General features: G+C 45.8%; 1 protein-coding gene across 1 annotated transcript; it reads right to left on the bottom strand.

Moving 5' to 3' along the window:
• Positions 1-44,750: 44,750 nt before the first annotated feature.
• Positions 44,751-95,483, bottom strand: LOC146175250 (tissue factor pathway inhibitor 2-like). The gene is made up of 3 exons (XM_084585554.1): positions 95,474-95,483; positions 95,190-95,387; positions 44,751-45,004 (listed from the first exon to the last, which is right to left on the bottom strand). The coding sequence occupies exons 1-3, from the start codon at positions 95,481-95,483 to the stop codon at positions 44,751-44,753; spliced, it is 462 nt and encodes a 153-aa protein (XP_084441680.1).
• Positions 95,484-144,179: the final 48,696 nt, after the last annotated feature.

Genomic DNA, 144,179 nt, shown 5'->3' with positions numbered 1-144,179 from the left:
TTTACTTCTAATGCCGACTGTACCTCTGATTTTAGGCACAAAACCGCATTTCCGAAAGTAAGTCCGGGCACCATAATTCCTTTCCAAATACCCCTCAAAACCTCATACCTGTTGTATCCCCACAATGCCCTTTGCTTCATTATCCAGGCATTCCTTCGCCCTTTGGCCTTAAGTGATTGCTCATGCTTTCCAATGTATGCCAATCCTTCGTTTACCCATACTCCCAGATATTTATATTCTGCTAGTCTCTGTATTTCATGGCCTTGTATTTTAAGACCCTGATCAGTTGAGCCGTTGAAAACCATCAGAGCCGACTTAACTGCGCTAAAACTGAAGCCTAGAGCGTCGCCATCGTCTCCGCAATATTTAACTAGAGTTTGCAGTTCTTCCAGACTCTCAGCTAGCAGCACAATATCGTCTTCATACATCCAACCAGGGAGGCGCTGCTCTACCGCCTTTCCACCTAATCTATATGACAGCTTAAAACCTAGGTTACTGTCTTGTATCCTCCGTTCCAGGTTTATCATATAAAGCATGAACAGCAGCGGTGATAGAGGACAACCTTGGCTTAATCTTTTGCATACTTTTACATCTTCCGTACTTCTTATCCCTTTCCATGTAATTTCTACTTTGTTATCCCGGTATATTTCCCGTAGAAACCCTATTATCTCATACCCGATACCTTCTTCTTTTAATATGTTCCACAGGAGTGGACTGAGAAGGCTGTTGTAGAGGAGCCAGATCATGAAGCTGCCGTGTTAGGAAGGCGCTCAAAGCGATGTACCAAACGTCGTTGTTTAGCTTGCTCGAATCTTCTGCAAACTTGTAGCACCGACTCGACAGTAGAGCAATCCATGCACAGTGCTCCATGCAGAGTGAGTTCCACAGGAGTTTCTTATTTACGTTGTCGCGCGCCGTGTTCATGTCCAGGAAGGCCAAATACAAAGGTCTATTTTCCACTCTAGATATTTCGATGCATTGGGTAAGCACGAACAGGCTATCATCTAAGCGCCTACCATTTCTAAAGCCGCTCTGAAGTTCTACGAGTATCTTGTTATTTTCTACCCATGCTTGCACCTTTAATTTCACCGCCTGCATGGCCAACCTGTACATAACAGATGTTATGGTAATCGGCCTGTATGATTTTATGTGCATCTTTTCTCCTTTCCCTTTATAAATCAAATTCATTTTTCTCTGCCGCCAGCTGTTCGGAATTCGCTTATTCGAATTACGACTGCTTCCAGAGCTTTCCACAACGTTTCCTTACTTTTTGGACCAAGTTCAGTAATCAGCTTGATCGGAATTCCATTTATTCCTGTAGATGTGTTTTAGGAATATTTTTTCCGCCTTTTTCCAGTTTAGATTGGTCAGTTCTAAGCTGCTTTGTATTCTGCTACCTTGTGTTGGTTCCTGATGTGCGGAGATTCCCCTATCGTCGCTTAAAATGTCTCGGCTATAACTGATGTAATGTAGTTTACTGTGTTGTCTCCCTTTAAACAATTTCCCACGTTATCTTGAATCCGATCTTGCTTTCTTTGATTATTTTTCCCTAGCCAGCTTATATGGTTCCAGGAATTTCTTGCTCCGCCTCTAGAGGCATCGTGTATGTCAGCTATCCAGCGATCAGTGGACTTTTTTTATTTTACTTTGGACGAGGGCCTGTACCTCAAGTTTCTTTTTTCGATATGATTCCCATTTTTGGTCGATTTCCTCCTGAGATACCTGTGCTTTCTTTGCCACTCGGTGTTCCCTTGAAGCAGCCCGTCGTTCAATAGCTTCCCTTGATTTCCTTATTCCACCAGCTCCGTGGCTTCTTTCCATTCCAGCGGTTTGGTACTTCCTTAATTTTCCTCCTTATGAGTAGTTCTACCTGTTCATAATCCCAGTCTTCCATGTGGCCTTTCTCTATTGATTCCTCTATGTCTGCTGCTATTTGCGCTATTTGATCTTCGTTTAATTTTGCGTTTACGTTTTGTCTAAGTTCCGTTTCTCTTTTCATCAAGGGTCCCATTGCAGACTAATACGTTTATGATCGCTTCCCAGACTACACTCCCCTTCTTCGTCTATTTTCATTTTTGTGACCTTGCTTTAAATTTCCTGCGACATTAGACAGTAGTCAATAGTCGTCTGCCTGTTGCGGAATTCCCACGTGATTTGGCCTTCACATTTTGTTTCTCTATTTACTATAATTAGATCGTGTCGCTGACAAAAATCTAGCATTAGCTTCCCGTTACAATCAGTGTATCCATTCAGATCGTCGATGTGGCCGTTCATGTCCCCCTCTGATTCGTGATTCCTCTTAGCAGCGCCACCAGGCGGCAAATAGTGGAATATATTGTCTAAACGAATAAGAACACATTTAAAGCCCACTGTTCCTGCCGTATCGGTGGCGCATTACTGACTGTAGTGTACGGGTTAGAATTTTCATAAAAACTTTGTAGTCTAGATTCGTGAGTGCGATTGGGCGATATGGTGTAACCTGTTGTAACTTATCTGCTTCATTGTATTTAGGAATCAACACTGTGTGGGATTTGCCATAAGTCGGGGGCAATACATTTACGTTGTAGGACTCGTTGTACACGGCTGTCAGTACCGGCACTATTTCATGTTTGTATGCTTTGTAGAACGCCGCGCTTAACCCGTCGGGGCCGGGAGATTTTCCCGGGTTCAATTTTTCTATGGCAAGCTCGACCTCCGACGCGGTTATTGACAGCTCCAGCCTATCTTTCTGCTCATCATCTAATCGCGGTAAAGCGCCCAGAAACTTTCCTTTGAATGCGTTTACTTCCACGTCTTGCTTTGTAAACAGCGTTCGATAATATTCAAGAAACGCCTGCTGGATATGACCGCTTTCTCAGATAACGCCCCGCCCCACTCGATCAGTTCAATGTGGTTTCTCTGAGCACGCGTCTTCTCGATTCCTAGTGATCGTTTCGACGGTGTCTCCCCAGCAGCTATATATTGCGCCTTCGCCCGCACAAGCGCACCACGATAGCGCTCTACTTCGAACAGTTCAATCCTGTTTTTTATTTTCCTAATCTCGTCCATCCATTTACCAAGCTCTTCGCTTTCTTTTGCAAGTAGTCTAGCCAGCAAGGATCTTAAATTGTCCTCCTCACGCTTCTCTTCTTGTCGTATACAGCTTGACCGTTCGATTGCTGCTATCTTTATTTGCTCTTTGCAAAGTTCCCACTGTGGCCATATTTTCATCTCCCCCATAGACTCTATTTTTTCAATTTCTTCGCTTACTTTCCTACTAAAGATATCGTCTTTAATGAGCTTATTATTTAATTTCCACGTCTCCCATGAAAACTGATTGCCTCGATTTTTTGTCCCTTTCCCGCACTCCACTAAACAATGATCAAAAAATGAAATCGGTACTACATTGTAACTACTGCATTTTGATATGACGTCCGTAGACACATAAATGCGATCCAGCCGCGCGTGGCTTGACCGCTGGAAATGTGTAAACTTCACACAACGCGATCCTTCCAAACATTCCGCCACGTCGTCAAGGTTGCTAGTGTGTATAATTTCTGAGAGAGCCTCAGTACTTCTGTCCCTAAACGCTCTTGTACTGGATTTATCGCAGCCTCTCAAGACACAATTAAAGTCGCCCATGACAATCAGGGATTTCTCACAACTGATGCACTTTTGTACGTTTTGAAAAAAGGCTACCCACTCATTCACAACATTTGAAGCGTACACACTAATAATGCGCCAATACTTTTTGTTGTACAGAAAATCAACACAAACACATCTGCCTGACGGACATGCCATATGCGCCTAAACCTCGAGTCCGGGTAATTTCTTAACAAAAATGACATAGCCCGCAGACGTGCCAATTGCGTGGCTCACTACTGCAAAATACCTAGACGTGAAACGTCGCACCATGTTACCGGTCTCTTCTTCCCCATCAACGTTCGTTTCCTGCACGGCCAGGACGTCGATGTCATGCTCAGTTAAAAGGCGGTACACCTGGCCGTGCTTCTTCTTGCTTGCCAGACCCCTAAAATTAAGTGTACAGGCGTCCAAATCTTTAACTGGCATGCGCGAGCGGCAACTTTTCTGTGCGTCAGCGCCCTATGACGGAGCGAAGTTGGAAACAGGATGAGGCTAAGCGCATGCTCACAAAGCACGCTCAGCTGGGCGCGTCGTCTGCCAAGCTGTTCCTTCTTAAGGACGTCACCCCTGCTTATCGTGTGTTCGGCTTAGCTTTAAATTTTCTTTCCTCTCTTGGCTGCTGAGACGCTGTTCTTCGGGAACGTAAAATACGAGCAAAACCATTCGCCTACTCACGCTGGCTGCTCGTCGAAACGCGATAAGGAGGGGTGACGTCCTTAAGAAGGAACAGCCTGGCAGACGACGCGTCCAGCTGAGCGTGCTTTGTGAGCATGCGCTTAGCCTCATCCTGTTTCCAACTTCGCTCCGTCATATGGCGCTGACGCACAGAAAAGTCGCCGCTCGCGCACGCCAGTTAAAGATTTGGGCGCCTGTACTTACGTTTATCGGAGCCGCAGAAGCCATTTTCATGCAGAGGAAAGAGGCCGGTAACATGGTGCTTACCTCTCGCGTCTAGCGCGTGGCTAGACGACGTCTTTGACACCGGAGCCATCCGGTGCTGGCGGCAGGCCTGACTGCGGTGGCGGTTTGTCGTGGTCTCTCCTCTCCGCCGACACATTAGGTCGCGGCCGCAAAGTGGACCGCCGTCACGGTGCAAGAATATATCTTGCACCGTGACCGCCGTCCTTGGCTGGTTTTTGCCGGCGGCTCCTCGACGCTGGGAGCTGTCGCCTTATCTCCCTCAGCACTGGTCTGGGCGTGGGGCCGCTTCGATGGGGCAGGAACGCCGGTGGAGCGGGCGGCGTTCTTGTCATGGTTCTGCTCAAACAGAGACGCGGTTCTGCTTTCTTGAGTGCCGGCCCGCTTACTCCTTCAGTCGGCTCCTCCATCTGCTTTCCCGCAGGTTATCCCGCTTCAGGTTTCCGCCCGGCATCGCTGCTGGAAGGTCCTGAAGAGTCCGTTAGCGTCGGTTTTCTTTTCGTGTTCCTCAATGCCTTTTGCGGATTCCTCGGCCTAAACTACGTCCATCAGGAGCTCTGCCGTGTCGTCTTTTGACGCTGCACCCGTAGCTGCCGCATAAATGCGTACACAATCGTTGTCTGCGTGGCCGTACCGCCGACATTTCGTACAGCGGGGGACTTTGCATTCCCGGCGCACGTGACCGGTGCCGTGGCAGCGGAGGCACTGCATCGGGCGTCCAGGCGCCACGACAAGGGCCAACTCTCCGGCGACGCGTACCTGATGTGGCAGGTCGTCCACTTTCAGGCCCGGCTTCAACTTCAGTAGGACAGTCCTTGTCGTAGAACCCTTGTCATTGACGCCTTATATCCGCCACCGCTCACGCGCGACTTCCGTCACCTTGCCAAACGCCGCGAACGCCGTCCGAATGTCTTCGTCGGCCACGCCGTGAAGCATCCAGTGAAGCCGCAGCTTTACCTGCTGGTCTTCCGGGTCAATGATAAGACAGCGTCGTTTCTTCACTTGCAGCTCTTTGAAGGCGAGCAGCTTCTTTGTTGCCTCCGCACTCCGTAGGGTAACCGCCCAGACATGGTTGATTTGGTACGCAACCACGTCGGGGAGCGCACCGGACTCGGCCAGGGCGTCACGAAAATCTTCGACCCGGAAAGGCCTCACTCGTACATCACCGTGAAGAAAAACTGTATTTAAAACAACACGACCGGTTGGCAGTGTAGGCAAAATAATTTGGTAGTCCTTATCTTCGGTCGCATCCTGTTTCCGCGGCCGTCAACGGCCGCTACCGCCGTTGAACCACACCAGACGTGTGGGATCAAGGGTCGATTCATTGTTTCCAATGTGCATAAAGTGAGGAGTGTGCTTGAGTGCTGTGATCACACAAACAGTTGTGTAGCCATCCTTCAGTTGGATCTGGAGAAAGCATTTGATTGTGTCTCACATGAAATCCTGTCCTGCATGCTCGACCATGTGAATGTAGGGTCCGTCATTCGCGAGGGAGTGGCCATGGCGTACCGAAGCTGCACAACAAGATTGATTGTAAATAAGAGTTTGGGGGCCCCCATAAACGGGCAGCGATCGGTGCGCCAGGGTTGTCCCCTTCGCCCTCTGCTATTCTGCATTTACATCGAGACACTGTGTTTAAATATCATAGAAAATGACAAAATTCGTGGCTTCCAATTGCAAGCTGCAGAGGGTAAGCTGCTGGCATATGCAGACGATGTGGCTGTATTCGCAGTGAATCGCGAAGGGGTAATCGAGGCCGTGTCGTCTGTAAAAGAAATCACAAAGGTTTCCGGCAGTAAAGGTAATTGGTCAAAGTCCCTGGGGCTTTGGCACGGAGAATGGCCAACGACGCTCGAGAAGTTCGCAAACATGTCCTGGGTGACAACACCAGTAAAGTTCTTGGGAGTCCCACTAGATAGTTATCGCGATAGCGAATCGTACTGGATGGCACAGACTCAAGCCATGAGGGAAAAGGTGGAGGGGTGGAAAGGGCAACAATTGTCAGTTTTCGCCATGGCCACAGTGTGCAATATGTTTTTTTTTTATCGAAGCTGTGGTACGTGATGCAGGTGTTGCATTGTGCAAGGATGAACGTACAGAGACTGCACCGGATATTTGCCATTTTTGTGTGGGCAGCAGAATGGGAACGATGTAGCCGGACCAGTTTGTTTAGGCGGGTGAAGGACGGTGGACTGGGTTTGGGGCATTTATTTATACGACAGATTGTCAGCAGATTTCGTTTTGTTCGCGATGCAAAAGATCCATGTTTGCGTACTGTGTGCTAATTAAGGCTCGGAAATGCACTGCCGGACTTTGTTGTCTCGACCGAAAGTGTATCGGGACGCATTTTTTGTTATTTTAGAGAAGTTGTCACTAGTGTGCGATTCCTGTCCGATTTTCTTATGAATATTTATCTTGTGTTAGTAGGAAGAAGCTGTACAAGGATTTGTGTGACGTAGTTCTTCCCATACCAATGTACAGGGCCTTGTACAGTGGAGGACCAGGACGCGACGTACTATAGCGGGTGAAGGCGATGCAGGTGACGTCAAATGCAAAAACTTTTTTCTTTAAGTTACACACGAAAACATTGCCAGTAAAGGAGTTCTTGGAAGGGAAGAATTTCTTTTTACCTTGGGGTTCGCATTGCTTAATTTGTAAACAGCCATAAACTATAGACCACGTTTTCCTACATTGTTGGGAAGGGGTATACTTTTGGGATATTTTACAAAGGACTTTAAAAAAGGAATTTCCATTAGACTCGTATGGTATTAGGTACTTGCCAGTAGAGAATGAGGATGGGGTGCCATTTGACCTTATTATGCTAATGGCCCTCCACTGTATTTGGCGCTCGAGAATGGCAGGATACCATTGCGATCCTTGCGCACGGCCAGCACGGATCTATTTTCGGGAAAGCATGAATAGATGTATTGAAATTCAGAAACTTGCTCCTGAAGCTCCCGAGTGGCTCGGAAGATTGGAGGCATTAGTCACCCTAAGAGAATTTTAGCATGACGACGCCACAGCCCACCTGGCTGATTGTTGTATTAATGAATGCTCATAGTGCCCTTTAAGTGGTTTTGTGTATTGTGCCGAAGTCAGGCATTAAAGAAAACAAAAAGTATAGAAAACGCCCAACCAGGCGCATCTATTATTGAGATCAGGGGTGTCAAAGCCCAGCTTGAAAAAATGGACACAGATAAGTATAGTGCGGCAGTTATTCGGGCACGGACGGAACAGCTGTGGGCGGGGAAACACCAAAAAAGCGTGCGTTATCAGACGAGAAACGATACGCGTGCCGAAAGGAAATACGAGAAATAAGAACTAGCACAGATATTTCGGCGGACAGTAGTGTAATCAAGAACGCAATCAGTGATCACTTCGCAGATATGCTTTGTCAGTCGCGAAAAACTGAACGGGGCTTCTATAGGGAATTCCTTCTACTTATGCCGAAACTTAAGGAAGAAGTTAAAACACGGCTTGAGCAGCCGATTTCCGTGAAAGAAATTGAGGATGCAATAGATGCCCTGCCAGCAGGTAAAGCCCCTGGCCCTGACGGACTGGGTGCAGCTTTCTACAAAGTGTTCAAACCTGCAATAGCCCAGGCTCTGCTGAAGGTTGTTGACGAAAGCTATGAGAAAAAACGTGTTCCGCTGTCTTTCACAACATCCCACATAGTGCTAATTCCTAAAACCGATGACCCTTATAAGCGCCTGTTGGTGGGGTCTTATCGCCCGATAAGCCTCACCAACGTCGACTACAAAATTTTCATGAAGGTGCTAGCGAAAAGATTGCAGGGTGTTGTAACAACGTTCGTAGGCACGCACCAAACATGCGGCATAAAAGGGCGAAGTATCGCTACTAACATACACGTGGCACGATCCATACTAGAATGCTGTGACTCATTTGGTGACCGAGTGGCGATGATACAACTAGACCTGGCAAAAGCCTTTGACCGCGTTTCTCACGATGTTCTGTTTGCCGTATTAGATCATGCAAATGTCGGCCGAATAATATTAGAGGGCGTTAGAATGGCATACAAAAACTGTACCACACGGATTTTTGTGAATGGAGAACTCACTGAAAGCCTCCAAGTGCGACCTTTTGTGAGGCAGGGTTGTCCACTGTCGCCATTGTTATTCGCAGCCTACCTTGAACCGCTTTGCTTGGCCATCCGGAATAATGAATGCATAACGGGATTCACGCTGCAATCAGTGCATGTGAAAATCCTGGCTTTATGCCGACGACATCGCTGTCTTTTGTGCAAATAGAGAAAGTATTTGTGAGGTGACGAATGTAGTACAGAAATTTTGCAGCTGCACAGGTGCCCAGATAAACTGGGAAAAAAGCTGCGGTTTCTGGCATGGTAGCTGGCAGGTCACACCCGAACACTATTCTCGGATGCGCTGGTCAACCACTCCAGCATTGTATCTAGGAGTGCCCCTTGATTCTTACCGGGACCCAGATCCGTACTGGCATGACCAAGCATCGAGGGCCAAGGAAAAAAGTGATGCGTGGCAAGGAAGGCAGTTGTCCATGTTCTCGCGTGACACTATATGTAATCTGTTCCTTACTGCTAAAGTGTGGTACGTGATGAATGTGCTCAGTGCTTCGAGGACAAACATACAAAAACTTCACCGTGTTTTTGCCGTTTTCATTTGGGCGTCGACCTGGGAAAGGACGAGCCGAACAAATTTGTTTCTTTCCGTACAAAAAGGAGGGCTTGGTCTGGCGCATTTATTTTTGCGACAAGTTGTCTCGCGTTTCATGTACCTTCGTGACCAAAATGATGTCTTCCTCAGAACAGTAATCCAAGTTCGGCTTGGTCGACTCCTTCCTAATTTTCTTGTCAGTTCGTGTCTCATTGTAGGTGGTAAAGTAAGAGGGTACTTGCGAGAAGTGGTGCTCGCGTACAGATTGCTCCATGTGCGCTTTTCCACGGAGTATTTGTGCAATGTTAAGCGGAAAAAATTGTATGCGGACCTAGTGGACACAATGCTTCCTGTACCGATATACCGTTTGTCGCACTGTCCAGCCCAGGAGATGATGTACTCAAGAGAGTTAAGAAGATGCCAATATCACCACCAGTGAAATCATTTTTCCTTAAACTCCACACTGGCACATTATCAGTCAAAACATGGATGCACGCTAAAGGCCTGTTCGTCCCTTGGTCAACAAACTGTTTCTTGTGTAACAGACCAGAGATGATAAAACACGTGTTTTTGGACTGTTGGGATGTCATTTTTTTCTGGGATGTGCTTCAGAGAACTTTAAAAAAAGAGCTACCTCTAGATGCATATGGCATACGAATTTTACCTTTTCCTAACACAGAGGAGTTTCCCTTTGATACCAGAATGGAAAAGGAGTGGAAAACCAGAATGCAGTTTAACAATGCAGATATACAAGTCAATCCTGTACGAGAACATTTCATGCACAGTGTTGTGCGGTTCAGGGAAGTGCATATGACACTCCCCGAGCAGCCACAATGGATTCATGTGCTTGACAGTTTGGTAAAACTGAAAAAGTTTTAACCCGCCGTGTCACGCGAAAGTGTGCTGGCACGTTTTATTGTTCATCGTCTTCTTTTGAATGTCCAAGTCGGCAATAAAGAAAAAAAAAGAAAAAAAAAGTATCGGTGGCGCAATGGATTAACACCACGAATCTCTTCACTGATGCCATTGAAACATGCGTTCGACTCCCGTGTCCTATTTTTTTTTGCAATTGCTTTCACTGTAATTATATCCAGCCTTCAGTGAGTGTATGTTATGCTTAGGTTGCGTTTACAGGCACCTTTAAGTAAGAATCGGTATGACAACAGTTACACTAAGCAATTACCTTCCCCACAATCATTTCCTGCCTCAGTGAGTGCATGTTACCTTTAGGTTGCATTCAGAGACATTTTTCAGCAACAATCACCGCTTGCAGTGAGTGTATGTTACCTTTAGGCTGCGTTCAGAGAGATCCTTCAGCAATAATCGCTTTTTAACTCGCTGAAAGCGTCGTCTGCTCCAGTTCGCCTACGGGATATGGTATGGCAATACGCATCCGCGCAACCACCAACACATACAGGAAAAAGCGCGCACGGTTTGAAACACTAAAAGGGGCTGTGGGGCCCCACAATACAGAGAAACAAACAGATGCACCTGCGCGGAACTGCCATATTGTCAAACAACCATTACAATAAAAGTTTTTTCAATTATGTCTAATTACTAACTCGCCCAAATTTCTACTTTTACCTGATCTAGTAGGATCACCTGAAAGGCTTGACGGCAGTGCTAAATGCCATCCGCGCGGCCTTCCTCTGGCTCAAAAGAGAAACATGCCGCTTCGAATTTGAACAGCTCATGTTTCCGGGCCACGTAGTGAGGCTGATGCATTAGCCCTGATCCAAAGAAGGCGGCTGCCTTAGCTGCTGTCCGTAGCCCCTGCAATAAGAGTTGTGTGCGTCGGTTTTTGGGCCTCTGCGCATATTTACAGATGTTTTTCGCACGACGTCTCCCGGATATTCGAACTACTGAATCGTTTAACATATTACGAAGAGCCTTCCACCTGGGCCGTCGAGCAGTAAAGGGCCTTCGAGGAGCTTAGCAGGCGCCTCCAAATAACGCTCATACTTGGCCACTTCGACGAAGATGCGGACACAGAGTTGCATACCGACGTCAGCAGCGTCGGCCTCGGTGCGGCTGTTCAGTGGCAAGATGGGGTTGAGCGTGCTTACGCCAGCCGCACACTATCTCGTTCAGAAGCGAATTATTCTACTACTGATTGAGTGTCTTGCAATATGTGTGGACGGTAAGAAAATTTCGACCCTATTTTCATGACTGGCCGTTTATAGTAGTAACTGATCATCACTTCAGAGTGTTGGCTAGAGAACTTTGAAGACTGGAGTGTCCGCTTACTTAGTTTGTCGTCACTATTGTGTACAAGTCCGGCAAGAAACAGAGTGACGCTGTCCCGTGACCGCATCCTGTGCTGTTCACTTGACGCAGATGACTCGGTTTTTCTTGGTGCTCTCACGACGCCTGCTCCCGCTCAGCCACAGCGAGGCGACAACCAACTGGGACCGCTCATCAATTGTCTCGAGGGAAGCGGCTCGTCGCTACGTCATCTTTTTATGCGTGACTTGTCGTCGTTCTGTTTGGCGAACAGGAGTCCACACCCAAACTTGATCGCCAGGGTTGTAAATTACCTTGATTTGACGAATGATGTAGCGTTGATTATGCTTTGCTTGCTGAGGATGGGCTCGCAGCCCAGCTGGCGGGCAGCTTCAGCGTGCTGAACGAATTCGTCAGCGTCAGCTACTGATCGGTGGACAACATCTCGCAGTAATGAGTGGCACAGCGCGATGACGCGAAGTACACAAGAAGAGAAGCACAACAAACGAGCGCTGACTCGTAAATAACTTTTTATTAAGAAGAAAGCGGATTCTGAAACAACCATATTGTTACGAAGGGGGTAAGACGTCGGAGCGCTGAACTACAAGACGATAGGGTAGGGAGCTCAGCTGGTCAACGGCAGCGCGTCCGGCACGAGAGTCCTTTTTCAACGTCTTTCTCCTTCACTTGTCTTCTAAACTTCATCTTCTTCCATACTGTTACATTTTCCCCCTTTGCAGACGAAGCCCCCCGGGCGAGGTAGTTATTCGTTTCCACGAGAGTGACACGGCTTCATCCGGGCGACATGGGCAACTTCAGTTCTGACTGAACGACGACCACTTGCTGTCATACGTGCTATTTGGTAGTTCACTTCACTGACGCGTTCAAGCACAACGTAAGGGCCAGCGTAATGCGCCAACATTTTCTGCGCTAAACCACGCTTTCGGAGAGGTCGCCAAAGCCACACTAAATCTCCAGGGGCGTAAGACACATGGTTATGCCGGCTGTCGTACCGAGCTTTTGAACGCTCTTGAGAAGCGAGAATTCGCAAACGGGCGAGACGGCGAGCTTCTTCGGCTCGACAAAGAGTTTCCGCAATGCACGGTTCATCATGGACGGAGTAAGGAAGAATGGTATCTAGACAATACCGAGGAGGACGGGCATACAGCAGGAAGAACGGGCTGTAGCCAGTAGTCTCATGGGTTGCGGTGTTGAATGCAAACGTTATAAATGGCAGTATAGTATCCCAATTCTTGTGGTCAGATGCGATGTACATATATAGCATGTTTGTGAGTGTGCGGTTTGTGCGCTCCGTCAAGCCGTTGGTTTGAGGGTGATATGGTGTAGAATGCCTAAAATGCGACGCACACAAACGAGAAGCTCTTCCACAACATCTGCCATAAACTGGCGACCTCGGTCACTGATGATCACTCGCGGAGGTCCATGGCGGAGGATCACAGAACGGAGCAAGAACAAGGACACGTGGTGAGCGGTGGCTGAAGGAAGAGCTGCCGTTTCGCAGTAGCGGGTGAGGTAGTCGGCACAAACCACGATCCAACGATTTCCGTCGGATGACTTCGGGATGGGACCCATAAGGTCGACTCCGATTTTCTGAAATGCGCCACGTGGTGGAGTCACAGGATGCAGCAGGCCCTGTGGCGTGGACGTAGGGCGTTTGTGTCGTTGGCACTCAGTGCAGCTCGCCACATATCGCTCAGTTGTCTGGCGCATCTTTGGCCAATAAAACCGGTCGCGGGCACGATGGAGCGTTCTTGCAGAGCCCAGGTGACCGGAAGTGGGGTCGTCGTGCATGGCGCGTAAGATGCACGAGCGGTAGCTCTCGGGAACCACAAGCAGAAAATTCGTACCGGTGCTTGAGTAAGCCTTTTTGTACAAAAGGCCATCACGGAGACAAAATGGGCTGGAAGCAGTGGAATCCCGCGCCTCCGCAAGCAGGGGCTCGAGGCTTATGTCGGTCTCTTGCGCAGTCCGCAGAGCCGAGGCGTCGGGAAACTCGGGCACGACGGAGGCGATGTAATGATCGAAATCACCAGAGTCACATTCGGTCGTAGGAAGAGGAAGGCGTGAAAGACAGTCTGCATCGGCGTGCTTGCGGCCACTCTTGTACGAAACAGTGAAGTCGTACTCTTGCAGACGAAGGGCCCAGCATGCCAGACGACCAGATGGATCACGAAGGTTGACAAGCCAACACAATGCATGATGGTCCGTCACAACCGTGAAATGGCGTCCATATAGGTAGCACCGAAACCGCTGAACAGCGAAAACTACAGCGAGACACTCCTGCTCCGTAACAGTGTAGTTACGCTCAGGTTTGCTGAGGGAACGGCTTGCATACGCAATTACATGCTCGCCTGTTGTCGAACGTTGCACAAGCACAGCGCCAACACCAATCCCACTTGCATCAGTGTGGACTTCAGTCGGAGCGGAGGGGTTGAAGTGCCGTAGTATGGGATGTGACGTTAGCAGAAACTTTAGTTGGCGGAAAGACGCGTCGCAATCTGAGGTCCAGTCGAAAGGGACGTCCTTTTGTAGAAGGGATGTCAGAGGGTAGGCGACGTCGGCAAACCTTGGAATGAATCGTCGAAAGTAGGAACACAGGCCCAGAAAACTGCGGAGCTCCTTTTGAGTCTGTGGTCGTTGGAATGCTGCAACTGCTGCAGTCTTCTGTGGATCTGGCCGAACTCCATCGCGGTCGACGAGATGCCCGAGTACCAGCGCTTGACGTTCACCAAAACGGCACTTTTTAGAATTCAGGACAAGTCCAGCCTTCTGTAGGCAATCTAACACAACAGCGAGTCGCGTGTTATGTTCAGTAAAAGTCCGGCCAAAAATAACAACATCGTCTAAATAGCACATGCAGATTTCCCACTTGAGGCCACGAAGTATTGTGTCCATAAATCTTTCAAATGTGGCCGGCGCATTACATAGGCCGAAGGGCATCACGTTAAATTCAAATAGGCCGTCCGGGGTAACAAATGCAGTTTTTTCCTTGTCAGCAGGATCCATCGGAATCTGCCAATAACCCGATCGCAAATCAACTGAAGAGAAATAAGACGCGGAAAAAAGGCAATCTATGGCATCGTCGATGCGTGGTAGAGGATACACATCCTTTTTAGTGATGGAGTTGAGGCGACGATAGTCAATGCAGAACCTCCATGTTCCGTCTTTTTTCTTCACCAATATCACGGGAGCAGCCCAAGGACTGGAGGATTCCTGTATTACGCCCCTGTTCAACATGTCTTGGACTTGCTCGGTGATGATCTTACGCTCTGATGGTGACACACGGTACGGCTTTTGACGGATCGGATGGGCAGATCCCGTGTCAATCCTGTGGCGTGCGCGCGACAGCGGAAAACGTTGCGAGCCGTTGGACTGCGTGAAATCAAAGACGGATAGGTGCTGGGACAAGAGGTTCTTCAATATCTGTCGTTGTGAGGTGTTCAACGATGCGCTGATCATCGGAAGAAGCTTTTCGTCAGCAGGTGAGTTAGTAGCGGGGTTGTCTAGGGAAGGAGTAACGACAGCTACACAATTCGGGAGAGTTGCGCTACATGAAGCTAGTTCGGAACCCGCTGGAAAAACAACTGGTTCCGATGAGCAATTTATAGTCCACAGTCCGGTACGGCCCTCTTTCACGCGAACCAAACAATGCGGCACTAACGCATTTTTCTTTACGCACTGTAAATTAAGAGGCGCCACAGTAGCCTCAAAAGAGTCGTTAATGGCACGGGAGCAGGACACCTGGACACACACTGCTGAATGTGGCGGTATGACGACTTCATCACACACACACAAAACGTCTTCATAAGTTGATGTCTCTTCCAAAAGTTCACGAGGAAGAGAACCACTAACACTTAGCTCTCCCGCTCGACAGTCAACTGTAGCGCCGCACATACGCAGGAAGTCAATTCTCAAGATTACGTCATGTGTAGATCGGGGCAGTACTGCAAACTCCGCCGGAAACACTGTGCCCCCCAAGGAAACATTAACGCTGCATACCCCAACCGGATACAATAACTCTCCACTTACTCCATAAAAATTAGAAGTTTTGTCCCAAACAAACATAACTTTGTTCTTCAAAAGGTTTTTAAAATTTAAACTCATTACTGAAACTGTAGCACCAGTGTCTACCAACGCCATCGTTGGCAAACCATCAACAATCACATTGACCTTGTTCTTTAACATGAACACAGACGGAGGAATAATAGGTAGCAGCGCACATTGTCCAGCGACCTCACCTCCATTGGCCGCGCTGGCTAGTTTTCCTGCGTTGGTGGTGGAGATCGGCGCCGTGGAGACGGGGAGCGGCGCACACGAAATGACGTAGGTGGTGTCACACTACGGTCAGACGCTGGCGAATGGCTGCGGTGCCCTTCGTTTTGAAAACGGCCCCTCCGGGAAGGATGTTCTGGCCGATAGTTGTCGGTGTAGGGCTGGACGATGCGTCGGTTCAGTGCCGTCGGGGGATTCCGAAACGATGTGCGCTGATTACAGTAGCGGGAAATGTGACCTGCCGCACCACACCGGTAGCACACCGGAAGAGGTCGCTGAAAAAGTGGCGTGTCAACTGGTTCCTGCATGGTAGGCCGCGACGAATATCCGGATGGTGGTTCCGGAACGATGTAGTTGTCCGGCGGTCGGCGCGATGTACGACTGGAGTAAGAGCGAGGATCTGTACGCTGATGGCAAGAGAATTGTTGGAAATTCTCTTCAGGCCTTAGTCGCGGAGTATATAGGTCTTCGCGGCAGACAAAGTCGGTGACATTCGCGGACATCGGCGGGCACGCACCCCCACAAGTTGGACGAGCATATACGTCCCCTCCGAAGCCATTGGGCCGGACAAGCTGCTCACGTCGTGACATCTCATCTCGAACAATTTCACGGATGGCGCACAGGAGGCTTTGAGATGGCGACTCTTCAATGCTAGCCACTGTAGTCACATTTGCGAGCCGTCCAAATTTCGGTGTAATGCGGCGAGTCTTTAGGGCCTCGAATGTTCGGCAGTGCCGGATAACGTCAGAGAACGAACTCAAGTTTTCCTTGGCAATTAGGAAGTGGTAGACATCTTCTGCAATGCCCTTGAGCAGATGGCCTATCTTATCATCTTCAGTCATCCTGCTGTCGACGGTCTTGCACAACTTGAGTATGGCATTCATGTAGGTGGTGCAGGTTTCTCCGGCTGCCTGGGCCCTCTGAGCAAGTGTCTGCTCTGCCTGTTTCTTCTTTGCAGCTAGGTCACCGAAACATTCCTTGATGGCTTCGACAAAGCTTTCCCAAGTTGTCAGGGAGTCCTCGTGGTTCTCATACCACATCAAGGCGGTTTGCGTCAAAAAAAAGACTACATTGGCTAGTTTAGCCACTGAATCCCAGCGGTTATAGCGGCTCACACGTTCATAATGAGTGAGCCAGTCATCAACATCTTCCCCTGCTTGGCCGGCAAAGGAACGAGGCTCGCGAAATGGTAGCGTCGCATTCGTGGTGGTCGGCGGCGCATCGCGAGACGAGGGTAGAGGGTCCCGTGTTGATGTTCGGGGCTGCTCGGTAGTCTGCTGCATTCTTGTTGAAAAGGGTGGGAGACCAGCGAGGCGACGGCTCCGACGAAGCTCCAGCGATTGAGGATGCGTCTTGAGGGTAGTCGTACCCAGCACCTGACCACCAATTTGTTACGAAGGGGGTAAGACGTCGGAGCGCTGAACTACAAGACGATAGGGTAGGGAGCTCAGCTGGTCAACGGCAGCGCGTCCGGCACGAGAGTCCTTTTTCAACGTCTTTCTCCTTCACTTGTCTTCTAAACTTCATCTTCTTCCATACTGTTACAATATGTCACATGATGTTACAAAGAATGAAACACTTGACCAGGCAAATTCAAGAAATATCTTTTCCTTCATCAGCCACGTGGAAAACCCCACCACCATCATCATCATCATCAGCCTGATTATACCCTCTGCAGGGCGAAGGCCTCTCCCATATTTCTCCACTCAGCCCGGTTCTGTGCTAGCTGCATCCACTTGACCCCTGCGAACTTCTTAATCTCATCCGTCCACCTAACTTTATGCCGCCTCCTGCTACGCTTTCCTTCCCTTGGAATCCAGTTTGTTACCCTCAGCGACCATCGGTTATCCTCTCTTCGCACTACATGTCCTGCCCATGTCCATTTCTTCTTCTTAATATCCACTAGAATGTCGGTAACTTGAGTTATATTCTCTGACCCGCTCTGCACGCTTTCTATCTCTGAATGTTACCCCTACCATTTTTCGTTCCATAGCCCTCTGGGTTGCCCTTAACTTAAGTAGAACTCTATTGGTTAGCCTCCACGTTTCAGCCACATAGGTGAGTGCAGGCAAGATGCAACTGTTGTATACTTTCCTCTTGAGCGACACCGGTAAGCTGCTACTCATAATCTGCGAGTGTTCGCCAAATGCGCTCCATCCCAATCTTATTCTTCTTGTTATTTCCTTTTCATGGTCCGGATCTGGGGTTACTACCTGTCCTAAGTGGACATATTCGCCTACTACTTCCAGTATTTCGCTACCTAATGTAAACTGCTGTTCCTTTCCGAAGCGGTGAAACACTACCTTAGTCTTTTGCACATTGATTTTCAAGCCTACCTTTCTACTTTTCCTGTCTAGGTCATCAATCATTATTTGCAGTTCATCCCCCGAGTTGCTTAGAAAGACAATGTCATCAGCAAATCGCAGATTACTGAGGTATTCTCCATCTACCCTTATCCCTAACTGCTCCCATTCCAAGTCTCTGAATACGTCATGTAAACAAGCTGTGAATAGTACTGGGGAGATTGTGTCTCCTTGCCTAACACCTTTCTTTATGGGAATTTTGTTACTTTCTTTATGCAGAACTATGGTTGCTATGCAGCCACTATATATATCTTCCAGCACTTTCACGTACGGCGCGTCTACCCCCTGATTTCGCAATGCCTGCATCACCGCCGAGGTTTCAACTGTGTCAAATGCTTTTTCGTAATCAATGAATGCTATGTATAAGGGCTGGTTATATTCCGAGCATTTTTCTATCACCTGATTGATGGTATGGATATGATCAAAAGTAGAGTACCGTTTCCGAAACCCGGCTTGATCCTTTGCTTGATTGCAGTCTAAGGTTGTCCTGATTGTATTAGCGATTACCTTAGTGATTACCTTATACGTAACGGACAGTAAGCTGATTGGTCTGTAATTTTTAAGGTCCTAAGAGTCCCCTTTCTTGTGAATGAGGATAGTGTTTGCATTCTTCCATGGTTTCGGTACCGTCGATGACACCAGGCACTGCGTATACAGGGTGGCCAGTTTTTCTAGCACGATATCCCCCCCGTTTTTCAGCAAATCAGTAGTTATCTGATCCTCTCCAGCTGATTTCCCCCTTTTCATAGTTTTTAGTGCTTTCTTGACCTCGTCCTTCGTCACTGGTGGATCGTCTGACTGTTTTTCCCTACTGCCAATCTCATTACGGTCCTGACTACTTTGGCTACTGTAGAGATCTGTATAGAACTCCTCGGCTACTTTGACTAGCTTGTCCATATTAGTGATGACGTTGCCCGCCTTGTCCCTAATCGCATACATCTGGTTTTTGCCTATGCCCAATTTCTTCCTTACAGCTTTAAGGCTTCCCCCGTTCTTTTCAGCATGCTCAATTTTCTCCATGTTGTACTTCCTTATATCGGCCACCTTGCGCTTATTGATTAGCTTTGATATCTGTGCCAGTTCGGTCTGGTTTGTTGGATTGGAAGCTTTCATACTCTGGCGTTTCTTAATCAAATCTTTCGTCTCCTTAGACAGCTTACCGGTATCCTCTCTAACTATCCTACCGCCTACTTCTACCGCGCACTCAGTAATGATATCTCTGAAATTATTGTTCCTTGCCTCTAGGGTTAAGTCGCCATCCTCGGTTAGAGCTGAATACCTATTCTGTAGCGAGATCCTGAACTCTTCTGCCCTCCCCCTCACCGCTAATTCGTTGATGGGTTTCTTTCTTGCTAATCTTTTGCGTTCCTTCTTCAGATTTACGCTAATTCGAGACCTCACCATCCTGTGGTCACTGCATCGCACTTTCCCGATTACCTCTACATCTTGCATAATGGTGGGGGTTGAACACATTATGAAGTCGATTTTATTTTTAGTCTCTCCGTTAGGACCTTTCCATGTGCATTTCCGGTTCTTCCGTTTGCTGAAGAAGGTATTCATGATTCGTACGTTATTGCGCTATGGAAACTCAACTAGTAACTCCCTCCTGCTATTCCTTGAACCAATGCCATAGTCACTTACTGCCTGGTCTCCTGCCTCTTTTTTCCCTACTTTGGCATTGAAATCGCCCAGTAGTACAGTATACTGCGTCTTTACTTTTCGCATTGCCGATTCTACATCTTCATAGAAGCTTTCAACTGCCTGGTCATCGTAACTACATGTAGGTGCATAGGCCTGTAAAACCGTCAGTTTATACCGCTTATTAAGCCTAATTACGATGCCTGCAACCCTCTCATTAATACTATAGAATTCATCTATATTACCCGCTATATACTTTGACACGGAAACCTACTCCTAGTTGTCGCCTCTCTGGTAAACCTCGATAACACAGTACATGCCCATCCTTCAGTACAGTATATGCCTCATTCGGCCTTCCAACCTCACAAAGCCCTATGACATCCCATTTCATGCCCTCTAGTTCCTTTAACAGCACTGCTAAACTAGCTTCACTAGCTAGGGATCTAGCATTAAACGTTGCCAGGGTCAGTTTCCAATGGCGGCCTGTCCAGCGGAGCCAGGCATTCTTAGCACCCCCTGCTGCGTCACAGCTCTGACCGCCGCCGTGGTTAGTTGTTCCGCAGCCGCTGGTGACTGAGGGCCGGGGTTTTATGGAGCTTATCATAGGAGGTTGCAGCCAATTACTGCACCAGGGTGGCCAACTCCTGTTCTGGTGGGGGAGTGCGTTGCCGAAGGTGTTCACCGGCATTAGGTCGCACCCCAAACCTGCTCATGCAATTCCATCGACACGCGGATTTTTCATTTTTTTAATAATTTATACTTGGTGAAACGGCCCGTTGAGAAGAGGTGGGGGGGGGGGGGGGGCTTGTATGTTTTGGTCTTGCTTGATAGGGCATTCCACGTGGCTGATGGAGGAAAAAGATATCTCTTGAATTTGCCTGGTCAAGTGTTCCAATCGTTCTAACATAATGTGACATATGTTTGCTTAAGAATCTGCTTTCTTAATAAGAAGTTATTCGAGAGTCAGCCTCGTCTGTTGTGCTTCTGTTCTTGTGTGCTTCGTGTCATCGCGCTGTGCTTCCCATTACAGCCTGATGTTGCCCAGCGATCTGTAGCTGGCGCTGACCAATTCGTTCAGCACGCTGAAGTTGACCGCCAGCTGGGCTGCGAGCCCGTGCTCAGCAAGCAAAGCATAATCAACGGTACATATTTCGTCGAATCAAGTTAGTTTACAACCCTGGCGATCAAGTTTGGGTGTGGAATCCTGTTCGCCGGCGGCGTCACTATGCCGCTACTTTGCCCATACGAGGTGCCGCGAAACCTCAGCCACATCACTGACGTCACTCACGAAGCGATCCCGCAAGCGACTGTATGCTTGTTTCGACGGAAGGCGCAATCAGAGGTTGTATACGTTGCATAATGAAGCCTTTCTATGCCCGCAAGGTCAAACCTTGAGCGTTTTTTCATTCTTATACTGCTTCTCCTCACTTCTCGATGCAAACTTGTTATTCATGCACTTTGCGGTTCTCCCTTTCCTCACCTTCCCACGCAGTATCGGGACGATGTCCTTCCCACCAGTAGGGGAAGTGCCGCAATGTTAAAATTGATAGGCACCACCATGTGGTCAAGTTAGGGCGATCGCCGTTTCCTGGGAGCTCGGTCGCGAGTCCGTGTCGTTTTAGCCAGAGCTTCAGTACTGGAGCCAATAACCCCGCTTACTTGACTCTGCCGGCTTCTGTGACAATATGGTCGCATGGGTTTTCACATTATGTAGTAGTTTAATGCAGCCACAATCTATGATTAGTGCCCCCCCCCCCCTCACTCCGAACATTTAACATGTTTTTTCCTTGTTTATTTTAATCTCTTCTTTTCTCTGAATCCATTTTTTATTCAATAGCTAGCAGTATTTTCTTGAGTGTGTGGGGTGTATTGTGCTGCTTTCCGCCCGCAGGTAGAGCAAGACAAACGAAACCAACTTAACGAGAGAAAAGTAAGTTCACTGGAACAGTGAAACTGAGCGAAAACACATACCACTGACCGCACTCAAGCTCACAGGAACAACTTCCCCGTCGCGTAATCGCCGTGTCCTTCTATTATGGCAGGGTGTGCACTGCGCAACCTTTGTAAGCGGGAAGGGTTTACGGGAAAGGTTGAAGATGTGTCAATAGCGATGACACCTTTGTTTGTCTGCATCACACAAAGGTGTCAGTGCTGTTGCGACACTTCAACCCTTCCCGTAAACCATTCGGAACCATTCCCGTAAACCTGCACGGGAGTGAATGAGTGCCAATAACATATATGTCTATCATAGCTTCCTCTGGAGGCATACTGAAATGATTCTAGACAACAGAATTGAGCAAGCCTCATACTCAGGTCTTCAAGCATCATCATCACCTGAACTAGGGCGAAAACCTCTCCCATACTGCTCCAATTAACCCGCTCCTATGCTAGCTGCATCCACTTTACCCCTGCGAACTTCTTAACCTCATCCGGCCACCTAAAATTCTGCAGCCCTTTGCTACGTTTTCCTTCCTTGGGAATTATGTTACCCGAAGCAACCATCTGTCATCCTTTATTCGCACTGCATGCTCTGCACATGCCCATTTTTCTTCTTGATTTCCGCTAGAATATCATTAACCCGAGTTATTTCTCTGACCCGCTCTGCTCGTTTCATATCTATTAACGTTACACCCACCATTTTTCGTGTCATAGCCCTCTGCGTTGTCCTCAAATTATGTAGAACCATTTTTGCTAGATTCCACGTTTCAGCCCCTTAGATGAGTACTGGTAAAATGGAACCGTTATATACTTTCGCAGATTATGACTAGCAGCTTACCGTCATCGCTCTAGAGGAGTGCTTGCCAATTGCGCTCCATCCTAATATTCTCCTCTCATGGTCCGGATCTGCGGTTACTACCTGTTTTAAGTATACATATTCTCCTATCACTGCCAATGTTTCGCTACCTATTTTAAACTGCTCATTTTTCCCGAGGCAGTTGAACATTATATTAGTCTTCTGCATTTTAATTTTTAGGCCTACAGTTATGATTTTTCTGCCTAGGTCATCAATCATTCTTTGCAATTCATCCCGTGAATTACTTAGCTAGAAAATATCATCGGCGAATCGCAGATTACTGAGGTAGTCTCCGTCAGTACTTATCCCTAACTGCACCCATCCTAAGTCCCCTAATACTTCCTATAAAAAAGCTGTGAATAGTACAAGGGAGACTTTTCTTATTTTCATTTGTCAGGTTTTTGGTTGCTGTGCAGGCACTATAATTATCTTCCAGTACTTTCACACACGGCTTATCTACATCTGGATTTCACCCTGCATGACTGCAGAGGTTTCAACTCAGACAAATTCTTTTGCATAATAAATGAGCGCTATGTATAAAGTTGGATACATTCCGAGTATTTTTCTGTTACCTGGTTGATAGTATAGATATGATCGACAGTAGAGTATCCTTCCCGAAAATCATCTTCTGCTTTGGTTTGTTGAAGTCTAAGGTTGCAATGATTCTGTTAGCATTTACTTTAGTAAATACCTTGTACGTATATAATTTTTCAGTCCTCTAATTACGTATCCTTTCATATGAATTAAGGTCATGTTGGTGTTTTTTCTTGATTCTGGTACCGTCAATGTCATCAGGCATTGAAGACAAAGGGTGGCCAGTTTTTCTAGAACGATATCCCCCCATACTTCAACAAATCTGTAGTTGCTATTCTCTTCAGCAGAAGTTTTCCTAACCTCGTCCTTCGTTGGTGGCGGAACGTTTGATTGTTCTTCACTATACTGCCAATCTCATTACTGTACTGACTACTGGCTACTGTATAGATCACTGCAGAACTCCTTGGCTACTTTGACTATTAGTGATGGCATTGCCCGCGTTGTCCCTTAGCGCTGATGGGATCGGGGTTCGGAGGCCTAGACTTCCCCGTAGTCGTACGATGAGGAGCCGAGACGACGGACCAAGAGCAGCCAGAGAGGAGATGCAGAGAGAAGCGTTCTATGAAACTTCTTACATGATGGGATATTTACAGGTAGGAATACAAAACAGAGCTCTCGGTGGAGACAATTTACAGCGCTTAAATACGGTTGGTTATCCCCACTTCCCTAGCTTGGGAAACAAACTTCAATTGGTGCAGTCCAATCAGTGGGGGCCAGGGAGCGCTAAAGGTTCCGCCCACTGCCAAAGGTGGTGCTCGAACCTCCTCGCACATCTTCCGGCGGCGAGAGCAAACGTCTTCGATGTTCAGGACGATTTTGTGCGAGCGATGGAGTTTGTTCACCAGGGCGAAACAGACCGAGAAGTCGCCCGTTGGCGGTGGTAATTTCCCTCGCGTAATTCCAAGGTCACCCGCTCGTCTCGAGAATTCGGCGAGCGGGGTCAATGCTGCTTGGCGACGCGCCTCTGGTCCATTCACACAAGGATGGGTTCCCTGCTGTCGCCGCCGTGGGCGCCAAGGGGGATTGAGGCGCGTAAGGCAGCCAGTCACCGCCCCGGAGGAGGGGAGGTGGAGAGGGTTGGCCGCCGCAGCCTTAAACAAACCGTTGTAGCGACTCGCGTGGCATGCGTCCGGCACGTGCCGAAGACAAGGAAGCAGCGCCGGCACGAGAGCTGAGGAACGCTCGGGACCTTCGCTTCGGCTGGACGCTGCCGTCGTCACCTCTTCAGCTTCTCCTCAAATAAATGTGGCCGCTGTCGCACCTGCCTGGAGATCTCTACAGGTCACTCCACCACCGTCGCCACCGCCTCGCTGCCTTTGGCGGCGGTCGCTCGCCGGCGTCCAGGTTTCTTGCTGTCGCCGCCGTGAGCGCCAAGGGGGTTATTGCCCGAAAGGCAGCCCGTATCCATCCTGAAGGGGGGGGGGGGGGGCGGGGAGGGTTGTCCGCCGCAGCCGAAAAAAAAGCGTCACTGTAAAGGGCAGGTTCACTCTCGGGCATATAAGGCAGCAAGAGATATGATAGGCTTTCTTGTCGCATATCTTTTTCTTTTCTTTTTATAGTTGCAAAACTGCTCTATTTAAACGGGTGATTCTTGCAATAAAATCTCAGTTGTTAATAGCGCTGTGTCCTGCCTTGTTTTCAGTGTTTCTGTTGTCCTGTCGTCCCGTGCTTAGCCTCCAGCAAAATCCACGCACCAACTAGTCTGAAAGAAGGTTCGGTCACTCCGCCGCCGTCGCCACCGCCTCGCTGCCTTTCGCGGCGGTCGCTCACAGGCGTTCAGGTTCTCTGCTGTCGCCGTCGTGGGCGCCAATGGGGTTTAATGCCCGAAAGGCAGCCCGTATCCATCCCGAAGGGAGGGGAGGCAGGAAGATCGAGTTGCCCGCCGCAGCCGGAAACAAAGCGTCACTCCGCTTCGATCGCCGCCGCTTCTCTGCCTTTGGCGGCGGTCGCTCGCCGGCGTCCGCTAGGTAAGCCTCCGTTTTCAGCTGCTGGAGTCTACGTGTACCTCGGCCGGAATCCCGGTCACAACAGCCCGTCCACCGCCCGAAGAGGTCTCGCAGCGGTTGCAGCCAACGCTGCTCCCTGTAAGACCTGCGTCGGTTCGGCCTGGTCTGTTTGGCCTCGTCTCAAACCTGGCCATCTGGTTCCTACTTCCTTGTTGTACAGCGCTAGCAGTCTCAGCCGCATGCACAAGGTCCAAAATACAGCAAATCGATAGCGCAAAACCAACTTTGAAAACTGCTAGGCTGCTTTGTAGACAAGATTGGCTTTAAAAAAAGAAAAGAAACAAAACAAAATTTGCCCAGAAAATTTCAAGTCCTCTTTTGAAAGAAACCATGTTAGAGAAAACAAGGAAACGGAGTGGAATATTTGTTGAAAAAGCGAACACGCAAGCTAGAATTTTGACCCATGTCGTAACAAGATGCCGTAGAAAGCCACTTCCTGCGAGAAAATATCACAAGCTGGTATTGCAGGTGACTAAAGGGCAATACAAAAAAGAGTAATGCCAAACAAAAAGGGATAAATGGGATACGCCAAGGGAGTTATTGAGGAATACTTTGGCTGAGGCTATCAGCGTTGGCATTATCACGCTTTAGTAAAAGTTGTCGTGCTAGTTCGTTCATAGATCGATGCAATAAAAAGTTGTGCTAACAAGGCAAAGGCGAAGGAAAGGCAGGGCGCACACAAACGCATTTGTGTTTGTGTGCGTCCTTCCTTTCCTTCGTCCTTGTCTTGTTAGTGCAGCTTTTTATTGTATCGAATTGATACGCCCTTAACGCATGCGAGATGCGGATTCCTGCAAAGTTAGGCTCCAATGAAGCATAGACGTTAACATCGCAGGTAAACGAATGAAGGCCATTTTTACAAGCGAACGCGACTCTGCTAGACAACATTACAATTTCCGTATAACTCAAACAAGACAAGAGCGTTCCTTCTCGCACATAGTGCTTGCTCGGTCACAGACACCGTTAAGTGGGGACGACCCACACAACGCGGTCAGTCGTTGTTTCCTTCTCTACAGCACAGAAGGGTGAGTGTAGTCAGAAACTCTCAAAAAACCAGACTATCCGGTGATGCTTTAGGGCGAGGCAATTTTAACGCGGTAGCGTTAAGGAGCTCGTGTCGCAGAAAAGCCGGTGTCGTCGGCGTCCAGTGAGCGATAAATCCCGGCATGCACTTCATAAATAAACATGCGCTTCATAAATAAAAAGCAAGTTCCAAGATGGGCTGGGTGGGAATCGAACCAGGGTCTCCGGAGTGTGGAAGGGAAAATGCTTGGGCGTGTTGGTTCATCGTCAATACAGCGAAGCGCTCAAAATCACAAGCAACGAGGAGGAACTGTTCCCTCCTCGTCCTTGTGATTTTGAGCGCGTCGCTGTATTGTCCGGAGTGTGAGACGGAGACGCTACCACTCAGCCACGAGTTTTTTTTTTTCTTTATTTCCGAGGTATACATGAACAAATTTGCGCGAGGTAGTTCCACTCAGCCACGAGTTCGATGCTTGAAAGCGGTACAAAAGCGCTTCTAGTGAATGCGGTGTTGCCTTAGAAACGTGCCGTAGAACGTTATACTGCAGTGTATATCGGGAATTATGAGCATGTTACTTACAGAAGTCGCAGTTACACGAGTAGCGAAGTACGTTTCCGCTACATTTCTTCTGCGCTCTGCGCACATGCAGAGCCATTTTTACCATTTTATTCGTCCCCTCGAACTGAGAAAAAAAAAACATAAAAAAAATTGAGGGGGAGCCCGGACCAGCAAAAGCTTTGCCAGGCTTAAACCAATTAAAAATAAATAAAAACGAGCAGCAGCTCGAGATAAAAAAAAAAAACACTTTTTAAAAGCGATAGAAGGTATTAAAAATAAAACAAAAAACAAACAAACGAGGTCCATGTCGAAAGGTGGTCCACGCTGGTTTAAGAAGAACAAAAGGAAAACCCCAGAAGGTAGCATCCAGACCTGCAAGTGAAACAAAACACGAACCAGAACCAGAAAAGAAGAGAACAGCAGCAATACCACCGTCACACAAAATGACAAATAACAATACGGGGAGAGAGGCAGACGTACGAAACTCAAAGCATAAAAAAAAAGATAGACTGGGGTAGAAAAATAAACAGGACAGTCCCCAACAAAGAAATAAAAATCGGGTGAACAATAGAGAATTGCTGTCTCCTACGGCATTGTAATCGTTGGTCTTGCGGCAAACACAGAAGAACCCCTCCTCGCAATGTGCGGCGCTGCCCCGACACGTGGCGCGCCACTCGCCCCTGACGTTTCGCCGTGCACCCTCACAGGTTGTAGAATCAAACGTCTTTCCTTTCTTTAGACGACTATCTTCGCTCACCCGCTTCTCCCCTTCGGACGCGCGGGTACCGGTGCGAGGATGCCCCAATACCCTTGCGTTTAGTAAGTTTTCTCGACGAGGTGCAATAACGCTATCGCGTTCCACTCTTGAAGGCGAAACTTAAGCGTCCTCCAAATTTTTTTTTGACACACTCCATTCACTTCTCTCAAGTCTTAATGCTTCAGCCGTGCCTTTGGCGGCCGCGATATTACGCCGGCTCTAGAAGCCGAGAATTGAGAAAACCTTGAAGGTCTCAGCTCGCGAACTTGGCCTTTTTCGCGTCCAAACTGTACGCTTCCGAAGCGTAGCCGGCGCCTGGAAAGCTGAACGCGAGATAGGTGTGAGCGACTGCGAACGCCTTGCTTGCTGATCCTGTCTTGGATCCCATTTGCAGGCTGCGTCCCTCTCTTACTGCCGCGCATTCTCCAGTGCCATTTTACGCCGCCACGACATCCTTTTCGTAGCAAGCTACTCCTTGCACCCGTCACTGGACCACTACTGCAGTGTCTCGAGTGACAGGAGCACCTAGAACATTTGGATTTACAAAACCGTCACCACTCTGCCTCTGCCGGTGACGCAACTGGCTTTGACCTTCTCTGCGCGCGCTTAGCCTGTTTTCCTTTCACGCGAGAGATATGGCCCCAATTCCCAGCTCACCCCTCACGAAACAACTACCTGGGTGTTTAGATGTAAAGGCAGACATTTTCCAAATACCATTGGGGCCTTGTACTTTTCGTTCTCCTAAACACTTTACAGCCCGACTTCAATCGTGCTGCATTTGACTTTATCTTACATTCATTATTACAGCGCAAGGACGGCACGGAACAAGAGGAGTACACAACAGCGCTGTTGTGTCCTCCTCTTGTTCCGTGCCGTCCTTGCGCTGTAATAATGAATGTATGTAACCAACTCGCCCAAAATGTTGTTTTATGGAACTTTATCTTACGCTGCGCGCACTTCGCTTGGGCTCCTTTCATGCAACCTCTGCCTGTCCTGTGTACCAGCGACACGTGCAAGCTGCCAAGAGACAACGGCCTGAGTGTCTCGAGGTACAGGTAGCCATGCTCGAAGAACCTAGGGGCCTTGTGCTTCTAGATTTGCGAAAGCCTATACGGCCTGACACTGATAGTGCCGCAGCGGGTTTTCGTCTTTGCTTGTGCGCTTTTCATGTGGCAGCTACGCACCCTCCGTAGGAAGCGACATATGTTTCCTCTCGAGGGACAACGACCTGAGTGTGTCATGTTAGAAGACATGATTGAAGTGCAGAGGGGTCTTGAACACGCTGATGTGCGAATGCCCTGTCTTCTCACGCGACGCCTGCGCAACCTAGAGCGCTGAGGTGCAGATTCCTTTCGCTTAAGTAGCCTCTCGGTTTTAACTCGGCTTTGAAAGTGACCTGAACTTTCTTATCTGCCCTGAAAGCCTCCTGTGTGGCCTTCTCTATGTGGTGCCACCCTTCTGAAACTGCCACTGGCTCGCCACTATTTCTAGCAGAGCACTCAAAGGTTAAGCTTCCAGCCTCCCTCGTAGGCTCAATGTTTAGCACCTGCTGCTCTTTTTCGCGACCATGAAAGTCTGCTTCGCTTTTTAGCATCCTGTCTACCCTTTTCACTCCCGCACCTAGTTTACACTGCGCTATCCTGAGGCCGCAAGCGTGTAAGATCCCGAACATCATCGTCGCCAAATCAAAGGCTCTTTTCTCTTTGGTGCATATCCGAGTGGCTAGAGAACCCACACGAATAATGCTGTGGCCGATTTTGCGAGACGGTTTCCTCTGTCTGAGGAACTCCAAATGTCTCCTCGATCTCGTCGCGGGCAAGTGGCAAAACCTACACTACTCTCCTTAACTAACTGCCTTTTGCAGGCATGCTCGCCTGGCAACCCCGCATGCCAAACATCTAATGGGCGGACAACGTCCTTTTTAGCAGCCAAGCTACGAGGAACTTTACGCGGTTTTCATTTTATAGCTCGCTCTAGCCGAGAGGGCTGCATGACTCGCGACTTGTCACCATCAGACGGAGTCAAAAAGGTAACTCTTGGCTTACGGCAACCGGTCGCAATATGGCTAGGCTTTAAAATCACTTTGCTTTATCGCCTTTTTCTCTGTGCTGCTTGTTACACCTTTCTGTCCAGATGGGGTATTAGCCAGTCGCGTTCTTTGGCGCTTGAGATTCTACGACAAGCGATGTCTGAAACGAAGCGCTGCTGTCGTTAGGCGCCACGTCAAAGCAAAACAGGTTGCTGCCGTCAATACAACTTAATGCAAACGCTCAAAATTCGTATATTCTTGTTTATGTTTTATAATCATCATCATCATCCTCAGTCTAGCTATACCCACTGCAAGGGCGAAGGCCTCTCCCATATTCCTCCAATTAACTCGGTCCTGTGCGAGCTCATCTACTTGACCCCTGCGAACTTCGTAACCTCATCCGCCCACCTAACTTTCTGCCGCCCCCTGCTACGCTTTCCTTCCATTGGAATCCAGTTTGTTACCTTAAGCGACTATCGGTTACCCTCTCTTCACACTATATGACTATATGTCCTGCCCATGCCCATTTATTCTTCTTGATTTCCATTAGAATGTCAGTGACTTGAGTTATTTCTGTGACCCACTCAGCACGTTTCCTATCTCTTAAGGTTACTCCGACCATTTTTCGTTCCATAGCCCTCTGCGTTGTTCTCTGTTTAAGTAGAACCTTATTATTAGCCTCCACGTTTCAGCCTCATAGGTGAGTACAGGTAAGAAGCAACTGTTGTATACTTTCCCCTTGAGCGATACCGGTAAGCTGCTAGTCATAATCTGAGAGTGCCTGTCAAATGCGCTCCATCCCAGTCTTATTCTGCTTGTTATTTCCCTTTCATGGTCCAGATCTGCGGTTGCTACCTGTCCTAAATGGATATATTGGCCGACTATTTCCAGTGCTTCGCTACCTAACGTAAACTGCTGTCCCTTCCCTAGGCTATTGAACATTGCCTTAGTCTTCTGCATATTGATTTTCCAGCCTAGTTCTCTTTCTTTTCCTGTCTAGGTCATTAATCATTCTTTGTAATCCATGCTCTGAGTTACTTAGCAAGGCAACGTCATCAGCAAATCGCAGATTACTGAGGTATTCTCCATCTACTCTTATCCCTAACTGCTCTCAAGTCTCTGAATACTTCTTCTAAGCAAGCTATGAACTGTACTGATGAGAGCGTGTCTCCTTGCCTAACACCTTTCTTTATATGAATTTTATTACACTCTTTATGCAGAACTATGGTTACTGTGCAGCCACTTTATATATTTTCCAGCCCTGTAACGTAGTACGGCTCGTCTACATCCTGATTTGGCAATGCCTTTATGACCACCTTTTTTCGCAATGAATGAATGCTAATGCCACGTGCCTAGCGCAGAGCGACTGCTGTGCTTGGTGCCGACGACGACGAAGCGGTTGTTGGCTTGAGAGGCGCGCTGGTCCTGGACTCATCTACGTGTACATTCACGGCTCCCTGTGGCTTGAGTCGTGACACTGGTGGAGGTGCCATCGATGACCCCTTATCCTGCGGATGGCCCGACGTGGCCGCCTCTCGTGACCACTCCTGTTCATCTGCTCATCTGTAAGTCGGCGGCTTCAAGGCTTACCTCCCCGCCCCCCTCCCCCGAGGCCTTTCCTCTTGACGAAGAGACTCGAGCTTCCACCTTAGCTATGGCAACGACACCGCTCGCCCGTACCACGACTGTCCCCTTTCCACCCCTTGTCCTGTCATTCTTAAGACCCCACGTACCCCTAAGCCATTTTACGGTGAGCAGTTCGAAGACGCCGAGGTCTGGCTAGCTCACTACGAAAGGGTCGCGACGTTTAACGGCTGGGACGACGCTGCGAAAATGCGGAACGCCTACTTCAGCCCTGAAGACGCTGCTTAGACGTGGTTCGAGAACCGCGAGGTCACATTCTCTACAATCACGAAATAAACACAGCGCGATGAAACTGGACACAAGAAGACACATACAAGACGGGACAAGCGCAAGTCCCGTCTTGTATGTGTCTTCCTCGTGTGTCCTGTTTCTTCGCACAGTGTTTATTTCGTGATAGTTATGAACCAAATAGCACAGGCCAAGATCCTAATTGAACATTCTCTAAGTGCCCGGCCTTCCGAAGCCAGCTCCTCGGTACGTACGCCAACAGTGACCACCGGGAGAACGCCGAGCGTTCCATGACCTCTCGAGTTGAGCGTCCAAATGAAGGGGTCAAAATGTACTTTGAAGACGTCATGCGTCTCTGCCATTGCGCCGACCCGTCCATGAGTCAGGAGAAGAAGGTGCGGCACCTGATGCACGGAGTCAAAGACCAGCTTTTTTCTGGCCTCGTGGGAAACCAGCCCACCACCGTTGCGGCGTTTCTGGCTGAAGCTGTGATTATGGAAAACTGCTACAGCAGCGATGCAGCCAGTACGCTCGGCCAGTGAAATGCGTCTCCGCACTACCGCCGACTGACCGCCCCGACTACAATCCCGGAACCGATCTGAGCTCCCTTTGCGGCCTCATTCACACCGTGGTTCGCGAGGAACTCCAGCAACTTCATGGGACATTTCCACCTGGCGCGGCTTCTCTCGCCAGCGTCATCCGTGAGGAGGTCCATAACGCACTCACGGCACCGATAAGTGCAGTCGTTCCACTGCCATTCCCGGGCCTCACCCAACCGATGACGTATGCTAATTTCACACGCCGCTCAGCCCTGCTTCCTACCTCTTCGCCTTACACGCCACCTCAGGTCGCTGTGCACGCTGCGGAACCGCTGCCCCTCTGAGCAGATCGGCGCCAGGCTCCCCGGAAGACTGACCTCTGGCGCGCTCCAAAAAACCGCCCTCTCTGCTACCCCTGTGGCGAGGTAGGTCACCTCTACCGGCGGTGCTCTTATGGCCAGATGGGCCTTAGAGAATTTTTTCCTGACAGCCCTCGTCCACGGCCTAATCAGCGGCCTCAGGACATCGCCGAGTACGTCACCCGCCAGCGTAGTCTTCGGCATTCTTCTCGTCGTGAGTCGCGCTCGCCTTCGCCTCGTCGCTCTTCGCCCTCTGGACCACGGTATACCGCTGCACACCATGGTGCCTCGTGCCCTCGTCGGGAAAACTAGCTCCGGCGACCTTTGGGAGCGAGGCCGCCGCCCACCGATTCGCCGCGAAACTTCCATCGCCGCACCGCTCGATTCGCGCCGACGTCGAACGCCGAATTCTTGTCCGGTTTTCGCCGCACAGACCAGATCGGCCCGACGTCGTCCGCATTGCCGACAAGTTATCACCGCCCTGTCGCTTGAATCGCCCCGACACCGACCACCCAACTGCCGTCCAGCTTCCCCCGCCACACCGCTCGCTGCACTGCGAAACGACGTCGACAAGCCCTGGTCTTGGCCTGGTCTTCCTGGACATCCCTGATATTGTCAACACGAAGGAGGTCAGTGCTTTAGTTGATATGGGAGCCGATTAATATATCCTTAGCGGGCGGCTTACAAGGACACTAAGTGATGACGCCATGGAACGAACCAGACATACCTACGGCAGGCGGACATGTGGTTGCATCACTGGGTATGTGTGCAGCCCGGATTACGGTGCGAGGCTGCCCATTTGTCGCGACATTTCTTGCTCTACCCGAATGCTTTCGCGATGTTGTTCTTGGCATCGACTTCCTTTGTGAGCACGGTGCCACTATAGATCTCCCGAACCACTTGGTGACGTTTTCCGCCGAACTGGCTGCCGAAAAGCATAAGTACCGTGGGTCCTACTCCATGCTTCGAGTCGCCGATGATAGCCTCACAGTGCCACCCCGCGCCAGCATCCTCGCCAGAGCTACCTGTGATGAGCCAAATCACGGCCTCCGGGTTGTTGAGCCTAATGTCTCTCTCTCAGTCGCCTTGGTAGTTTCTGTGGCAAGGGATTTGTTTCATGGCAGAGACAGAGGTGGTTGTCACCAAGTTCTACAATGAGCATCGATAGCTGTTCCGTGGCACTGTCATTGCTTACGTCGACCATATGCAGGAAGTCGCCGAGCGTTTTGCTTCCGAGGACGCTACGCCTAGCACTGAACCGGATGATGCCGTAAACGCTGTCGACATCAATTCTAGCCTTTCCTCCCAGTCGGAAAAAACTACAGAACCGTGTCAAAAATACGACAGAATATTGTGTAGTTCTGTCGTAAACGTCAAAATTTTCTGTAGTTCTGTAGTACTTTTATGTAGTTCTGTAGTTTTTCTGTAGTATATTTCTGTTGTCTGTAGTTCTGTAGCACTTTTTTGTTGTAAATACAGAAATTTCTGATGTTACTACAGAACATTCTGTTGTCACTACAGGTTTCCCGTCAAAAACCGCACAGAAATTCTGTCGTAACAACAGAACATTTTCTGTAGTTTCTTCCGACGGGCTTCGCTGACAAGAGGCAACTTCAGGATCTATTGCTGGAATTTCGTGCGTGCTTCATGTCTTCGTATAAAGTGCAGCGAACGTCGGTCATTAAATTCCAGATTATCACGCATGAGGGCACTCGACCCATCCATCAGCAGCCCTATCGTGGGTCTCCTCGGGAGAGAGACGCTATCCAACAGCAAGTCAAGGAGATGCTTGCCGATGGCGTCATTCAACCCTCAAGCAGCCCATGGTCGTCGCCTGTCATCATCATCATCATCATCATCATCATCAGCCTGACTATACCCACTGCAGGGCGATGGACTCTCTCATATTGCTCCAATTAACCCGGTTCTGTGCTATCTGCATCCATTTGGCCGCTGTAGTCGTCGCCTGTAGTCCTCGTTAAAAGAAAGACGGAACACTTCGTTTCTGCGTGATTACAGGAAGCTTAACAGTATGACAAAGAAGGATGTCTATCCGCTGCTACGGATTGACGACTCTCTCGACCGACTTCGCCGAGCCAAGTACTTCTCCTCCATTGACTTCAGGAGTGGTTACTGGCAAATCTAAGTTGATGAGAGGGACTGTGAGAAAACTGCCTTCGTGACACTAGATGGGCTCTATGATTTCCGCGTCCTTCCATCCGGGCTCTGCTGTGCTCCTACCACCTTCCAGCGGATGATGGGCACTGTGCTGACAGGTCTTAAGTGACAGACATGCCTTGTTCATGTGATCTCGATTACGTGATAATCTTTTCGCCGACGTTCACGCGACACCTGCGCCGCCTGAGAACTGTTCTCGAAGCCGTCCGGTCTGCCAACCTTTCTCTCAGCCTCAAAGGTGCCACTTCGGGTTCACCGAAGTGAAGTGTCTTGGGCACATCGTGAGTGGTGATGGCATCCGAGCTGACCCTGAGAAATTTGCTGCCGTTGCTGCCTTTCCCGTCCCCACCGACAAAAAAAGGAGTCCGACGGTTTTTGGGGCTGTGCTCCTATTATCGTCGCTTTATCAATAACTTTGCAGAGATGGCCAGCCCTCTGACACTCCTGACTCGAGATGATGCATCATTTTCCTGGGGCGCCGAGCAGCAGATGGCTTTCGACGAGTTACGACGCCGGATCCAGTCACCCCCGATCCTGGCACATTTCGACGATGATGCCGACACAGCTACACACGGATGCGAGCAACGTGGGCCTTGGTGCCGTTCTTGTTCAGCATCAAGACGGGGTCGAGAAAGTAATTGCCTGCGCCAGCCATGCATTTTCCCGTGCTGAGTGCAACTATTCCACCACTGAAAAAGAATGTTTGGTGGTAGTATGGGCCGCTGCCAAGTTCCGGCCGTACCTTAATGGCCGACCGTTTCGTGTGACCCCTGATCATCACTCGTTGTGTTGGCTGAAAAACTTAAAGGATCCTTGTGGCCGCTTAGCATGTTTGGCATTGCGCCTGCAGAAGTTCGATTTCCACGTTATTTATGAGTCCGTCCGAAAGCACACCGTTGCTGATAGCCTGTACCGCGTGCCCGTCGACCCTCCTTCGTCGGATGCCACCGACGACGATAACTTCCTCGGAGCAGTCACTACGTCCGAACTCGTTGCCAAACAGCGTGCCAACGCCGAGCTACGACTGATCATCGACCATCTTGAAGGTGGGCGCTCTACAATACCTCGGTGTCCTGCTTGGGGGCTGTCGTCGTACTGCCTCCACAATGGGGTGCTTTGTAAGAAAAAATTTACTTCGAGTGCAAAAACATATTTGCTAGCCATACCGGCTGATCTAAGGCACGAAACCTCCTGGCGTGCCACGACGAACCAACTTCCGGTCATCTTGGCTTTACACGCACCCTAAACCGAGTCCGGCAGAACTATTACTGGCCACATCTTTCTCCGAGCGTTAGACGTTACGTACAGATTTGTCGGCAATGCCTGGGGCGAAAAAAACCCGCGCTCAAGCCATCCGGTATGTTGCAATCTATCGAGCCACCCCTCACACCCTTCGAGCAAGTGGGCTACAACATTTGAGAAACAAACCTTCGCAGTACCTGTTACACAAAATATTACATAAAACGTATATATCAATGTGCCCTGGTAGCTCATTACAATCATTAAAACCACTTTTCGTCTGTGCTGCCTTTCCAGGGTTGTTTCTGACAAGTCGAGTAAAACAACTTCATACTGGCTTATCCGTCGATGTTTAGTTTGGGAATAAATACATATTTATAGTCACATGATAAAATAGCTCCATTTCTTTCAGGGCAGTTTTATATCCGGCACCTGTTTTCGAAGTAAATGACTGAACCGGTCCAGATCACTGCTCAATAATTACAATGATAAAGAAATCTTCAGCCTAGCAAAGCTTGAAATTGGGCTAGATGGTACATTGCTTGACTAATTGCTTGGCGCGTGTCCTGTTTCTGCTTCTCATGTGTGTGTTTCCTGCGCACTTTATCTTTATTTAGTCAAGCAATGTACCATCTAGCCCAATTTCAAGTTTTGTTAAACTATCTTTCAAGCAATGAGGGTTCTTTTATATGTGGGTCATCTTTTTCTCCATCGCAAGTAAACATGTGTGCTTCCTTCACTGTCGTCTTAACCTGCCGTGAAAATACATTGCTTTCTGCCTTCGGAAGGGTTTGTTGCCGACGGACGTGAGTGCCTTTCTCGGCGTTCTGAGACCGCCTGGTTGCTTTTTGAAGCGTGTTTTTAGGCTGTTGAGGTCCGAGCTGTGGCGACAAGTGCGAAGATGTCAGGACTATCTGCGGGCCCTGTGTTATGCGTTAGACCCTGGGTGGTTGGCCGAGATCAAGCTACGTGCCATTAGTCGCCATGCGGCTAATATGGTGGAATTCCTTTGGGCCCAAACTTTGAGCCAAGTCTTGCATTTGACTGCGGGCAGGCAGAGCAGGGCTCGTCGGACCACTGATGTGACAGTGGTTGGAGATGCGGTTCTGCCGGAGGAGGTTTCCAATATTTTAGGCAAGGATCCAAAATTCTGCCAGGCGCCAAGCGTGCGGGGCCATGAGTTTGTCGTTCTTAATCCGCAAATAGCGAGGAGGGCTTCAGGTGAAAACCAAGAAAGATGCCTACTTGATGGTATGGACGGATGTGGAAGGATGGGTGCGGGAAGGTTGTGTCCTTCTTCCAGCACAATAAGTTACGACTGCTTCAGTCGGACAAAGAAGGAGGCTTCGTGGTGTTGATTGAAGAGAAATACGACAGAAGAGCGCAAGATGCGATCGCCAATAACTTCAAGGAAGTAAAGTCCAGCGCCACTAGAGTAAAGAGCAAAGCGGTTGCTTTGTGCAAAGACTTGGTTCTCGACAGGTTAGCAAATGCTGAAAAACCACTGAAAGGGCAAATGCAATGCCCTTTCAGTGGTTTTTACGGCTAAGACACATAAGCTGAATGTGCCTTTTAGGTCAGTTGTTAGTGAAAATGGTACTTGGCAGCATGTACTTAGCAAGTGCCTTCAAAAGCATTTAAATACTCTGCAGATTCAAGACCCCTTTATAACGAAGAATTCGTATGAGGTAGTGAGCTTTCTCGAGGGTAATGCGTCGATTGGCTATGTATTTTCAATAGGCGTAGAAGATTTATTTTATTCGGTGCCTCATGACGCCCTATTTGTTGCTGTGAGAGATGCTATTGAAGAAAGTGGGGTTGTAGAATTTAAGAACTCTGTTGGTCTAACAGTGGATAATTTTATAAGAGTGCTTGAGTTTTATCTTGGTGTTACGTTTATCTTTTTTGAGAACAGATTTTATCGCCAGAAACAAGGGATATGCATTGGTTGGTGTTTTGCCCCGGTTCTTTGTAATGTGATTTTAGCTTTTGTTGACCGCGCCCTTGAGCAGAGTTTTAATGGAAAAGATGTGCTAAAGGCGTTTCGGTACGTGGAAGATTTTATGATTATTCTTAAGAAACTACCAAACTCGACTTACATGACGCGGTGGGTGGTATTTTTTACAACTTTCGACAGAATGGGCGAGGTCTGGTTTTCACTCATCAACTTCCTTCACTGGGTTCATTGCAGTTTTTAGATACTACCATTGCTTTAGGGAATGGTCATGTTTGTTGGTTGTATGCTCCGCGGGCGCAAAAAGGACTTTTGCCCTAATTATCAGCGCATTCTAACACTGTTAATAAAACTATCGCTAGCCAATGCTTGGGGTCTGCCCCCACCAGGTCCTGCCCGCATGCTGTGCAGTATAGTTTTAATAGACAAATACACCGGTTGCTGTCTGCTGGTTACCCCTGCGTGGTCATTATATCAGTGACGGAAGCGGTGCTTCAGGAAACCAAGCGAGCCATGTTTGGGAAGAAGATTGCTCTGGAGAGAAATACGGCTAAAGCTGTTGTGGTACCGTATTTGCATAAGGAAAGTGGCGAACAGACATGGCGTGCCGGTGGTGTTCTCCGCTCCGAAGAAGATGGCGGAGCTGTGCTCACGCATTTTGCGTGTTGGAAAACCGAGCGGTTATAGGAAGAAACATGCTAAGCGGTATGTCGAATGCTGCATGGGGGTCGTATATGAGATCCCGTTGACCTGTGGGAAGGCCTATATAAGCCTGACCGGGCGCTTTATTAATGATCGGGCAGGGACTCATTTGCGGGTTTTAAGGGGTGGAGGGACAAATTTGGCAGCACATTGCGCGAACTGCACTGCGTGCGAGCCGCGACTGGGTATATTAAGATTCTGGGCAGGGCCGGGATAAGACAGCGCGTGAACTTTTGGAGGCATTTCATATCGGGAAAAGGGGAGATAGATGTGTTAGCGATACCTCGGTACGGCTCTGGAAGGCAGAGATCAGTTTTCTTGATCGTGCTTTGCAATATTCCTTGTTTTTAATTCTGTCTTTTTGCTATTGGTATGTACTGCGCATGTCTCTTTTTCAGCATATATTTACTGCTATTGCGGAAATAAATCAGACGAAAGTTAGCGCGTGTCCTGTGTCTGCTTTTCTTGTGTGTGTTTCGTGTGCGCTTTATCTTTAGTGAAATCTTCAGCCTTCAAAATTAATTGCCAGAACATGACAGCGACCGAGCACAGTTTTTACGACGTCTTCGCAGCTACTGATTCGTAGCTTGCACTTTATCATTACCGAAAATTACCCACTGATCTAAATTGTTTCGAGTGTGTAAAAGTTCTGTCACATGGTGAAATTCATTGTGATTGAAAAAAATAATTACTAATTTACAATTTATAAGCATCACACACATAGTTTCTTTATACTTCCCTCGGTTTCAGGAAATCATTTAGAGTCATATCACAGTTCAACAACAGATTATCTGCCGCAAGAAGCATGCGCCTTGTTGCGAGCTCGGTAAACTCAAATACACTCACCGCTCTACACGTGAGTTTTCTGCTTTCCTGTGCGGCGTTTCCAACAGTGTCGACGTAATCTCATTTTTGGAGAACACAATTGTGCTTAAATGTCTAGCCAGCGTTATTGTCCAGTCAGTCTACGGCAACCCGTCGGGCAGTACGCGGTCAGTGCTACATTTAATCTGCTTAACCCTCGAGTCAAGTACGATATAATGAACCACGTTGCCTCGACTCATTCCAAAGTATACTGCAGGTCAGAGCATGAACCTTGCATCTCCGTGGGCTTGACACTGAAATTGCCTGTCTCACTCGTATACGACATGTGCACGCTGTTAGAAAGGTGATAAGACGTGTTGAGGCCCAAGTATCAGGCCGGTGAGCGCCGTACAACGCAAAAAGCGGGTAAAGCGATGCCAGTGAATCTAAAGGAGGGGTGGTTGCGTACCTTGGTTTTCTAAAATCCGCGCATCTTTTTTTTTTTTTTTTTTTTTTTTGCTGCAGTAAACAGTAAATCGCTAATGTATTGCATAAGGCACGTTTTCATCGCCAACGAACCAGTCGTAAACTCGGAAACAGACATACTCCGCGTGCGTTTCTGGAGCGCCGCCGGCTGCCGATCCCCACTAACGTGAACGACGGTGGCGCCACCTCTAGGTCGATCTCGTGATGACTAGAGCTAGCCTTTAAGCTTGATAGTCTCTTATCGCCATTGAAAATGTGATGAAAGTTCCCGCAGCCCACCCAGGTGGCTTAGTGTGCAGGGCGCTCAGTATCCGTGACCCTGAGGGCGCGAGTTAATTCTCGGCCGCGGCTGTCTCGTTTCGATGAAGGCGAAATGCACAGCGCTTCCCTACTGCGCGATGTCAGCGCATAAAAAACAAACTAAGCGGCAAGTAATCCTGGGGCTCTCCACTTCGGCGTGCTTCATTGTTCTTTTTTCTTTGGTATGGTATGCACTAAAAATTAAAGATTCCCCTCTGTGTAAGGGAACCGGCAATCGTCGGGCGGTGCCACCATGAATGGATGGATGGAATATAGGAGCGTCCCATTTGATACGGGGTGGTAGCAGTAGCTGTCATGCTCATTTTTCTCCCTATATCTTAATTATTGTTCTAGATTGGTTAACTATACCATCATTCTATTTATTGTATTTTTGTTTCTACATACTAACATTGTCACTTTTCTGTTTTTAAGCCCAGTCGTTTTTTGATAGGTTCCACCGCAGGTTTATTCACCCGGCAAATGGTACCTCTTAAACCCAGTGCTTCAGGAAGAGTGACTGCGCCTGCATCGACGTCCGGATGGATACCATTACATTCGAGTATAATATGGTCAATTGATTCCCTGGAGTTACCACCTACTGCCCATGCATCTTCATTGTTAATTTTTTTTTTGTAGCTGAGTGTTCCAAGGCACCCTGATCTAGCTTCAAAAAGTAGGGCACTGCCTCTTAAGTTATGAAAGAAATCTTCCTTCCTGATCTGCATTTTCCACTTTCGGTATAATTCCACACTCTGTTTCTTTTCCATCGAATTTATCCAATTTGTACCTTCCGTGTTTTTCTCCTGTTGCTTAATGCTCTTTATTTCTCCGTCCTTGTGACTAGCATACTTACTAGTTAGTTTCCTAGTTCTTTTCCTCCATTGTGAGTCAACACTCTTTAAGTACAGGTATTTAAATACTTTAGCTGCCCATCTGTTACTGTGCAATTTCCTCAGGCGTTCCTCATATAATATTTTACTCTGAGCTTCTTGTACTTCGAAAGATGCCTAGCCCATATCTCCCTGTAACGCCTCATTTGTGGTTTTGCCGTGGGCACCCACTGCTAATCGTCTGACGGCTCTCTGATTTATTTCTAATGCCGACAATACCTCTGGTTTTAGGCACGAAACCGCATTTCCGAAAAAAACCCGGTCACCCTAATTTTTTTCTAATTACCCCTCAAAACCTATACCTGTTGTATCCCCACAATGCCCTATACTTCATTATCCCAGAATTTCTTCGCTCTTTGGCCTTAAGTGATTTTTTTTTTTTTTACGGAAGCTTGCCATAAGGCATATTATAGAAACTCGTGTAAATTATTTTCGGTAAGGAACCGGAGTAGGCTGCCACTCTCTTCGTTGTCGGTGAGCCATCCTTCGTTTACGCATACCCTGAGATATTTATATATATATACCAGCGCACTGATATAAGCGCCACTAGCGGAGCTGTCGCCAATCAGGCAGGCGCTCCATCGGGCATCGGCTCCATTCTAGCGCTGCTTTCGGCCGTCGCTTCGGGCTGTGCTAGCGGCGCTATAATCCTCTTCAACGTTGCGTCGCAAGTGCTTTTGTTCGGGACGTGTTTTGTTTGAACTAGGCAGCATCCGTAGAGAGAGCGCGAGCTACCCAGGACGTCGCGTGTTCCCAGTGCGGTTTCAAATCGGCCTATGTCTTCGACGAGTATTTTCGGCCACCACTACTGTCAAAAGGACGCTGCAAAACCATCGCGTGTCTGAGGCCTCAGAGTGTCTTGTAGGGAATACTTTAGCTACTATTGCGATACAACGAATTGCGAACAGCCTACGGTTTCAGCTGTTCAAATATCTTAGTGTCGCGATTGTAATTAGGTTCCAACAATCACGTTAAAGTCGTTCGTTATTACATCGTAGACGCCTCCAGGTCAATTTTGCTGCTACTTAGGCAAATGTGTGGGCAGAAGAAATATGAACAGCGCCATGGGAAGAGTCTTCTTTAATTTCGTTTTATTGCCCCTACACGTAGCCTGCGTGGATTCCGTTGATGCTGTTTGCACCTTTGACAAAATGCTTGACACACACCCGGAAATCGCGAGAAAAATGAGTTTAAAAAGCGAAACGAGTAAAACATGAATATTGCCATCGATATGTTACAACATGATGGAGCATCGTGAACTAAATGGCCGCGAATAAAATATTAGAAAAATACGCGTTGCATACAAAAGGTTACGTTTATGATGTCTAGCGTCCCAAAGCGCCTTTAGTGCAGTGCTACCTAGCGCTCGCGTTGCACACCACACGCCCGTTTCACTTTCATCAAAGGTGCGGCTGGTATGGAATCCGGGTTCAGCCGGCCTCGGCGGCTGCGTTTCGATGGAGGCGAAACGAAGTGGCGTCCGTGTGCTGCGCGATGTCAGCGCACGTTAAAGATCCCCAGGTGGTCGAAATTGCTCCGTAGCCCTCCACTACGGCTCCTCCTTCTCTCTTTCCACTTTCATTCCCACCTTCCTCCCTTCCCTTACGGCGCGGTTCGGGTGTCCACAGAGCAAGTGTGACAGTTACTGCGCCTTTCCCTTCCTGTGAACCAATTTAATTTAGCTGGGTGGCCTAAACACTGCACACACTATTTTGTGCCCTGTTTTGAAGCAGCTGAGAGTCTTTATTTTTACGAATGAACTCCAGAACATGCGCCAACAATAGACATGAACAGCGCTAAGAGGATAGCGGACAAGAAACATGGCCGACAGCAGCAAAGCCAGGGAGTATTTGTCTGGCATGAATCGCTTCAAAGAGCATGAAGAATTCAAGTAAACCAAATTAGGACCAAAACGGGGGCAGCTCCTGGCCAACGTGTACTGTTTCTCTCAACTTGCTACGAGCACGTCTACTAGTAGTTCGATCGTCACTGTGAAATAAGTAAACGTTCATGGCGCAGTGAGACAGAGCAGTGCAACGCAAACTAGCGCTAAGAGTTACCTTGCACTCTTGTTTATTTCGGCAAGACGATGTCTGCGGTTCTAACGAGAAGTCTATCCACCGACCTTTGAAACATTTGCGAAACAGTGAACTGTCAAAACAAATCGACCACCTCTGCAAACTACGCGTACCGTGAGAAACAAAATTTGGTATGACATTGTTATTATTAATTTGTTAACGGGCAGCAATTCAGTTTCCTAAGTGTAGACAGCGGAAAAAAGACGACGACGCAAGAAGTATACAAACGAGTGCTGTCTACAATCGGTGGATCACCAATTTGCCTAAGAGTCTGTTTTAGCCACTTTATTGATTCGTCGCACTGCGATCATCCAACTTTTGCTTTCGCGTTTACTCTAAACAACTATACTGCCTCACACTTGGCAACAGTTCACGATTGTGGCAGTCTTTGAAGCCCACTTTTGTTCGTCTGAACTTTGGTAATGAGTGATTACGCAGTTCCTATGGCATCATCGGGCCCTGAAATGCATGAATGGGTGCACCATTGCGAGTTGCAAAGTGCAAAACCCCTTTCAGGTACAATACAGGGCCCAAAAAATTTCACGCCAAGAAATTGCAGCAAAGCAAGGCCAGCGTGCCCGAGCGCCTTCAAGCTTCTTTATTTATGCGCCAGATGGCGCGCAATATTACGTGAAACTGCATTGCAGGGTGCATATACAGGTACGAACAGCTGGTTATGATTTTTAATTATTATATCAAATTCGTTGAAACGACGTAGCCTCAAAAAAGCCTTACTGGTGGACTATAACTAAGGAAAATAAACACGCAAGAATTGGGAAATGTAAAATTCCTTCGTCTTATCTGAACACGACAGTGCGGCCTATATAGTCCTCCTTCAGCAATTAATTCATATTGTCTATTCGGCATTGTGTTCGTTCATTCATTCAAATCTTTTTATCTTGTGTTTGTGTTTCCACAAGCAAGAGACTAAAACAATTAAAAAAAAGAAGCAGCCTTTACTCCTCCCTATCTACGTTAAAGCAAGGTAAATGAAAGAGCTGGACGCTTGGAATAAAAAGTATTGATGAAAAAATAGGGAGCTAAAAGAACACAAAAATAAAGTGAGAGACAATCCCAAAGCTTAAGTTGCGAAGTTGCCGTCCATTGTTGGAAACAAAAAAGTGAGCCTTCAGCGTAGTGAAGTTGAAGGAATAGACAAACTATTTTTTTTTGGAAGACCTTGGTCATAGTTTCAGCTTGTAAAAGGTATAAAAATATGAATAAAAGGTGTCGTTGCAACGAAGTGGCAAAGGAAGTTTAATGCTTCGGGATAAGTACTCATATATCAAAATCAAGCGGCCCAACTACTCTCATTCCCTCTTGGAAGAAGGCAGCAGAGCAGGTAACAACACAAAACATAAGAAGCATACACAAACACAAGGACACCGCTGTTTGTGCGTGCTTCTTATGTTTTGTGTTGTTACCTGCTCTGTTGCCTTCTTCCAAGAGATGTGTGACCAACTAGCTCAACGTTCGACTCTGCTATTGTTGCTCTTATTCCTTCTGCAGCAAAGCGCCTTGTCTCCTGTGGTCATCAGAGGCTCAAGCGAAAATGTACTTGGCTGGCTTTTGCTGTTGCAAAATTTTGTCCGTCTTCAATGCGTCGGGTCTTGAAGGCAAAATAAGCATATACACACAAACTTTCTGCTATACAATATTAATTTGTATTGTATTTTATATTCGCAAGTCCTGTAACCTGAGAAGACCTATATGAGAAGTGCGAAGTTATTGCATCAATAATTAATTTCCGCTTTCTAAAAAGTGATTTGAGTGTATCAACATTGGATGAGGAGAATCAGATGTGATGCGCAGCTTCATTTCTAGGAGAGCAGCGGGAAACGTTGATAGAGCGTGATCAATCGATTCCGTTGGTATAGTGCTACTGGTAGCCCAGAGTGGGAACTTCCTGCACGACATGCTTTCGGGCCACCGCGTCTTCCCTCCTGAGGCAGTTCTCGGTGCAGGCGGCGTAGTTGGGGAACCGGTTCCGGCCGGCCAGGCACAACTGCGACAGGTGTTCACAGGCAGAGCGTAGCGGGTTGTAGAACCACTGGCGTTCATATAGGTACTCGTCGCACGCCTGGCCCACGAAGGGCCGCAAACACGTGTTGGGCGCCGGCGGTGTCCCCGTTACTGCAAAGAGAAGTTTTCAATCAGTATGTTGCGAAATATTGAAATACGCCGCCTGTAGTCAAAACCTGTGTCAAGATCGGCGCACACAAAACACATTTGCCCGCGTGGCATGGAACAAATTGGTCAATTATTTCTGCATGGATTCTTAGCTCACTTTAGCTCGTTTCCCTACTGCTAACCATTATCGAACGTCAATGACACTGGAATATGACCTCTAACGAAGTAATGTAGTAACGGAATTGAACGGCGGCGCAACACGGAAACGGACACAGACAAGAAGGGGACACCACATGCGCAATACCAACTATTTATTAAACGTAAAGGTGGCATATTTATACGTGTATCTCAAGCATCACACTCATCGCCACAGTTCGCTCCAAACCCAATACGTGAACGCCGAGCAGCACCAACAGGAAATCAGACAAGATATTTCTAACCTCAGTAGATAAACTATCAAAAACGAAAAAAAAAAAAACAACAACAAAACAAAACATTTTTTTCCTTTTTTTAAAAAACGGAAGGCAGGCCATATCTCATAGCAAATGCAGTGTGGACCGAAAACAGCAGAGTAAGACAAGAGAAGCGACCAGCCCGAACCCTAACAAATAAAAAATAAAACGATAAAACAATCGTAGCAAAAGCAGAGTCAAAACAGTTAAGCAAAAGCAGTCAGAACCCTAAGCCAACAACAAAAGACGATCGTAGCAAAAGCAGAGTCAAAACAAATGAAGCAAAAGCAGTAAAAAAAAAAAAAAATCAGTCGCGATCAGGTGGCACGGGAAATTCTTGAAGCCTTTATGATCAAAAAGAAGGGTAGCATTTGTGTTAGCGACTCGTCTGTATCCCTCCGTAGAAATGAAGTTTCATTCCTTGATAATTTTTTGTGATGGCATGCACGGTGCGACTTTAAGCCCGGAATTTTTAACGGCCTTGTGATGTTTAGTTAGGCGGATTGTTAATTTCGTCGCTCGTTTGATTCTGCATTTGCTAACTGTGCTTTTTGTTGCTGTTGTTTTAGGTTTGACCGCTGTTGTTTATTTTGTTTTTGACTCTGCTTTTGCTACGATCGTTTTTAGTTGCTTTTAGGTTCCTGACTGTTTTTGCCCCTCTTTTTTGACTATGCCTTTGGTATACGATTGTGTTTGACTGCTTTCGCTTCATTTCTTTCACTGAGCTACAAATGTTGGTGTTGGTTTAGGTTTTTGACTGCTTTTGCTTCCTTTGTTTGACTCGGCCTTTGGTATGATCGTCTTTTGTTGTTGTTTACTGTTGTTGTTGTTGTTACGGTTTTTTTTTTTTACTGCTTTTGCTTCATTTGTTTTGACTCTGCTTTTGCTACGATCGTCTTTTGTTGTTGGCTTAGGGTTCTGACTGCTTTTGCTTAACTGTTTTGACTCTGCTTTTGCTACGATTGTTTTATCGTTTTATTTTTTATTTGTTAGGGTTCGGGCTGGTCGCTTCTCTTGTCTTACTCTGCTGTTTTCGGTCCACACTGCATTTGCTATGAGATATGGCCTGCCTTCCGTTTTTTTAAAAAAGGAAAAAAAAAATGTTTTGTTTTGTTTTTGTTTTTTTTTTTTTCGTTTTTAATAGTTTATCTACTGAGGTTAGAAATATCTTGTCTGATTTCCTGTTGGTGCTGCTCGGCGTTCACGTGTTGGGTTTGGAGCGGACTGTGGCGATGAGTGTGATGCTTGAGATACACGTATAAATATGCGACCTTTCCGTTTAATAAATAGTTGGTAGTGCGCATGTGGTGTCCCCTTCTTGTCTGTGTCCGTTTCCGTGTTGCGCCGCCGTTCAATTCCATCATGCACCAACTCGCCCCCCAGGCCGTTATTCTAATGTAGTAACGTATGCCATCGCCATGCCAAGGCTGCGTACGCGGGTGCGTAGCCATGTGTACAAAATGTCGATGTCCAGCCTAATTTGACTATGACGAACATGATGGTGGCCCACAGTGTTAGCCTCGGCCATCCCCAAGAGTGGTCTCGGCCACCAAGAAAATTTCGCTTTGGCTGATTTGGACCAAAATTGATGTCCAGTCTAAGTGAGCTATGGCGAACAGGGTGACCACCTCCAAATACTGCCGCCCCCACAATTTGGCCTCTGATTATTTGAACCTATATTATACTACGATGTGCACAATGGTGACCCCAAGATGTGACCTGGGCCGCCTTCAGATTTGCTATGGCCACCACGTACATGTAGTCATGATGGCCAGGCAGTCTAAAGCTTCAAAGAAGATGTAGAGTCGGCAATGGAGAAAGTAAAAAGGCAGTACACTGTATTGACGGGCGACTCCAGTGCTAAGAAAGGCAAAAAGCAGGCTGGAGACCAAGCAGTGGGTGACTATGGCATTGGTACTACGAATAGCAGGGCGGAGTTACTTGTTGAGTTCGCAGAACGCAAGTACTTAGAATCTTGAATACCTGTCAGCAAACGTAAGAACCAAAGTGGAAATGGAAAATCTCTCATACAATGTTTTAACCCTGACGTTGCGCGGTTTATGGTGGCAATTGGAAAGGTGCGATGCAGTGACCATCGGATGGTAAAACACCCATTTAGTCTAGATTTTGTAGATGGATTAAGACAGATTAGTAGGAAAGAAGCTCATTAACGAATTAGCGGTTTGATCGATACTCGGGATTTCGCTCCAGAAGAGTTATTCAGCTTTATCTTGGAAATTAAATAGCGCACACGACACGGGACAAGGAAAAAAACACACCACAAGCGCTTGTGATGTGTTTTCTTCCTTGTCCCGTGTCGTGAGCGCTATTTAATCTCTAAGATGTTGTACCAACTCTCTCAATTGTCAGTTATGCTTCATATTCAGCTTTAACCGAGGAATATCGCCTTAGTGTAGAAGCGATGAACTACACCTTCATAGATGCCCTTACTGAATGCGCTTTAGAAGTAGCTGGTAGGATAGTTACTGAAGCATCGTATTCAGATATGTGGCGCAACAACACAAACACAAAAGATACACAACAACGCGCGTGTGTTGTGTATCTTCCTTTGTGTCTGTGTTGTTGCGCCACATATCTGAATACGATGCAGCACCAACTAGCCCCTCAAGCCGTTATTTTGAGTTACTGAAGATACCGGTAAACTGTCTGAACAGATGAAATATTTTATAAGAGACACCAAAGATGAAAGACGCCAACCCAACGGCAACTGACAGAGTTATCAAACGTAATCAATAGGTGCAAAATGTCCAATATAGATAACTTTAACATGCAGAAAATCGAGCGTGCTGTAAAGAATGGTGGTATCCGCAAAGCGGAGCAGAGGAAATTAGGCATAGACAAATGCCCGGTGCATGCGCTAAGTGGCATAACGGTCAATGTCGTCACGAATGTGTACAAGCTGGTCAAAGTTTATGGGGAGTTCCATACTGACCTATACAATAGCTGAAGTTGTCAGAACAATAATAAGATTCGAAATAGTGAAGAGGAATTAAACGTTCCGCCAGTAACGCCGCACGTAGTTAACAAAGCTTTAAAAACTGAAAAGAAGAAAAGCAGCTGAGGAGGATCCGGTAAATACAGATTTTCGACGGATGGGGGATATTGTGCTAGAAAACCTGGCCACTCTGTATATGCAATGCCTGGTGACATCTACTGCATCGGAATAATTGTCTTATTTCATAAAAAAGGAACGCTATAAGGACATGAAATATCACAGACACACCAGCTTACTACCCGGATGTTACACACAAGGTAACCATAACCGCATTAGAAAAGTAACCGTATTAGAATCAAGGCAGCCTTAGACTTCAAGCAACCAAAGAACCACACAGGTTTTGGCAAAGTGTACTACACTACCCGTTACGTGCTATTGATCATATCCATACTTTCAACCAGGTGATAAAGAAATGCTCAGGATATAACTACTCATTATATATAGCGTTCATTGATTACAAAAAAGCGTTTAACTCGGTCAAATCTTCGACACTCGTACAGACAATTCGAAATCGGGGTGTAGATGAGCCCTATGTCAAAGTACTATAAGATATCTATAGCGTCTGCATAGCTATACCGTAGATCTGCATAAGGAAAGTAATAAAATTGCCATAAAGAATAGTGTTAGGTAAGCAGACACGATATGTCCGGTACTATTCACAGCTTGCTTAGGAGAAATATTCAGACTTAGAATGGTAGCTGTTGGGATTAAATTTTGATGGAGTATTCCTCAAGAATCGGCAATCTGCTGAAGAGATTGCCTTGCTAAGCAACATAGTGGATGAACTGCAAGGAACGTCTGATGACTTAGACAGGAAAAGCAGAAAGGTGGGCCTAAAATCAATATGCAGAAGATTAAGGTATTCTTTAACAACGACGGGAAGGAGCAGTAGTTTGCAATAGGCTGCGAAACACGAAGTTTGAGGCGAATATTGTCACGTAGTGGTGACAAGGCCCTTGACACCAAACAAAGACAAAAGCTTGATGGTACTAAAATTAACTCTTTATTGGGCTGACTTGCGCCCGCAAAAGAACTATGCAACTCGGCAGCGGCAATAGCAACAATCGTGCTCGTCGATCGTCGAACAAAGCATCCCCGTCGCACTCAACGGCTGCTCAGAACAATCTAGATAACGCCGCAACTGCTACAAGCACAAGCTGGAACATTGTAGAAAGACACACGAGTGGCCGGAATCTTCGAGACAGATCTCGGTGCATCTTGCGCTACAATGAAACTGATAAAGGTGCGTCTCGCGACATCGGGCATTAACAAAGAATACAGAACTGATACGCGATCCAGAATCAGAGTAATAAGGCCGCATGCCGGCAGCTGTTAAAAAATAATAAATACAGATTTGAAGGTTTCGGGGCATTACTCCCCAAGGTCTATGTACAACTGGTCGCCCAACTTAGAAGAAAACGCGTGCAGCTACCTACTGCCAGCGGCACCAACTCGATGATGAGGGCTCCTGCGAACTGTGAGGCAAATTACTGGTGCACAGAAAATAGGATCTGCCAGAACTACAAAGAACTAGAAAGCAAACATAATATTCGCGCTCAGGAATGAATGCAGTTTTTGTTTCTTGCCTAAGAAAAAAACTTGTCACATTTATAATAATATTTTAACTTGTTTCTAGCGGCCTCTCTCGGCCATTTATTATCCGCTGCGCAGTTGCCTAAAGCTCAGAAATGGCTCAGATCAAAGCTTTTTTCATCCGCGGAATGGGTGCGTCATCGGCCCCGGTTCAACGTTCATCGTTGCATGCTGCGTACAGAGTGGTTTATCTGTACCAAACAGTATTTCATTCTGCTGGTTGTGGTAGAGCTTTACAGCAAGACTGTCTGTGCTCAATGAGGAACTGATTGCCGCTGCATGTGCGCATTTCCGGACGATGGGACAATGCTGCGTCACAGCTCGGCGGCTCGGCTCGGCCTCCCAGGCACGTCACAAAAGTGGTGGCTTGTTTTCGGATACACGTCTGCATGAGCGGTGTATCGCTGCATGTTTTAATTGAACGGTGAAGGTGAGATGTTATTGCCCCCAAGACGCGTGTCGCATTGCGCAAAGCCTTCCGTTCCGGTCCCTTTGTTGCGTGTTTTGCTTACTGCGTCGTATTACCGCACCAACGTTCGCTGAACGTGCTTTAGCTGTTATCACAGTGAAGTTCCTACTGTCAATGGGATCTTTCTCATGAACATGTTAAATGCTTAAGTTGTAAATTTGTAACCTCACATTGACTCCTCTCAGGGCCAAATGAAGCGCGAGTAAAATAATGGAATCGTGAACAGGGCGAGATTTATTGGAGCGAAGCTATATCGTAGATACTTCTCAGACGCATTAACTTCAAAATACTATCAATACCCAATTTGAATTGGTTACCTAAGCTCTTACAGGTTGGCGTTCTAGCGCTAGCGTTAGCTATTCCGTTCGTTTGTTTTTTGTTCTTTGACACTGATATGTACTTTGTTTGTTAGCAAGATCTTTTACCCTTTTATAATCTCACCATGTCTCGTTTGGAGACCTACGCTCAGGTCATTTTGTTATCACGAGGATTTCATGAAGACCGTGACGAATGAGCGATGGCCGCTTTCCTACACTTAAAGATTTCATTGTTGTGTAATCGTGAAATAATAAAGCCTGGCTTTCTATGCAGCACAGATTCACTCATTTATGCCCTTAGTGAAATGCCTCAAGCCATGTGATTCTATCCATGCGTTTGCCGAATTCACTTGAAGGCCCTTATTCACAAACGTGCCCGAAGAAATAAGCCCCAGAATGCGTTTACATGACGCGCGACGAAACACTAGGCTAACGACGACGGAGGCAGAACGATGCTATGATAAGGTGGTTAAAGATGCCGTAACATTTCAGTTAACGTAAAACTTGACAGTAGAAATCCATGTTAAGTAAAGTTGGCTGAACAGTTACGGTGTCCATTTTTCTGCCTTATCCGAGCATCGTTCGGCCTTCGTCGTTGTTGGCCTTGTTTTTCGTTCATAAGTAAAAAGACAATCAAATTCCCCGCCAAAAGTACGTTACTGTGACGTCACAAGCAACGTCACGTGTTTGTTTTGCCTCATAGTTCGCAGGGGGCGCCGGGAAACTGAAGCCTCGCTCAGAGTCGACACGCAGGCTTCTATGGGAGTTATGCTACCATTTGTTCTTCTACCATGTTACTCCCCCCTTAAAAAAACATCGTCTTGATGATGCAAAATAAACAAAACAACTTAAATAGAAACATTACAGTTCAGTGGTCCGACGGGACGAATGATTTTGTACGGCCCAAAGCATCGACGCAACAACTTTTCGCTTAGTCCGCGAAGGCGAATAGATGTCCAAATCTCCACTTGGTCTCCTGAATTATACTCTGCGTGGCGTCGTAAGTTTGTATCGTCGGCTGCCGGTGCGTTGTTAGTCTTTAATACTCAGCCGTGCGAGTCGTCGAGCTTCCTCTGCATGCTGCAGGTAGGCGGCGATGTCAAGGTTGTCCTCGCTGGTTACGTGCGGCAGCATTGCGTCGAGCGTCGTTGTGGGCTCCCTGCCGTACATAATCTTGAACGAGGTCGCTATGGTCGTCTCCTGGACTGCCGTGTTATACGCGAAGATCACGTACGGCAAGATGACGTCCCAGGTCTTGTGTTCAGCGTCGACGTAAATTGCGATCATCTCCGCGATCGTTTTGTTCAGGCGCTCCATAAGGCCATTGGTCTGATGATGGTACGCAGTTGTTCGTCGATGGCTTGTATGACTGTATTCCAGGCTGCTTGCGTCAACTCTGCCGTAAACGCCGTTCCCCTGTCCGTGATGAGCACTTCTGGGGCGCCGTGTCCCAAGAAAATTTGTTCGACAAAAAATTTGACAACTTCTGCCGCGGTATTATTGGGCAGTGCTTTTGCTTCGGCGAAAGAGGTAAGGTAGTCAGTGGCCCCGATCATCCACTTGTCACCCATAAACGAAGCTGGAAAGGGCCGAGGAGATCCATCCCAATTTTTTGAAAGGGCAGGTCTGGGGGCGAAATCGGGTTTAGTAGTCCTGCTGGTCCGATAGGCGGCGTCTTGCGTCGTCGACACTCACGACATGTCTTCACGTAGTGCGCAACTTCGGCAGGCAGTGGCGGCCAGTAGTACTTCTCCTGGATTCGACGCAACGTAGGTGAAAATCCGAGATGGTCTCCTGTGGGCTCATCATGCAACGCCTGCGGAATTTCCTGCCGGAGGTTTTCAGGCACTACAAGAAGTTGCGCGGTCCTGTTGGGTGCGAAATTCTTCTTTACGAGGAGGCCATTGCTTAACGCGAACGATGATAAATGTCGCCTGAACACACCAGGAGGGGAAGCGGTCTTTCCCCCTAAGTAATCGGCTAGCGCTTTTAGCTCAGGGTCTGTTTGCTGTTCTGCGAAACTGCTGGCGCTTACCAATCCCAAGAAGGCGTCGTCGTCATCGTCCTTCGGGGGAGCGTCGACGGGAGCGCGTGATAAGCAGTCTGCGTCGGAATGCTTCCGGCCCGACTTATAGACTTATAGACGCCAAATGAAGACACAGGCTTGATGGTACTGGAATTAATTCTTTATTGGGCTGACGTGTGCCCGCTAATCAACGCGGCGGCGGCGATAACAACAATCGTGCTCGTCGATCGTCGAACAAAGAATCCCTGTCGCACTCGTCAACGCTCAATTTAAAAGCTGCTGAGAACAATCTAGATAACGACGCAAATGCTACAAACACAGGGTGGAACATTGTAGAAAGACACACGAGTGGCCGGAATCTTAGAGACAGATCTCGGTGCATCTTGCGCTACAACCAAACTGATAAAGGTGTGACTCGTGACATCGAGCATTAACAAACAAAGAATACAAAACTGACACGCGATCCAGAATCAGAGAGAGAACGCCGCATGCCAGCGGCTACTAAAGACAATAAATACAGTTTTGATGGTTTCGCGGCAATATGTCTACTTAGGACAAGAAGTGCCCGCTGATCCGGATCATGAAAAAGAAAGAACTAGGAGAATAAGTCTGGGAAGGGGCGCATTTGAAAAGTACTCGCGTATTATGACTAGCAGCTTACCGTAATAACTGAAGAGTAAAGTTTAAAACAATGGCATCTTACCTGTTAACTGTTACCTGTTACCTGCTAAGGTTCTGAAATGTGGAGGCTAGCGAAAGTGGCTCTACTTCAGGACAACACAGAGAGCTATGGAACGGAAAATGGCAAGTGTAACATAAAGAGATAGGAAGCGTTCGGTGTGGGTCAGGGAAATAACTCGAGTTCATGACATTTTAGTGGAAATTCAGAAGTAATTCCCATGGCTAGCGTATGTAGTGCGAATAGATGATCACCGATGGCCAATAGGCTGACCGCCGAAGAATTGACGCGTTTGAATTGTGGTACTGGCGAAGACTCTTGAGAGTTCCTTGGACTGCCAGAAGATCAAATCAGTCGATATTGTCGACCATAAACCCTGACTGCTCATTGGAGGGTCAAATTCTAAAGTTAAAGCTCAGCTACTTTGGTCATCTGATGAGAAGAAAGGAGTCGCTGGAGAAAGATTTGATGTTGGGGAAGGTTGAGGGTCGCCGGAGAAGGGGTAGGCAGCGAACGCGATGGTTAGATGGCATCCTCGAGGCACTGCAGATGAAGTTATGTGATGTTAGGAAGATAGAGACCGGAAAGCGTGGCGTGACATGGTGAATAGGGTCACGAAGAGTCGGACATGACTGAACGACTGAACTGAACTGATGGCCAATAGGAGTAACAAACTGACTACCAAATGAAAGAAAGCGTAGCAGGGGGCGGCACAAAGTCAGGTGGGCGAATGAGGTTACGAAGTGCACTAGGGTGAAATGGATGTTCTAGCACAGGATTAATTGGACGAATAAGAGAGAGGCCTCACCCTGCTTGAGTATTGTCCGGCTGATAATGATAATGATGCTGAAAGAAGCAAATGGAGAGACTGGTGTCGCACTTTGCTCTTTATTAGGCTGACTTGCGCTTCCAAAAGAACTCAGCAACTCAGCTGTGGCGATAACAGCAAGAGCCGGCTCGTCGCTCGTCTAAGTACGAATGCTCGTTACATTCTGCAGCACTCAATTTACGTTAAAATGGGCTAACAAGTATCTAGATAAACGCGCAGAAGATCACGAGAACAACTTGGGATATTGTGGAAATGGATGCGAGTGGCTGGAGTAGTTCGAGATATAACTCGACGTATCTTGCGTGACAAAGAAAAAGAAGCCGAGTCTCGTCGGCACTGAGCGTGAACAAGGTCGTTCCTTGCGTTGCAATCACAGTGATAAACAGTATTATAAGTGCGCAACAAGGACGAGACAAAGAGGAGAAATGGACAACGGCGGCGCCGTCGTTGTCCACTTCTCCTTTTTGTCTCGTCTTTGTTGCGCACTTATATTGCTGTCCATCATGGTTCACCAACTCGCCCAATCAGCCCTTCTTCCACAGTGATAAGGCCGCGTGCTGGAGGCTGTTGAAAATATCAACAAATAAAGCTTTCAACTGCTCACAACATTCCTCCCCCTAAAAAAAGTATCGCCTCTATGCTTCCCAAAGCAAACAAGTTAAGCGTAAATATTATGAATGAAAATACTATCAAGTGCCTTTTACGCACGTAATCAGACTTAGGCGGACAACATGCATCATTTTCCAGTGGAACGCTCGTGGATTACGCTCGAAACTGTCCGATCTTCGGCAGCTTGCGCGAGAGTACCACTTCCCTTTCATAGTCATCTATGAACTGCGCGTGCAGGAAACTTTCAGCCTACACGGATACAATTTTCATCATTCACAGCAACCAGATGAGGTCAGCAAACTGCTGATAGGTTTTCGCAATGATATCCCGGCCTCCTTGGTTGAAGTCCCGCCTCACAATGACAGACAGTATGTGTGCGCCGTAACAGTAATAGAGTATATCTTGAGTCAGGCAGGTCATTCGATGCTTCGAAGCTTGAAAACTTGGTAATAAGGACGCCCACTCCACATATTATTTGCGGAGACTTCAACGCTCTCAATGAAATTTGCGGAAGCTCACACACACATGTGCCTGAAGTGCTTGCAGAGCTTTTCGCAAAACATTCAATTGAACCGCTAAATGACGGCAGCATAACCCATCTACGAGGCCTGACGACTGCCAGCAGCATTGACGTGACCTTTGTGACAAGTTCAGCTGTCCACTACTTTGGCTGACGCGCCGATTTAGAAACATATGGGAGTGACCATTACCAAGTCCTCATATCAGCTATTCGTGCGCAGATGTCACCAATAAAAGTTCTCATAAAATCTACGGACTGGCATGCATACAAAGGGGCTGCAAGCAAGGATTTACTGCCGCAACCAGAAACGAGGAACTACTTATTGCCTCAGAGAAAGACCACAAATTGCAGCTAAAAGTCATAGCTTACCCTCAAATGATGATACATTTCAAAGGCTATGCGCTATTCGCAAGCTAGCTGAAAGGAAACCTTTGCGCACAAAAAAGCTTAAAGGCTTTGGTGCCTGCTGACGGGCACATCACATTCGACGCTACCTGGATAAGCTTAGACGGCACAGATCGCGTGACGTTTGTTCTACGCTGGATGTGCGCCCACCAGTAGCCATAATTTGGCGGATAGTTCGCGATATGCTAACTCCCATCTAACAGTTTCGACCTTTCACAGCACTATATATATCTCTGCATGAACGAAAATACATTAGTCTCATAAGAATACTGCAAATTACTGTCAGTGGGGTCAGGGCCTTCCGCACACTCCACAGATGGTCTGTCACAAATCCCCCGGGCGGCAGTGCCAGCGATGGACCTACCTTTCACAACTGAAGAACTATCCACAGCTATCACGAAAATAAACAGACGGACGCTTTCGGGGCATTAGAAGAGACCTATGACGTAATCGCAAACAGACCTCAGAATTCCCGCCTTCGATTTCTGGAATATACAATTCTTCCTGGATGTCTGGTGAGGTCCCCACGTAATGGAAGTTGGCGAAAATTGTGCCCATTTTAAAACCTTCAACACAGCCACCAAGTTATGCATCCTTTTGACCAATCGCCCTACTGAGCTGCGTAGGTAAGCCTAAATACAAATACAAATACAAATACAAATAATTTTATTTAGCATCAACACTGATTATACAGTACTCGTGATGCTGCAGGGTGCTAGCAAAAAACCTGCGATGGCTTGACAAAGGCTAGCACCCCGCTTACAGTGCAATACAGCAGCGGACAAAACACAACAAAACAAGAAAAAGCCCTTATAAACATAACGACGGCTTTATATATTACAAAGTACATTTAGAGGATAGGACTAATATTGGGTGGTACAGAACTGCATGTGTTAACAATATTTTGATTTGAGGACATATACTGTTGTATAGATTAGCTGGACTTGTTAACAGAGGAATTAAGAGCCTGTGGTAGCATGTACATCAACATTTGGCGGCCATAGTTGGTACGGGTATGGGGAATCTTCCAAACCTCACTGCTTCGTGTGCCATACGTTTTTTCAACTGGAGTCAGCGTTGCAAGTGTTTCAAGGAAAGGGTCACTATTTATGCGATAAGTATGATAACGTTTTAGCAGAACTGTGTTGAACAGGTTCGGTAATGGTTCTAACTTAAGGTTATGAAATATAGGTTCTGTGTGTGCGTCATAAGGTTCATTAGAAATGATTCTTACAGCTTTTTTCTGTAGTCGATAGATTTTGGACAGGTTTGTGTAGGTCATTGTTCCCCATACCAAATAACCATACGATAGCGTGGACATGAAAAGGGAATTGTATAAGAGAAATTTAATGTGCTTTGGCAAAAAATAACGAAAGCGTGCAAGAATACCTACTGTTCGCGAAAGTTTGGAGTGAACAAGATCAGCTTGCGCGCTCCACTGCATATTCTCTTGAAAAAGAACACCTAACGTTTTTATAACTGGTACCAACTCTATGACCGAAAGACCTAGTCGAAGGACAATATTGGAATTAACTGGCTTATTTTTAGGGCGAAAAAGAACTGATTTTGTCTTCGAGACGTTTATAGTTAAAGAATTAGTTTGACTCCAAGTGTTTAGTACATCAAGCACTTCATTCGCTTTCTCAACAAGCAGGGGTAAACTGTGATGTGAGAAAAATAGGCTTGTATCGTCGGCATAAATAACAAATGAAGTGTTTAAATCTATGTTAACAAGGTCGTTAATGTATAGGTTGAAAAGCAGCGGCCCGAGAATACTTCCCTGCGGAACGCCGTGTAATAATGGTTTGAAACTGGAGCAAGATTTATTTATGTGTACCCTTTGTTGGCGGTGTTGTAGGTAAGACTTAATGAGAGATAGAAAACAGCCTCTGAAACCATAATATTCCATTTTTTTTTAATAACGTGGTGTGATTGATTTTGTCAAATGCTTTTGAATAGTCTACAAATATTATAAGTGTATAAAATTCACGCTCAAAAGCATTAAGAATGATTTCTTTTTGCGCCAGCAAGGCGCTTTCTGTGGATCGTTTTTTCGTAAACCCAAACTGATATTGTGTCATGATGTGATGCTTGGTTAGGAATGAGCTCATTCGAACGTGTATTAGTTTTTCAACGACTTTGGAGAAAACAGGGAGTATTGAAATGGGCCTGTAATTAGACATGTTGCATTTCTCACCACCTTTAAAAATGGTAGTAACTTTAGCCACTTGGAGTCGGCGAGGAAACTGACCGCATGAAAATATTTGATTAATGATATACTCTAAAACTGGAGCTATAATAATAGTAACATACTTAAGTGGCCGAATCTGTAAGCCATCTATATCAGTACAATTAGAATTGTTTAAAGACATGATTGTAGACACGACCTCATCTGCAGTCACTGGAGATAAAAATGCACTATCTTCTGTTCGTTGGGGCATAAAATCTGTACAGCTGGGGTCATGATGGCTATTTCCTACTGATGTGAAAAAATCATTAAAAGCTACAGCTAAGTTTTCTCCAGCAAGAGTTGTACCATTTACAGTTATCTCGTTGGGGTTATCATTTGAATCAGGGTGGCGGTTTAGGAGCGTATTTAATTTTTTCCAAATGAATTCTGGAGTTTGCTTCGTGTCCTGGACGAAAAGGTTTTCAAAGTACTCTCTTTTAGTTTTCCGTAAGAGACTGTTTGTTCTGTTTCTGTGCTTTTTGAATTCATCTAAATCGGTTTTGTTTCTGTATTTCAAAAACTTTTGATAGAGAATATTTTTCAGCTTTATAGCTTTGATACATTCTGCAGTAATCCAGGGTTTGCGTGCTTTGCGTGGCCGTTTGTGGGTTCTGAAGGGAAAGCAATCATTATAAATATTTATAAATTTGTGTATGAAGGTGTTGTAAGCCCCCTCCGCATCAGTGCTCGAAAGAACGCTCTCCCAGGATATCTTAGAAAGTAAGTTATAAAAAACCTCCAGGGTGCTTTCATTTATCTGCCGATATGTATTAACACTCCGCTTCGCGTCTTTTAATTGGAACTTTTTATGACTAAGCACTAAATATATAGGTAAGTGGTCACTAATATGTGTTTGAAGAACTCCTGAACTGATAGGCACATTTATAGTGTTTGTGATAAAAATGTCTATGAGTGTGGATGTACCATGCTGTATACGAGTGGGTTGCTCTATGATATTAGTGAACGCATTAGTTTCTAAAGTGCAACACAATTCTTCACTTTGTGGGGACGAATGCAGAAGGTCAATGTTCAAGTCTCCGCCGAGAATTAGTTTGCAGTCGTTTTCGTTAACCCAACTTAGAAATGCTTCAAGAAACGAAAAAAAAGCACTATTTCTACCTTTAGGCGGACGGTATGCCACAGAAAAAATGGTCATATTACATCTCAAAGTTAGCATTTCGTAATCATCATAAGCCTATGAAGCGAAGGATCTGCAAACGCGTCACCTGGTTCCTCGAAAGCCGAAATTAGTATCGCCAATAAATAAATAGGTATTGCTAAAATAGGTCTTCGACTGAAGACTGATAATGTCATCGCCCTTGTCTCATCACTTGAAGAGCATCTTCACAGATCTCGACATCTGTTTTCCTAAGCATGAAGGCCGCAATTGACTCTGCGTTTTGTCATGCAATTGTCGCAGTCTTGGCCTCGAAGGAAAGCTTTACACCTTGATTAGACACTATTTAAAAGAGCGGAAAATTTTTATGAGCGCTCCAAATGGTCCAACTGTCTTTCACGCAGTGAAGAGGGGCGTATTTCAAGGAGCTTTGCTCAGCCCTCTCCTATTCAATATTGCCTTTATACATATAACAAGAAGCCTTCCGCGAGGAGTGCGCATAACAATTTTTGTAGATGATATCTGCATCTGCAGTGCATCAGCAATGTATTCAGAAAGCGTTACTGCACATCTCAATGCACTTGGCTCACTGAGGTCTTCGCCTTGAACGCGAGACCTCTAAGGGTTCACAAACGAGCTCTTTTGGAGGGTGCTTGCGAGGAAATTATCGACAATGGAGCGGTAAGATCTCCAAAAGATTTTTGGGCCTTCCGGGATGTATTGGTCCCTAAGAAAAATAGATGACGTCACCCTTGTATACACAGCATGAAATTTTTGCAAAATTAAATGCATATATTAAAATTCTTTTTTGGTTGGTTTGTGGGGTTTAATGTTCCTAAGCAACAAAATTCTTTTGTCTTACTGAGGATACGTTAAAGGCAATTCATGCCATGTTCACGAAAAAAAAAAACTGCGTTTGGTTTCCAGCCGGAACGTTGGTTGGAAGGTAAGCATGTGGATATCGTAACGGTGTGCAGTATCATGACGGCGAAAACGTGCTGGCATGGTGTGATAAACAAAGACGACGCTGAAGGTTGACTGGGTGTTTGTCCCTAATGGTTTGTCCCTAAGGTTTGTCACTAATGGTGAACTGTTGCGGTTACGTGCGTATACTTCCCTTAACGTTTGGTGGACGCTTGCTGGGGGTACTTTAATAGCCAAACCTGGAGGACCTCAGTAGTGGTCAGCAGCTTGGTGCCAGCACTATCCTGTCTGACGAGACACTTTCTACAGCAACACAACCAGATCCCACTGACGTCATGGCGCAGCCTCGTGATCCGGGAACCTTTTCACATCACATTGCCATTGAAAAGCGCTTCAGCAAGCATGACTGTTTGGTTGCTCGTGCATGCGTGCGCCTTTTTCTACCTGGTGGGTATGGCGTGTACCTAGGTTCAGAAGCACGAGATCCAACATTCTGGGATAGGTGTAAAGAAGCTTCGGAATCTATATTGGAAAGCCGATTGGACGCACACTCGGCGCTATAAAGTTGCCTGTTCAATTGCTTATTGCAAAGTGATTTTTACTTGAATAGTAGATGCGTGCTAAATTGGAAGCGAAACGCTATGAAAACCAAGACGCTGTCCAAAGAACAGCTGTGTAACAATTTTGATTCGAAAAAAGGAAACTAGCGGTTATTGGTGGCTATAAGCATATAGTAAGGGTAACAAATTAGATTCTAAGGGAAGGAAAGCATAGCAAGGGGCGGCAGAAAGTTAGGTGCGTCGATGAGCTTAAGAAGTTCGCAGGAGTCAACTAGATGCAGCTAGCACAGGACCGGGTTAATTGGAGGAATGTGGAGAGGCCTTCTTCCTGCAGTGGGTATAATTAAGCTGATCATGAGCATATAGTGGGCCAAAAGGGAAGGGAGAGTGGCGTAGGACATAGTGACTGGCTAATTGACTTTGCATACTGGAGATTGCATCGCAGCAGTAACAGGGACGAGACTAGACGAACACAAACACAAGTGCTTTCTAGAGTGGATTTATGCTACAGTGGTATCACTTCGCTGCATGTCACCCTGCAGAAGAAGCCAGGCAGAGTAAAGTTTTGGTGTAACGGCGAAGGAGAATGCACTCCTGCGCCTTTGTGAGGCCGTTGCAGTGCATAGGGTATATTGAATGGCTGGACTGGTAAAATTGAATGATTTCTTTGAAAGTGTAGGCGGAATTAGGTTTGGAGTCTGGATCGGAAGGGGACGAGGTTGGTAGCCGGAAAGTGAGCGCTAGGCGGCGACATTCTCCGTTTCGTTTCCTTCGAGGCCAGTGTGAGCTGGCGTCCAGATGATCGCTCGATGTGCGGCGGGCAACGAGATAATCGCTGTTTTTCATAATTTTGTTTGCCTTGCTCGATATTGCAGCAGGCACCCCTCGAGTCGGGGATAATGGCCCGTGAGTCCTGATCTATGAAGGCTAGCATGATGACAACCTTTTCAGCGTGTGTAATGCTTTGTGCGTTTATTACAGCGTTGTGGTGGATAACTGCAGCCTTGTACCAACCCCCATGGTGCAGGCCGGACCCATGTTTGTATCTATAGTGGCGAGTCAGCGCTTGCACCCGCACGAGACTTCTGTCACTATAGCCCTCTTATCATGTTGGCTGGAAGAGGGCGTGTTGGGATATGCACACGTTCCATCGAATGTATTGAGTGGTGGATGCGTAGGTGGGCAAGCGCTTTACAGTGTGTGTACACATTTTGTAAAAACTTTAAAAGCCAGGGGGTCTACTTGGGAGCCGTAATGCATCCCCAGGTTTCCAAAAGTGCTGAAGGCAAGGTTTTTCGTCCTACCCTCTCCAATGGCAAGGACTTCTACGATTGTTAAAGAAATCATAATATACGGCTTAAATACAAACACTCTGGGCTCTAAACTTTTGACAAAGGCTGTACGTTGGTTTGTGCTGTGCATCTAAATTTACATTTTCGTACTAGAGTCATTTCATGCGCATTGCTCTTCGTTGACGTGATAATCGACGGTAGTCGAATAGGGATGTTAAAAACTGAATTACATCGTTTATCATGAAGCTGATATGCTGTGTTTGGTTGGAGAGAATTGAGTGTTTGCTTACATTTTCGACCGTTGATTGCTTCATGCATGATAGGGTGCGTGCCGCGACTTGGCTTGGTTATATTGATGATGATGATAGACTGATTTTTTATGGCGCAAGGGCATCTTTGGCCAAAGAGCGCCAAAACACAAGGTGAAGTGACAACTGAAGTTAATAAAATGACCGAGGTGAGGTATTTAATGAAGTACTTAAATACGGTGGTGTATAGGGCCTAAAAGTTTTTCCGGAGTGTGTAGTCTAAAAGCAGTGGTGTATAGGGCCTAAAAGCATTGAGTTAAGACGTTTAGTGGTATGAGTAAAACTGAAAGGGTGAGATGTACGTGTTAAAAGAATAAGTTGCCTCAGCAACAATTTCTTCAAAAGAAAGCCATTTAATTAAAAGAAACGGGCTGACGCCCATGTTGATAAATGACACCGTATAAAAAGCCTACTTTTAATAAATATTTAAAAAGTCTTTCTAAAGGAAACATTGGATGATCGCCAAGAAAGATGGATGGATGTGTGGGTATTTGTTTCGTGTATAATTCAGGAAAGTGACGTCTCCTATGCTGTTCAAGTCTTTGACATTCAATTAAAATATGGAGCACTGTTAGCCGGCAACCGCATCTCGAACAACGTGGTGCAGGACAGTTCGTTACAAGGTATGAATGTGTTGTGTATGTGTGTCCTATTCTCATCCTGCACAGAGCTACTTCTTTGAATCTGTTTTATTTTTCTGTAGTGTATCTGCCTATCCTTGGTTTTATTGTGTGTAGTTTATTCTCAGTTGCCGTGTCCCACTCCTCTTTCCATTGTTGTCTGATCGTGTTTTTGATGTGTGGCTTGAGATCCTGATATGATATGTTGTCAGTGTCTGTAGTGTTTCGAAGGGCAGCTGATGCAGCAAGCCTATCAGCTGCCTCGTTACCTGGTATACAGCGGTGGCCTGGCACCCAACACAGTGTAATATTAAGTTCTAGTTTATGGGCAGACATAAGGGAGTTATAGAGGGAATTCAGGACTGGGTTCTTATTGTGCCACTTTCGAAAGGATAGGGACATTAAAACACTGAGGGAGGCTGTGTAGAAGATCGATGTCTGTAATTTCTTTTCTATAATGTGTCTCACAGCTAGCAGGATTCCATGGCATTCAGCGGTAAATATACTTGTATGTCTGTTCAGTGTTTTTGAAAGTGAAAAGTGCGGTGCATGTGCTGCACAGGACACTTGAGCAGACTTCGAAGCATCGGTGTAATATTCATCACAAGTGTACTTCGCCTGAAGTAACATGAAGTGCCGCTGTATGGCAATAGAGGATGCGTGCTTCCACACTGAAAGAAACGACAGGTCACAATTAACAGCATGCATTTCCCAAGGAGCAATTAAGTCTTTTGCTGAAGTTGTATGAAGGCTGTTAATCGGAACGTCCAGTTGTTCAATATGCGTGGCAACTCTGGCTGGATATGGCGGTGTTAGAGATGGTTTTTTTGAGAAAAGTGCTGTGCTAGTTTTGTCAAGCAGGAGCCGACGACATGGATGGTCCAGTTGGCATAGTACCTTCATAGCATAAGTTACACAAGTAAATTCTCTCCTTCGTTGCAGTGACCATCGGTTCGCCTCGACATAAAGGCTAGCAATTGGGCTAGTTCGAAAAGCACCCGTAGCGAGGCGAAGGCCGAGGTGGTGCACGGGATCGAGTAATTTTAGTGCAGAGGATGATGCTGACCCATAGACCATCGAGCCATAGTCTATACGTGATAGAACTACACTATTCAGAAGGCTCAGAAGGCAGTCGCGGTCTGTGCCCCATGACCGGTGAGAGAGAATTTTTAGCAGATTCATTGCTTTGAGACACTTCAGTCGCAACTGTTTTATGTGGGCAGTGAAGGAAAGTTTTTCGTTAACAACTACGCCAAGAAATTTATGTTCCTTTTTAAAGGCAAGGCTCTGATCATTCAGTGTAATGTTGGGGTCGGGTCTGACGCCACGCTGCTTAGAGAAAAGTACACAAACACTTTTTTCAGAGTTAAATTTAAACCCATTGTCATCAGCCCCCCTGGACAATTTGCTAACACCTAGCTGAAGCTGTCTTTCACAGATGACCAAGTTGCAAGATCTGAAGCTTATCTGGATGTCATCAACATATACAGAGCAAGAAATAGTTTTTGGCAACACACTTTTTAAGGAGTTCATTTTGACTATGAAAAGTGTGCAACTGAGAACACCACCTTGAGGGACACCATTTTCCTGTATGTACTGCTTTGAGTATGTACTGCCAACACGAACTTTGAAGGTCCGTTCAGACAAGTAACTTCGTATTGTATTCAACATGTTCCCTGTGATGCCAAGAGAGAAGAGGTCGCGGATGATACCTTAGCGTCAAGTGGTATCATATGCTTTTTCAAGATCGAATGCGGTTAGTCAGGTCTCCGCATCACCACGGTGGTAACCGAGGGGTCGACGGTCTAGTGCACGCCTGACAGCAAACTTCCATGGTCACTGATAGACCGGCTGAGCAGGTCCACGTGCAAGAGTAGGTGGCCGCACTGCTTGAGTCGTGGCATTAACGTCGTAGTCTGATAGGTCAGTAGGTTTGGCGTCAAGCTTGGCGGAGAAACTCAGAGCAACACACGTTGTTGGGATAGTTGGTGCATAGCACGAAGACTGACCAGCCAAGAAGATGCATACAGAAAATATCCAGCCTCTTTCTTTCTGCGTCTGTTTTTTCCTGTGTGCGCTTCTTGGCTGGTTAGTTTTTCTTCATGGAACCTCAGAGACACTCTGCTGCTGCGCTGCCAGGCGCACCTCGTTCTGGATGACTTCCGACAGAGATGTGAAAGAAGGCGCGCTGGAAGGCAGCTGAAAGGCAGCTGAAAGGCTTGTAATTCTTCCCTGACGACTGACCGGATTAAGTCATGTAAAACGGTCACTTCGCTCCATATCGGTATGGAGGAAACAACGGGCCCAAGCGTGTTTACTTACCGTTTGGATTGGCGCGCTCGCTCGTTGCTGGAGTTTCTCTCCATGGTGGTAACTTTGGTGAAAAATTCCGCAACAGTACGCGGTGGACTGCGCACAAGACCGGCGAACAGCTCCAATTTGACCCCACGCATGAGGTGGCGGAGCTACTCCTCCGTCAAGGAGGGGTGGATGTGTTTGAAGAGACGCGCCATGCCGCCCCCCCCCCTTCATACACGCGCACGCACGCTTTCGTTCGCCCGCTGGTTACGGTCGGGAGACTCAGTTTCAACTCTCTCCCGGTGGTCTGCGTTGAGGTATGTAAGCAGAAGATTGCGGCGAAATGTTTCCCAGGCGGACAGGGTGTTCACATGGTTCCCGAACTAAGTCCTAGCATACTACTGGAGCGCTGAGTAGACGCTATGAGCCTACGCTCGTCGCTCCACTCTTTGTGACGGGCGAACCGCTAGAAGTCGCCCAGCTAGTTTTCCGCATCTTAATACTCGTCACCGTGAAAAAATGATTGTGTTCGCGGCGCGTGGTGGTTGATAGGAGCTGGAGACCTGATATCTGTGGCCACTTCTGGTGAACTGATGGTCGAGGCTGCGTCGTCCTTTTCGGGGTGCCAAGAGGCCCGAATTCCGACGACTCACAGCTGAGGCGGCGGCTTGGGCACTGATAGACCGATATGAGATTTGTGTTTTCTCCCGTAGACGTACGCAAGTCCGAAAGGGTACCCATCCCGGCTACACCATGTGCTTGACAGCTGCTACACAGAATGCACAAGCGCAGAAGTGCGGAGAACTACTGCAGCGGCTGAGCTACCGCAACAAAAGCGGCGCTACATTTCTACGCCATCTACCTCTACCGAATGCGGTCTTTCTTCTACAGCTAGCACACGTGCCAGTATATCTTACATTAGGAACAGTGCAGGCCTCAGAGGAAAAGCCGATTGCTTTTTTTTTTAAAGGGGCACACGCAACAAAACGACGTCTTCAGGCGGAATTTGAAACTTACCCCATTATCTAGAGCACTGATAAAGGTTAGAGAGATGTTCAAGCTTCCTACCCGATAGCACTTTTGGCACCGGCGTTTCCTTCCGCGATTTTGTTTTCCTGTGTCTTAAAGTTGGCTTTTTAGGGAAAAAAGCGCAGTGTCTGTCTCACCTCTCGTCCAATTCCTACATTTCTAATTAACGGCATACGATTTGGAGGTAATTACGTCGTGAATTTGAGTAGATTTCGCAAACTAACCTCTTGTCACTAGAAAAATGGTATTTACAACCTTGAACACCATCATCATCATCATCAGCCTGATTATACCCACTGCAGAGCGAAGGCCTCTCCCATATTTCTCCACTTAACCCGGTTCTGTGCTAGCTGCATCCACTTGACCCCTGCGAACTTCTTAATCTCATCCACCCACCTAACTTTCTGCCGCCCCCTGCTACGCTTTCCTTCCCTTGGAATCCAGTTTGTTACCCTCAGCGACCATCGGTTATCCTCTCTTCGCACTACATGTCCTGCCCATGTCCATTTCTTCTCCTTAATTTCAACTAGAATGTCGGTAACTTGAGTTATTTCTCTGACCCACTCTGCACTCTTTCTATCTCTTAATGTTACCCCTACCATTTTTCGTTCCATAGCCCTCTGGGTTGTCCTCAACTTAAGTAAAACTCTCTTTTGAACACTGAACCTTGAACACTGCTTAGAAAACGGCGGCTTTATAATTTCGATGTGAAATCACGCGTGCATTTTTTCCGTTGCTTTTAAAACCATTCCCAGTTTTTTACGACTATTGTAAGCTATGGCGGCGGCTGGGCACAGCGAGCCAAGTGGGTCACTCATAAGACATTAGGTAGGAAGCTAAAGGAAACGTACTGCAGTCATTCTGGCAATCCCGATGAGTGAGGTAAATCTTCGCGTTCCTGTAGCAGCCGTGCGAGTAATTCCAGGTCACGCAATTGCTCGTGTCCGGATTGTACACCACGCTGGACAGGAGTTCGGAGGAGTTGCATTCCCTCAGAACGACCTTACGGCACTGAAAGCGGCCCTCTGCGAGATAAAATGCAGTGGGTAAACATTAGTGCAGTAAATTTAGCGAACTCCAGCATACACAGTTTCAAGACGTGGCTTCATCGTTCGTTACTTATATACTGCAGTGCAACTGGCACAAGAAACAAAAATATTCGAGTATAGAGTGGATCCATCATACAGTCACTTTGGCCAGCTGTGCACTGGTCATGCATGGCTACATTTTTGAACGTTTCGCATACAAAAGCTTCTGAAGGAACTCTGACCTGTTTGAAGTATGCACCTCACTGCCAAGACAGGCTTGCATGCTTGAGTTTCTAGAATAATCACCATATTTTCTGTATACAAAGTGTAGCCAAAAACTGAGTGTAGCCTGGTGTTTTTATGTGTGGGTTTGCGCTGTTTATCGCAAGAAAGTGTAGCAGCTACCGCACTGTACCATACTGGTCTCCCTCAAACCCTTTTGTAAAACTCTGCATTTTCATTTCCTACTTTCTTTAAGAAGCGATAACGCATCTTTGGAGCAAATACGGGGCGGAGAACGTCTAGCTAAGTTTTCACATTTCATGCTCTGAGTAAGTACGTCTATTATAGTGAGGCTGACGAAAAGTAATGAAAAATATTACACCTCTGCCTGAGTAAGTACAGTCGGCGTCACCATGGCATATCGGGCCATGGCCATGGCATATCGGGCTACAAATGATGCAATCAGACTCCTGCCTCCAATTTCAGAGCATGGTGTGCCTGCGTTGCTTGTGGGTCTTTGTGATACTACTTCTGCTGCAGTGTTGCCTTAGCAACCAAACCGCTGGGACGGGTTTTGTTTACAGGAAAGTACACTCCTTGAGATCTCTACACAAGGGTGACGTCGACTGTACGTCATCTGCTGTGCTACGCGTCCAGCTTCAGGTTTCCCGTTTTGAGCAAGTTGAGCGCCTTGTTAGTAACCGTGAGCAATGCGGCAGGGCTATAAGCGCGTTCTGGAATTACTATATGGCTCTCTTTCAAATGATGAATTGGCGACAGCGCCTGCAGTCTATAACGGGCTTAAAAATGAAAAAGGAAAATAACTTTAGATAGCAGAAAAAAAAAACCCAATAAAGGCGGCGGGTTGGCGCTACCACAATGAGCGATCCCATTACTAAGGGACAAACCTAAACCAGGGACATTTACTGGTAACTGGAAACTGTGTAAGGATTCTTGAACAGGGCCTTTATTAGCAGTGTAAGCTTTACTATTTCCTGACGTCATTTCAAATGTAGTGCGTAGAAAGAGTAAATGGCCAACGTTAGCGCTACCACTATACAAGCGGTAGCTAGTCGTGGTCATTACTGGCCCTGGTCCTTTCACAAAATTAAAGCGGGGAACACGAAGTACATCTCATAGAACACCACGGAAGAGCGTGACACGATCCTGCACTGAAGAATAACACCGGTACGAAAACGATTTTTGGTCTGAGATTCATCATCATCATCAGCCTGACTATACCCACTGCAGGGCGAAGGCCTCTCCCATATTTCTCCAATTAACCCGGTTCTGTGCTAGTTTCACCCATGTCACCCCTGCGAACGTCTTAACCTCATCCGCCCACCTAATTTCCTGCCGCCCCCTGCTACGCTTTCTTTCCCTTGGTATCCAGTTTTTTACCCTAAGGGAAAATCGGTTACACTCTCTACGCACTACATGTCCTGCCAATGCCCACTTTTTCTTCTTGATTTCCCCTAGAATATCAGTAACGAGTTATTTCTCTGACCCATTCCACATGCTTCCTATCTTTTAATGTTACCACTATCATTTCTCGCTCCATAGCCCTCCGCGTTGTCCTCAACTTAAGTAGAACCCTCTTTGTTAGCCTCCACGTTTCAGCCTCTATAGGTGAGTACAGGTAAGGTGCAACTGTTGTATACTTTCCTCTTGAGTGATACCAATCAGCTACCAGTCATAGTCTGCGACTGCTTGTCAAATACGCTCCATCCCAATCTTATTTTGCTTGTTTTTTCCTTTGCATGGTCCGGATCTGCGTTTACTACCTCTCCTAAGTAGACATATTCGCCTACTATTTCAAGTGCTTGACTACCTGAAAAACTACGACCTATTACAGCCAGGCAATAGGGAAGCAGTTTAGACGTAATGCTTCAGCTAAGCTCTGCTGATTCAAACAACGCTATCGACAAAGTGGAAATAAACTGTCACTAATTTACTGACGTCTTCATTGGTTAAACAATAAAGTCGTTACGTAAACCGTGTCTCTTACTTTCAAGCAAAACCTAAGCGTAGCCAGGGGTATCTAGCTCTCGCTACTTTACCAGGTTGAACCAGGGATAAAGCACAGCAAATGTTTTAGCGCTTCTGTCTAAACTGAAGGTGTAAATAAAAAAACAACCTAACTACGCATGCAAGGGCGCGGCATTCAGCATAACGCATCTCCCTGGTGGAACGTAGTTCTTCCATGTAGTGGTTCGCTTGAAAACTGTAAGGAGAGACCGCACAAGCTGAAAATATTTTGTTCCTGGTGACCGTCTTTACCCATGGTCCACGAAACTGACGAGTCACCGCGCCTACGAAGTGATGCGAAGCCTCTTTCTTCGAATGTCTTCTTACTAGTTAAAGAACGAAACGATAGAACTACTGCCTGTAACACCAGTGTCTTCTCATGTTAAACGTCATAGGAAACAACTACGCAACGTCAGAAAGGAGTTTCTAGCTGACTGCCGGAGTTTGGCAGGCGTAATAGGCATGGTTGGTTGATTGGTTGATTGGGTTTGTTGGGTTTGACGCCCAGAGCGACTCGGGCTATGTAAGACGCCGTAGTGTCGGCCTCCGGAAATTTCGACCACCTGAGGTTTTAAACGTGCACTGACGACGCACAGCACGCGGATGCCTGTCTCTTCGCTCCCAAGAAGCGGCAGCCGAGCCCGGGATTAAAATCCAGCATCCATGGCCACAGAACTCGAGCGCCCTGTCACTGCACTACCCCATCGCAATGCGTAATAGACATGTTGCGCTCAAAATGTAGCCGTGTCCAACGTGGGTAGGGCTGTCAACATGCACGATGTCCAGAGCACAGTGCATGCACTGGTCGGCGGCGCCACATCCACCGCACGTCTGTTCCAGAAGCGTGTCTGCATCGCTTCTTTACATACAACACTGCTTCATGCGATGGGGGAGTGTCACAGTTCTTTGAAGTGGGTGGCATAGGCTGGCGCTAAATCGAAGGCAAGCAAAGGGGAAATATACTAGTTCAGTATTACTTCTGCCATCAGTTTATTTTTTATGACTCACATATAGGCACACTCTTTGGTGACACTCATTGGTAATGCCTGCATTAGGCCAACCGTTTTTCGCAGAGAATCAATGGAAAGTGTGCTCTCCTCGCAATATGAAGTTCTATCCATTTGATTCATTTCTTTTCATCCTGCTGTATATAACATTACAAGCATGAAAACGCAAACGCCAGGTTTTCTGCGACACGGGGCGCTCAAAGTTAAGATACGCTCGAATGTTTCACAGAAACCATTCTGTTGGAGGATCGAGGTGAAAGCGATACAACGAGCAATAAATAAAAGGGCTTGACATATCAGCTCACGCACGAGAGCCGTTTTAACACCGAACGAGGAGGATTTCTGCGGAACAAATGACTGACCCATCAGGATAGCCATTTTCGTGACGATCGCTTGTCAATATCTTCCCTTAGAAGAACTAACGGAATGGTGTTCATCATTGCAGATGGATATTATTGTAAGGAAAACTAAACATGTAATATTCTCCAATGCATCCGTAACGTCACAAGAAGTTTATAGATTAAATAATGTAATTAGGATGTGTGCCTGGCGCTGGGCTGCCTACTCCTCTCTCTCCAATCCAGTCTAACGCTATTCAATCTAGTTTAATCCAATCCAATGCAGTCTAATCTAATCCTATCCAAACCAATCCATTCTAATCAAATCCAGTCCAGTCAAGCATTTGAGCCTATTGTGCATCTCTCTCATAGTGACAGCCTGCTATTTCATAGCGTCATATGCAGTGGTTGACCAGAAACATAATTACAAGAAATGGTACCCCACCCTGATTATCCATGCGTAAATACCGAATGCCGTCCGAGTGTAGTGGAAAATCCTTCTTTGTCCATTGCAATACATTAAAAAAAGTAAGCCCCTCACAACAATGCAAAAAAAAAAAAAACAGAAATATGGTCTACCGTTTTTGGTTCTTGCAGATTAGACAATGCGTTCCTCATGATAAAAAAAAAAAAGAAAAAAAAAGTCGCCTTGGCTCCTAGTGCACCTGCATTTTCATAACTCTCTTCAAGGCCTCTCTGCCTGGGCCTCCACTTGTAAGACGCTGTACGAGGGTTCGGGGTAAGCAATACCACAGAGAGAGCGATAGAGCTTTATCCGCTTCACACCGAGCAAATAATCAATAGAGAAGCGCGCTGAAAGAAATCTAATACTCGAGCCAACCTCCTTGTAATAACCAAAACTCTCACGCGCTATTTCTGCGGTGGAGACAACAAACTGTGTTGACAGGCGGCGCAGCTAACATGGCAGACTTGGCAAGAATGGGTCGGATACGCCGAGAAAGATATAAAAATCGGCTGACAACCTGGCGTAAAAAAGAAAGAGGCACCCGAAACCCATATTCCCTTCCCCAACTTGTCGCAACAGGTTCGTTTTGCTGCAGCGTTCCAATTCCGAAGCCCAAACGAAGACTGCTAACGAACAATGCAGTACTTGCTTTATGTAACAGAGCTTTTCATGAAAAAACTTTGGATACACTATGACAAAAATTGATCTATTGATGCATTTTTGCTTCTCTAATTCCTTCCCTACCTCCTTCGTTTGCCCTTTCTAATATTTCACCCTTTGGCGATAACCACCCATTTCGACACGGTCGGTGCCTTCGCCTCCGTCAAATTATCAAAGCAGTCAGGTTTCGATGGCCACATTCTATACCAGAGTCAAAGGAACTGGGCTAAGTTGACTCCGCTACCGGTAAATTTACACAAGTCATGGGCATAAGTGACCGCCCCAATTATGCTGTACTTCCCAACCGGGTACGCCAGTAGCTTCACTTTGGCTTCCTCTGATCTAAATAAATATTTTCGGGTTTTATTATCTTCACGCGAAAAGTGTCAATGTAAATACAAAGCAAAAGACGGCAGCCCTGCCGCACCGATCGCTGCACCCTAATGGGCGTCCCCAGTCTTATTTACAATCAACCTTGTCGTACAGTTTTGACACGCCACGGCCACGGCCTTGCGAAAAACTGAACAGGCAGTCACATGATTCAAAGCGGAATAAGTGTTAAAGGCCCATCTAGTGAATGCGCATTGTTCTTAAAAGCACATGACGCAGTGGAATAAGTGTTAAAGGCCCATCTAGTAAATGCACATTGTTCTTAAATGCACATAGCGCAGTGGAATAAGTGTTAAAGGCCCATCTATTGAATGCACATTGTTCTTAAAAAGCACATGACGCAGCGGATTAAGTGTTTGAGCAAAGCCCCATGCACAAACGTAAGCATCATAGCAACAAACCACCAAGCAACCAAACGCAGGCACAAATGCCGCCCCTTTTTGCCAAAATTGTTTTTCATCTATTCCTTGCTCAGAAATAATATCAAGGACATGAGCAAATCGGGAGGGGATGTAAAGCCAGTAGAAAAACTGAAAGTATCGTTAGCCCTGCTGCGGTCGAATCAATATCGCGTCTATGCTACAAAGGACGAGTAAGGGCTGCATTTAGATGGGCAAGTTGTCAGTGGCTTTCTCAATTCAATAACACATGCTAAACTGAAGCAGGTAAGAAGCAATAGTAGCCGTTATTTTGTTGTTTCTCTCCCTGCATGGGGATCTATTTCATTACTATCCGTGAATGTAAATGGTACAGCGAAATAAAAGAAACATTTAGTCCGCGCTGTCCATCCATTCTTCTGCGTGTTTCTGTGTTGTTCCTTGCACTGTTATTTGGATAATGCAATACCAACTAGCCCAGCGTCTCGCACTTGCGAAGAAGACATAAGTGCTTGAAAGAAGTCCTGATACAGTCGCTTACTCTGGAACCTGCTTTTGTAGGTATATGCTAGAATTTACATTAACGCGGACCCCGCCGGTGTGGCGCAGTGGTCACGACGCTCGACTACTGTTCCCAAGAATGTGGGATCGAATCCAGGCCTCGGCGGCCGCTTTTCGATGGAGGCGAAATGCACGGCGCCTGTGTGCTGTACGATATCAGTGCACGTTAAAGAACCCCCGGTGGTCGCAATTTCTGGAGTTCTCCACTACGGCATCTCTAACAGCCTGAGTCGCTTTGGAATGTTAAACCCCACAAACGAAACCAAACACTAACGCAGTTATAATAAATTTGAAACTGAAAGCAGATTACTTGCTTCCTTGTCAGCATAGGATGTTCCTGATTTCACACAACGAATGTTGTACGAGTAGTCGTTATCCTACTTCATTCATAGTAGGATCATTTCTAGGCATTATTTCGATTGAATTGGACTGAATTATTTTTTTTGAAAGGGGGTTTTTACTGTGCTTTAACAGGGATAATAGCCCTGTCGAAGTTTCACGGCGAACCACACAAGAACACAGCCAGTCTCAGTCTCCACAAGCGAGCACGAGCAGCGCAGCGGCACTTCGTCGTCCTTATCCTCGTCTTCGTATATCCTCGTGTAGTTCACTACATTTTGGCAAAAAACATGTATAGATATGCACAATTTTTCGAAATTATAAAAACACAGTGGCGAGGAAGATGGGGAAAAAGCAACCATTTTTTAGGCTTGACAAGCCTCACCTCCCGTAACAATGACAGTAGTGAACAGAAGATATCGGCAGAGTAGCATTTAGTGCCAAAAATAACTAGCCATGTGGTATCACAAAATCATACACTTGAAAGACATCCAAAGCTCTCGCACAAGCAATGATACTGAACGAATGTATTCTTTGTAGTACAAAATCCCTATACTTCTACAGTACAAGTAAACCTTCAATCAGCTGTAGTTCAAGGATAATAATATAATCATGATGATATAATCATGATCTGAATGATGAAACTAGTCACTTGCATTGCGTAAATTGTACGAGATCTTGGCACGAACGAAATATTAGGATATCGAATTGGGAGAGTCAAGTTTGCGATTTTTTTTAGTATTGTGCGCCATTTATGTATTTATTTGAACGCTGAGAACCGAAGAGAGCTTAAACACGACCAAAAAATATTCAGTTTGATAAATAGGGGTCATATCTAGACATCAAAATTGAAGAGAGTCAAATCGAAAATTTACTTGTGAATGCTGCCTAACTTAAGGCATAAAGTGTTTTATTATGGTTCTAAATTCCTCTAACATATGAAGCATATCAAGAAATTGTTCACATATCTCTTTCCTGTGCTGGTAACGATCTTTCGAGTTTTTAACTTTTTGCGTTTTTGCAGATTTGACTCATTAAAAAATATAAAAAAAGTTCGATTCTTTAACTTGGGTTCTATATATTACGGCATGCTTACGCTGCGGACTGCCGGGCAAGCTGGGAAGATTAGGAGGTTGCTTGAAGAGCAGTGCTGCCGTATCGGCATACGTCCCCACTGGTCTCTTTGTTGCATCTGCAGAGAAGTAATGGTGAGAAGAGACGCTGGGTAACGTGTCCCGTAGAAAAGAATAGTACCGTCGTGCTCACGTCACGCAGGTAACGCGTATAGGGAACCCAAATTCAACTTTGGCGGCGCGCGCTCCTGCCCTAGAGACGAAATCCTGCGGCGCTCATCTTGCGCGAGCGCCGTCTTGGCTAACCATGCAAGTGTGGGGTTGCAGATGGCAAGAACGTCCGACAAGAATACATCTCGCGCAATCTCGCAGAGTATGACAGATCACTGGCCCAATTCGCGCACTGGAGTTCGTTCCATTAGGCTAGCAGGCTGTCGCGTTAAACATTGCTAACGAGATAAGCGTAAAATGCCAATTCTCTAAAGTACGGGAGCGCGCACCAAGTAAATCTTTCACAGCGGCATCGCAGCACAAGAAAGAAAGCTCGCGCGGAACAAGTTTTTTTCCCGTGCAGACGCAGCAGGCGCACGCAAGTCCGTGGGAGAGAAACGCGCTCTTCCTCGAGACCGGCTGTGGTCCAATAGGTTACGCCACGCCGCTCGGAGATGGCGCTGTTCGCTGGCGCCCGAGCGCCACGCTGCGAAGTTTGGTCGGGAATGGAAGGTATCTGAAACGCTCGTGCTACGCACATTATAATGTCTATCAAAAGATCAAGGCACATTACACGGATGACGGTATAGCCTCTTCTCCTAATCCACCGTTTTAAACATCGGCCATTTTGTATTTTAGATCTGCTCACAACACAAGTCGTCGCTCAGTGCATCGCCACCTCTTGCATGCAGATAGAATTTTTGATGTTTAGTTTCACACTGAGGCCAAAAGTGTTAATTACGCGCCTCGATTCACAAATCCTTTACGGGCTCTACAATAAAACACACCAAAGGCATATATGACAGAAAAAGTATGATGCTTAGTGGCAGAATTTCCGGTATGGTCAAAACCGAGTGCTTTCTTTTATTTTCTTGCCTGATTTGTGCAGCTCGAAAAAATGCAGTTAATTGTTGATTCAGTCAATGACATTTGTATTGCTCACCCCTCAACAAAAACAAAAACAAGCTATATTTATTTGTCGCCTATATCCTGTTTGTGGTGGGTGGGGTTTTATTATAGGTTAACCATAAAACGACCATTTTGCTCGTAGACATAATAGCAATGTTTCTCCCGACCAAGGCGCCTATTGAGCGCCCAGAATCGCCATAAATTTCAGAGTGAGCAGCATTGATTCTCACATCTTCAAAATGTGCTGTACATAGTGCAGAGCTAGGCGCTTTGGAATTTTCCTCTGAAAGGATAATGTCGTCTGCAGATTTCAAACAACAACACATACATTCACACAGCTGATCAGATTCTGCGAGATGCTCGGTGAAAAAACAAGACCCACTTAAGTGAACAAATGTATGTCTAATGTACAATTTGCATGTTATGATCATCAGTCACAGTAATACAATGTCGTTTCCTCCCAAAGAAGCGAAATAAAAATGCAGCTAGCGATGTTTCTCCTGCTTGGTTCGCTTCGTCCCTATCGCTCAAACTTTCACACATACGAATCAGATTTTGAACACATTTGGATGCGCTCACGCTTGCACGTTATGAGTGAATCCAACTACCATAAACGTAAACACCTTTGATAGGTAACATTGTCCGGTTCAACTTGTGTGAAAGGAGGAGGAAGTCCCACACACCATCGACCTTGTACACAATAACTTATTCGGGGTCGCTTGTTTTGCGCGCGTAGGAAAGATCTTTCAAGGTAACAACGCGGTGCAAAAATGACCTAAGATTTCGACGCGAAAGACGGCCACAAAGGTATAAAAAAAAGTTTGACAAGTGTTTCCTTATCGTTATTACCGGTGCGCAAAATGCACCGGGGCATTCCTTTAAGTCTGCGCGAACTATCTTAGCAACAGGCCTCTCTACGACTAAGGTAACTACAGGTCGCCGTGCGACTTACTCGACGGCGAGCTTCGACCTCGTCGAGAGTGGCTTCTTCGCCGCATCTCGTGGTCTGCGACGTCAAAAGACATCACCTCTGCTTGTAGCGCTGCGCATGTATTTGAAGGCGAGATGTCAACAAAGGTTCTGTTCCTAGAGCGATAAGGAGTAGGTAAAAAAATGTGGTAAGAACGAATCCGCGTTAGGCAAAAGACATTGAAAGATGGGCGTCTTAAGAGCAATGTAAATGTGTAAAGATTTAAGTTGAGAAATTTAAAAATGTCCAGCATAAAAACAGTCTACATTAGTGTAGAGTATAGAAAAGGAGAGTTTATTATAGCACGAGTTAATTGAAATTGGTTTATAAATGTGGAGGAAAAGGAAGAGCTTCCATGGTAACGTGATTATTCACCCGATTTTGAGGGGACGCTTCATGCAAGTGCTTGTTCATCCGTCCGTCCGTCCTTGTGATCGACCGTCTGTAGGCCAGCGTTTAATCACTGCTTCGTAATTAGTTGCGGTGAAATGTTGCAGCAAAGTACCCGTGATAAAGTAGTCCTTGCTCATTGCTATAGCCACCGCCCAAAAGCATGGGAGGCATTCTGCGTATGTTACTTCACTAAAGGCACTTGCACCTTATGGCCCAAGAATTCCGTATGGTGGAGCAACATGTTTCCCATGCAAGTAGTCCAGCCTCGCCCGATAACCGTACTGGCATCGCCGGAGAAAACAAGCGGCCCGTTTTCGCACTCATTTGCCGGCAGCGTCAGCAACGTTTCTAAATCTAATAACTTTCAGCATGCGTCTTGATCGCAGAGCGCTCAATGAGGCTGCCGATGGCCGGTTTAGTTTGCACCGCGGGATACGTGGAGTCGGTGCCTGCCTTTCTTAACGGGAAGCAGGCGCGAGTATAGGCAATGTGCACATCGTCTACTCTCTGCACTTGTCATGCCCATGGGAGCGGCTTCCGCCTTCAGGTGATGCGGAGCCAGCTACGTCGACTGGCATGTTGCTTTGGTGGCATCCGAAATCAGTAACCTCATCTTTCGCGTGGATGGCCCTTAAGGTTACTTTACACTTGCGAGCCGCGAATAGTGTTCGTATGGCTCTCGCTTGAGACCAGAGAGCCACTGTTTGCACTTGCAAAGGCGACTCGCGAATAGCTTTCTGCAATTGGTCCAGTTCGCAATGGGAATTTTCAATCTTTGCAGTTACAGACAACGAGAACAGGGATGTGGAACAATCTTCCCTTTGCTTCCTTGCCCTGCTCACTGGTAACTGGTTTGCGATCTCACAAAACTAGAAAATGCAACCGCAGACGACTAGTCGGTGACAATCACTTTTGACCCATTTGCGACTGTTAGTTATTCAGAGAGGGCGCCTATCAGACTCGTGTACATGAGAAAAAATGGTTGGCGCAATTCCTTTCCGATTCGCTGTGCAAATGGGCTTCAAAAGATACGCTACGCAAAACATTGAGAGAAAACCACTGAAGCTACAATTATAGGCACAATTAACGTCTTTCGGGCGTAAACGAGACAATGAAGAGAAAAATAGCATTTGAGTTTACTGATAGAAGGCTTACTGCTGATAACGAAAGGTAGACTCTTACTGAAATCAAACCTGTTATCACATAGAAAAGAATGGAAACGAGGACGGAATTGAGGAGGCTGCCGTTTTTGTATTCTGGTTACTGTGAAAACCATGTTAGGGGTTTGCCGAGAAGTGTTCCAGCGGCGGACACCTTCAACGGCTACAGTTCGAAGACGCAAGTAGAACACCGTGTTTTAGTGCGCACACACAATATCTTCACTGCTCGTGCCATGTCGCCTTTTTATTACCATCGGTCAGCGGCGCTTACTCGTGGTGGCTCCACATGAAATTACTGTAAAGACGAAACAAGAAACAAAATCCCAACAGTCCTCCCCCTTTAGTTTGTTCACAGAGAAAAGCGCTGGACAGGCATTCGACTTCTAGAGCTTCTTCTCAACTGAGGCATGCTACACGCTGACTTCGGAAAGTTCATAGCAGTCTGTGCCACTATAGTCTCACTCACGGCTGGCACTAGTCGTGGTAATGCTTGCACTGAACCCGGTTTTTCAGCAATCAGTAATCCTAGAAGAGGGTAAGTATGATCTGTGTAAGCAGTAAAAGGAATGCCTCAAAAGTACTGATTGAAGTTTTCCACTCCACATACAAATGCTAGTGCCTCTGGGTAAAGTTGGCGGTAGTTTTGCTTTGCACGAGACAAACACAAGGAGGCAAAGCAATGGGCAGTTCACGGCCGTCAGATTCTTCGTGTACTAAACCGCGCCAATCCCATATGGAGAGGCATCACCGCTGAGACAAAGGGGTTTTCCAGGGTTGAAATGTACTAGCACTGGGGCGGATGCTATTAACTGCTCCACTGCATTGAATGCGTTTTCTTGCTCTTTTCCCTACACCTGTTGCTTCTTGTTCGTGAGAAGCAAATACAGAGGACGGATGTGTCCGGAAATGTTTCGTAGAAATCTCCTGTAGAAGTTCACAAGTGCCAAAAAACATTGGAGTTCATTGACGTCTCTGGGTACAGGTGCTAGAAGAATGACAGATAACGTGCTCAAACTTGGCGACAACCCGTGTTTGCGTATTGTGTCTCCAAGGCATTCAAAATTTTCAACGAAAAAATGACACCTGCGAACGGCAACTTAAGCCCAAAGTCACGAAGTCAAGATAGGACAGGATTGAGGCTGCGAACGTGCTCTGAATCGTTCGAGTAAATGGCAAGGATGTCATCGAAATATACTGCAGCATGTGACAGTCCTCTGATAAGGTTCTCTTACCCCCTTAAGAACAAGCCAGATGCGGCTGACACACCAAAAGGGAGACGTGTGTACTGGAACGATCATATGTTTGTAGATTGCGGCATACATTCTGGAATCTTCATTATTATTATTATTAATGATAATAATATTATTATTATTATTATTATCAAGCACTATTTGCTGGTAGGCATCTCTCAAATCGAGCTTCGTGAGCGTTTCGCTCCACAGACAGCATGGCCCATAGGTCCTCAATTTTCGGAATCGGGTACTTTTACAACACAGAAACTTAATTATTGGTAACCTTGAACTCTCCTCAAATCCTAACGCGTCCATCTTTTCTAGCCACTGGAACGATTGGTGCAGCCCAAGCCGAAGAAGCAACTGGCTCCAAGATGCCTTCCCTCTGCAGGCGCTGAAGCTCATGCGACACTCCATACTTGAAGGCAAAGGGCTGTGGGCGTGGTTGGAAAAACCTGGGTAGAGCATCTTGCGGATCGTGAATTCTGGTTTTATTGCAAAAGCAATACTACGAACTTTCGAGCCGTTGGCGTGGCCCCAGCGGTAACCCCGTTCGACCTTTAGACGACCCCCGTAGTGGCATTACACCGAGCGGAAGAAAAACTGGAGACCAGCTCGGCTAGTCGGCGTGGTCCCGGCGGTAAACACGGCGCGCCACGTGACGCTGTGACGTCACGCCCCACGTGACATACGAGCTGGCAGGAGCTGCCAACTTGGGTCTCTCGTTTCACATGGGACGAGTATGTCAGAATCAGCCTGCTAGGACCGTGGCATTCACGTTACCCCTACAGACCATTTTATTTAGGAGGTCGCCATTTTGAAAATGTGGCGCCGTCTATTTTCTGTTTTTGTCCCTAGCGCCATGCTGGTATGCGCGCACAGGACGGCAGTGCCGCATATAGACGTTTCTGTTCTGGTTTTGTGTGTGTTTGCGTTAGAAAAGCTCCTGGATTACGGCAAAGCATTTTCTAGCAGTACTGCCGCCGTTTCGTGAAGCGATGGCCGGAACTTCGGCAGATGACGGGGTCGGAGGCTGTGGCACTCTTACCGGCGTTCCGATGATTGACATAGGTAAGCGGATTTTGTTGAGTTTGTGAACTAATGCACTACAATTGTCGCACTGCTATCTACGACGGCTGTCGAGGAAGCGACACAGACACCGCCAAGCTTCTTTTATGCTATTTAATTGCGTTCGATAGACTACGATTGCCAGCCAGGATAACACAGCTATTTCATGAATGTTTACGTTAGCGGGACTTCACTTTGCTGGAGTACACTTGGTGTGTATATGCGATTTTTATTGTTTGATCAGTCCCGATACTGAACTCGTTTCGTGAAAGCTGACCGGTATACAATTCACGATTTCGAGCACGTGCTACAGTGCACTTCTCGGCGAGATAAGTGTCGTGCCAAAATAAAGCTCTCGATCCTCTGTGCGCTCTGTGTTTCAGCGGGTTATCAATAAGATAAATACTCACTAACGAGCAGATCCAGTTATCGGTACGAGATTGTTTACTCAGCTAGAGCGTGTAGACACCGAGCGAAAGCAACGTCTACACTTGTTGGCGTCGCGTATGTCATCGTCGCTAGTTTGGGGATTTGGCCACTGAGCGATCAATGACCGTTCTCTCTGCCTCGTTTTTTTTCTCGTACGTAGCGTCCTCTTTTCACTTGATGAAAGAGGAGTGTATCGACCGTAAATAACTCACGCTGAACAAGTGAAGCTAGATCACAGGTTGCGCGGCTACTAGCTACGCGGCAATAGAAATTCGCCGCGCCTCCCTTTCTTCTATTGTGTTTTGGCGAGCACTTAGAGCGCTTGCAGTCCTCTCCAAGTTACGCTTTTTCACACTAGTTTTCTAGGCTTTGGTATCTTGAGTGGGGCAGTTAGCGCACTCTTGTTTTTTATTTATTTATCTATTACAAGTTCCTGCAGCGCCCGAAGGCATTATTGCAGGGGGAGAGATGACAAGTAATCTTGCTGGGAACGCCATTGATAAAATACATAAAAATGAAGAAAATAACAGGACACAAGTGATAATGCGGAATGAAAAACATGCATCTAAAGGGGGCAACTGCGCGACGAACAAAGTGATGAAAACACTCAAAAAAACAAAGTAATGAAGGAAACACACGCACGAGAACTGGGCGCCACGTCACACATCCGATAAAAAAGCACGAAATAAATTTTCAGTGCAACACTCAGGGATGCCAGCTGGCAGCCGGTTCCACTCATTGATCGTCAGTGGAAAAAACGAGGCTTTATACACATCTGTGCGGCATTTTATTTCGCGGATCTTCCACTGATGATCAAGTCGTCTAGATTAAAAGTGAGGTTGAAGCAGGTACCGGTCTTTGTCAATGCTGAACTTTCCAAAATAAATGCGATACATGATCTGCAGTCTGAAATGTTTTATGCGGTGAACTAAAGATTCCCAACCAAGATGATGTTTAATAGACGTGAAACTAGATGAAAAATTATAATTATTAGACACAAATCTGGCAGCATTATTTTGGACGCGTTCGAGCATGTCTGATAAGTAAATAAACTGGGGATCCCATACAGGGCATGCATATTCAAAAATTGGCCTTATGTAAGTGAAATACAGGAGCTGCTTGACATTTGACTGCGCTTTGCTGAAATTACGCTTTAAAAAAATTAAACATTCTGCAGGCTTTCGATGTAATATGCTCAACTTGTCTCGTCCACGTAAGGTTAGAGGTGAAATATACGCCGAGATACTTATATTCAGAAACTTTTTGCAGGGGAACATTATTTATTGAGTAGCAGGTCGGTAGAGGGGAACGCTTACGAGTGAACGAGACCAGCTTGCATTTCGAAATGTTCAAAGACATTTGCCATTTTGAGCACCAGTGCTGGATAAAATTTAAGTCTCGCTGAAGTTTTAATGCGTCAGAACTTTCCACAACATGATAAAGCACACAGTCGTCAGCATATAGCCGAACTTGGCAGGTGAGGTCAAGAACAATATCATTAATAAAAATGAGAAAAAGAAGGGGTCCAAGGACAGACCCCTGGGGCACACCTGAGGAGACGTTTACGGAATCGGAGTTACAACCGTTAATTACAGCACGCTGCATGCGGTCCTGGAGATATGAATGAAGCCAGTCGAGGATATTGGGATGCAGACCAAGGCAACGTAACTTATGTAATAATAGCACATGAGGTACAGAATCAAAGGCTTTTTTTAAAATCCAGAAATACACAATCAATTTGATATCCGTGGTCAAAAGAGGAAAACAGATCATTACTGAACTCAAGTAACTGGGTGGTACAGGAAAAACCCATTCTAAAGCCATGCTGAACTGGCGTAAAGAAGTCATGAGAGTCAAGGTGTTTCATGACTGCACTGTAAATTATATGTTCCAATGTTTTACAACACACGCTAGTCAGAGAAATGGGTCGGTAATTAACAACAGACATTTTCGAACCGCTTTTATACACTGGGACAACATTAGCATTTTTCCAGTCATTTGGCAAACATGCCGAGTTAAGCGATGTTTGGAACAAGGTGACTAAATAATGAGCAATTTCGTTCGCACATGATTTTAAAACAAAGGTAGGTACACCATCAGGGCCGCTGGCGGATGCGGCTCTGATGTTATTAAGCAGTTTTGAAACACCCTGATAAGTAAAAACAATTTCAGGCATGGTTTCTGTAATAGATTCACGAGTGTTCGGAAGTTCACCGATGTACGCTGGCGCAAAGGCAGACTGAAAATATGCATTAAAACGGCAGGCTTCATCACCATTAGTACTAACAAGGTCACCATTAACGTCTAAGTTTAAGATTCCGACTGGTTCGCGTCCGTTGTGTTTCAGAAACGTCCACAATTCCTTGGGATTACTACGCAGTTTAGAACCCAGATTATTAAAGAAGTTATCCTTATGAGCTTTAATTTCAGTTTTTAGTGTACTGCCAAGGGCCCGAATTGACTGCAATACAGCAGGGCAACGATTCTTTTTATACGATTGAAGAAGGCGATGTTTTTTCCTGACAAGCCGTCTGATTTGTCGCGTGATCCATGGTTTGTCGCGGCGCCGCTTACCAGAAAGAAGTTTTGTTGGGATGTATTGATCAATTAGGCTGCCCAATTTATTTTTGAATACCTCCCAGAGTGAAATGCAGTCTAAACTCTGACTTAGAGTAATAAAATTGGGAAGGAAGGAAGCAAGTTCGTTATTCATTGATGTATAATCGCCCCTGGTAAAAACAAAGACTTTCCTAGGGAGACCTTTTGGAATTAAATAAGGAAAATGCCTAACATTAGCAACAACACAACTGTGATCACTTATTCCTGGTATGCTAACAGTGCCGCGCACTACCGATGGTCGGTTACAGAAGAGTAAATCTAACACTGAAGATGAGTGCCGAGTTTCCCGAGTAGGCTCAGTGACGTACTGATATAGATCATTAGTCGTAATTAATTCACAAAAAGCCAAAGACAATGAAGATTGATTCGTACGAAGAGGTTTGTAGTCAACCCATTTGAAATCAGGCATATTGAAATCCCCGCCAAACAGAAAGTCATTTTTTAAGCCAAACAAGAAATCAGACAGTGATCTGAAAATGTCAGGGTTGGTAGCGGAAGGGGGACGGTAGACGGAACCAATAGTCAGGTCCCCTCCATTGCTTAGGCGTAGGTTACACAACACTGATTCGCAGCCAACTAGGGGCGCTGTTATTGCTGAAGAGCGAAAGCATTCCTCAACTAGCAGAAATACCCCTCCAACATGCAAGTGTCGGTCACGACGATACACGTTATAACCAGTTGGGAAAACTTCCGGGCACAGAACGGAATCATCCAGCCACGATTCAGTGCCAATTATAACATGAGGCTTAACGGAGGAAACATGGGCAGCAAATTCATCAGTTTTATTTTTTATACTCCTGCAATTCACGATGAGAATTGTCAATTCAAAATTTGATGATGCCGAAGGCGTAGAATGAAGATCAGGCCCATGCTGGTGAGCGGGCAGTTGCCTCCCTTTTTGCTATTCCCTAAGCTCAACAACTCGGTCATGTTCACAATCATAGACAAAGCACTTTTTATTTACGAAAAGCTTATCAAATCGCAACTTCGAAGGAAAAGCCTGATCACGAAAGTATTGTGAAAGCTTGAAACGTGCCTTTCTAACCGCAGGCGTGAAGTCTTCGCGCAAGGCGAACTTAGTATCCTTGAGCCTAAAACCACATGATAAGATATTGTCCTTGACCTTATAACTGCAAAATTTAACGACAATAGGTCGGGTTTTGCCTTCAACAAAGCGACCTATTCGGTGAGCCCTTTCGATACTTTCAGAAGGAACATCTTGGAGAAGAAAAGAGGAAAAGAAAGCACGCACATTTTTTTTTCAGATTCAGACCAACTCTCTGTTGCGGAATCTTTTAGACCTAGAATAAGCAGGTTATTTCTGCGGGACCTATTGGATGCATCTTCAAAACAAGCCTTAAGATGCGCAATATCGCTGGATAAGGTGTCAATACAGGGTAATGCATTCGAAGTACGAGCATTTGCAGTCTGCCGTAAGGAATGCAAGTCGGTCTCTAGCGCAGAGACACTGCCCAGGAAGCCTTGCAAAGACGCACTTGTAGCGCTCTGCTGTTGTTTGAGCATGTGGAGTTCCTGAACAAACTGCGTCTGACGTAGTTCTAGATGTTTCAATACTGCGTAAATCCGAGCAATAGCTTCGCTATCCGAACTAAATTGAGGAGCATCGTAATCGGGACCGGGCTTGCTCTCAACGTCACCAGATAATAACAGTAAAATTTGGCATAGGAGAGCATGACCATACTTCCACATAGCAGCACACTTTTTCATACCACAAAGCAGGCCGTCGGGGCACGACACCGCAATAATACATCGATTGGAACTGCAATAGCATACAGCGGGAAACCGGTAACCAACCCGAGTAAGAAACAGCGGTGAGCGCATGGCGGCTGCGATGTCGTGCCCCAGTTGGCTGGCTTGAAACTGACGATTAAATAACCGCCCCTCGAAAATAATGCTGCACGTGCATCCGTGTTGCCAGATCACCAGCGTAGTCGGAGCCAATCTGAGAGGCAGATGCAGAGGCGGGATGCAGCAACTTGTTATCGAAGCATCATCGGCAACAATTGAGCTGAGGTTGAAATGGATAGGCGCATGCTTGAATGCCTCATCCAGTGATGATGGATCCACGGGAGACCAAGAGAAGAGGACGCAGGACAGCACCTGAGCAAGAAACAGCGGTGAGCGCATGGCGGCTGCGATGTCGTGCCCCAGCTGGCTGGCTTGAAACTGACGATTAAATAACCGCCCCTCGAAGATAGTGCTGCACGTGCATCCGTGTTGCCAGATCACCAGCGTAGTCGGAGCCAAACTGGGAGGCAGATGCAGAGGCGGGACGCAGCAACTTGCTATCGAAGCATCATCGGCAACAATTGAGCTGAGGTTGAAATGGATAGGCGCATGCTTGAATGCCTCATCCAGTGATGATGGATCCACGGGAGACCAAGAGAAGAGGACGCAGGACAGCACCTGAGCAAGAAACAGCGGTGAGCGCATGGCGGCTGCGATGTCGTGCCCCAGCTGGCTGGCTTGAAACTGACGATTAAATAACCGCCCCTCGAAGATAGTGCTGCACGTGCATCCGTGTTGCCAGATCACCAGCGTAGTCGGAGCCAAACTGGGAGGCAGATGCAGAGGCGGGACGCAGCAACTTGCTATCGAAGCATCATCGGCAACAATTGAGCTGAGGTTGAAATGGATAGGCGCATGCTTGAATGCCTCATCCAGTGATGATGGATCCACGGGAGACCAAGAGAAGAGGACGCAGGACAGCACCTGAGCAAGAAACAGCGGTGAGCGCATGGCGGCTGCGATGTCGTGCCCCAGCTGGCTGGCTTGAAACTGACGATTAAATAACCGCCCCTCGAAGATAGTGCTGCACGTGCATCCGTGTTGCCAGATCACCAGCGTAGTCGGAGCCAAACTGGGAGGCAGATGCAGAGGCGGGACGCAGCAACTTGCTATCGAAGCATCATCGGCAACAATTGAGCTGAGGTTGAAATGGATAGGCACATGCTTGAATGCCTCATCCAGTGATGATGGATCCACGGGAGACCAAGAGAAGAGGACGCAGGACAGCACCTGAGCAAGAAACAGCGGTGAGCGCATGGCGGCTGCGATGTCGTTTGCGGTAATAACCTTGCTGTTACATTGCTTCCTCGATATGTAGTTAGGTGATATAGCATGCAGGGGGCAGCGGTGGCGTAGCGGTAGAACATCCGCCTCGCATGCAAGAGGACCGGGGTTCAAATCCCGGTGCCGCGCAATTCTCCACCGGATGAAAAAAAAAAAAAAAAAAAAAAAAAAAAATCCGCGTGTCGATGGAATTGCATATACAGGTTTGGGGTGCGACCTGATGCCGGTGAACACCTCCGGCAACGCACTCCCTCACCAGAACAGGAGTTGGCCACCCTGGTGCAGTAATTGGCCACAACCTCCTATGATAAGCTCCATAAAACCCCGGCCCTCAGTCACCAGCGGCTGCGGAACAACTGACCACGGCGGCGGTCAGACCTGTGACGCAGCAGGGGGTGCTAAGAAAGCCTGGCTCCGCTGGACAGGCCGCCATTGGAAACTGACCCTGGCAACGTTTAATGCTAGAACTCTAGCTAGTGAAGCTAGTTTAGCAGTGCTGTTAGAGGAACTAGAGGGCATGAAATGGGATGTCATAGGGCTTAGTGAGGTTAGGAGGCCGAATGAGGCATATACTGTACTGAAGGATGGGCATGTACTGTGTTATCGAGGTTTACCAGAAAGGCGACAACTAGGAGTAGGTTTCCTTGTCAATAAGTATATAGCGGGTAATATAGATGAATTCTATAGTATTAATGAGAGGGTTGCAGGCATCGTAATTAGACTTAATAAACGGTATAAACTGAAGGTTGTACAGGCCTATGCACCTACATGTAGTTATGATGACCAAGCAGTTGAAAGCTTCTATGAAGATGTAGAATCGGCAATGCGAAAAGTAAAGACGCAGTATACTGTACTAATGGGCGACTTCAATGCCAAGGTAGGGAAAAAACAGGCAGGAGACAAGGCAGTAGGTGACTATGGCATTAGTTCTAGGAATAGCAGAGGGGAGTTACTAGTTGAGTTTGCAGAGCGCAATAACTTACGAATCATGAATACCTTCTTCAGCAAAAGGAAGAACCGAAAATGGACATGGAAAAGTCCTAATGGAGAGACTAAAAATGAAATCGACTTCATAATGTGTCCAACCCCCGCCATTGTGCAGGATGTAGAGGTAATCGGGAAAGTTCAATGTAGTGACCACAGGATGGTGAGGTCCCGAATTAACCTAAATCTGAAGAAGGAACGCAATAGATTAGTAAGAAAGAAACCCATCAACGAATTAGCGGTGAGGGGGAGGGCAGAAGAATTCAGGATCTCGCTACAGAATAGGTATTCAGCTCTAACTGAGGATGGCGACATTACCCTAGAGGCAAGGAACAATAATTTCAGAGATATCATTACTGAGTGCGCGGTAGAAGTAGGCGGTAGGATAGTTAGAGAGGATACCGGTAAGCTGTCTAAGGAGACGAAAGATTTGATTAAGAAACGGCAGAGTATGAAAGCTTCCAATCCAACAGACCAGATCGAATTGGCCGAGATATCAAAGATAATCAATAAGCGCAAGGTGGCCGATATAAGGAAGTATAACATGGAGAAAATTGAGCATGCTGTAAAAAACGGGGGAAGCCTTAAAGCGGTAAAGAAGAAATTGGGCATAGGCAAAAACCAGATGTATGCGATAAGGGACAAGGCGGGCAACGTCATCACTAATATGGACAAGATAGTCAAAGTAGCCGAGGAGTTCTATACAGATCTCTACAGTAGCCAAAGTAGTCAGGACCGTAATGAGATTGGCGGTAGGGAAAAACAGTCAGACGTTCCACCAGTGACGAAGGACGAGGTCAAGAAAGCACTAGAAACTATGCAAAGGGGGAAATCAGCTGGAGAGGATCAGATAACTACAGATTTGCTGAAGGACGGGGGGGATATCGTGCTAGAAAAACTGGCCACCCTGTATACGCAGTGCCTGGTGTCATCGACGGTACCGGAAGCATGGAAGAATGCAAACATTATCCTCATTCACAAGAAAGGGGACTCTAAGGACCTTAAAAATTACAGACCAATCAGCTTACTGTCTGTTACGTATAAGGTATTTACTAAGGTAATCGCTAATAGAATCAGGACAACCTTAGACTGCAATCAAGCAAAGGATCAAGCAGGGTTTCGGAAACGGTACTCTACTATCGATCATATCCATACCATCAATCAGGTGATAGAAAAATGCTCGGAATATAACCAGCCCTTATACATAGCATTCATTGATTACGAAAAAGCATTTGACTCAGTTGAAACCTCGGCGGTGATGCAGGCATTGCGAAATCAGGGGGTAGACGAGCCGTACGTGAAAGTGCTGGAAGATATATATAGTGGCTGCACAGCAACCATAGTTCTACATAAAGAAAGCAACAAAATTCCCATAAAGAAAGGTGTTAGGCAAGGAGACACAATCTCCCCAGTACTATTCACAGCTTGTTTAGAGGAAGTATTCAGAGACTTGGAATGGGAGCAGTTAGGGATAAGGGTAGATGGAGAATACCTCAGTAATCTGCGATTTGCTGATGACATTGCCTTGCTAAGCAACTCGGGAGATGAACTGCAAATAATGATTGATGACCTAGACAGGAAAAGTAGAAAGGTAGGCTTGAAAATCAATATGCAGAAGACTAAGGTAATGTTCAACAGCCTCGGGAAGGAACAGGAGTTTACATTAGGTAGCGAAATACTGGAAGTAGTAGGCGAATATATCTACTTAGGACAGGTAGTAACCGCAGATCCGGATCATGAAAAGGAAATAACAAGAAGAATAAGATTGGGATGGAGCGCATTTGGCAAGCACTCGCAGATTATGACTAGCAGCTTACCGGTATCGCTCAAGAGGAAAGTATACAACAGTTGCATCTTGCCTGTACTCACCTATGGGGCTGAAACGTGGAGGCTAACCAAGAGAGTTCTACTTAAGTTGAGGACAACCCAGAGGGCTATGGAACGAAAAATGGTAGGGGTAACATTAAGAGATAGAAAGCGTGCAGAGTGGGTCAGAGAAATAACTCAAGTTAACGACATTCTAGTGGAAATTAAGAAGAAGAAATGGACATGGGCAGGACATGTAGTGCGAAGAGAGGATAACCGATGGTCGCTGAGGGTAACAAACTGGATTCCAAGGGAAGGAAAGCGTAGCAGGGGGCGGCAGAAAGTTAGGTGGGCGGATGAGATTAAGAAGTTCGCAGGGGTCAAGTGGATGCAGCTAGCACAGAACCGGGTTAAGTGGAGAGATATGGGAGAGGCCTTCGCCCTGCAGTGGGTATAATCAGGCTGATGATGATGATATAGCATGCAACGAGAATTTTGAAGTTTTTTTTATTTCTCTTCGCTACTTCCTTCCATTGCTCCGATTATGTGCCCTTGATATTTGTCTGCAGGTGACAAGCTGTGCAGCCATCCAACTGTTGTCACTGACTGGAGTGACGACATAAAGAAGTGGCCACGCGTGCAGATGCCACACATTATTTTTTACCTCCTTGAGAAGAAAGCGTGTGACCCCAGGGAGGTGAAATCATTCAGGAGCATGCAGTCGTACTCGTATTTGCAGAGTGGTTGGGTTGGGACGGTGCTCATGCATACAGTAGATGAGCAATTGACATTGCTGAAATGCCAAGTGCAGGCCTCACAGTCAGTCAAAGTTCTTCACGAAGCATGGGTGTGTTGCACAAGAAGTGGTGACGTTATAAACCTTCCGTTCATAGCCCAGCTAAGCATAGGTATGGAGTTCATGGCAGTACGTTGTCCACCAGCAAAGTGTTCCGAGCACACACGAGAGGCGGTCGATGGCACAAAATCCTTTCTGTTGACGCTAGCCAGCCAACGCCGTAGCTCGTCTTCATCGGACGGAAAACGATGCAGTTGAAACAGATCGCACCCGCACTGATGCCGCAGCTGTTGATGCTGTGCACATGGCTCTGCGCCTAGTTTTTTTCGCTTACGATAGTTGTTGGAGCAGCCAACAACAGCGCAGTGGTATCCTGATGACCTCGGCTCACGATTCATGGTCACAGTTTGCGTGAAAACCAAGCAAAAGCTGTTTTATCGCGCAAAAAACAGTACGAAAGGCAAGTTCTCAATGCAAATGCTATGGCCACCTTGCCGCCTGCGCATACCAGCGAGAAAGGGGGGAGGAGGAGCGGCTCCGCGCGCGCCGCTTCGAGGCTATTTTCCTCCTCGCGGCGAAAACGGTCTATAGGCCACTAAGGTACGTTCATAATTGTTGGTTAAAGCGGGGCTTTAGAGTGGGCTGAGGAAGAAGAACGCTCGGTCACCCGCAGCTAATGCTTTCGTTCAATATTTGGTTCAGACGCGTTGAACCCTTGTAATTTTTTTGACCATTCAAAGCTTCAAGGGTCTGTTAAAACACTTCAGGAAATGCCCGAACGATGCCTTAAATATTAGAAACAGCATGAACATCTGCTTCGACGAGAACCAGTTATTCAATGCAGTTTCGGCCAAGTGTAGGTGAACCTTCTCCATTCAAGAGTAAAAGTAGTACTGCTATCTTGTCAGGGAACTTTTTTGACATCCGTTTTACCTTGAACTGGTATCAGCTCCCCAGAACAGCTTCGCAATAGTACGTCATACTGCACGATGGGTACTGGAGGCAGCAGCTCCTGCACATGTTCTGCGTCCATAGCGGAAATGGTCGCACCGGTGTCAGCCTCGTACGGAGTGGCTTACCGCAAACACTGACGGTGTTGACTGGCCACAAGCCGCGTCGCAGAAACGCCGCTGTCAACAGTGTTCACTTGATGCTTACCATGCCGGAGGCGCGAATGCATGCGACTTTACCTTCCGAACTTTTGTTTCGAGTTGCACACTCAAGCGCGTTGTCCCTGCTTCTCGCCGCAAATACATGTACTGCATGCTAATGTGCCTGCACACGGTGGCGAGGTGTGCGTCCCCGCAGCGGCAGCATGTGATGTGTACCTTTGATGCCGCGACTTGTATGTGGAAAGCGCAATTTTACTTCATCTCGCTATCTCGCCAGGATCTTTCTTTGCGGCTAGCATTGCAAGTGCAGTTTTTTACGGCGTCTTCAAACGTAAGTTCCTCGTCTGCACGGCTGTGTCATCGATGCCGCACACGATGCGGTTCCTCATGTTGCTAAGCCAGTTCCGAAGTTTCAGTGCTCGGAGAGGCTTTTTAGCGATGCACAGAATTACTGACCCACTCGCCCTCCATGAAAAATCGCGTGTTGAACCTGAAACGCTGCGCGACCACAGATGGCTTTGGGCAGTAATATTCGCCCAGACTAGAAATAACGTGGAAGGTTTTGTCATGTGGCTGATCGGGCTTAACGAGGTTCCGCAAGAAAACACACGTTTTCTTTGCGCAGCAAATAAATAACATTGACTTTTTCCTCTTCTACAGCGATGAAGAATGCATTAGGGCGCTCTACGTAGCAGGGCCATGCGTCTCTGTGACATCCTTCGAACGCTTAGGTTGCTGACAATCGGCATGACGAAATTCTTGCGCGTTGACAACAGCGGCAGAAGAACAAACACGTGGAGCAGAAGTGGGCGGACGACGATCGAAAATGAACTTCAATTGCTTGACTGACTATTTCCCTCGTCGCCACTTGTTGCAAGCATTTTCTTGGTTTTCCAAGACGCGTTCTGGCAGCGGACGCCGTCAACGGCTCGACTGCGCACTCATAAAACCTGCACTGCTCGTGCCGTGCCGCCTTTTTATTATCATCGGTCTATGGCGCTGCCTCACGGTGGCTCCCCGTGAAATGACTGGAAAACCAAAACAAGAAATGGAACTGGAACTGTTACATGTCTTAATTCTTGTTTAGAACCTGCGTGTTCACTCTTAGCATGCCAAGAAGACGGCAAAAAGACAGCTTAAATGTTGGAAGGCCAAGAAATCCTCGCTATGTGGCGCCTGTCAGTTTAGTTTCAGTGTGTTTTGGTTAGGGTGCTTCGGAATCGCAGCTATGCAATTTGCTTGCATACGTTGCATACGTGGTTTTGTTTTCGACGTCCTTCTGTCCACAGGCGCGGAGTCCAAACTCACCCCGAATGAAGTTCATGCCCTGGCAAGCGCTTGCCTTTGGAAGAATCTTGAGTGAAGTTTGTACAGAATTGGTTACATTGGTGCAATGTGGAAGAAAACCTCAACGAAACCGGGATGGACTCTCGTAGAAAATCGCCTTGTATTACTCGCCGGCCCGGTCGCTGGGAGAGAGAAGGAAGGCTAGACGAAAAGCCTATTTGGCACCTGGCCAAAGTGGGAAATTAAATAAATGATGACGAGTTAAAATTAGCTCCAGGAACAGGATCTTAACCTCAGCTGTTCAGAACTCTACCCGAGTGCCTTGACATTGCTCCACTCGGAGTTTTTTTTCAACATGGCATTAATTGCAATGAAACAATGATCTATATACATGAACATTGTAGATATTACAAGGACAACAGTTTCAAATCCAGAGGGTCGTAATCTGTGCCACTTGAACTACCGACAGGTTTTTCATTTTATTACCTGTGCAGTGAAACTGCGCGTTTTTACAGATAAATTTCTCCTGAGTTGAAATTGCAAGCGCCTCTAAACAATTCCTCGGTTTTCAGTGCAGTGGGCATAGTCAAGCTGCTGCTGCTGATGATGATTATGACTTGACCTCTGCGAATTTCTTAATTTCATCTGACAACCTAACTTTCTGCCAACCCCTGCTACGCTTTGCTTCAATTGGAAACAGTTTTTGGTACCATAAGCGACCATCGGTCATCCTCTCTCCGCACTACATGGCCTGTCCATGACCATTTCTTGTTCTTGATTTCCACTAGAATGGTATTAACAATAGTTATTTCTCTGAAACACTCTGCACGGTTCCTACTTGTTAACGTTACACCTACTGTTTTCCCCATTCCATAGCCCTCTGCGTTGCCCTTAACTTTTGTAGAGTCCTCTTTGTTAACCTCCACGTTTCAGCTCCATATCTGAGTACAGGTAAGATGAAACTGTTGCATACTTTCCTCTTGAGTGATGTCAGTAAGCTACAAGTCATAATCTGCGAGTACTTGCCAAATGCGCTCCATCCTAATCTTATTCTCCTTACGTGATTGCATGATTGCATTACCTAAAACGGGGTTCAGGTAGAGAAAACGAAGGCAATGCGGCCTACACAGAACAAACACGATGCCGTGCCTTCACGTACGTAAACACATAGTGGGCTGGAATGACCTCGCTGCTGTGCTCTTTAGGAATCACGTACGCAAAAGAGCAGTTAGAGAAGGAAATACCTTCCTAACCGATAAGTCTTATAAAGATATGCTTCATAATTGAGTCGTCTGATCGCCATTGAAGCGCAGGACACAAAAAAAGCAAACTATTGTCGAGATCGCAGTAGACATATAAGCACAGAACGCATTTCGTAAACAAACTTGTAGCTTTCGTTTAAGAATCCTGTATATTAGGTGCATTGTAACTGTACCATGGGCCTAAAAAATGGCTGATCACGGTGATATTGCAGACAGCGCTGAAAACGAGCAAGAGCTGATGAGGTAGTTTATCGTTATTGGGTATCATAATACATTGCCAGAATTATTATTCTTTATTGGTTACTCTACGCGTCTGGTATGTGCCATTGCATAATTACAATTTTATAATTTGCCCCGCCGGGGGGGTGCAGTGGTTACGGCGCTCGACTACTGGGCCCAAGGACGCGGGATCGAATGCCGGCCTCGGCGGCCGCTTTTCGAATGAGGCGAAAAGCAAAGCGCCCGTGTACTGTGCGATGTCAGTGCACATTAAAAAGCCCCAGGTGGTCCAAATTTCATTAGTCTTCCACTACAGCGTCTCTCATAGCCTGCGTCACTTTGGGATGTTAAACCCCACAAACCAATCCCAACCAAACAATTTTATGATTTGTTGTGAGCGGTCTGTGTCTGCTACCACAATAAATCAAAATGCCAAAGTATCTCAAATATGAAAAAAGGAAAGTTCATCTTGCACGCAAACATATACATTACTGACCTGCGACGCAGCTACAAAGTTCGCCTGGGCTTAAAGAATCCGAAAAAAGACATTAAAATATTAGTAGCGTCAGACCACTGACTTGAAGTTGCGGTGCAGGCATTAGAACCACAAAGGCTGCGTCCGCATCAGCGGGTAGCCGCTGACGCTCCAACCATAAGTTCTTCGCGCCACGCTGGCGAGTGGCAACTTACCACATTCAGAGTGGTCATTTTGTCTATTGAGCATGATATGTTCGCTTCTTTTAGAGAAACTGCCTGACAATGGTTAGTGACCTGTGCAGCCGCAAGCTTCAGTTCTCATTCGCCCTCAAAGATTTTACTGCAAAGCGGAGACGAACGAGCTTAGCATAGAGAATCACCATTGATGTACGCACGCTTAGGGGCGCAGAAGTACTCGCACTGTTCCTTCTTTATGAATCCGTTGGACTCGTTGAGGCACCCCTTTGCCAGCTCTTCCCGTGCCCGGCATTCGGCGCGCTGTGCGTCGTAGTAGTGCGTGCTCACCTCCAGAAGAGGCACGCACTCTTTCCACTGCGGCGGCTCCTCGCAAGGGGAAGCTGCGGTGCATGTTCAGAAGCTCTGTACAGAATTGTAATTAAACGTGGTTTGAACATTTTCTTTTTCACTGCAAAAACCCACAAACCAGTGGGCATTTCCGAAATATTGTGAGTGAGCGTGAGACTTGGAAGCACGTGCTAAGCCGGTATTATCTAGCAAACCTAAGTACTTTGTGTCTCAATGACCCGTTCGAAACCAAGAATTCCCACGAAGTCGCAGGTTTTCTGGAAAACAGCAGTTATAGTGGCAGCATGTTCTCAATGACTTTGAATACTGGTTTTATTCTATTCCCCACTAGGAACTGGTTTCCTCGGTTTTTCAGTGCATTTAAGAGAACGTATTATTCCTTTTCAAAATGCAGATGGCCTAACTGTTGGTAGCTTCATGTCGCTTCTTCAGTTTTATTTTGGGTCTACCGGTCTTCGTATTGAAGACAGTTTTGTATTGGGGCTTGTGTAGTGTCGGTGTTATGCGAGATTTTCTTGTCTTCCATTGACAGAGTTTTAAAAGAAGTTTTAGAGAAAGACAAACTAATTAAAGTTTTTAGGTACGTTGACGATTCTTTGGTCCTTTTAAAAAATCGAAAGCAGGGGACCAACTATCTCACTTGCGGAAATTTCGACTACTTTCAGAACAGCTGGGAAGGGGCTAAACTTCACACATGATTTTCCGATAAACAACACTTTACAGCTTCGTCAAATTTCAATTTTAGAGGGACATGTTTGTGGGGCTATAAGCCTCGTGCAGGAAATGAAGTATTCACGTAAGATTCGACATAGTCCAAGACGGTTAAAAGGGCTGGTGTAACCATGTGCAGGAGACAAGCCATTAATAAGTCATGTTATCATGCTTTTCAGCGTAGTTTCTAGTCCCAGATATCAAGGCTACTATCAGCCAGGTTCCGCCTTTCTCTTCCATCTGCAGTTGCAAAAACTGCTGCAAAAAATCAAGCACAACAGTTTCGTAAAATTAGGCAGCAAGAAAGGAACAAAAGGAAATGGAATTCAGCACAGTACTCGCATCATGTGGCTCACAACATGAAGAAAGTGGCGAATAAATACAAGCTTCCTGTGGTTTTTTCGATACCATGTAAGCTGAAGGGCCTTTGCTCAAAGGTAAAAAGAAGGAGAGTTGCGTAACAAAACATAAGCACAGTTATGTTGAATGCAATACAGGCATTGGGTAATGTCACGTGGAAAGGTCGACATTGTGAAATCCGGGAATTGCCTGAATAAGTGGCTTCGCGAGAACAGTTTGTTGCTGGGGCAAGTTGGTCGCGCATCATGGAAAGAGCAGCGCTGGAAGCTGTGTGTCCTCCTTCTTGTCCTTCGTCTGCCAGCGCTGCTTTTCCCATGATTCGCGAGCACGAAAGATTTATTGAGAACTGAAGCGGCACTGTTCACTGCAAATTTTGCAATAAGCCGGGGAATTGTTCGCCATACCTTACAGAAGCAGAGACGCATTAGCACAAGAATGGATTGAAGCTTTTCACATTTTTTTTGGAAAGGAGCGGAGTGGGTCAGCAGCCCTTCGGTTAAGATTTTCTGTAGTGAATATAGGTTTTTGGATAAACTTATCTAATGTTTGGCTTTTCAAATCTCATTTGTATTAGTGTCAGCGTCTGGGTTTCTGCGCACGTGAAGAATTTTATAAATACGCGCGTTATTTCGGTGAGTAAAATCTGTTTAGAATAGCGCTTTTCTCATTCTGCTTTTTATTTTTTTTCCTGCTCGGGCTACAAGCTTTTAGATAAAAAGCTCTGTACTGATTCGATCAGGATTAAAATTGTGACAATTCCAGGCAAAAAGATGACAAAAATACCACCAATCACACTTTCTGTAAAGGGCATTTAGCTCTAAGATGTTTTCTGTGGCCTGATGTTGCCCTGCGGAAATAATTATTAGTAACATTTTGTGAAATAAAGCAAAAATTATGTCGGCACTGCAGAGCCTGCATTGGCGAAATGCAAAAGCCTCGGGCGCCATCATGTGAGCGCCTTATATGGAGGGGGTGGTTTCGCTGGGCGCCACATGATGGTGCTACGACTGACGGGAACCACGGAAGAAATTCAAATATATGCGACTCACTTCATTTCGATGTCTGTAATCTACATCTTCATAATCATGTGCGCCTCAGTACAGATCTAGAAGATACGTGTCTAAGAAACCCGTGCATTAACTTGGCGTGTCTTTATTTATGCTCAAACGCCGAGTTGTGGTAGCGTGGTGGAAGCGTCCCCGTTTCGGACGGGGGCGGCCCGGGTTTGATTTCCATCCTACACCCAAGCTCACTCACAGCTGAAGCAGACACTCTCTTTGGACGCCACACATGAGCTGTTCAGTGCTTTCCCATTAAAGCAAAGGACTCGCACCTGAACCGACGCGAACACATTCATTCTGAAGAGCAGCGCTTTAGAGTGCTACTGCAGTCAAACTTTCCGCCTGTCATACTGCTTATCAGTGAGACTGTGACTTGGATGTCTTCGTAAACGCCTTGCGTGCGGAAGGGTCTGGCTCGTGCGCCAAATAAGCCACCGCTGATGCTGCCAAGACACCACACCGGACGCCTTGGGCATAGAACGTACGAAGCCACAGGAGTCTGGTAATTTATGTATTTGCTTTTAATGCTATTCTCTAGTGAAAGAAAGTTTCACTGTTCGTCCCACTCGTTAAAAGTACCGCAGCCAGCACGCTTGACACAAACGCTGGCTGCAGAAGACACAAAAATCCTGGCTGCAGAAATTGGATTTCCAAGCTTGATCTCATTAGCCATGCAAAGAACTCGGACAGTCACCGGCATCTCCATGTGTTACAAGGCATGAAGGTTAGGCGGAAGAAAAGAAGCAGGGGGCTCGGACGCCAACCAAGTCATATGGCCTCGCGCGGCGAGAACAGTGGAGCTTTACATGGTCGCATCAGAGAGAACGTAGGCGGTTCAGCTGCTCATTGGCATCGTATGCTCAAGGAAGTTCCCACGATCGTAGTCTAAGCTATTATGTGGGGAGAATCAGGATCACAACCAAAAACAATATTGAGCATTGCTTCCTGAGCACACCTGATGACACGTTTTCTATCGTATCTTCACACGTGAACAGGAATGCCTACGTTACGGCATGAGTCGACACAGAAGACAATACTTCTACAGAAAAGACGACTATCTCACTCTGACGTCAACTGATGCAATCTTTGTTGATAGCGAGATGCTTGATGGAATACTAACTCACTAGATAGCTGTCGCAAAAAAGTAACACAAGTAAAATTTTGTCCAGAGTGGCAGCATAGCCATATCGAGCCTCATAGGCAGACCTAGAACTTACACGCAAAAGACCGTCGAATTCATCATAAACGGAGGCATTCTCGTGCCAAGTAAAACTCCGCACCGCGCTGTCATGGAGGTGTTCATTTTCTACCGGAAAACCGGGGCCACGTTTCACACACAGCCTATCGAATCCCCATGTTCTTGACAGAAAGCAACTAGAAATCACCGATTCGCTTAATGGGCGTGCTTATGCGAGTTCAATGAACCGAAGAAAACCGATCCACAGAACAGAACTCGTAATGAATCGATTAAGTCGTTTTGTCTGGCCTTAGACGTCATTAGTCTGAAGGGGACACTTCTTAGGTCTCAACTGTCGGGAAAACAACAGTAATGGCATAGCTCTCACTTGGTGGATGAAGCACAAGACGAAATGTGAAGCCCGAGAAGAAAAACAAACTCAAATAAAAATAATTTGTGGGCGGAGGCAATTACTCGGGCGTGATCCAAATATACGATTTACGTATCCGTTTAACAGAACCATGCAACCAAGAACTAGTATGAACACCTTTTACCATGCCTATCAGAGGCCTTTGCGAATGCATGCTGCTATTATTATCGAATGGCATTTTTTTAAACTAGGCTGTCGGTTATGCAGTTGGAACCGTCATATTTCTTCATGGCGAACAGCCAAGGGAATAAGCGGGTGAGGCATGCTTGTATTTCGGTCATTACTTCTTGCTTGTAATTCGAGTAGCGAAAAATATTTAACGTTAACCATAATGAAATACTAACACAATAAAGATTCATTACGCGTAAGTCATTTAAACTACTTGAAGAAAGGTGCATTGGTTTGCTTTTAAACAAAACTATAATTGTCCTAAAGCAAACAACTTACGCTCTTGCACGTCTTGAACTGGAGAAAAGGAATAAACAAAAGAATAAAACAAGCAGGTTACATGAAAATGAGCTGATCGACTGCAAGCTGTTAGCACTGTGACAAAATACTAGCGAAAATCACAACACGAGTGTTCGTCACTTTCACGGGCAAAGGAAATTTTTCGAGGCGGAAAAAAATATGAAATGACAAGAGTATTGTTCGAATATTAAAAATGACTGCGTTATGTTTTGCTCCCAATTTCACGTATGGCGTCTAGGTTCCCGCATTTTGAGCTGTTTACTAGCCGCAAGGGATTACTTCAGTTCATTTTATTTGCTTTGACTCTTACAAAGGCAGTCGAGGCGAGCATATTGCAATAATAGTGTTTCCACAGGTAACAACGACCACTATAATACTTAACATTACAGAACGCTACAGCAGAGGGAGCCTGTTGTGAATTTTATTAACAACACCCCTATAATACCAGTAAGCTTCAATAATTAAGTATTTATGGACTGTGCTGTCAAAGCGCTGCCATCCTGATAACGCTTAAATGGTGCCAAAGCTATCAACTCCTTTCTATTGAATGCCATGCTTCGCAAGGTACTGGCTATTGTACCCGGTCAAGCCACCCGATATCCGCTCAACCGATCTTCAAGCTTCTCCTGCTAACATCTCTTTTGCAAGCCCCCTACTGCTCTAAAATACAGCAACGCATTGCATAGAAGCATCAGCGAGCTTAATATTGTTCGAAATCCCAGAAACCCTGATACCAGTACCTTAAAAGCGAGTCGCCTTCACGCCGCGGCAGATTTGAAGGGGGCGACCAGCGCGCTCGCTTATTGGATCTCTCGGGCCGTCGTCACGTGCTGAGCTTGGATTGCACAGTTCGGGTGCCAACGACTTTCTAGGCTATATAGGCGAGCACAATGCCGCTGGAGCGAGAGAATTTCACAGGCGTTCGTAAAGTGCAGCGCTGCTCGCAAGGACGTGACGCGTCCTAGTCTCCCTGGCCATCGTAGCGCGACCACAATGCGCTAGTAGTCCTCGATCCCCGATCTTGTGCTTTAAGTAATGCCCTGTAATTATTGTATAAGGACGCTTAATGCCTTCGTGTTGGCGAGTCGATGGAGCATCGTGCAGTAGAGGAGCGCAAGAAACTCGGACATATGGAATACACTGAAAAACAGGACTAGCGCAGACTACCAACTGAATTTTTATCGAAAAACAGGCCTCAATTTATACTCCTAATCACGCAAGACCAGTAAACTGGAACCACGAAGCTCAAGCATAATCATTGCCAGCACGACATTCATATTATCAACCGACGAAGTTCAGAGGCAATAAACAGGCATATATGCCTAAGGGGAAATTAAAACAATTAGACAACCAGCGTTCCGAATTATCATTATAGCAAAAGTAGAATGAGAACATCGTAGCAAAAGCAGAGCTAAACTACAAAACCAAAAACCATAAACAGAAAACAAAAACAAGTGTAAACGTAAAAAACGAAACTGCCTTCTTAGTAAAAGCAGAGTCGGAACATCATAGCAAAAGCAGAGTCAGAAAAGTAAAACCATAAAAACAACGGAAACAAAAACAATAGGAAACTTTAGGCAAACCTGACATTACTGAGAAAAGGCAAAGTCAGGAGTAAAAAAGAGTTTAAAAGCACCAAAAGGAAACCATAGGAACCTCCATGCCTTAAAACGAAAACTAATAATCTAATTTAACAATACAAAAAGGCAGTTTCTGCGACACGCAAATTGACGGAGTGCTGACGCCCCAGTCTCCATTCCTTGACTTGAGCCAAGTCTCAACTACCTCCCTTTTATGCTGGTCTTTTTCGCGTGCCCTTACCTCTGAATCACCATACAGTGCTTCACATTTAAAATCGCACTCTGATCTACAATCATAATCACAACCACATTTTGTTGCATTTCTTGCTGTGGTCGGCAAGATGACAGCCTGCACTGTTGTCCCCACAGACCTCATATGCTCTCTTATTCTGTCTTTAACGCATCGGCCAGTCTGGTCGATGTAGGAACTGGCACATAGGAAGGGAATCTCGTACACCACACCAGTTGCAAAAGCTATGACTTTCAACACATGTTTTTTCGTTCATTCTTCGAGCTTTTCCTTTTCCTGAATGCTGCATATGCCAGACATTTTGCATGGTGCCGAGAAAAGCAGGTTCACCTTGTAGCGCTTTGGTACTTTGTTAAGATTGTGCGAAAGCTTGTGGAAGTACGGGATCACGTGCACAAGTTGCCTTCTTTCGTCGCGTTGGCGCGGAGTTTTGGCTTTCAGTTGTTGTAGAAGGCTCACACAAACGATAGAAATTACATTGGCCGGATAGCCTGCTCTCTCTAGTTGTTTAACCTGCGCACTGAAACTATCTTTCTGACAATCCTCCCAGCTTTTTGTTAAAGCTGCGCGAAGGCTGTTGGCAACTATGCCCTGCTTCACAAGCTTAGAATGGGCGCTGTAAAATAAAAGTGGGGCTTTTCGTGAACGCGGGTTGTAATACCAACATATGTGACTCTAAGAAGCACATACGCATAAATGTAGATACTGAATTCAGTCATCTTCTGCTGCTTCCTAAATGAGAGTGAAGCCACCTGACAATGTTCTGAAAAGATGTAAGATTGGCGGGATGTCCGGTAACCCCTCAACAACTACAAGAAAATCATTCACATATCGGAACACCCTCCGCACATTTGTGCGGTAAAGTTCTCCCGCTATGCATTTGTCCATTGCCTCCAGGAAAATGTTGCACAGGACTGGTGCAAGAGATGACCCGATACATACACAATCGTTGAATCCAGGTGGAACTGTAGGAGGGCGAGGAAATTGTCGCAGCTCAGGCCTGTCGCATTTTGAAAACCAACCGCTCCTACAGATTCCACCTTGTCCTGATGGCCTTAAACAAACCTGCATGCGGCACTGAATAGAAAAGATGTACATATATCGGAGAAAAAGGACGGTCACGATGTGAATGTTTCCAACGCTGCAATAACGTGTGAGGAGCTCCTCACCAAGAAAGGGTCATCATTATCTAGGCTGTTCAAATCACGCTGAAGAAAGCTGCTCCCTTGCACTTGCCACGTACCCTTCTCAGTGACGATTGTTCGTAACGGGACTCGGGTTTGCGGGTTTTTCCCGTGAAGAACTCGAGGACGTCAAGGCGCACACTGTTGACTTTCCGCCCAAGCGCGTCCAACCGGAGATCATTGAGCCTCTTCACAGCAACGCTGTTCTTGCGTTTCGGCGCAACTAACAGCCCTGCAGTTCTTTTCAATGGCGGTCTTTGCCTTGTGGTAGAACAGTTCCTTTTTCATAACAACAAATCCTCCCTCTTTGTGACTCTGAAGTGCCGTAAGCTCGTTTTCCCGAAGCCATCTTGCAGTCTTTTCAATTGCTGGTATCTTCTTTCCTGTTACTGTTGCAAGACGGAGTACATAGTCGAGACCCTCATCAATTATTCTGGCCCTATGTTGTTCTTCAGCCCGGTCAGCTATGCCTCTCACCATGGCGAGCAGCTGAGGTCTGCTAGCCGACGGCTCGTAGCAGAACTTCAGCCCTTTTCGCAATTATTGTTCCACATTAGCTGGAAGTGTTGCATCTCCTAGGACCATGACTGGGCACGTTTCTTGAGACCGGCGCGATGCTCTTGCCAGAAGGTTCATTCGTACGCGTTGCCATTAAAATTTCGTAGTTTGAGCAACCGGCCTAAAGTACTCCGGCAGACGACGTTCTGCTGAAGATGGGTACTCGCTGGCTTCTCTGTGAGCTCTCAAACAGTCTTAACAAACGAACTTGTCGCCATAATTTTGGCTTGAAGATCTTCATGATCCTTCTGGCATGACCCCAGGACGGTTCAAGCCAGAACATGACCTTGATTTCCGCTGGCACCAGCCTCCTTTTGAGGTGATATAACAGGACTCTTGATTTACAGGTCGTGATGGCAATGATGTTTACGCATAAAATGGCTGCATCTTGTGCACTTTTGCTCATCTAATCGACGGTTTTATTACTGCCGCCAAGAGAACAGCAGCTTTCGATCACGAAGCTGGTGACGTGAGCTACAAGTCCATAGCCTACAGTGCCACACTGTTCGGCAGCGGTAGGATTCTCCAAGCATGACCGTGTCACAACAATTGTGGCAGCGGTGGTATCTCCCAGACGTGAACGTGGCGCAACACGGTGAAGATGCGTAGAACGAGATAACTGCATCTATCACAAAGCCTAAAACAGAACAAAAATGAATATAATGATTGTTTCATCAAAGCTGTCGGCCAAGGAGTGTTAGTGAACGACGTCGCTTTAACATTGTTTTATGGTCGCTGAAGGGGAAGTACGAGGTTGCTAGAATTGAGATGAAAAACACGCTAATTGTGAAGAGAAAGATGTACATATGGAACATTTCAGTGAATGGCATTGCTATCGCTGCACGTGTTCGAGCTGACTGTCTACGGGCTGTGTTCTCCGCTTTATTTATTTTGTTTACGAAGTACTGCAGGCTCACCATGTCTAAGCAGGAGAGGTCATGCAGGTATACAATAAAATTATGTAACTCGAGAACAATAAAGCAATAAATAAATTTACAAAGCGATGCACTGATAACACAAAGAAAACAACACACAGTAGAACATACCACACTTCAATTGGAAGGCGATAAAAACGGAGAGTCAATCGTTAGGACGTTGCAGTCTGCGGTTGTTCGTGGAAAGAACGAGAATTTGTATATTATTTGTTCGGGCAAATAAAAGTTTTAAGGCAAGACGGTGTTTATGGCGAGAGGGTCTGGAGGAATATTTTTGTTAGTTAGGTTTCAGGTTTAATGCCAAGTCTGGAACAATGAAACGAATGAAGAAAGGCTGGTCGGGCTTTCTTTCTCCTTTCATCTAGTGGATCAAGGCCGGCAAAAAGAACCATCGCTGAAGGTGAGTCTCGGCGTCTGTCATCATCATCATCCTGACTATACCCACTGTAGGGCGAAGGCCTTTAACATATTTCTCCAATTAACCCAGTTCTGAGCTAGCTGCATCCACTTGACCCCTGCGAGCTTCCTAACCTCATCCGCCCACCTAACTTTCTACCGCCCCCTGCGACGCTTTCCTTCCCTTGGAATCCAGTTTGTTACCCTAAGCGACCATCGGTTATCCTCTCTTCGCACTACTTGTCCTGCCCATGCCAATGTCGTCTTCTTGATTTCCGCTAGAATGTCAGTAACTTGAGTTATTTCTCTGACCCACTCTGCACGCTTCCTGTCTCTTAATGTTACCCCTACTATTTTTCGTTCCATAGCCCTCTGGGTTGTCCTCAACTTAAGTAGAGCTCTCCTGGTTAGCCTCCACGTTTCAGCCCCATAGGTGAGTACAGACAAGATGCAACTGTTATATACTTTCATCTTGAGCGATACCGGTAAGCTGCTAGTCATAATCTGCGAGTGCTTGCCAAATGCACTCCATCCCAATCTTGTTCTTCTGGTTATTTCCTTTTCATGGTCCGAATCTGCGGGTAATACCTGTCCTAAGTAAACATATTCGCCTACTACTTCCAGGGCTTCGCTACCTAACGTAAACTGCCGTTCCTTCCCGAGGCTGTTGAACATTACCCTAGTCTTCTGCATATTGATTTTCAATCCTACACTCTGAATATGGTAACCTTTAGGCAAGCTTTGTAAAGGTGCACATGTTCACATCGAAGTATACCTAAAATTTAAAGGTTACACAATGTAACCTTTTCACTTTTAACCTTTGGATAAGTTAAAAACGGCAAAGGTTACTTATTTTTATGCATAGGTTACGCAGCTATTTTTTGCGCTGTAACCTTTACAGAGGTATACATGATCGAGGTAGGCATAGGTTACATGCCTCAAAATGTGTAACCTTTGCACGCCGCAACGGCTGGCCTAAATATGATAAAAATGTTATTGCAACTTGCTGAAGGTGATAAAAATACAGAGGTCTGCTGGAGTTCGATTTGAATGGAACCAAAGTTGGCCAGACAAAATAATTGATTAGATACTTGAAAAATCCCAAACATCGGTATGATAGTCAAATTGTTCATGGAGTCCAACATCTTCAAGACTAGAGGAAATACATAACAACATTCTTCACAAATATTGTGTACAATAGAGAAAAACAAAGGAATGCAACATTTGGAGGTATGTTCAAGACACTACTTTTGCAAACGCTTTGCAAAAAAATTTAACCGCAATAAATGAGCATGCAAGGCACTAAAATATGGGCTCATATTACAGTATTACTGTTGGCATTTCAAACAGAACCTAGTTGAACAAGCAACTCAATAAAGCAAGCTCAGATGAAGTCTTGGTTCGAAAAGAGCTTGTCTACAACATATCACTCTTATTGCAATGTAAATTAAAAAATAGGCACTGTGATTGTAGTACAACAAATGAATAAAATAAAAGTCCAAATACTAAAGACCAACTGCAAAGTCAGCTTGACATTGTGTAAGGGATACAGCAGACGCAAAATATAAATGAGAAAAATATCAAAGAAAGCAATGTGGTTATCACATATTTTATCACACGTTTTAAAAGAAAGATTAAAATGACTACAATAAAAAATCAAGAAAAGGGATAGAAGCAGTATAGATAACATGAGTTCTTTTAAAACATACAGACCTGAACAGCAATCAATTCAAACATTGTGACTAAACAGCACACAGACATACGTGTACTTAAGACCTTTTTCAGAGGTGCGTAACATCAACGAATTCAGCACAACGTCTCTAGATTATGTAAACAAAAGCCCTTCGGGACTCCTCCAGTCACTTTGTTAACAAAGATGCACACTGACAAGACCAATAACTTGTAACATTAACAGTGCTATAACCTTGACAAAACTCGCATCAGTACATCAACTTGTGTTCATATACTTCAATATATTAAAATGTGAACAATTGAAAACCATTTCTTTCTAGAAAATTAGAACACATTATTCTTTTTCAAGCGCATGAACAGGCTCTTGCGTCGGTTAGTCAGAGTCCACGTGGCAGTACAGTGTCGAGCAGGCCAATCTTCAGCAGCAGGATGAGTATGGCGGAAACGTCTGGCGGATAGTCGAGGTTTTTTATGTAAAACGTTCACAAGCAGAAGGCGAGGGTACGAGGTTGCCGTTGTTGATCGAGATCATTTCTTCACTACTTCCAGCGTAAACGCAAGTGTGCTCAGCACAGGTGCAATCACTTGAAACTCTACAGGCAGTGGGATCTGTGGAATGTTAAATTCAATTCAATTCAATTTATTCAACACCGTGAAGATGAGAGTCAGTGAGCAACAATTCGCTCTTTATGGATGATATTCTCACCAGAGTGAAATATATATGGTACACAGAGAACACGAGACGAACTGGCGGGCACTCCCAGAGGTCTAAGCTTTCGTTTTTTTTTTTTTTTTTTTTCATTCCAATCTGTAACTAGCGAGAATGCGACAGTTAAGCTAGCAAAGGTTGGAAAGTAGCTATAGTCGCACAACTTGAGGAAGCTAGCTCGTGTATAAGGCTATTCGGGCAACTGAGGCGTCAGATGTGAAATAAGAGCTTGTTAAAACAATCTGTCTCGAAGAGATCAGATGCAGCCACATCTCCCGTGGTTTTCACGAGGCTTTAAATTTAAGCACTCAAGTAGAGCTATAACGGTTTTCATTAAACAATTTCGTACTCGCTGAAACAATATCCTACATCTTCAAGTGCTTGTTTTGCATTTTGTTTTAGGTGTCTGTGTATTCAACCCACTTAACCATTCAAGCAAATGATGTTAACTATGCTGTTGCACTTCATAAATTCCCTTCTCTTACTTTAAACCGCCTAGCTAGAATGCGAAGTAAAACACATGACGGAATCAATTCGCAAGAAACGTGAAATTTATTCATGGTGTATAGGTTCGCTGCATGCTGTCCAAACTACACTGAAACATCAGTAGGCTGTCTGACATATCGCATAATCCACAAACTGGTTTGGTACAGCCACACATTCAGTATTTTTTACACGCGCACGGCTGCGGCGCAATACGCTTACGGAGAAAAGGTCAATCGACAATGAGTGAAAAACGTGCAAAGTCGTTGAATTTTAAACGAGAAGAGAGGTATAGCCGCGCATTTTAAGCGTGCTCATCTCAAATTATAAGAAAACACACATGCAACCAACGCACCCACACGTATGCGAACGGGCAAAACTATATAGCGCTGAATGCTAATCTGTACCGTTCAGAGATTGTACCCAACAACCAGAGCCACCAACCCGAACCAATATCACAGATAACTCATCACATCAAATCCCATCAACACAAATTCTCGCGTGATAAGTCAGTCATGTACTGGTAGAAAGCTATTGAACCTAATTTAGGTACAAAATGCAGTTACAGAACGGACTTTACAAATCAGCAGAGAAAATACACGTCTTGATAAGCAACAAATAAACGAAGACTATGCAGTCGTTACGGTGTTTTAGATGAAAAAAAAAAAAATCACTCACCTAAATCCATAATTCTGACGTGAGCGATTGAACAGTTGCTGCAGCAGTCAAAAATTAATCACGCTAGCTGCGAAGCCGTCCGACGAGCAATGACGCACCATTGACAGCCACATAATGGTTCGTTGCAGCTGCCGCGATGCACACCTCCCACGTCTCTTTCTGTTTAGCGACATTGGCGATATTGTAGTACGTTATCATCATAATCATCATCATCATCATCAGCCTGACTATACCCACTGCAGGGCGAAGGCCTCTCCCATATTTCTCCAATTAACCCGGTTCTGTGCTAGCTGCATTCACTTGATCCCTGCGAACTTCTTAACCTTATCCGCCCACCTAACTTTCTGCCGCCCCCTGCAACGCTTTCCTTCCCTTGGAATCCAGTTTGTTACCCTAAGTGACCATCGGTTATCCTCTCTTCGCACTACATGTCCTGCCCATGCCCATTTCTTCTTCTTAATTTCCACTAGATTATCAGTAACTTGACTTATATCTCTGACCCACTCTGCACGCTATCTCTTAATGTTACCCCTACCATTTTTCGCTCCATAGCCCTCTGAGTGGTCCTCAGCTTAAGTAGAACCCTCTTAGTTAGCCCCCACGTTTCAGCCCCATAGGTGACTACAGGTAAGATGCAACTGTTGTATACTTTCCTCTTGAGCGATAGCGGTAAGCTGCTAGTCATAATCTGCAAGTGCTTACCAAATGCGCTCCATCCCAATATTATTCTTCTTGTTATTTCTTTTCTCATGGTCCAGATCTGCAGTTACTCCCTGTCCTAAGTGGACATATTCGCCTACTACTTCCAGTGCTTCACTACCTAACGTAAACTGCTGTTCCTTCCCGAGGCTGTTGAACATTACCTTAGTCTTCTGCATATTGATTTTTAAGCCTACCTTTCTAATTTTCCTGTCTAGATGATCAATCATTATTTGCAGTTCATCCCCCGAGTTACTTAGCAAGGCAAAGTCGTCGTAGTACGTACACAGGCCCAAAGATTTCTATATATCCCCAAACAATGCACACAAGAAATGCCACCAGCCAACGGCGTGGTTCATGAGAACTTTGAAACTCTCGAACTGACTGCGCTAACGGCGCAGGAGCCACCACGTCATAACGTTCGGGCTTCCCCGCCGTCCAGACTCCCGCGTGCAACGCAGCCAACCGTTCGGCAAATGACGCCATTTTTCAAAAACGTAGGTCACGCGCCGCGCGTGTGCGCACGTGTGTCTCTATGGGCATATCTCCCGTCTGGTCGGCACATATGTTACCAAGCTGCTCATAGGTTACTGTGCAAAAGTTACATGGCAGTAATTTGATGGTAACCTTTGAAATGATTGAAAATAGGCCGTTGTAACTTAATTTAGTCTGTTCAAAAATAAATAAAACATGACCAAAGCATGATAACTGGTTACTTGTAATATTTGCTACATCGGTTACTGACATCTAAAAGTTATAATATAGTTACTGTATTTAGAGTGTACCTTTCTACTTTTCCTGTCTAGGTCACCAATCATTCTTTGCAGATGAAGCCCTGGGGTTCATCTCCTAAGCTACTTAGTAAGGCAAGGTCATCAGCAAATCGCAGACTACTGAGGTGTTCTCCACCTACTGTTATACCTAACTGCTCCCATTTCAAGTTTCTGAATACTTCCTCTAAGCAAGCTGTGAATATTACTGAGGAGATCGTGTCTCCTTGCCTAACACATTTATTTATGGGAATTTTGTTACTTTCTTTATGGGGAACTATAGTTGCTGTGCAGCCATAATATATATATTCCAGCACTGTGACGTACGGCACGTCTACCCCCTGATTTCGCAATGCCTGCATCACCGCCAAGGTTTCTACCGAGTCAACTTCTCGTTAGTAATTGATGAATGCTCTGTATAAGGGCTGGTTACATTTCGAGCATTTTTCTGTCACCTGGTTGATGGTATCGATATGATCAGTAGTGGAGTACTGTTTTCGAAAGCCTGCTTCATCCTTTGCTTGATTGCAGTCTAAGGTTGTCCTGATTCTATTAGCGATTACCTTAGAAAATACCTTATATGTAACACCAGTAAGCTGATTCGTCTAATTTTTAAGGTCTTCAGCGTCCCTTTTCTTATAAATGAGAATAATGTTTGCGTTCTTCTTTAGCTCCGGTACCTTCGATGACACCAAGCCCTGGGTATACAGGGTGGCCAGTTTTCCTAGTACGATATCCCCCCGTCATTCAACAAATCTATAGTTACCTGATCCTCTCCAGCTGCTTTCCCCCTTTTCATAGTTTCAATTGCTTTCTTAACCTCATCCTTCGTCACTGGTGAAACGTCTGACTTTTTCCTTACCGCTAATCTCATTACTGTCCTGACTACTTTTGCTACTGTAGAGATCAGTATAGAACTCCTTGGCTACTTTGACTACGTTGCCCGCCTTCTCCCTTAGCGATACATGTGATTTTTGCCTCAGCCCAATTTTTTCTTCACCGCTTTTAGGCTTTCCCCTTTCTTTACAGTATGCTCAATTTTCTCCATGGTATACATCCTTATATCGGCCACCTTGTGCTTATTGATTAGCTTTGATCATCATCATCATCATCATCAGCCTGATTATACCCACTGCAGGGCGAAGGCCTCTCCCATATTTCTCCACTTAACCCGGTTCTGTGCTAGCTGCATCCACTTGACCCCTGCGAACTTCTTAACCTCATCCGCCCACCTAACTTTCTGCCGCCCTCTGCTACGCTTTCCTTCCCTTGGAATCCAGTTTGTTACCCTCAGCGACCATCGGTTATCCTCTCTTCGCACTACATGTCCTGCCCATGTCCATTTCTTCTTCTTAAGTTCCACTAGAATGTCGGTAACTTGAGTTATTTCTCTGACCCACTCTGCACGCTTTCTATCTCTTAATGTTACCCCTACCATTCTTCGTTCCATCGTTAGCTTTGATATCTGTGCCAATTCTTTCTAGGTATAACTGAATGTAAATAAAATTGGTTGCTGAGTGTTGAATATTCTCAACTTTTTGGGTGTCACTTAACCTATAAGGGTCCCATGCCACACAGGCATATTCAAGTGTGGGCCTGATATAAGCTTTGTATGCTTCAAAGTTTAATAGGCTTGGGCACTCCCCCATGCGATGTTTTAAAACCCCCAGCTTTTTACGTGCTGTAGAGCATATACAGTCCATGTTCTTTGTTCAATTTATTCTGGAGGTAATCGTGACGCCTAAGTACTTATAGCCATTTACTTGCCTGAATAGGTTTATAGATATGTTATACTAAAATTGCAATTTAATTATTTTTTTTTGTATTGCTAGGTACAACAGTTTTCCCAAAGTTATTGGCCATCGCCCATTCATTGCACCATCGTTGCAAAATTGCAAATTTTTGTTTACAGTTATTTGATCATAAACGGATTTAATATTTTTTTAAATTATGCTGTCATCGGCAAATAATTTAATCGAACCTTTTGGTTCAAGTGCTTCTACCAGATCATTTATGCAGATATTAAACAGTGTGGGCCTTAGAACCGAATCCTGGGGAACCAGAATTAACATCTATTAAACAATATTGAACACCCTAAACAGTAATGAACTGTTTGCGCTTTGTGAGATAAGAAGATACACAATGTATAATTTTACTAGGCACGCCAATCATTTGCATTTTAGTGATCAGGTTATTGTGAGGCACTGTATCGAAGGCTTTAGAGTAATCTGGGAAAACAATGTCAACTTCTCCTCAAATATCTATGATTTCAGAAATTTCATCGAATGTTGTAACTAATTGGGTAGCTTTGGAAAAACCTCGTCGAAGTAATGTTGTGTCTTGGTTAATATTTCATTCAGTTCCAGAGATCTATTCAGTTGAGAAGCAATATCCGTTCTTGAGTTTGCAAACGGAAGATGTTAATGAGATAGGACGGTAATTAATAACGTCTTAGGAACGACCTTTGAAACTTTCCATTCATCGGGTGCGGTGCAAGTCTCCATGGATTGTTCATATAGTATTACTAAATATGATGGTAGAAATTCAGCGTACGTCTTGAGAAAGAAATTTGAAATGTCATCCTGTCCCGATGCTTTCTTATGTTAAAGACGCATAGGTACGTTTGTAGCACCTTCTCTGGTTATATTGAAATTAACTGCACTTGAACTGCCATGAGTAGCAGTGTTTATTTCATCGTTTCTGTAAAATATGCTTTGGAAATATCGACTGAAAACATTTGCTATCTCGTTTTTATTGGTGACCGTGTGGGCATCCAGAACGAATTTGTCGAGGTTTCAATTACCTTTGCGGGAAAGACACTACCAGAACCTCCCTGGATTTTCTGTTACGAAACGTCCAAGTGTTTCCGTAAAGTAACGGTTCCTACTTTCGAGCAATTTAGTGCCTAGAGATGGCTTAAGGTGCACAACAAATGCTGAGTTGGCAGATTTATTTATACGACAGCGCCTGATTTTACTTCTTAAATGGAATATTTCTCTTGAAATCGGAGGGTTTGTCCTGGCAACCTTTTTTCGCTTCAGTAAAATATTTTTGCGGGCGAGTAGGTTCACTGGGGATGAAGTTTCGCATACAGTAATGCAAATGAACCAGAAATTTCTCCAAAGGGTGCTAATGCCATTGGAGTGAAATGTCTACAAGGAATCTTCCAAGTAATGGATAATACTAACATGGTCAGCCAACGTAAAGTTTTTGCAGTGATGTATTTTCTGTGGTAGGTTTTGAAAAGCTTGGAAGAAGGCAACCCTCGAGTACATCTGTGTTGTAGCTGTGTATGCTATTGGGAAAAAAAGCTAAATCTAGAACAGACTCCTCAGTTGGAGCACGTGTAGGGGAATCTACTATCTGGGTTAGGTCAAATGCAAGCAGCATGTCAAGCAGAGCTTCGGTGCTTTTAACATCACTAGTTCCTGCAGCCATTGTATTGCATTTGACGTACGGAAGATTGAAATCTCCAGCGATTACAAAACTGCGTTTTCTTAACGTACGTAGGTGATTATGCAGGCAGTGCACAAAATCAAGGTGTGCGCCAGATTTTCTATATACACCAATAACAATGACCCGGTTTCCGAAGAAATCTACTTCACAAATGAGAATTTCGTGATAATCACCAATATCAGGTATCACACATGAAGAAATGCTACTCTTAACCAAAATAGCAACGCAAATAGTACTCACGAGTAAACCCACATCCTACATTTGGTGGAGTCGTTGGGTAAGAACATCAGTCGTGGAGCTTCCTAGCCGCGCTCTTCTGACACCCACGATGCCTGAGGACTCTATACACGAAGCTATGCTGTCAGCTGTGCCGGCTCCGTTCGCCAGCGGGATCCGATTACCTTCAGTGAGACCGATGAGCATATCATCCTACACATCCTACGAACGAACGAGCCTCTACAAAACGTGAGACGACGGCACAAAGCTGAACAACGCCATATTTTATCTTACCTGCGTCGCTAAATTGTGGTGCTGGAACCACGAAGGGATATACCGAAAATACACAGCCTTCAAACCCAAATTCTCAGAAGTGTTTGGCTGCCCGAAAGTCAGGAAACTTGGCGCTGAACAGCGGTAACGTGAACGGTAGCAGCAGACGGGCGAAAGCTTTGTAGGCTACATAGAATATGTCGTCGAATTATGCAAACATGTGAAGTCGAAGCTGACAAGATAAATCACATCTTGAAAGCTGTAGACGACGCCTTTCGGATGTTGCTAGCCCGTGACTTGCATACCCGTTGCATACGTTTTTACGAAATACCAGAGCTTCTAGGAGCTGCGCTAGCAAAGGGTGCTGACTCGTCAGCACTCAGCTCAACTGGAATCGCTCGCCGGACTAACGCCTGCAACCGACAGCTCTTCTCTGTTGCAGAAGATGAAAATTTCGTTTATGAAGGGGTGGCACGTCAGCTTTCACTTCTGCCTAGCCATCAAGAACAGATGTATTTGGCCCCCTTCTCAGTCAAGTAATTTAAGGGCATATTGCTGAGGCAGTCCCGTCTCTTATCCGTCATCATCTGTCGCCGCTCCGCTGATATACGCCGACTTCTGTGACTTGTTATGGCTTTCATGACTTACGCCGAGGTCACCCCAACACCTATCGAGACATTTATTTATTTATTTGATACCTCAAAGGCATACTACAAGAGGGATGGGCATGCTAGTTAAACAACAATGGTCTTGATAGCGTTCTTAAAATGGATGGCGTTGACATGATGCACGGTGTCCTGTGGTAGATCATTCCAGTCCCTGGATGACGTGACGAAAAAAGATCAAGAATGAGCGGTAGTTCTTGCGGAGGGGGCGTACACGATCTTATGGTGATTAATACGGCTGGAGAGGCGAAAAGCAGGTGATATGACTGATTCTCCTAAAGATGAATGATAAAACATATGAAAAAGGCACAATTGGAAAATTTTCCGTCGGATTTCAAGGCTAGGTAAATTAGCTCTAGATTTTAAAGCAGACACACTAGTGTAGTATGAATAGTCAGAATAAATGAAACGGATAGCACGATTTTGTATTTGTTTCTAATGGTAAAGAGAGGTTAGACTGGTGAGGATCCCATATTGATGAAGCATATTCTAGTTTAGGACGGACAAAAGTTAGGTATGCTAATGATTTGATGGATGGGGTGGCAAAACGTAGATTGCGCTGTATGAAACCAGGGGTACGACTAGCCTCATTACCGATGTTCATGTCATGAGATGACCATGTTAAGCTTTGCGTTACAGTGATACCCAAGTACTTACAGGAAGAGACGGATGACACTTCAGAACTAAAAGAGCGTATTTAGAAGGAGTATGCAATTGTCGACGATGGAACGAAATTAAACATGTTTTGGAAATAATAAGAGACATTAACCAACGTTTGCACCACGCTTCGATTTGGTTAAGATCTTGTTGAACAATGCCAACGTCAGTACTGTTAGTGATTTGGTGATAAATTACACAGTCATCCGCAAATAAACGGATACTAGATGAAATATTGGAAGGAAGATCGTTAATGTATATCAGGAAAAGCAAGGGTCCCAGGACTGTACCTTGGGGAAAACCTGAAATGACCGCGCTACGAGGAGAAGGTGCAGCGGTGGCGGTAGAACATCCGCCTCGCATTCAAGAGGACCGGGGTTCAAATCCCGGTGCCGCGCAATTTTCCACCGGATTTAAAAAAAAAGAAATCCGCGTGTCGATGGAATTGCATAAACAGGTTTGGTGTGCGACCTGATGCCGGTGAACACCTCCTGCAACGCACTCCCTCACCAGAACAGGAGTTAGCCACCCTGGTGCAGTAATTGGCCACAACCTCTCATGATAAGCTCCATAAAACCCCGGCCCTCAGTCACGACCACGGCCGCGGTCAGACCTGTGACGCTGCAGGGGGTGCTAAGAACTTTTGGCTCCGCTGGACAGGCCGCCATTGGAAACTGACCTTGGCAACGTTTAATATTAAAACCCTAGCTAGTGAAGCTAGTTTACCAGTGCTGTTAGAGGAACTAGAAGGTATCAACTGGGATGCCATAGGGCTTAGTGAGGTTAGGAGGCCGAATGAAGCATGTACTGTACTGAAGGATGGGCATGTACTGTGTTATCGAGGCTTACCAGAGAGGCGACAACTAGGAGTAGGTTTCCTTGTCAATAAATATATAGCGGGTAATATAGATGAAATCTATAGTATTAATGAGAGGGTGGCAGTCATCGTAATTAGGCCTAATAAGCGGTATAAACTGAAGGTTGTACAGGCCTATTCACCTACATGTAGTTATGATGACCAGGCAGTTGAAAGCTTCTACGAACATGTAGAATCGGCAATGCGAAAAGTAAAGACGCAGTATACTGTACTAATGGGCAACTTCAATGCCAAGGTAGGCAAAAAGTAGGCAGGAGACCAGGCAGTAGGGGACTATGGCATTTGTTATATAAATAGCAGGGGGGAGTTACTAGTTGAGTTTGCTGAGCGCAATAACTTAAGAATCATGAATACCTTATTCAGCAAACGGAAGAACCGGAAATGGACATGTTTAAGTCCTAACGGGGAGACTAAAAATGAATTTGACTTCATAATGTGTTCAACCCCCGCCATTGTGCAAGATGTAGAGATATCGGGAAAGTGCGATTGCAGTGACCAAAGAATGGTGAGGTCCCGAATTAGCCTAAATCTGAAGAAGGAACGCAACGGATGAGTAAGAAAGAAACCCATCAATGAATTAGCGGTGAGGGGGAGGGCAGAAGAATTCAGGATCTCGCTACAGAATAGATACTCAGCTCTAACCGAGGATGACGACATTACCCTAGAAGCAATGAACAATAACTTCAGAGATATCATTACTGAGTGTGCGGTAGAAGTAGGCGGTAGGAGAGTTAGAGAGGATACCGGTAAGCTGTCTAAGGAGACGAAAGATTTGATTAGGAAACGCCAGAGTATGAAAGCTTGCAATCCAACAGACCAGATCGAATTGGCCGAGATATCAAAGCTAATCAATAAGCGCAAGGTGGCTGATTATATGGAAGTATAACATGGAGAAAATTGAGCATGCTGTAAAGAACGGGGGAAGCCTTAAAGCGATAAAGAAGAAATTGGGCATAAGCAAACGCCTAATGTATGCGATAAGGGACAAGGCGGGCAACGTCATCACGAATATGGACAAGATAGTCAAAATAGCCAAGAGGTTCTATAGAGATCCCTACAGCAGCCAAAGTAGTCAGGACCATAACGAGAGTGGCGGCGGGGAAAACAGTCAGACGTTCCACCAGTGACGAAGGACGAGGTCAAGAAAGCATTAAAAACTATGAAAAAGGGGAAAATCAGTTGGAGAGGATCAGATAACTACAGATTTGCTAAAAGACGGGGGGGATATCGTGCTAGAAAAACTGGCCACCCTGTATACGCAGTGCCTGGTGTCATCGATGGTACCGGAACCATGGAAGAATGCAAACATTAACCTCATTCATAAGAAAGGGGACTCTAAGGACCTTCAAAATTACAGACCATTCAGCTTACTGTCTGTTACGTATAAGGTATTTACTAAGGTAATCGCTAATAGAATCCGGATAACCTTAGACTGCAATCAAGCAAAGTATCAAGCAGGTTTTCGGAAACGGTACTCTACTATCGATCATATCCATACCATCAATAAGGTGCTAGAAAAATGCTCGGAATATAACCAGCCCTTATACATAGCATTCATTGATTACGAAAAAGCATTTAACTCAGTTGAAACCTCGGCGGTGATGCAGGCATTGTGAAAAGACGAGCCGTACGTGAAAGTGCTGGAAGATATATATATAGTGGTTGCACAGCAACCATAGTTCTGCATAAGGAAAGTAACAAAATTCCCATAAAGAAAGGTGTTAGGCAAGGAGACGCAATCTCCCCAGTACTATTCACAGCTTACTTAGAGGAAGTATTCAGAGACTTGGAATGACAGCAGTTAGGGATAATGGTAGATGGAGAATACCTCAGTAATCTGCGATTTGCTGATGACATTGCCTTGCTAAGCAACTCGGGGGATGAACTGCAAATAATGATTGATGACCTAGACAGGAAAAGTAGAAAGGTAGGCTTGAAAATCAATATGCAGAAGATTAAGGTAATGTTCAACAGCCTCGGGAAGGAACAGGAGTTTACATTAGGTAGCGAAGTACTGGAAGTAGTAGGCGATTATGTCTACTTAGGACAGGTAGTAACCGCAGATCCGGACCATGAAAAGGAAATAACAAGAAGAATAAGATTGGGATGGAGCTCCTTTGCCAACCACTCGCAGATTATGACTAACAGCTTACCGATATCGCTCAAGAGGAAAGTATACAACAGTTGCATCTTACCTGCACTCACCTATGGGCCTGAAACGTGGAGGCTAACCAAGAGAGTTCTACTTAAGTTGAGGACAACCCAGACGGCTATGGAACGAAAAATGGTAGGGGTAACATTAAGAGATAGGAAGCGGGCAGAGTGGGTCAGAGAAATACCTCACGTTACCGACATTCTAGTGGAAAGTAAGAAGAAGAAATGGAGATGGGCAGGACGTGTAGTGAGAAGATAGGATAACCGATGGTCGCTTAGGATAACAAACTGGATTCCAAGAGAAGGAAAGCATAGCAGGGGGCGGCAGAAAGTTAAGTGGGCGGATGAGGTTAAGAAGTTCGCGGGGGTCAAGTGGATGCAGCTAGCGCAGAACCGGGTTAAGTGGATAAATATTGGAGAGGCCTTCGTGCTGCAGTGGGTATAGTCTGGCTGATGATGATGATGATGATGATGACGAGGAGAAGAACAATTCTTAGCATAGACAAATTGCTGTCTTAGTCAAAATGTTAGACAGGCATTGCAATACTATCGGGTTAGGATTTTTAAGCCCGATAGCTTTAGTAGTAGTCTTTTGTGTGGTACTTTATCGAAAGTTTTTTCGAAATAAAGGAAGAGAGTGACAGTAGGAACATTTCAGTCAAGTTTTGAGCTTAGGTCGTTAATCATCATCATCATCATCAGCCTGATTATACCCACTGCAGGGCGAAGGCCTCTCCCATATTTCTCCACTTAACCCGGTTCTGTGCTAGCTGCATCCACTTGACCCCTGCGAACTTCTTAATCTCATCCGCCCACCTAACTTTCTGCCGCCCCCTGCTACGCTTTCCTTCTCTTGGAATCCAGTTTGTTACCCTCAGCGACCATCGGTTATCCTCTCTTCGCCCTACATGTCCTGCCCATGTCCATTTCTTCTTCTTAATTTCCACTAGAATGTCGGTAACTTGAGTTATTTCTCTGACCCACTCTGCACGCTTTCTATCTCTTAATGTTACCCCTACCATTTTTCGTTCCATAGCCCTCTGGGTTGTCCTCAACTTAAGTAGAACTCTCTTGGTTAGCCTCCACGTTTCAGCCCCATAGGTGAGTACAGGCAAGATACAACTGTTGTATACTTTCCTCTTGAGTGATACCGGTAAGCTGCTAGTCATAATCTGCGAGTGCTTGCCAAATGCGCACCATCCCAATCTTATTCTTCTTGTTATTTCCTTTTCATGGTCCGGATCTGCGGTTACTACCTGTCCTAAGTAGACATATTCGCCTACTACTTCCAGTATTTCGCTACCTAATCTAAACTGCTGTTCCTTCCCGAGGCTGTTGAACATTACCTTAGTCTTCTGCATATTGATTTTCAAGCCTACCTTTCTACTTTTTCTGTCTAGGTCATCAATCATTATTTGCAGTTCATCCCCCGAGTTGCTTAGCAAGGCAATGTCATCAGCAAATTGCAGATTACTGAGGTATTCTCCATCTACCCTTATCCCTAACTGCTCCCATTCCAAGTCTCTGAATACTTCCTCTAAACAAGCTGTGAATAGTACTGGGGAGATTGTGTCTCCTTGCCTAACACCTTTCTTTATGGGAATTTTGTTACCTTCTTTATGCAGAACTATGGTTGCTGTGCATCCACTATATATATCTTCCAGCACTTTCACGTACGGCTCGTCTACCCCCTGATTTCGCAATGCCTGCATCACCGCCGAGGTTTCAACTGAGTCAAATGCTTTTTCGTAATCAATGAATGCTATGTATAAGGGCTGGTTATATTCCGAGCATTTTTCTATCACCTGGTTGATGGTATGGATATGATCGATAGTAGAGTACCGTTTCCGAAACCCTGCTTGATCCTTTGATTGATTGCAGTCTAAGGTTGTCCTGATTCTATTAGCGATTACCTTAGTAAATACCTTATACGTAACAGACAGTAAGCTGATTGGTCTGTAATTTTTAAGGTCCTTAGAGTCCCCTTTCTTGTGAATGAGGATAATGTTTGCATTCTTCCATGGTTCCGGTACCGTCGATGACACCAGGCACTGCGTATACAGGGTGGCCAGTTTTTCTAGCACGATATCCCCCCCGTCCTTCAGCAAATCTGTAGTTATCTGATCCTCTCCAGCTGATTTCCCCCTTTTCATAGCTTCTAATGCTTTCTTGACCTCGTCTTTCGTCACTGGTGGAACGTCTGACTGTTTTTCCCTACCGCCAATCTCATTACGGTCCTGACTACTTTGGCTGCTGTAGAGATCTGTATAGAACTCCTCGGCTACTTTGACTATCTTGTCCATATTAGTGATGACGTTGCCCGCCTTGTCCCTTATCGCATACATCTGGTTTTTGCCTATGCCCAATTTCTTCTTTACCGCTTTAAGGCTTCCCCCGTTCTTTACAGCATGCTCAATTTTCTCCATGTTATACTTCCTTATATCGGCCACCTTGCGCTTATTGATTAGCTTTGATATCTCGGCCAATTCGATCTGGTCTGTTGGATTGGAAGCTTTCATACTCTGGCGTTTCTTAATCAAATCTTTCGTCTCCTTAGACAGCTTACCGGTATCCTCTCTAACTATCCTACCGCCTACTTCTACCGCGCACTCAGTAATGATATCTCTGAAATTATTGTTCCTTGCCTCTAGGGTAATGTCGCCATCCTCAGTTAGAGCTGAATACCTATTCTGTAGCGAGATCCTGAACTCTTCTGCCCTCCCCCTCACGCTAATTCGTTGATGGGTTTCTTTCTTACTAATCTGTTGCGTTCCTTCTTCAGATTTAGGCTAATTCGGGACCTCACCATCCTGTGGTCACTGCATCGCACTTTCCCGATTACCTCTACGTCCTGCACAATGGCGGGGGTTGAACACATTATGAAGTCAATTTCATTTTTAGTCTCTCCGTTAGGACTTTTCCATGTCCATTTCCGGTTCTTCCGTTTGCTGAAGAAGGTATTCATGATTCGTAAGTTACTGCGCTCTGCAAACTCAACTAGTAACTCCCCCCTGCTATTCCTAGAACCAACGCCATAGTCACCTACTGCCTTGTCTCCTGCCTGTTTTTTCCCTACCTTGGCATTGAAGTCGCCCATTAGTACAGTATACTGCGTCTTTACTTTTCGCATTGCCGATTCTACATCTTCATAGAAGCTTTCAACTGCCTGGTCATCATAACTACTTGTAGGTGCATAGGCCTGTACAACCTTCAGTTTATACCGCTTATTAAGCCTAATTACGATGCCTGCAACCCTCTCATTAATACTATAGAATTCATCTATATTACCCGCTATATACTTATTGACAAGGAAACCTACTCCTAGTTGTCGCCTCTCTGGTAAACCTCGATAACACAGTACATGCCCATCCTTCAGTACAGTATATGCCTCATTCGGCCTCCTAACCTCACTAAGCCCTATGACATCCCATTTCATGCCCTCTAGTTCCTCTAACAGCACTGCTAAACTAGCTTCACTAGCTAGGGTTCTAGCATTAAACGTTGCCAGGGTCAGTTTCCAATGGCGGCCTGTCCAGCGGAGCCAGGCTTTCTTAGCACCCCCTGCTGCGTCACAGGTCTGACCGCCGCCGTGGTCAGTTGTTCCGCAGCCGCTGGTGACTGAGGGCCGGGGTTTTATGGAGCTTATCATAGGAGGTTGTGGCCAATTACTGCACCAGGGTGGCCAACTCCTGTTCTGGTGAGGGAGTGCGTTGCCGGAGGTGTTCACCGGCATCAGGTCGCACTTCAAACCTGTTTATGCAATTCCATCGACACTCGGATTTTTTTTTTTTTTTTTTTATTCATCCGGTGGAGAATTGCGCGGCACCGGGATTTGAACCCCGGTCCTCTTGCATGCGAGGCGGATGTTCTACCGCTACGCCACCGCTGCACCGCTAATAAAGAGGTCGTTAATAAAGAGAGTCAATTGGGAGTCACATGACCGTCCTTTCAGAAAGCCATGCTGGTTAGTATGAAAAAAAATTTGCGGAGACAAGGCATTTGACTATGTGCGAATAAAAAACATGCCAGGAAACATCCAGAAACCCTCGCAAGACTTCGTCCACCTACCTACGTTGCGACGTCTGTGCCAGTACAAACGCCGGCATCGTCGTATCATCGACTGACTCCACGAGCAAGGAACCGATGAAGAACAAATGATAAGCATCCTGTTTGCTACTTCTGCGGATTGCCTGGCCATAGACAACCTGCAATGAAATTTTGCTGTGTCGATCGCCGCGCTGTAATACATATCCTACGAGAAGAGCAAATACTTCTGAGGCGGCTTTATAGGGCGTTTTCACGCCGCCTGCATGAGCTTAGAGGAATCATACTGCACGCTCTGTCGAAGCTTTGCGTAGCATGTGTTAGATAATTTGGCTACATCCAGAGCGCCTGGGCAAGGGGGCGTTATCGGTCACACGCGTATCTATAATGCTGCTCAACATGCTCGCTCGTTTATTGCGAACCAAGAGGCTAACAGCAGCATTTTTGAGTCACGCTGCGGGACAATTGCAGCGCTACATACACAATGCAGGTTCTCTATAGTGCCGGCTATGGTCGTCGCTGCTAACCAGTGCTAGCACCACCTGCATGGCGGAATAGAATGGTGGCGAAGGCTGGGACCAAAAGCGGTTCAGCGGTACCGCAGCATAGCCACAGGTCGGGGGGCCAACCACTCAGATTAAAAAAATATTACACTACTACAAATTAAAAAATGTCAATCACTATAAAAAGAATAGACATTTTGATAACTTCGCTTGTGAATGAGGTAAGGTATTTTATAAATATATTCCTATTTTTTTTTTTAAATCTTGCAACACTCGTATCGCCCCACCTCCTTGATGTTGCATCGGTCAGGAGGCGCTGCCAGAGGTAACCAAGGCAACGGGGATAACGAAGCTGACGAAGCACGAAACGGTTTCTTATCGCTGTCTGCTACTCGTCTGCTGTGGTGCGGGCCTTGATGCACCCAGGAAAGCGTAATTTAGTTCGCAAGTTGGAAAATGTCCCTTTTGCGAAGACTTCGACGTCCTTGCTGGTCGCTGCTCTGTCGCCGTTTGGTGAGATTTAATATGCCCCTGCAGCCGTGTTTTTTTGGTTTCGTCGCCTTCGTCGTACGGGCAGTGCGAAGTCTTTTCGCAGCAAGAAGAAATGAGGTCAGTAATTAAAACTCTGCGAGAAAACAAAGCTTGTGGTTATGACGGACTACCATCGAAGGTGCTAAAAGACAATATCGACATTCTTTGCACCCCCTTCATAATTAACCATGCGATGGTTAGCTCCCAGTATCCAATAAACTTGAAGATTGCGAAAGTTGTGCCAGTCTACAAGACAAGAGATCCCAATGACCCCAGCAGTTACAGCAGTTACCCATATCTGTGCTTAGTATAATCAATACTGTTTTTGAAAAATTAATATTCTTACAACTGAACAAGTTTCTGCTTGATAATAATGTAATCTGTGCTGAGCAGCATAGCTTTATCTCAGCCAAATCAACAACCACTGCTGTCACATCACTTTCTCACCATATTAACACTGCTCTTCACAAAAATCAAATTGCAATAGTAATATTCCTCGACATAAAAAGGGCATTCGAGTGCGTCTGTCACTCAGAGTTATTGGAAAAATTAAAAGCATGTGGTATTAATAATGCCTCTCTCCAGTTCTTTGATAGCTACCTTTCCGCCAGAAAACGAAAAGTAGTGCTGAGTGACAGACACTCCCCACTACTACCCGTGGCTTGCGGGGTCCCGCAAGGATCTGTATTGGGTCCTGTTTTTTTTCTATTTTCGTGAACGACCTACCGCAGGCAGCTCAATTTTCAAGAGTCTTTATGTATGCAGATTACACTGCTCTTTTGTTCACATCTGAGTCACTCTTGGGCCTAGAAAACACGATAGCGTCCGAACTGTTTAATGTTTCATAATGGTTTCGTGTTGATAAACTAACAATAAATGTAGATAAAACTAAACATGTAGTATTTCACTCCAAGAGAAGAAACATTGGCCCTAGTACGATTCACATATTTCTAAACAACGATTGTGTTCAGCAAGTTTCTTCTTTCATATATCTTGGTATCATCTTTGACCAACACTTGCACTGGCAAGAGCAGATAGATAAGCTATCTAAAAAGCTAGCTTTCAGTTGCTACGCGCTTACCAAGGCGAAAAGGTATTTCCCGTACACCATGCTGCGTTCCCTGTATTTTTCATTATTTCACTGCCACATCAGCTACTGCTGTGAATCTTGGGGACAAACGTACAAAACTTATCTACTTCCCTTGCAGAGACTACAGAAGAGAGCATTGCGTATAATATATCACGTATCTTCCAACTGCAGTAACAATAATTTATTTCTAGGAAATCGAGTACTTTCATTGGAATCCATGCTTAAATACAAAATCTGTGTATCGGTAAATAACATCATTAATACTAGTATTCCGTTGCCATTTGGTATTTTATTGTTACCATCTCGCAATAGAAGACATGCATTAAATGGCAATTTCAACCTCCTCCCTGCCTGCCACAATGTGTACGGAGAACGTTTAGTGCAATTTACTGGAGCAAAACATTGGAACACGTTGCCTATTAATGTGAAACTTGCAGTTAACTTTAAAATGAGTTGCAATATGTTCTTTATTAACAGCCAAGAAGAGTCATGATCCCCTCCCCCCCCCCCCCCCTTTTTTTGTGTGTGCGCTTGCGTTTTTTATTATTCGCCTATGAATGTATTTTCCTCCATGCGTGTTGATTCTTTTCGTTTATTTGTTTTATTCGTGTTTGTGCGTGCTCATTACGGCTGCCTGACCCGTCTACTAGCCCCGCGGCTATCGGTACAAATATTCATTATGTATCTCATTGCATACAAATAAAGATCACTTTGATTGATTGATTGCGCTTAGCTTTTTATCACAAGATGAGCCCCCACAGTGAGGAAGCGATGCTCTGTGGCACGTTGCGACAGCGTGGACTCAACCGTCGGTGTCTTACCGCTTCCCGGCTGACTTTCACCGGTGAGCAGATCTGGAGGTTGCACAGACTCAATGTATGCCCTAATGCTCTTGTGTTAAGCACGTTTGTTGATTCTAAAGCTGTCTGGACTGGTGCAACCTTGAAATTGCCTTGTTAACTGCTGTATACTTCCTGCCGAAGAATTTAAATGTGAAGAGTGATCCCAGTACTCTATGCTCCCCGTATGTTTTACTAATTCATGACATTTTTATTTCAATTGCAGCTGTCATAGCTTTGTTTTCTGCACATGCATGTTTCTTATCTGGTGATGTTTTGTGGCAGGCACTTCAAGCCTTTTCCATGCCTCGGCTGGGATCATTGAGATTATTAGCCCGCTTAAACAGCGCTACTGTTTGTACTGTCTGCGACATGCATTTTTATTGTTGTGATGTGTTGCTGTATTTTATTGGTTGATGCAACAAACCATGAATATGAAAACCATAATTGTTGACTTGGTACACTGTTGCGAACTGGGCACAACTGCCCCGCTGCACCAGTGTTTCTGGACCGCACCTTACTGTGCTGAGGGACAAAGTAAATGTCCAAAGTACTTGCATGACTTGCAGCAGTATTTGTATTATGAATTTGCAAGCGTGGTCTCTGTTTCGAAGTGTTGCTGCCTTTGTATGCCGTCACCTTTGCCAACCACTTTCATTGTGCTGGAGCAACTGCTTATGAACAAGGGCGTAAACAACAGAAACTCGAGTTCTTTTAGATGGCAAAGGTTGGCGCGCGCTGAAAGGCAACAACCTTCAAAACATGCAGGCTCGTCGATGCAACGCGGCGTTTTTTTTTTGTAAACTTGTTTAAAATTTGCGCCAAAGTGAACGTATGCGTGACGTCATTTGACGTGATGGCCCCCCAATTTTCATTAGTCGCTAGAGCCCAAGAGCCGCCATGTTTTGCACTTATGGGTGTCTATGGAGTCTTCGCTACCATAGTACATATACCTTGCCAGCTGGACAAGCTTCCAGGTACTGGCCTCCGTCGTGTGTATACTCCGCACCTGGTGAGCTAACATCAAGTGGTCCTTTCTCTACAGAACGTCGAACCCTCCGCCGCCGTTTCGTCTAGCTGCAATGCCGCTCTATCTTTCCGATTCGACGTCGCCACACACTAAGAGTACCAAGGAACGCCTTTTGGGGACGTAAACATCTGCCACATATGCGACTCCGTTCACGGGTATTCAGTTACTCCTTTCGAGCAAAAACCATAACTACTGTGCACTTGCAGGAAAAACGTCAATGCGACTCCGTAGAAAATTGCAGCGTTGCCTCTTTCAGGGTAGTAAGCTGGCACCTTTTCAGGGGTGAAGCAGGATGCCTCTTGTTACAGTGAAATGATTTTTAAGTCATATTGCATTTGTTATGCGCCGGAGGACTTGCATGAAAGTGTCAGGTGTCTCCTATTTAGGGCGCCCTGCTAATCCTTTATGAAATCCCATGAAGGAGTGGTCATACTGTCCATTCACACTGGTCCACCTTTCTGAGCTGTATCAGAGTTCCATGAGTGTCTGTGTCATGCAACGTGAGCATAAATATCCTTCTGAAAAGAATGTGTACTAAAAAGTTGAAAACTTTATGAAACAGTGTTACAATTGAATATTTATCCCAAGTCCAACAAATAAAAATATAAAAAGCACAAGAAAGCAGCTTATCTACAAGTAGCCTCACTTTTTAAACGTTATTTGCAGTGCACAGTAGATTACTCCGGCTACTTGTGTTGAATGACACAACACGAACTCTAAAATATAAAATTAACCACGCAGCTGCAATACTGTTTATTTTCTTTGAACAGAAAATTCATAGGACTTCAGCTTTTGAAGGCTCACCTCTTTGCCAACTTTAAGAGTACGACACAGCTCAGAAATATCTTTCAAATCTTCTCAATATTGAGGGTTGTTTGTTTGTTGCTGCTGTTCTGTCCATGGTGTCGAAGTTTTGTCTGTGGGATCCTTAATCATCTTTATATGAAGGGCTGCTTTCTTGAGTTCCTTTTTGCAAAGTTGACAATGCCAGTAAAAAAAAAAAATCCATGTCAAATGTGCTTGATACCTCCGCCTCAAAGTAAAGGGACCATGACAAAACACATTACACACGTTTTATGTTCTGTCCAATCTTAGAAACACACAACAATTAAGCAGTATTCCAAGAAAATCTTCAAATTGAGGCCAAAACTACAGTTTTCTAGAAGGAAAATAGTTTTTATGCGCCTCAGAACACTCTTTAATAATGCAACAAGAGCTGCAGGACGCCAATGTCTGCATGGAAGCCGATGCTTCATGCAATAAGTCACATGTACCGATCACGTTATTGACTAAAGCTGGTTGAAAATCAGAGAGGAATTTTATTTGCGATATAATGGAATAACAGAAGCCATTGAATCATCCAAAAGCTTTGCACATTGATTACCCCTCATTAGACTGACCTTCACGCTGTCTATCAGCAACGTCCCTGTTTACCTTTCTTTTGTACATCAATTCATATGCAGCCAGGGGTATTCTCTTTCTAAGGTTTCTAATCCTGTTCGTTGAAGAGAAATACCAGGATGCCTACTCAAAGACCGACAGACTAGCACTCCCATTTTAGATGCGAGATACTTCACTGTCAAACTAAACATTTGTCAAATTAAACATTGCTAAAATAGACATAACCAATGTAACAACATATAACTCTACATATGATATAAGTGGTGGTAGAACTTAAGACAGTGGTATGATGTGTTTGGTGAAATAGGTAATATTCTATCTGCTTACAACTGCATGCCTAAGGCCTGTAGCTTGCTTTCATAAGTCCTCACTGCTTGCTGCAATGTTTGATATTATCAATGGTCTTATTTTTAATCTCTGAATAATTTGCGTTCACCTTAATGTTACCACGAATTTTTACATTTGACTCAATACACAAAGTCTGCAATAAAAAAATTAAAAGTGCTGAGTAGTCGTTTGAAACTTACCACAGGATAGATTCTCCTTGTAGCAAAATACTGCAAATTGTTCGGTTCAAGTAATTTATTCCCATTTCTTTCTGTTCAAAACACATTTCAGATAATCTACGTGAAGAGGTAAATATGTTTGTGGCAACATGAATGCAGCCCAACTTCATATACATCCTTGTATATTTATTTGCCTGAGGCAGCACACTGAGCTACTGTTCACATACCCGACACATATGACAACGTTATAAGGTCCTAGCTTTAACTGGGAAGAAAAAAAGTTAGGTTCAAGCAAACAACTTTGATTTGTGATTCCCTGGAAGTTTAATATATCACCAGGCCAGCGCAGATTCACTACTTACTTGAGCTGTGATATCATGTCGTTGAAGCCGAACGAGACAAGTAGCTTCTGAGTGTAAGGCATGTCAGCATTCATTTTCAGCTCGCACCTTCACAGCCATATGTGAAGTTGCTTGTGGCCATATATATTGAAGAAAATGTTCTGTACAGTTGTCTCGTGTAATGGCGATTTCTACTGGTTGCTCTGGAGCACGTTCTCTTGTTCCAAGATGACGATGTCGAATTCCGCTGGGCGACCAAGATAGGTTGCGCGTATTGCGCTGGCCGTTTGGAGCAGCTCGCGACACTCTAGCTCGATCCGCCGACCGGAGTCGGATCTCGCCGGAAGTCCTAGTCGCTGATGCGGTTACTTCCGGAGGCTGCTGGATTCTTTTGGCTATTTTTGGCCGTTTCAGCGACATTGGCAGAGGACACTGGGCATTTGACTTGACAGATGAGGTTCGAGAACGCATGGTTAGAGAAGATTCATCTTTATCACAACAGGTTTCTGGCACAGACATGGAAGGAGAAGGCGCTGCACTTGGCTGCCTGTGATGAGTTGGTCAGCTACGTGTGGTATATCACAGCCGATAGTTGTGCTGGGATTGACGCCGCAGCTGTTGCAGCACCATGGGCAGCCGTGCCAGCCAGCTCTGGTGGCAGGTTCTGTGGAACAGGCTAACATGAATTCTGTGTGGCTTTTCCCTAGAAGTCTGCACGGCAATAGTGATCCCACTTCCAAGTAGCCGATACACAGATGTGACCCTTTCTTGTCCAAGCCAGAAGCACCCTCCTCGTCTGCAGGCCGGAAGACATCCAAAGAAATTATGCAACACGGCACATGCTACACGCTCTGGCTGGTAGAGGAGCGTCTAATATTTTTGCAAGCACTGGAAGCACTGGAAGCATGCGTATGCAGTTATCCACCATTAACCTTGTGGAGGTGTATGCCTTGTAGACGTTATGGAGAGTCCGGACCGGGATGACATGGCACTGGCAGCCATGTCTCCAACAGGTGCCCCTTTCACCAGCATAACCGAAAATGGCACGCTGTTAAGCACATTCTTCGTCGCTGTCGACCTCAACAGCCTCATAGACTTTAACTGCCTTGCTGACACAATGGAAGAGTCGCATCAAGTAGCTCATTGTCAGGTTTTGCTGACGATGACATTCATGGGCGTGCAGACAATGAATGATTGAACGTTTCAGCAACACTGCTGTAAGGACAGCCTTGCACTTCATATCGGTATAAATGGTGCCCCATTCCTACTCAATACAGGCATCAAACACACGCATTCCCATCTTCGTTTGTTACGTAGGCAATTTACTACATGTCTTATGTTTCAGCTTTTATAAAAGCCCAAGAACGTTAATACATGTGAGGCATGTGGAGCCTACCGTAACTTATCTTGCAAAGAGCAGCGCGGCTCACTGTCGTGAATTCGACGTCTCGCAGAAGGCCTGCCTCGGCCTGTGTGCAGCCTAGAAGGCCGCCAGAAGAATGCATCATGCCAAGATCCCACGTTCATGGCCCAAATCATGTTAGCATCTCGTATCTGAAAACAGGGGCATCACAAGGCTACTCGTAGACGCCCGATGGGCCGTCGACAAACCCGACGACGCCTGGTATGCTGCCATGACGAAGGAAGCCTTTCTTCGCCGCCGCCCTAGCTGCACGCCGCAAACGCTTTCGAACTGTCGGCTGCGCGAGGCCGATGTTCGCCTCGTTGCCAATAGCTGTTTGGAAGCCACTAGCAGCTCAGAAAAAGCGCAGTGCACACATTATCTGCCGCCGCACAGACAGCGCACTCGGCCGCACACACCTATCTCAGTTCATCGCGTCGCACAGTCACTGTACTATATCCTTCTCGAATAGCAAATGCGTCGAAACATCTTGCCCGACACGTCAAACAGTCTTCGTACACCGTCCTTCGCCGATGATCGCGTCGGGGCGCCGCCGCTACCGCCTCACGAGAACGCCGGCCGCCGCATAGATCGCCGCCATTTTTCCTTTTTGAGCGCTTACAAACGAGTTGTGTGCGGCTCGCGTCGCTCACAACCCCCGCTCACAATTCGCCCATAGCCAACGTCATCACTTCAAATGTGTTCATGATGTAAACATTAGACGTCGATGACTTAAAGAAAGGCAACTCCCGCCGTGTTGCCGCTGGCCAATAGGAAGATTGTAAGTTTGAGTGTGAGTGTGAGCCGTCTGTAATTCAGCCCCAGAACACTCACCTGAGTCAGCAGGCGGCCTTCAAAAGCTAAGTGAGCGAATTCGGCGATTCGAAGGCTTGTGCGCAAGTCTTCTGCGTAACATCCTTGCGAAGGAAGAGTTCAGGCAATGTAGAAAGTTCTGCTTGTAGGCTTCGTCGATATGCTTGACCGCAAGAATACAGGCGAGCGTAAGGAAGCTTTCGTAAAGAGCCGCCGCGTGCCAGCCCCACAAGGGTAGAGTGGTAAACGAAACGTTAGTTGTGGCTTAACTCTGGGTAACCCTAGTTGAATTGCGATAGCGACAGCGGAAGCTTCTTTTGCCTGCTACATTATTCCCCCATCACGACCTAAGGCGCTACATTTTTAGGAAACCTTAAGCTCATCCTTTAGGAGTATGACGCAAGAGCGCAAGCTACCAGCCCACAAGGGTTCAATGCTGCTGAAGCGAATGTGGAGCGAAAGCATTAGCTGCTGGTGATGATGATGATGATGATGATGACCTCAGACAAAATGGCACATACCCAGGGCGGGGGGTTGGCCAGGGTGCATTGTAGATTGTAAATATATATGTTCAAGGACTGGAGTATTCAGATAAATGTGGATGTTTAACTAGAATTTGGAAAAAAATTAAAAGGAAAAGAAAAGGTAATGAATAGCTGCTGGTGACCAGGCGTTTCTTCTTCTTTCTTATCGGCTGTTCAAGGTCAAATGTGGCCTTTCCCGGGACGACGTGACGGGCCGAAACCTGGCGCAGTATTGTTATCGCAATAAAAGCCTTAGACAGACGCAGGACAACCAAGCCTGGGAAGGCTGGCGCCATAAGCGCGCGACGAAAGAGAGACGATCCGGCCGAGATTGTCGCTCGCAGTGCGTAGACCCGTAGACGACGGCAACGACGGTTAAGTGCGAGAGACAGTGCGCCGAGATACCTCCGCAGAGATAATCAAGTGAATAACGTAACACGCCGCCGATGAAACACTTCCGCGCCTTTCGCGAGACAGAAAGGGCACCTAGCAACGTGAATACGCCGCATCCCAGGAGCACGGTGGAAATAAGAGTTCGCCCCCTCCTCAATCCCATTCTTGGCCACCACGTAAGATGTTACCGTGCTCTAATTTTTATTACTTTTTCCGTACACTACCAGTGTGCGCGTTACACCCCCCGCCCCCTTCTCGCGGGCCGGTTGGCTCCGTCTGCGTTTCCTAGGAGAAGCCGTAAGCTGTCTTTTCCCTCTTCTTCTTTGCTCTCTTATAGCAAGTTTATTCTTTAATTTGGGTTCACTGGTGCAAAATTTAAATTGACCGATCTCTATTTTAGAAAGCTTGTTTAAATTAAGCTATAATGCTTTCTCATTTCTTGTGTAGCTGTGTACGCTGCTTCTGCTGCTTCATATTTAGCACGACACCATCTGTGATGCTTTAAGTGGAGTGTAAATGAGTAATTGTATACAATAAAGAACGAATAGAAGCCACCTTAAATATATAGATATGAGAAAATAAAGCTATGCTTCCTGAAACTTGTATTCAAACATTTCATGCCGTTAGAAAAACACGTAAGTGTATGCGGATGCAATTCGCGAAGAAATAGATTTGGAAACGCACTACATTCTTCCTAGTCTGCACAGTCACACGCTGTATTTGGCATTCGGCTGCTAATTCCAAGGCCGCGGGCTCGACCACGGCCGCCGCGGCCATATGTTCAGCACAGTCAAAATGAAAAAATGCCCACGGGATGTGCATTATTAGCGCACGTTGAATTAGCAGTCATCCAATTTTTGTTCTTTTTTGTTTTTGTAACGACGCACATGACATTATGCAGGATACGAGATTCACGCGGATCGCGCGAAACAAAGCGGAAAATAATTGATAGCTTACTATATTTTTCTTCCTTTCCCTTTCGGCTTCGGTTCCAATTACTTAAAACCTTCCTTCAGGCTGCTAAGGCTGCCACAACGGATATTGTGGAGCGTACAGTGATTAGCGTCATTACTTGATTTCAACGCGCCCCAAATCTATCGAGCGGCCGTCAATGCGTGATATTGGTTTACGTTCGACGAGTTATTTTCTTGGAAAAAAAGTGAGTCTAAGAATCAGATAAATACGTTATTTTGTTAGACGTATGTCATATATTAAGTAGGTTCTTTTCCTTTGACTTTTTATAAACGCATTAAAAGGCTTTCCTTGCCGATTATGTTTTAGCGGCCGTATCAAGTCCTCCATGTCGTCTTTGGCCGTGACTGCGTTCGGGTCACACGGGGAGTCAAAGTCCCCCAGCGAAGGGGGTTGCACCGCCGATTCCTTGTATGACTCCTTTTATGCCAATAAGTCACACAGTGGCAGAAAGGAGTCACATTGTTGTGATTCCCCACGTTCGACTACTATAATTTTAATTGTGCTGGATTCTCAAGAAGACAACTATGTGTCACAGTTCCTGAGGAAAGAGGTGCGTCCTGATAAAACTTTCAAAGACCTGATAATTGATCTACCAACCTTATTGAACTTTCGGTCGAGGGCATTCCTGTTATGGCCCGTATCGACAGCAATGCCGCGATTTCAGTAATGGGCGCTAGTTTTGGTCGCTCGTTAAAGAAAGTGAACACGCCAGTTTCAGGGCCGCCGCTGCGTACGGCCACCGCTGAGCACATTATGCCGTTAGCAGCGTGCACCGCTCGAGTCGCGATCCAGGACTCATTGTACACAATCGACTTCGTCGTCCTACCTTCACATGCGGTCATCCTAGGCTGGATTTCCTGGGACGTCACGCTGCTATCATCGATTGTGTTGGCACCGATCTCGAGTTTCGTATTTGCTCGTACCTTCCCGCAATCTGATCCGTACACCCCTGCGCTAAAGCCATCGTCTCCAAAGACATCGACCTTCCTCCCTGTTCTTGCATGCATGTTCGTGTCGAGCGTGCCTCTGTAAGCATGACACTGTTCTCTTCAATCCAGCCCATACCTTTCTGTACCGCAAACGAATTCCATTGCCATACCCTATGGTCACATTTCTGCTGGAGTAACCGTGTTATTGGTGTCCCTGCTGTAGACAAGGTAGATGCTTGGGCTTGTTGGCTAGACATTATCGATGCAGTGCATACGATGAGGAAGATAGGAGAGACAGACACAGCGCCTCCTCTCGCCCTCTTCGTTTGAGCTGCACCAATAATCTTCAACAACTTTACGCCATGGTGAATGCCTCAACATTATCCAGCCCATCGCATCTCTTCTGATGCGCCAGGAGCGCGCACTACCGTAATAGCTTTTACAGTACGATGCTGCTACCATACCGTACAAGTTAGTTTTGACGGCCAGAACTGTTGGCTGAAAGCAGCAGGTTACACAATGCTGCTACTATCCACTGTCGCAGAATGAATCTGCAAGAACTAAGAGGCAGAAGCAAAATGAAGACCACATCAGAAGAAAGGAAGCCGTTTGCTGTCTTTCCGTACATTCATGGTGTTTCCCACAACCTCAGGAAGGTAGGCAAAAAAGTTGGCGTAAAATCGCTGATGTCACCACCTAGCAAGTTAAGCAGCATGTGAGGCCAAGGTCATCAGTGAGCGAACGAGAAATCAACAATGCCAAGAGAAGCACGAGATCATGCTCGTGAAAGGTACAAAAATGCAGTGTATGAGATACCCTTGTCATGCGGGCGCACCTACATCGGTCAAACAGAGCGCCGTTTGAGTAAACGGCTCCAAGAGCACAACATATCCTTGAAAGGCGCTATCAGCAGTGAACAGGCAAACCACTGTAGAGAGCATGAAAGTGTTCCTCCCCAGCTCGTCTACGTCACCGTCGTATCTTATCGTCCTACTTATATCAACGGGCCAGGGAAATTCTAGACGCCATTAACATTTGGCAAAACAGCGAAATGTGCGTCAGCACATCGCGACAGCGAAATTGATGATCTGTGCGTGAATGCATAATTTTATGCCGCGCTTTTATTTTCTCGTAGTATTGTGTTTGTCTATTTTCTCTTTTTCTTCTTTTTTTTTTCTTGAACGAGAAGTATATAACTGAAGAAAGTGCAATAAAAAAATCTGGTTGTTAGTCAGCGTCGCGTCCCCCTTTCTATCATTCGTCTCGTATTTGCGCTGTTTTTAGACACAAGAACATGCACCAACCAGTCTAACTTTGCACCTTAGTTGATGCCCTAGATGCGGCCGTTACTCTGGGTGCACAGGCTGCATTTTCGCGGCGAAGCCAAGGTGAACTATTGTGTTTCGAGCTTGTACTCACACGCAGTTGTGAGTCCTGAAAGAGAGCAGTTGAGAGGTTAGCATTCAACAGATACCTGTGGATGCGTGTCTTTCAATTCAGTGCAAGAAATCCCGATGGAAATTGTTTGAGCAGACCGAATAAGTGAATGTAACCGCCAGTGATATTTAGTGAATTCTAACACATAAAAAAGAACAAACAAAACGCCTAGTTTTGATATACACCAGATCAACATATGCCTTCCGGCTTTTTATGGCCGGTTTTCTTTGTAAATAGGAGTTCTCTATTCAGAGAAAATAAAAAAAGAACCGTCCTTATTGGACGACATGTCGTCCTCGAATTGCAGCACATCCCGTAATCTCGTGGAACGACGGTGACAGGACGGACCTACAACAGAGAGTACCACTCTGCTCGCTTCCTCTACAGCACCCGTAAAAACTTCATAGCTGCTAAATTCCTCTCCTTGAAAGGTTACGCCTACCGCCATCTGATTTTCAGCTGCACAGGTGACGTTGGGCACTGTTGGAAATCTTACACGTCTCCGTTGGCAGTGACATGTGTGCCGCTTTAAACTTGTAGATGAACAACGTTGCACTCCTGTCATGTCAGAACACTAAGAAGGAATCCAGAATTATTTGTGCACTGCGCTTAAAGGACAACGCCGGTGAATTTTCATCATTTTGAGCTTTTGATTGCATATTTTTCACTGTGGCCTGGCTCTAACACAAAATGCTTTACATATTTCAAGCAGAAATTTTTTTTAAGATAAAAGAACAGGAAATCGAAACTGAAGCTGGTTTCATAGCTAGAAATGACGTTCCAGGTGACTGAATGATTACGACACATACAGTATTGCAAAAGTACTCGCACCTGCTTTGGATGGTGAGAATATAGTGTGGCAATCATGACGCAGTACATAAACGGCCTGATATGCCTAATACAAGCCTCAACATTTCGTAATCACGGGGAGTGTGGGCAGTAAACCGGAAATAATGTTTGTGACGTCACAAACGCTGCGTTGCCCGTCAAAATATTCTGAACTGAGGCCACGAATATTGAGCATTTCAAAATTAAGTTAGCACTAATGAATTATCGCATGGCGCCTAAATTTGGTAGAAGGCGTGAGGGCGGAGAGGAAAGCGTACAGTAAAATGTTTACCCTAAAATGCGAATGTGATAACCAGAGTAGTTGCCCTTTATGAGGCAGCAACGTAGCGCATCAAAGCGTCTTGTTTCCGCCCGCAGAGGTACTATCGCGCTAAGTACGAGTTACACCGCTCGAGCATGTGGCCAAGCGCGCTCCGTGGTTGTACATTGCACCGATTGCGACGTGTTTGGTAACTATAGGAAGAGAATTTGGCTGTTGCTGCGAGCGCGCATCACCACCACCTTGCTTGCTCTCACCCTCGCCCTCATGTTCCTTGCGGCGATATCAGTTTCAAAACTGATAACGGCAGCGATGGTGCGGCGGCCAAACTTTGTCCTTGGGTATGTCCTGCTTTCTGCGATATCTGGTTGGCCACCTTTTGCGCAAACACTTCATGCATTGAGGAATGCAGAACTTTTGCGCCGCGCGCTCATATGCACTTTCAGTTTTCATCTCCTGCACTCTCAATAAACAGAAAAAAGCAATAAACATCAATGGAAACAAACAAAAACAGGGCCGAGATAAAGAAGCAAACGGGGCGACGCGCGGCTTCCGAAAGCGCCCCAACCTTTCCCGGTAAAGAACGGTATTATCGGCGCCACTGTCCAACCATAGAGTGCGTTTGGCCACGCGCTGGGGCGGTGTAGCTAATACTGAGCGCGATAGTACACAGTCTTCACTGCAGGTGGAAGTTTGAGTAACGTTGCACAATTAGCGCTATATGACGGTTCTGATGGCGGTTATGACGAGAGAATAAGGATTTCTTCTTTTTATTCTCTTCCTTAGACCTTTCCCTTCTTTGTCAATAGAGGCAGAGTAGGCACACTTTTGGTGTCAGTCGACGAAAATCTGTCACTCATCGCTCAGGGCATCGAGGACCACAGTTGATAAAACTGTGGTGGTGTTTTCTTATCTTGTTCAAGCGTACCAAAATGTAGTTTAAGTTATAGTCAAGAATGAAACGTGACATGAGGACCACTAATGTTGCAGACTATTTGATTCGGTTCCTTCACTCAGGGTAGGGCAGCGTGGCTAAAGTAGCGGTTTTTAAATCGCGGGCGACATCCACACCTGTTATCAAGGCTCTTATTGTAACCTTATTCACTTATTTACAAAGTTAATTGATATATTCAAGGTATGTAATGAATTTTAATTAGTACGAAAGGTATTGGTCGCGTGAAATTCTAACGTGTATTTCAAATTTACTGCGCTTTATTTTAGCGTTTTTACACCCTTCTCCATAATTAAGTAAGGCTGATAAGACTTTCTCGCATTGTTTTTCTTTTTTAATACAAGCTTTGACTTCACTTATGATTGAAGTCGGAAAGCAAGCGTGGTAGGACTTCTTATTGTGAAAAGTATGAAGTCGTTTAACGCTCCGCTTAATATAAAAGGCTCGTTACCTTGCACAGCACCGGAGAGGAGTCCGCTTGGATCTAGAATGAAAACAATTTTTTGGCTTAGAGATAAAAACGAGGCGTAGTTTAAAATTTAGAGGAAAAAAATTTTCAACAAAAGAGGCGTACTGAAAACTATGAAGTACTCGATATAAAGAATTGGAGAAAGTGCAAAGTGTAAGAGCAGGTATGTTATCCTGAGGTAGTGAGTATTTGTTAAAAAAATTCGGAAGAATAGAAAGCGCCAGAAATAAAAACAAGGCGCATAAAAAATGGTGAATACGCGATGTAAAACCGGCTGCTGTAAGCGTCCGGGCTATCGTTGTTCCACATGTCCAACCTCTTTGGAAGGCAAATATTCCTCGCGGCGTTAATACATTAATTATATATAGGAAACAGTTTCGTTATATCAGCTACTGACCACGAGATGACTCGCATTTTTATATAATGACGAGTGACGAAAGCTTTAAACTAGGGCGATCATGAAGAGTCGGAATTAGTTTGCTTTTGTTATTTCTTATTTTGTTTTGGCAGGTGGCAGTTGAGGTGACGTGACCAGCTGTCTGTGTATGGTGATGACACAAGCCATTTGACCGAAGACACCACCTGGGGCCGCTCCTTTGAAGTCAAAATGTCAATGGGAATGCAGCATGGGTTCCTGGGATCCGGAGTCAGGCACACCCTATCCCAAGGACACGCAGACACATTCGTACGGCTTAGTCAAAGTGAAACTTGATTAAGGCAGAAGCAATAATAAAGCTTGAGTAACGTTTCCGCAAAACGTGGAAGCAAAACGTTACGCGTGACATAACTCACCAGATGGGGGAATACTACTCTTGTCTTAATGTGCATGAGATGTGGTACATAAATGGTATGACATGTCATTGTCATCTCCTTGTGAGTCATTGTAGTTTACCAGTCAGGGGTCGTGATCTAGGAGTCATGATTAAAGACATGGTTAAGGGTTTGTGTTGAGAAACACTCATGACTTGTGGATAGCAAAAAGTGCTGAGTTAAGAGTTCCGAATTGGGTCCCGAAGCTATTTAGTCATTGGGTCACAAATGTCACCTTACTATGGAGAAGGCTCAATCCGCATTCCAAGCCAACTTCAAGGAAATGAAATAAGTGGAACCATCAAAAGTGCAGGAGCAGGCAGTGCAGCTTTGTGAACGCGCTGGCCTATCAAGACAAGCCTCTTCTGTCAAGACATCCAAGGCATCTAGCCTAACCATCTTTTTCAGTGCCAAGACACACAAAGAAGGCTGTCCTTTCCGTGTCATTGTCTCCGAACGAGGGACTTGGCAGTGCGAGGCAGCGGTGTTCCCGCAGAAGTGCCTGTCGCATCTGGGCGTTGAAGACCCTTTCATCATCAGAAAGCCTGAATCAGTGTCTGAGTTCCTACAAAGTCAGTGTCCAGGCCATGTCAGCGCTTTTTCGGTAGGACCTACAGCAAAGAGCAGTGATCTCCAAAATAAGCGATTGCATTGATCGTCACGATGTCACAAAGTTCCCGAATTCCGGTGGTATGAAGCTGCCATGTTTGTAGGAATGCTTAGCTTTTATTTACAGTCCACGTTCCTAGTGTGGATAGCAGGCTTTTCAACCAAAAACAAGGGGCTTACATAGGATCCAGCTTCGCTTCCGTTCTTATAGTGACCTGTTTTTAGCCTCGGGCGATAGACGACTTCAAGCCAAGCTTGACCATGACACCGTTGTTAAAGCTATGCGTTACGTTGATGATTTTTTTACTTTTTTTATCGCAACGATGACGCCCAACAAACCTATTGCTAAGATTTTTGACACATTCAGCACTGAACTTAATGACTTACAATTTAACACAGAATTTTGTACTGACAACAAACTTAGGTTTTTAAATATGGAACTTGTGCTATTGGATGACCATGTGTGCTGGATGTACTCTCCACGCTCCCGGAAGAGCATTCTGCCCTGCCAATCGGCTCACTCGGAGATTATTAAGCGTGATATAGTAAAACCCTGCATAAAAGCAGCCTTGCATAGTTCATGCATACACAAAACTCAGGCCAGCTTTTGCGCACAGATCACTAGGCTCACCACTGCAGGCTACCCGAATAAATTATCTCAAGCGTAGCAGAGTCAATACTATTAGAAAGCAGGGTTTAGAAGGTTTCATGCGATTCAAATGATAAGAACATGGCGTGCTTGCCGTATGTCCATAAAGTTTCGCACAACCTAAAAAGAGTGTCAGCAAGCCGGCGTGAAGCTTCTTGTTTCGTCCAGGAATAAGTTAGGAGGGTTGTGCAAGAAAGTCAATCAAGAAATTAGAAAGAAGGCATGTGAAAAGAAACACCGGAAGAAGTTTGTGAACTGTTGCTGTGGTGTTATTTACAAGATTCCACTCCCACGCGGTCGATTTTACATCGGGGAAACTGGACGGCGCGTTAATCAGACTACGCGAACACGCCAAAGACGTAGAAAACCAGTCATGCCGAAATAACATAGTCATCTATTCCACCGCTTGCAAGGACTGTGAGACGTTTTTATACCATACCACAACTATCGCCAAATATAAAGATCTGACCTCACGTCTCATATCTGAGGCTTTTCACATTCACGAACTTGGTGATACGTGTGTCAGCCAACCGTACTTTGCTCTATTCCCACAAGAGCTTACGTATCTCAATCGGGGACGGATTTGATAGTTGAGTGATATCAGAACCACGATTGTGCCGCAACTGATTTTCTTATGCGCTTTGGGCCTTTGCTATATAATGCTCCTTGTGTCGCAGTAAACCTTTGATTGTTAGTCAGCTCTTGTGTCTGTATCGCCTTTCTACACCTCCCGTCCGCTTGAGCTGTTTCTTCTTTCCGTTCAACATGAACCAACCTGCCCGACAAAGCCGTCTTCTTGTTAGTTGGTTGGTTCGTGGGTACAGTAGAGTTTTGCCAAGAAAACAACCTGACCATAGCGAATACTCATTTTCAACAGCCCAAGAGGCGCCTGTACACATGGAATTCACTGGACGGTCGGTACAGGAATCAGATTGATTATATTTTTTGCCGGCAGAGATGGAGAAGGTTAAAACAGATGCTTGGGCAAGTTGGTAACTCATTTTGACCGGAACAGCGCGCACTAAGACACAGACAAGAAGAGAGACACGACACACACGTCAGCGCTCGTGTGTGTCGTGTCTCTCTTCTTGTCTGTGTCTTAGTGCGCGCTGTTCCGGTCAAGATGGAGAAGGGCTATACAAGCAGTACAAAGAAGGCCTGGGGCCGATTGTGGCACCGATCATCAGCTTCTTGTTGCCAAATTTAAGCTTCGATTGAGGAAAACGCAGAAAACTAGAAGGCCTCTCAGGTATGATCTGGATCAAATTCCATCAGAATATGTTGTGGAAGTGAGGAATGGATTTCAAGAATTAGATCTAGAAGACAGAGAGCCTGAAGAGATGTGGACTGATGTTCGTGATATAATACAAGTTGCTACTAAGCTAGTTCCAAAGCAAAAGAAATGCAAGAGAGCAAACTGTTTATCTGAAGAGGCTTTACAAATAGCTGAGGAAAGGAGGATGGCAAATATTATGGGGGAAAGAGAAAGATACAAGGTTCTCAACGCGGATTTTCAGAAAATCGCGAGAGAAGAATGCCTTCTTGAACATACAGTGCCAAACAGTTGAGGACAACAGCCAATTGAGGAACGCAAGAGCTTTCTATAAGGCAATCAAAGATATAAAAGGAAGCTTCTGTGCTAAGGTGGGCGTCATAAAGGACAAACGAGGCAGGGACCTCACTGAAGCCTCACAGATAAAGAAGAGGTGGCAGGAATACACAGAAGAACTGTACAAGAAGGACCCGGATGTGCAAACCCAACATAAGATAGTTGTGATTACTGATCTCGAGCCGGGCATCCTGAAGAGTGAGCCTTAGCAAGCCTTGCTAAGAACAAAGCTAGCGGAATTGATGGCATTCCAGCTGAGTTGCTTCAAACCTTCAACCATGACGACGCTGTTAACGTTAGGTATACATTATGTCAGCAAATTTGGACAACCCTGCATTGGCCACAGGATTGAAGGAGGTCGGTTTACATCCCCATCCCAAAGAAAGGCAGGGCCAAAGAGTGTTCCAACTACCGCACGATCGCGCTTATTTTGCATGCTAGCAAGGTGGTGTTGAAAATCCTCCAAGGTAGGGTGCACCATTATGTGGATCGGGAGCTTCCGGACGTGCAAGCTGGGTTTCGCAAGGGCCGAGGAGCTAGAGACCAGATTGCCAATTTTCGCTGGATCATGGAAAAAGTAAGAGAGTTCCAGAAACCCATCTACTTCTGCTTTATTGATTATGTGAAAGCGTTTGACTGTGTAGATCACAGCAGATTGTGGCAAGCTCTACAAGAGATGGGAGTTCCAATTCACCTCATCTGTCTCCTCAGGAACCTGTGCGAAGGGCCAGAGGCTACAGTCAGAATTCGGCATGGTCTTGCTGATTGGTTTCCGATTGAGAAAGGAGTGAGACAAGGCTGCATACTGTCGCCCTGACTATTTAACCTATATGCTGAGTGCATCATGAGGAAGGCCGGTCTGGACGAGTCATCAGATGGAGTGACGATTGCTGGAAAACGTTCAACAACCTAGATATGCAGATGATACCACTTTAATGGCGGAAAGTGAAGTGGAACTCAAGAGACTCCTGATGCGCGTAAAAAAAGAGTGAGACGTTTGGGCTTAAACTGAAGATTAAAAAGACAAAGATTATGGCGTCTTGCCCCATTAAGTCATGGAGCATCAAGAGACAAGAAGTGGAAGCTGTGACAGATTTTCTCTTTTTGGGCTCCAAGATTACCCTGGAAGGAGACTGCAGCCATGAAATTAGGAGACGCCTGCTTCTGGGAAAGAGAGCCATGGCTAGCCTTTACCGCCTAGTAAAGAGCAGAGACATTAGTCTGCCAACCAAGATCCGTATAACCCGTGCTATGGTCTTTCTAGTTTTGATGCATGGATGCGAGAGTTCGACTGTGAAGAAGGCTGACCGCCGAAGAATTGACGCGTTTGAATTGTGGTGCTGGCGGAGACTCTTGGGGGTTCTTGGACGGCCAGAAGATCAAATCAGTCGATATTGTCGACCGTAAACCGTGACTGCGCATTGGAGGGTCAAATTCTAAAGTTAAAGCTCCGCTGCTTTGGTCATCTGATGAGAAGAGAGGAGTCGCTGGAGAAAGATTTGATGTTGGGAAAGGTTGAGGGTCACCGGAGAAGGGGTAAGCAGCGAACGCGATGGTTAGATGGAATCCTCGAGGCGCTGCAGATAAAGTTATGTGAGGTTAGGAAGATAGTGAGAGACCGGAAAGCGTGGCCTGATATCGTCCATAGGGTCGCTTTCAGTCGGACACGACTGAACTGAACTGGACTTGTGGGGTTTAACGTCCCAAAGCGACTCAGGCTATAAGAGACGCCGTAGTGGAGGGCTCCGGAAACTTCGAACGCGTATGCCGGATAGGTCGCACCCCAAACCTGTTGATATAATTTTATCGCCGCGCGGATGTTTTTATTCCGATGGCACCGGGTTTCGTCCAATGTCCTTTTGAACGCGAGGGGGACATTTTACCTCTACGCCTCCGCTGCTCGTGTCGTTGTCACACAACTTTCGTTTTGAGAGAATTTAAACGGAAATGCTAATTAAATATAACGTTTAAACATTTAATACGATATTAATTGCACCCATTTACTAAAGGGTCAAACGCTTCAAACTCTATAATACTTGCGCGCATCAACGAATAAGGACGCCAAAATTGCTGAGCCCATACAGTATCAAACAGCTGTGCGTACAAGCAGTTTACAAGTTTCATTTGCGCTAGTTACCTGTGATATCGATTACAGGTACGAAGAGGTGAGCAGTTAAAGAAACTGACAGTATGCTAATTGGACTTAGAGCGGCAAACGAAGCCCTAGTCGACTCTGGCCAGTGCACGATACCTATTTTCACCTATTTTCCTATTTTCACGATACCTCATACCTATTTTCACCTTCATGACCGCGCACATTTATGCGCAACCCAATGACTGGGCGGAATGACTTCGCACCTGGATATCAATAAAAAGTGCGCATGTATTTCTTATGGTACTTTCAATTTGGGGGCGTCATTTCGCTCGAAATGGGTGTAACCGCTGTTGTATGCAGTGTATCACATCTGAAAATCGTAAATCGATCTAAACAGCCGTGGCGATGAATGCTACTAAGACGTGCACTAGCGAACTTTGTTCGACCATTCTACCGTGTGTGTTGAAGTCGTAGCATAATGAGGCCGGAATAAAAAGGCAAAGTACGTGTTTTGTGTATATGTGCGTCAGCATAGGAACGACAGGAAGCACTCATTTCTTGCTACAGGCTGCTGAGGACGTAATATTGTGTATTTTATTTATTTATTTATGCATATTAATAATGAATATACCTACATCGGCCGTATGGCATTATTGTAGGGGGATTAAAAACATTGTGCCCTATAAATAAGAAAAGTCAGGGACAAAAAAGAAGAAAACACCAACTGCAACAAGAAGAATAATAAAAATAATGAATCCGGTATAATTAACTTCATTGTAAACAACAAGAAATGTAAAGAAAATCTCTAAAAAGGAACTTCAACCAGGGCTGATGAAAAGATAGTGGATGATTGGACATTCATTATACTTCCGGCCAGTCGATTCCATTCGTTTACCGTGAAAGAGAAAAATAAATGAGCAAAACATTCGTGCGGAAAGGAATCTTTTTAACTTTTGTTAGATGATAATTTCTTGCCGAAACGTAGTGTGGGGCATTCAGGTAAATATTTTTGTCTATTCTACGTTCCCCATTAAATACACTGAGCAAAAAGTTCAACCTGAGGAATATGCTGGAGCCAAAGCTATAATTGTTGGTAAAAAAACGTGCGGCGCGGTTCTAAGTAAGTTATAGTCTGTTAATCAGGTTGTGCGTATGTAGGTCCCAGATTGGGCTTGCATATTCCAGAAAAGGGCGTGTATTAGCGATATAGAATGCTTTTTTGAGAGAAAGAAGTGCAGTTTTCAAGTATCGCCTAAAGAAATTCAATGGAGTACTAGCCAAGCTTAGTCTACATGTTTGTTCCATGAACAGTCGGACGAGAAGTAT

The sequence above is a fragment of the Amblyomma maculatum genome, chromosome 11, assembly GCF_055883805.1.
Source record: "Amblyomma maculatum isolate TAMU_Amacu chromosome 11, ASM5588380v1, whole genome shotgun sequence".
NCBI classification, from domain to species: Eukaryota; Metazoa; Arthropoda; class Arachnida; order Ixodida; family Ixodidae; genus Amblyomma; species Amblyomma maculatum.
This window is presented reverse-complemented; position numbering and strand designations above follow the sequence as displayed.

Bases quoted from the DNA above. Each gene is read 5' to 3' on its own strand.
- LOC146175250 (XM_084585554.1), bottom strand. The intron at 45,005-95,189 runs GTGATTCTCTAT...TTCTCTTTGCAG, and splicing joins TAAGCGTGCGTACATCAATG to TAACGGGGACACCGCCGGCG.